A 121,896-nucleotide genomic window follows, 5' to 3' on the forward strand; every position below is an offset into this window, starting at 1 on the left:
TTTAACACTATCCTTAATTTCTCTTGTTAGCCACGGTTGAGTCACCTTCCCCTTTTTATTTTTACTCCAGACAGGGATGTACAATTGTTGAAGTTCATTCATGTGATCTTTAAATGTTTGCCATTGCCTATCCACTGTCAGCCCTTTAATTATCATTCGCCAGTCTATTCTAGCCAATTCACATCTCACACCATCGAAGTTACCTTTCCATAAGTTCAGGACCCTAGTCTCTGAATTAACTGTGTCACTCTCCATCTTAATAAAGAATTCTACCATATTATGGTCACCCTGAGCAGCCCCTGCGGGACAACACACAGTGGGCCCTGGGCAGTCCCCGCGGGACAGCACGCAGCGGGCCCTAAGCGGCCCCAGTGGGACAGCGCGCAGCGGGCCCTGAGCAGCCCCAACATTACCTTGCAGTTGCGGAAGGGACCCCGTGCCGGCTGTTTCTGTCCCGGGCCGAAGGGACCCTGTACCGGCCGCTTCTGTCCCGGGCCGAAGGGACTCCGGGCCGTCGTTGAACCGGCAGAAGGGATCGACGCGGCGACGTTCCACCCAATGTCTTATACTCCCAACCAGCTTTTAATTAATTTTTAAACTTTTAGTCAACCTTTAAACTTATTTAAACAATTTGGGAGAACTTTTAAAACTCACATTTTAGACTTAATCGAAATACTTTTAAATATCTATTATTAATCTACATTTTTGGCTTTTTAACAACTTTTAGAAACTTTTTAAATTGGGGAAACTTTTATAACCTATTATTGATTTACATCTTAGACTTTTTAATAACTCTTAGAAACTTTTTAAACAAATTGCGACTCTTTATCAACTTTTAACTTTTAAAATAACTTAGGAAGTCACCTTCCTAATGCCTGCCCCCCAACCAAGCCTCGGGCCATCTACCAACAATGGTGCGACTCGGCGCCGAGCTTGCGGCCAACACTTCACCGTAGGCAATTTGGCTTATAGAGCTGTGCCTGGTCTCCAGTTGTCTTGGACCTCCCATGCCACTGGACCAAGACCGCGTGGTTGCCGGTGTGCAGCGGCCATCCCACGTTAAAAGAACTCACGCACAGGCATTTCCACTTCGCTAATATGAAGTTCAGGACCTGGAACGTCAGGATCCTCATGGACAATCCCAACAGCAACAGGCTGGAATGCCAAACCGCGATAGTTGCCCGGGAACTCAGACGTTTTGACATTGACATCACTGCCCTAGGCAAGACCCGGCGGGCAGGGGACAGCCAGTTGAAGGAACATGGTGGAGGTTATACCTTCTTCTGGAAAGGGAAACCAGAGGCAGAACGCCGCCTTCATGGAGTCGGTTTTGCCATCAAGAATGAGCTGGTCAACCGCCTCAAAGACTCCCCCTGTGGGGTTAACGAACGTCTCATGACTCTTCGTATTACGCTATCCCGGAACCAATGCGCCACAGTGCGTACGCCCCTACACTCGATGCAATGGATGAGGCTAAAGAGTATTTTTATTCCAACCTCGAGACATCCTTGTCCAGCGTCCCCACAGGTGACAAATTGATCCTCCTGGGTGATTTTAATGCCAGGGTCGGCAAAAACACAGCCCTCTGGGGAGGCGTGATTGGCAGAGGGGGGGGTAGGGAAAGCCAACTCCAGCGGTACCCTACTCCTGACAAAATGTCTAGAACAGAAACTCCTCATCACCAATGCCTTGTATTTGTCCCTCCGCCAGAGGGACAAATACAAGGCATCGTGGCAACACCCTCGCTCCAAACACTGGCACCTGCTTTACTATGTCATCGTCTGAGCCAGGGATCGCAAGGATGTGCGCATCACCCGCGCCATGACAGGAGCTGACGACTGCTGGACAGACCATCGCCTAATCCGATCCATCATCAACATTAACATTGCCCCAAAGAAGAGGGGACAGCAGAAGCAGTTCTGCAAAAATGTTAATGCCGGGGCACTTAGAGACCCAGCTGAAAGAGCCCTATACAGCCAACGCCTCACAGCCAATCTGGCGTGCCTTAATGACCCTGAGATGCTGAATACCCACAGTGCTTGGTCTACGCTCCAGGTCTCTATAACCAGTGTCTGTGAAGAGACACTTGGTCACTCAATCAGAAAACATCAGGACTGGTTTGATGAGAATGATCAGGAGATCGAAGAACTAATAGATTGCAAGTGCAAAGCATTTCTGAGCCTCAAGCAACAACCCAATTCAGGAGCTGTAAAACAACATTACAGACGGCTCAAGGCACAGGTCCAACAAAATAAACAGGACTTAAAGAACAGGTGGTGGATGGAGAAAGCACAGGAGATACAACAACTGGTCGACAACCACGATATGGGAGGATTCTTCGCTGCAGTCAAGGCCACCTACGGTCCAAACTCCCAAGGCCCACCCAACTCCTGGCCAAGAACAGGGAAACACTCATCAAGGACACCGAGGCTGTCAGGGCCTGATGGAAGGAGCACTTTGAAGATCTCCTCAATCGAGACTTTGCCTTTGACTCGAGTGTTCTCAACTCCATCCCGCAGCATGCGACCTGCCACCAACTCAGTGGAACTCCAATGTTGCACGAGGTAGGCAAAGCCATAAAACAGCTGAAGAATAACAAGGCTACGGATGCAGATGGAATCCCTGCTGAGGCGCTAAAGTATGGTGGCGAGACGCTATTGGCACGGATACATGACCTCATTTCTCTTATCTGGAGGGAGGAGAGCATGCCGGGAGATCTCAGAGATGCAGTGATCGTGACCATTTTTTAAAAAGGGGCCAAGTCCGACTGCGGCAACTACAGGGGAATCTCCCTGCTATCAGCCACTGGGAAAGTTGTCGCTAGAGTTCTCCTCAATTGACTTCTCCCTGTGGCCGAGGAGCTCCTCCCGGAATCACAATGCGGATTTCGTCCCCTACAGTGCACAACAGACATGATCTTTGCAGCGTGACAGCTGCAGGAAAAATGCAGGGAGCAGCGCCAGCCCTTATACATGGCCTTTTTCGATCTTACAAAGGCCTTTGACACTGTTGACCGTGAGGGTCTATGGAGCGTCCTCCTCCGTTTTGGATGCCCCCAAACGTTTGTCAACATCCTTCGCCTGCTTCACGATGACAGTAATCCTTACCAACGGATCCATTACAGACCCAATTCACGTCCAGACCGGGGTCAAACAGGGCTGCATCATCGCTCCAATCCTCTTCTCAATCTTCCTTTCTGCCATGCTCCACCTCGGAGAGAGGCGTTTTCCCGTATTACCCCGATATTCTCCAGCTGGTACAGTGGAAATGGTCCCAAATCTGGGGTGGCTATAGGGATCATAAGAACTATCCCTATCCCAGTATTCTTACCCATTTGGCAATCGGGGATCGCTGGGTACACTCTGGTCAGTCCCTTCAGAGTACAGTTGTCCAGCGTCCCCTTCTGGCTGGCCAACTGAGCTACATGCAAGCTGTCTATCCAATCGGGTACCTCCCCCCTTTGGATCTGGTCGAGGTTGTGTCGTATCTGTCCCACCATCCATAGGCCGTAAGCGTGACAGAGTTGCCCCTGTCTAGATTTTCCGGTATCCTCTTTCTCTCTGTCAATGAGGCGATTAATGGTTTTTGCGTGTGCTTCCAGGACTGTGATGCCGTCCAATTGGATTTCGGCACCCTCATTCCCGAGTTCGGCCTGATCTTCCTGATTCCACTCTATCCGTTCTAATAGTCCCTTCATCACCCCTCTGAGCTGTTCCACCCTTTCATTTAGCCCTTGTATGTCCAGTGAGTTTACCACGGAGGTTCCGGTATTAAGGCCAGTAGCGACATCATTAACTATTCCTCTCTTAGTTCTATGAACTGGCTCCTGTCCTCTGAATCTACTGGCACCCATGGCATGGCAGCCTGCTGCATTACTACTTTACTCAACACTTTATACATATTTCTTGCCTGCTCTGTACAATATTCCGGCATTCGTATGCCTGAGACATTGATCAGGACAGGCACAATTTCATGTTTGACATTATCATATAATAGTTCACCCTCGTTGAACAGCACAATCCCATTTTCTGGTCCCTTAGTAGTTATGGGGCATGGCAATTCCTCAGGCTGTGTGGTGGTTCTTATGGGGCGCGGTGACGGAGGGGGTGAGAAGCATACATACAACGATATTGCGGCAGCCTCTACCTCCTCGTAGTATCCACACAGCCCCACCCCCTTTTTGTGGGTGACTAACGGTTGTGGTTGGGCAGAGGGCGCACAAATTATCCCAAATACATTTATCGAGCCCCCTGGCCTCCCTTCGCCCAATGCAACTGCTCCTTGTACCCGTGGAGCATTGCACGCATACTTTGTCCTTATTCAGGTTCAGCCATGCATTAAAATAAGTCCTGTCCTTGCTCCAGTCCTTGGCTGCTGGGATGCACATTCCATCCGTTAAATTAAACAAGACTCCATAGTTCATGTAGTTGTTTATTTCCTGAGTGCGCTGCAATCCGTTGGTATCATTCAGTGTTTGCGTGGGTCTTAAGGTTCCAATATTATGAGTTGAATCAGTCGTCGCGGTCCCATCTCGGTGAGTTTTATCTTCAATTTTAAACAGACAGCCTGGTCGTCACCAGGTGTTAGGTTCTGGTTTACTTGTGTCGCGGTCACTCTGTGGAATCGGAGGTAAGGGTTAGGTTAACCATATTCTTTATAATCGTACCATCACTATCACTTCATGTCCCTGTCTGGGCTGCCGTCGGTTTTGTATTTGAGCCTGCTGTGCTCGAGCCTGCACGATGATCCATCTAAATATTATCCAAACTCCAATCAACATCAATGCCACCACTATTCCTCCAAACATCACAGTCTGCTTTACTGTTAGGTTGGGTTTGTGGACTACACCTATCCCCTGTGGGGTACATTGGCTCGATTGCCATAGGTGATGGTGCTATGGCTGCACACTGCACTATCCGTCTGGTCCCGTTTTTAAAAATCTCTTCCAGCCTGTTTATCTTAACTTTTAATTCTTGACCAGCTAGTTCTGCTTTATTTTTATTCTGACTATCCCACCATTTCCTCTGTCTGTCAGGTGAGTCTTCTTTATTTTAGTAATAAATTCAAATTAGTAAGGTCCAGTGTAAAACAGCTGTCAATGGAAAGGGTTAACTCCTTTACAGGTTTGTAAGAAGGCCTGATGTCATTACGTGACTTCGCGTAATCATCCAAATCTTTGTGCCTTCAAAACTTGCTTAGAAATTAGGAATCCGTTCTTCTCATCGGGAAAGACAGCATTTTAGATTAAACTCCAAATTTTCTAAACTTCTAATTCAAGAACTTGCCAAAGATTTTTTTTTAAATGAGAGACTGAAATCCAATTTTCACACAAGCTGTATACATTCCAACATTTCGTTTTTTTTTTAACGGTTCCGTTCACTGGGCAAATCTTGTGTTTTATTTCTCTCTCTGCTGAGTTTGCATAGCTTAGATCTTTTCTCCTCGGTTATTTTCAAAACCCTCCTGCTTGTTTAGACTGTTTGGGATTTTTCTTGATAAACACCGTCTATTCTGGAAATCTTTTCAAACTGCAGTGAAACTTTCTCATAATTTAAAATAATTATCAATGTAGAGTGTCTTTTACCTCTTCCAATCTTTTTTTTCCTTTTCCCAATTAAACCAATATCTTTTACACAGCAAACATCAACTAGTATTCAGTAAGTTATGTCTTTTTCCATCGCAAACACATTTTTTTCAGCACTTATTTAGTACGTTACATCTTTTTTCAAACCTTTTAGTTTTATTTCTTTTTTTTTAAAGAGATCAGATTTAACTTTTTGTTTTAAATGTATCGCATTTTGTTGTGCCTTTTCTTCACCAGTGGTACTTGAAACTTTCACAACAAAATTAATTCTTCACTGTTCCTATCCTAATTTCTGCTTCCCTTTTATAGAATTTATATTCATTGTTGAATTACAAAATGTCAAATATGGTAATACTGTTTATTTTGCCTAACTTCTGGTTTAGAAGCTGATCAAATACTTTAATCTTTTGCTCTGTAACTTCAATTTTGTGATACAGTATATCATAAATTAATTTTTTTTTTAAGCTTTAGCTTCTGACACAGCATGTGTAAAAATCTCTTTACCGAGCTAGAAGCTTTCGCGTCAAGGTTTTACACAAAGGAAAAATGGGACCTTACTTCCCCAGCCTGCAGCCTCGACACACCCACACAGGCTTCTTTTTTTTTAAAGGCATTACAGTTTCCCTGTTTCCCTTCTCTGTTCTTTATCTTATTCCTAGACAGACATTCACAAAAGTCTCTTTTCATTCAACAAAGTTTATTGTTTAGCTGGCTCTATTCTTGGATCCATACTTCACTTAAGATAATCACTATCAGGTTTTTTTTTTCTTACATATTGATTTACTTCCTCTGTTAATTTTACATGGGCTCGCAGTATTAAGACCACAGCCTTTTCATTTTTATCTTTCTTTTCCTTCTCCCACCATTCCCGCTGATTTGCTGGCGGGTCCTGGGGGTCCCATCCTGACTTAATCATCTTCTCAATTAGTTTCTTTTGTTTTTCCGCCAGGTGGCGGGTAAGGGACCCTTCTGGTCCCCACTTGAGGTTACTTGCTTTATTGGCCATTCCTGGGTAGGACTAGAACCATTAGGAATCTACTCTCAGAGGTCCGCTTTCTACCTAGCATAACTTGTAGTAGACCGTCTCCTGGCTACTGTCAGGTCACAAGTTTTGCTGTTACACAAACTTATACAATTCTTAAAACACGTTTAAGCAATTCCCGCAGTGCCCCACACCTCCTTAACGACTACCTACCACTGTTTTGTCTGTCGGTCCGATCCTGTTCACAGGTTTAGTTTCCGTTGGTTGCTGTGCACTGCCTGGTCCCCGGGGTATATTTTCAAATCACACTACTGGGTCCGGGAGATGTCGCTCGGTATCACGATCCCATGGTCTAAGTGTGTTCCCTACGCCTACTTAGTTCCTGGCCGTCACGTGGGACAAAAATCCTCTTAATTCAGGCTCAGGCTAGGCGTTTGAGATACTAGACCATCTCCTTGTGTCAATCAACCGGCTTCCACCTCCCACACCCTTTATAATTAAACATTTTTTATACTCACCCGGGTTTTTCCAAGGGCGTCCAGCAACTCCGGGAAATCCTGTTCATAACGCCACTGTTAGCGCAAATGTTTTCCTGGAAGAATCACTCGACACTCTGGGTCGGTTCCAACGCCAAAACGGCTTTTATTACGCCGGCGGGGAGAGAGCCTCTGGTCCAGCTCCAGGCACTCCACTCCACCGAACAAAGAAATTCATTGATATTTATATGTTTTACAATAGTTCATTACAGTTACTCAGCCCACTTTGGCTGGACACAATCCAATCATAATGATTATAGATTACATATAGGTTTAAATGGGCCAATAGAAATAACCCTGGTACATCAGGGGGCTGCATGATCAGTTTGTGACAGTTGGGGGCAGATCCCTATCCGTGTGATGCTCTCCAGGCCCCCCCTTAACTTCGTTGCTCATGGATTCTGCCGGTGACTAGCTCCTTATCTCTATGGTTGCTAGGCACCCTATATGGGGGTCACTGACTTTGAGGGCATTCCGTACTAGGTACCGCAGTGTTCTATATACTATCTTGTCTCAAGCTGTTGATTCAAGACATTCCTGAGACCAGGCCCTGCAGGGTCAGTGCTCAGTCAGCAGCTTTAGCTAACTTGGCTAACCGAGCCCCCATCATGCTTTGCTAAGCCCCCTGGCAGCCATTTTATATTTGGCTAACAATTTAAACATACATACATATATATTTATATATCCAGCAGGTGCCTTTGCCTTCCTACAACAGGTTGTAATTTACCAAAATTCCCTGGATTCTGGGGAGGTCCCAGCAGATTGGAAAACTGCAAATGTAATGCCCCTATTCAAAAAAGCAGGCAAACAAAAGGCAGGAAACTACAGACCAGTTAGCCTAACATCTGTGGTTGGGAAAATGTTGGAGTCCATTATTAAAGAGGCAGTAACAAGACATTTGGAAAAGCAAAATTTGGTCAGGCAAAGTCAGCATGGATTTATGAAGGGGAAGTCATGTTTGACAAATTTGCTGGAATTCTTTAAGGATGTAATGAAGAGGGTGGTTAAGGGGGAACCAGTGGATGTGGTGTATTTGGGCTTCGAGAAGCAATTTGGCAAAGTGCCACACAAAACATTACTGCACAAGATTAAAGTTCATGGGGTTGGGGGTAATATATTTGCATGGATAGAAGATTGGCTGAAAAACAGAAAACAGAGTCGGGATAAATAGTTCATTCTCTGGTTGGCAATCAGTAATGAGTGGGGTGCCGCAGGGATCAGTGTTGGGACCCCAACTATTTACAATCTACATTAACGACTTGAAAGAGGGGACTGAGTGTAACTTAGCCAAGTTTGCTGACGATACAAAGATGGGAGGAAGAGCAATGTGTGAGGAAGACATAGACAGGCTAAGTGAGTATGCAAGAATTTGGCAGATGGAGTATAATGTTGGAAAGTGTGAGGTCATGCACTTTAGCAGAAAAAAATCAAAGAGCAAGTTATTATTTAAATGACGAAAGATTGCAAAGTGCTGCAGTACAGTGGGACCTGGGGATACTTGTGCATGAAACACAAAAGGATAGTATGAAGGTACAGCAAGTGATCAGGAAGGCCAATGGAATCTTGGCCTTTATTGCAAAGGGGATGGAGTATAAAAGCAGGAAAGTCTTGTTACAGTTGTACAGGGTATTGGTGAGGCCACACCTGGAATACTCCATGTAGTTTTGGTTTCCATATTTATGAAAGGATATACTTGCTGTGGAGGCAGTTCAGAGAAGGTTCACTAGGTTGATCCCAGGGATGAGGGGGTTGACTTATGAGGAAAGGTTGATTAGATTGGGCCTCTACTCATTGGAGTTCAGAAGATTGAGAGGTGATCTTATAGAAACATATAGGATTATGAGGGGGTTTGACAAGGTAGATGCAGAGAGGATGTTTCCACTGGTGGGGGAGACTAGAACTAGAGGGCATGATCTTAGAATAAGGGGCCACCCATTTAGAACGGAGATAAGGAGAAATTTCTTCTCAGAGGGTTGTGAATCTGTGGAATTCACTGCCTCAGAGAGCTGTGGAAGCTGGGACAGAGATAGACAGTTTCTTAAATGATAAGGGGATAAGGGGTTATGGGGAGCAGGCAGGGAAGTGGAGCCGAGTCCATGATCAGATCAGCCATGATCTTATTGAATGGCGGAGCAGGCTCGAGCTAGTAATACAGATTTGAAATCATGAAGCCCATAATGTAAAGAGGAAATGCACTCATCCAATTATTTATAAAGGTTTTAAAGTGAAGTAGCTGTACACTTACTGATGTCTCACAGCCTGATAATGGGAACCCTTACTTTGTATACCAGCTACTGGAATATATCACACACTGCCACGAGTTTTTCCAGTCTTTGAAAAGCAGTCTCTAACTCAACAGATTATTTATTTAAATAAAATGGAACAGTATATAGTAAAAGACCATGGGGTGGAAATTCGGTTGGAGGCTAATTATTGCGCTAATGGCGGCGGGGCGGTAAATTTTGCGCCAAGAAAGGATTTGTGTCTGCAGCCACAAAATTCATCAGCTGGGCAACAAGGGAGGTGTTCCACACCTCTCTTAGGGTGCTAGGCCAGCTGAGCAAGTGAAAATCCCGAGCTAAAGAACTGGCCTCGGAGCGCAAAAAACCCACCAAAAACATTCCCAATACCTTGTTCACCCCACATAAACATTAAAAAACAATCTCACCTACCTCAGGTATTCATTCTTACCCTCACCGAGGCCAGAACAACTCAGATTGCCCACTTTCCCAGGCGGCCCCACAAGGGCGCTACAAGGCGCTACAGGTGCCCCGGAAAACAAATTTAAGAATGGTTTTGCAACCAGGGGCGTTGCACACCGGCTCGCCTCTCCTGGGCGATACTGCTCCATGCCCCCGCAAAACTGGCACCAAATGTACCAGCAGGGGCGCTGGAAGCTGGCCACCCACCCAGAAATCAATTCTGCCGCCATTACCGCCCCTCCGGTGTGCGAACTGACCAAATTTCCATCCCATTGAATCACACTGGAGGGAGGCTCTGTTTGACACAGAAAATCTCAAGGCCCCAAGAAATGCAGCATTGGGGCAATAGAATAAGATGGCCAGGGCAGTCATTGCTAATACAATCACCCACTCATCAACTCAGTGCAGAAAGTAGTTTAATGACCTTACCAGATAATGTAAGATCATCATCATCTTAGGCAGTCCCTCAAAATCAAGGAAGACTTGCTTCTACTCTACAAATGAGTTCTTAGGTGACTGAACAGTTCAATTCTGGAATTACAGTCTCTGTTACAGGTGGGACAGACAATCGTTGAAGGAAAGGGTGGGTGGGGAGTCTGGTTTGCCGCATGCTCCTTCCGCTGCCTGCGCTTGCTTTCTACATGCTCTCGGTGATGAGACTCGAGGTGCTCAGCACCCTTCCGGATGCACTTCCTCCTCTTAGGGTGGTCTTTTGCCAGGGACTCCCAGATGTTGGTGGGGATGTTGCATTTTATCAAGGAGGCTTTGAGGATGACCTTGAAATGTTTCGTCTGCTCACCTGGGGCTCACTTGCCATGTTGAGTGTGAGGTGGAGCATTACAGCGAGGAAGATCGAGAAAAGGGTTGACCCGATGACGCATCCCTGCTTGACCCCAATCCATACGTGGATTGGGCCTGTGGTGGATATGTTGGTCAGGATCACGGCTTGCATGTCGTCGTGAAGCAGGCGGAGGATGGCGACAAACCTTTGGGGGCAGCCGAAACGAAGGAGGATGCTCCATAGTCCCTCGCGATTAACAGTGTCGAAGACCTTTGTAAGGTCAAAGAAGGCTATGTACAAGGGTTGATGTTGTTCCCTGCATTTCTCTTGCAGTTTTCGCGCTGTAAAGATCATGTCCGTTGTGCCCTATAGTGGATGGAATCTGCACTGTGACTCTGGGAGGAGCTCCTCAGCCACAGGGAGAAGACGGTTGAGGAGGATTCTAGCAAAGACCTTCCCAGTGGGTGATAACAGGGAGATTCCTCTGTAGTTGCCGCAGTCGGACTTGTCCCCTTTTTTAAGATACGAGATACGAGGAACCAGCTACACCTTCCAACAATGCACAGTAATGAGCACGCCTGCTACTTATAATGATCTCTTTGAACTGTGTTAAGGTGCTTGAATCGCGTACCATGAATTCCTAGGAGGCAGCACAGTGACCTTTACACTCCAGTCTTCACCTGGAAGTGTGCTTTCACTCAAAGTCTAATGTGCATTCAATCCACTAAAAGCCTCATATGGGAGGTAATTGCTTGCTGTCTCCACCCGTCATCACATTCCTTATATGTTGCATGCTGATACTTGAACTGTACTAACTATCATGGTAAACAAAGGAAATTCACAATCTTTAAATTCTTTTTCAAGACAGCCCATGACACCATGAACAGAGCTGTGATTGATGATGGATCCTCATCCCTTAAGAGAAGGAAGCTCTTCAAACCCTCGGGAAAGAGGACACAAAGGATGGACAAGACTGTGAAGTAGGAGGGGAGGTGCCAGCTAACATTCTGCTTCCATTGTATCTTCTAATACCTGTCAGCAAACTGTCCCATGACACTCCCACTGAAAGAGACAATTTTCTCCTCTGCATCCCATTCTAACTATTGTCCCTCTTTTCCTCCTCTAGATGTGACTGATGGTAATGATGATAATGAACCAGGCACCAAGCCTCCAGCCCAGCCAAAAGTTGGTAGCTCCAGCCACGTTGTGCCTTGTCTAAAGAGCTGGAGATCCAAATCTCATGAGTCTGCTATTGAAGACAAAAATGGATGCTTGTGAACTCCAAACATATGTACAAGTGCTGGGGTACCATATTGGACAGGGTGCTGCAGATGTTGGATTTAGTGTAGTAGTCCACTGGCTACATGCATGTATGATATTGGATGGCTTTACACCACTTAGTCCACCCTGCAGCATGTGGCACCTTCAGGGACTACAATGTGACAAAGAAAATCCGTTTTTTCTTGGGTTAGCTGTAGATCTTCCTTTAATTATGTCACGAGGGAGTTTTTTTTAGCTACCTCCAGAATCTTGCACCAAGCTTAACTCTCTCTGTGTTAAAAAAATAAAGTCCTGGGATCAAGCCCCACTCCAGGCCTTGAGCAGATAATCTAGGCTATTACATAGTTCCGTACTGAAGGAGTGCTGCATTGCCATTTTCAGATGCGATGTTAAATCAAGGCTCCATTTGCCTGCTCAGGTGGATGTAAAAAATCCCATGGCACTAGACAAGGTCCACAGGAGGGAAACACAATAAGACTCTTATATATTAGGGTGGGCTCAAGGAATTAGGACGTTTTATATTGGAGAGCGTAGACTTTGATATACCATGATTCAGATTTTTAAGCTGATGAAGGGGATGGATTCTATCACTGGATAGGTATTTGAGCTAGATAGGGCAGGGAGAATTATGAGGTGTGTAGGAGGGAGTGCTATGAGGCATGTATATGAAATACAAATACAGAACAAAGAGAATATGTGTCAGCAATTATTTCTTTTCGGAGAGTCATTGGCCACTGGAATAGACTAGTGAAACATGTGTCAAGTATGGATTCACTTCAGTCCTTCAATAGGGAGCTAGACATGTTTCTCAGTGACAAGGACATCTCAAAGTCTCGATGGTAGGTGAGGGATAGCTGTGATCATTGATATGAGCTCTCCTGGAGCTTGCTTGATTGCCTTCAGGGCTGGAGAGAAATTTCTCAGAGTTTTGCCCTAAATTGGCCGAATTTTTTTTCTTTGTTTTTATTTGATTCTCCCAGGAGACCGCATGATAGGAGTGGGTGGGTTGATACTGCGTGCAATTTGTTCCATATCTGTATCAGATGGGCTTGATAGATCAGTTATTTTATTTCTATCCTTTTTCATGTTCATCTGGTTTTAGTTTTCCAGGTGACCAGGCCAAAGTTTATTCCTCAAACAACATCACCAAAACAATTTGCTTGTCATTTAACTCATTTTCTGTTTGCGTGATCTTGTTTTTTCCAAATCAGCTGCTGCGTTTGCCTAAATAACTACAATAACTACACTTCAACATTAAATAATTAGCTATGAGGTGCTTTAGGACATCCTGTGGATGTGAAAGACACTATATAAATGCAATTTCTTACTCTAACTCAATATAAATCGTGCAAGTCTATCGGTTATTTGCAAAGTTTGAGGGAGGAGCCAAGGTCCTTTAGAACAAACATAAACTATGTGATTTGTTTAGTTATGTGTGTGTGACAGCTTGTTCATTTTATGGCCAACAGTTATGCAAATCCAGGAAGTCCCAATATCTATCGTTGGAGATATTTAATGAGCTGTAGCTGCTCGAACCTGAGAGTCAGTTAGGAGGTTCCAAAATATATAAACCAGATTAACAGAACTCTCTCTTATAGTAAGAGATATAAGGAGAAAAGATACCATCTATAAAAGTTACTTACACAAGAACAATTTAGCATTTAGATTGAACGTTTTCTTGTTTTTCTTTTGCAATCTTATACAGAAGGATTTCTCTTGTAAGTATACATATGTATTAAATTGTTATTTATTCACTTTTCACTGTTATTAAATACATTTGCTCAATAGTTTAAACTTAAAAAAAGAGGTCTGATGCTGTGAGGCTCTGCCGCTTATTGAAGATTGGATAGAGATCTTATTTCAGTAGCTAAAATAATTAGCAGAAATTATTATCCTGGGCGCATTACTCAAAGCTTATCTGGATATCAAAGTGAGTGAAGATGCTCTTGGAAGCAGTTGATGTTGGGACAACCTATGTAAGTGATCTAAAATGGGGAAGTGTAGCCTGACCTCACTGGCATCACTTTGTTCATCTGCCTTTTCTTCCAAACACCTCAAATGGGGGTATTCCCATTGAGAAACCAGTAGTGCCATTAAGTCTTGCTACAATTGTACAAGGCTTTGGTGAGACCAGACCTGGAGTACTATGTACAGTTTTGGTCTCCTTATCAGAGGAAGGATATACTTGCCTTAGAGGCACTGCAACAAAGGTTCACTAGATTGATTCCTGGGATGAGATGGTTGTCCTATGAGTAGAGATTGAGTAGATCGAGCCTATACTCTGGAGGTTAGAAGAATGAGAGGTGATCTCATTTAAACATATGAAGTTCTGAGGGGGATTGACAGGATAGATGCTGAATCGTGTTTCCCATGGTTGGAGAGTCTAGAACTCGGGGGCATATTCTCAGGATAAGAGCTTGGTCATTTAAGACTGACATAAAGAGGAATTTCTTCACTCAGAGGGTTGTGAATCTTTGAAATATTCTATCCCACAGAGCAATGGAAGCTGAATCATTGAGTATATTCAGTGCTGAGATAGATAGATTTTTGGAGACTAGGGGAATCAAGGGATATCGAAATCGGGCGGGAAAGTGGAGTTGAGGTAGAAGATCAGCCATGATCTTATTGAATGGCCTACTTCTGCACCTAATTCTTATGTATTTATGTTCTTATAATGATGCTGAAGGAAATGGAAATAAAAATTGGGAGAGATGTAAAATGGGCAGCCGACTCGTTATCAGCATCTTTACATTATCACACAATGTTAAGATATATCCCTTCCAGTGATCATCGGAAATGATGATGGAAAGGGGGACAGCGCTAAAGGGGGTGGACATCCACTGTTATGGATTTATGACCCATTTCTCTCTGCTGTATGGTCATTTAGCACCACCAAATTGGGCAGAGGAGAAGGAAAGTCTAAGCTGCTCCCAGTCTAACTTTGGCCAACAATTTGATAACATAAGGAATCAGTACAGGTATCTATTTATCAAATTATGGAAAAGTTTGAACTAGGGGCTGGTTGTGGTCAGTGGTAGATTCAGAGGCAAAATTGGTGGAAGACTCAAAACACATTAGTGCCATGGTGTGTAGAGGGCAGACTTTTCTTTTCCTTCCTCTGTGTGGGGAACTGATTGGACTCCATTTGGTTGCATTTTGAGATTGGTACCTTAAGATGTAGCAAACCTTGGGCATGAACCCACTTTCCAAGGTGCAGCTCATTGGTGTTTTCCCAATGTGTCAGCTGTCCACTCAAAACGGGCAGAAAAGGCAACTCGCCAGCTTCAGGCAGGTCAAAATTGCGTGGGGCCACCTTTTGGCACCAAAGTAGGTTGTGGGGGAAGCCCATGGCTGCGTGGAAGTGTAGTCAATGTTGTAATGTAGGAAATGCAGCAGTCAATTTTCACACAGCAAGGTCCCACAAACAGCAATGTGATAATGATCAGGTAATCTATTTTGGTGATGTTGGTTGAGGGATAAATATTGGCCAGGGCACCGGGGAGAACTCCCTTCCTCTCCTTCAAAACAGTCCATGGGATCTTTTACATTCACCTGAGAGGGCAGACAAGGTTTACCATCTCAACCGAAAGACAGCTTGTTCAAAAGTTCAATAGTCTCTTGCCGCCCTCCCCCCCTCCCACTATGTAAACTGGCATGTGCATAATGGCTACATGGTTGAATTACCTGAGAAATTGTACCTCACCAAGAGCCACGACCTTGCTGCCGAATTGAGCAATTTTCTCTTTTCTGAGTGGTGTGTTACACCACTTTTACGTCAATGGGAAAAAATTTGTGCTCACTTAGGGTCTGGAGAGTTATTTACATGAGAATTTCCTGGATCAGCTCATTTGCATAGCTATTGGCATAAATCCGGTGTAAGATGGGTGTAATATGCATAGAAATGAGAGTGCAGCCTGCAAAGAGACAGGTCTGGATAAGCAGCAGACTGGGGGCCAGTGGGTAAGTAAGGAGCAATGCTGGGCTCACTGGTTGACTGTCAGCTACTCCACTGCATGTCTCATGAATGTTTTTCTGCCACTTTTCAAGAATATTTACTAAAGGAGCAGCTGGCACAAGCAGCCAAATAAGGCCATGGGATAAGCCACACAGGCACAGCAGATGATGCCACAATTTCACAGGCTCTGACCTCTAAGTCCTCCCTGAAGAAGTTGAGACCAGGAAACTATAGCAGCAAACCTGGCAGAAATGTCACTTATGCCACCTGAAGGGAGGTGGCACTGGCATTGAATGCAAACTCGCTCATTATTGGGACTGCAGACTCTTGCTGCAAGAAATGTAATAACCTTACCAAGGCAGGTAAGGAAACACACTGGCCACTCTCTCTTTTCTTCCTTGGGCACCAGAACGCTCTTCATCCACTTGTACAACTGACCCTTCACAATGCACCCTGCTTTAGGATGGCTCTAACTCAGGATATTGCACCATGGATGCCCATCTCCCCAAACAGCAAATACTTATATGCTCCTCTGTGTCACATAAAAATAATCTGGGCCAGTGTCGCCCATTGCCCATGCACCCCAGGGCATGCCTTGCTGCTGGTCGAAGGGCCTCTGGGCCATCCGATACTGTGAGCTGCATCAGGATGCTCACTGGGAGTGGACAGCTCACTGGTTCTATTTAAAGGAGGTCCAGGCCTCAAAATAGCTCGGCCCTCTTCGCTCTCAGTACAGGCCGGCTGTTGGCCTCCCAAAAGCTAAAATCTACCCCTCGATGTTACTTATGGGTGCCTGAAGGTCAGATAATGTTTTTAAATATACTTCACCTCATCAAAAAGGAAAACTGATGTGTTGAAACTAATAAGTGGTTAATATCTGTTCAAATAAAACTGTGTCCACATTACAACAGTGACTACGCTCCAAAAAATACTTTATTGGCTGTAAAGTGATTTGAGACGTCCGGTAGTCGTGAAAGGCGCTATATAAATCCAAGTCTTTCTTTTATCTTTCTTAACCTGATTGGAGTTGTCCTTGTTTGCAGACTACTGTGATAGCTAAGCTTAAATTCATGTGCTTGAGCACAAAAGTGCATGACCAAAAATAGCTTGCTGCCTTTTAGTCAGAACATGTGGGTGACAAAGTATTTTTGCACTTTTAATGTTCCTGCTTGGGGCATGTGACTTTCATCTGCTACAAGATACTGTTTATATTCGACAGTCTCCATTGCTGTCTTGGGCTCTGCATATAAGATGCAAATGACCACAATCAGCATTGCTGGAACCAACTGGCTTTAGCCCGATGATAAATTCATAGGCTCACATTTCCATGGGTTTAGACTGTTTGGTTTGCTGCAGGCTCTACTGTTTATACTTAGAAATGCAGATGACATAAGGAGAATGACATTTCTGGAGTTGGCTACAATACTTTAATGTAAAAGCACCTTGGAACGAATGAATCAGCTGATCATAATGCAGTAATAAGAACATTGACATAGGGCATTATATCACTTCTAGCAAACTATGAGATGCATGTACACTTTTGTTACCATAGAAATTTACAGCACAAATGAGGCTATTCGGCCCATCGTGTCTGTGCTACCTCTTTACTTGAGGAATCCAAAGCTAACCCCACTGCCCTGCTCTCATCCTATCTTTCTCTATTTTAAATCTTTATCCAATTCTCCTTTAAAAAGTGAAATGGTCTCCACCTCACAACTCTCTGTGACAAAGAATTCCATTCACCAAATTTCTCCTCACCTCTTTCCTTCATCTCTTAATGACTATTCCAAATTGATGATCCCTTGTCATTGACTCCATCTCAAAGAAATAGACATTCCTTGTTCACTCTGTCAAAATCCTTAATGATTTAAAAAACCTTTATGAAATTTTCTCTTAGCCTCCTCTGTTCCAGTGGAAATTGTCCCAGTATCTCCAAACTATAGTTTGCCAGTTCTGACATCATCGTGGTGAGGCTCCGATGTACATACTCTATGGTTCTCATACCCTTTCTATAATTGGGGGCCTTTAACTGCACACAGCACTCTAACTGTGGCCTAACCAATGTTTTGTACAAATTTATAATTCTTTACTTTTGTATTCTGTGCCACTATTTATAAATGCTGTTGGCTTGTTTTAATGGCTTTATCTACCAGTACTCACACTTCTGGGAATTATGTATTTGAGCCCTTGGGTCTCCACACCCCTCAGCACCTTTCCATTGAATGTATGATCTTATTCCTTGTTTTCCTCCCAAAATGTATTACCTCACACTTCTCCACATTAAATCCTCAGGTTTTGATAAGCTTTAAAATGTAAAAGACTTGTGGAATTGAGACCTGTACATATGACTAAGATTAATGAAAACTTTACCCGAATGGTTGTCTGTTACTTATTAATTCCACCCTGTAGTTTGTTGACTTGCCAGCTTAACCTCTCTTTTGAATTCAAAACCATCCATTTGGATTTTTTAATATTCCAAATTAAGACTTGATGTGGAAGTTTACATTATCCAATAAGATAACCGGAATCCAGTTTAAACTGTAAGATACCAGTGACAACTGAAATAAATGCAACTTAGTCACTTTGAAGGGAACTACTTCAAAACTCTACTTCTGCTGCCCCTGAGAATTTGTACAAGAATTGTAAGTTGTTCCTTGTAAGACAACAGAGTTCTTGGGCTGTACAATGTGGAACTGTGAAGACAAAATATGTATGGGTAGCTTTAATTTTCTGTCAAAGTAACATAGAGGCTCCATTTTCTGAGGAATGGTTAAACTGTTCTTCAATTTAGTCGAGTGGTGTATGTGGGTTCAATAAATCCATTTGTGAAGGCAATTGCTTGTTCATTATATTCCTGTGTTGTTCTACCTACAAAGGCAAAAAAAAACATAATTTATACTGATACAAGCCTTATTTTTTCTTCTTGAACTGTTGGAGTTCGGCGAGGGCAGGAGCAGCAAGAAGCAGCAGGAGGGAGCGACGAATGGTGGGCAGGGGAAAGCGTGGGTAGGTGGGAGCTGTGAGCTGTCATTCATTTCCCCTTCCCCAGAGGTTTCACAAAAGGAATTATCCAAGACTTTGCCCCGATTTTAACCTAGTCTGGTGAGAACAGAGCAGCTTTGGGTCTTATGCCCGATTTACACCCTGCCTGATTTATGCTCAAATAATGGGTTAAGTTAAAGTTAAACATATAAAATTCTGACAGGACTGAACAGGTTAGACGCAAAAAGAATGTTCCCGATGTTGGGGAAGTCCAGAACCAGGGGACACAGTCTAAGGATAAGGGGTAAGCCATTTAGGACGGAGATGAGGAGAAACTTCTTCACTCAGAGAGTTGTTAACCTGTGGAATTCTCTACTGCAGAGATTTGTTGATGCCAGTTCGTTGGATATATTCAAGAGGAAGTTAGATATGGCCCTTACGGCTAAAGGGATCAAGGAGTATGGAGAGAAAGCAGGAAAGAGGTACTGAGGTGAATGATCAGCCATGATCTTATTGAATGGTGGTGCAGGCTCGAAGGGCCGAATGGCCTACTCCTGCACCTATTTTCTATGTTTCTATGTTTCTATGTAAGGGTTCTGGTGACTGGAAAACAAATTAGCGCTTGGAGGATCAACCTGGGAGTGAATGACATACAGTTGAAGGCACCAGAATAAATAGGGCCGAAAAGAATAAGTTTTATTGTGATAGATAAATATTAGAGATAGGCAAGATATAAATAGTGTCACGCAACAAGTGCAGTGACCGTAGGCTCGATCTTAAGTAAGTGACACTTATAGCAAATGTGACATATGCAAGAATCTCCTCTGATTTGGAGGAAGCACTGTTTATGTTATATGACAATATTAGGGCCACTGATTCATGGTGATTGAATAAGTCAAACTGTGTTTCTACTACAGAGCATCACAGGAGAGTCAGTGATATTTCTGGGCTTGAATTCTGCGATTATATGCATGCATTATTTGCAGTGAAACTGTAAATCAGTGGTCTTGATTATTATTAAATGTTCATTCAACAATACAGTCAGTTTTGTAGCTTGACTGTTTTTAAAGTTCAAGATTCAAAAAGATCGTAGAGCAGATATTCCTGGTTGCAGGTTGGTAAGTTGTAGAAACTGCATGTACCAGTAGTGACAATTTGGGGGAGAGGGCATGTATGGATTGGTAGTGTTGAAAGGTTGGTCCTCTTAAGAATTTCTTCAACAATGGTAAATCAGCAGTTAATTATGCTAAATAGTTTGCCCAAGTTTGCCCACTGCTGGGAAAAACCCTATAAGACTTTTATCAGATTTCCTCTTTAGCCTTCTTTGTTCTAATGAGAGTCCAGCTTTCTCTCATCTCTCCTCATAATTAAACATTTCTCGTCCCTGATATCATATTTTCTGCACCCTATCCATGGCCTTGAAATCTTTCCAAATGTAAGGCCTGCAAAGTGGAACATAACAGCCTAGAAATTTGATAGTGCTGCACTTAAGCATCTAACATGGCGGGCTGGCATGCTCATTACACACTGGATGTGTGCCGTAACATCATATTGGTGAAGGCAAGAAAAGTGTCCAGGGCCCTTGCCTGAAACAGGCGTTAGGCCCTTTACTTATACAAATAGAGGGCCCAACACCTGTTTGAGCATCGCCTGTGTGGGCCTCTTTGCAAAATTGGGCTGTCCCGAATGCAGCCAGTGCCAGGCTGGCTCTGTTCAGGAAAAAGTGGTCTACATGCAACCTAACCAGCCATCCTTAAACAGGCCGCTCAGGGCCACAACCAAAAAGGTTACGTTTTTAAAAAATATGTGGAATGCTGGAGTGCTCCTTCTGGCTCCATGTTAAAACTACGGACCGCTGTCGTCCACCATTCCAGATTGCCTCCCACCCTCTCTCGATTGCCAGAATCAGCGAACTGACGTCATCGTGTTCTGAGTTGGTTTTATTTGTGTCATACCAAAGAAACTGGAAGGATTTTGGTACATTCACCCAACAACTTAATCCATAAAAGGCCCAAAATAGTCATGTCACAAAGGATTGTCTGTTCTGTCCTATACGATTAGCTATTTGTGAATGCATGTCTCTAAAACTCCATACACTTATTACTTTGCAAATACCTTCACCTTGCCACCTTGCCAATGCTATCAATTCAATAAACTCCTCATTGAGATTGTAACAGCCTCGAGAATATTCCTCAATCGTTTCTCAGTGACAACCTCTCTAAATGGCAGGCAGTGACGAGTGGAGTGCCGCAGGGCTCATTGCTGGGACCCCAGCTCTTTACAATATACGTTAACGATTTAGATGAAGGAATTAAGTGTAATATCTCCAAGTTTGCAGATGACACTAAACTGGGTGGTGGTGTGAGCTGTGAGGAGGATGCTAAGAGGCTGCAGGGTGACTTGGACAGGTTAGGTGAGTGGGCAAATGCATGGCAGATGCAGTATAATGTGGATAAATGTGAGGTTATCCATTTTGGGGGCAAAAACACGAAGGCAGAATATTATTTGAATGGCGGCAGACTAGGAAATGGGGAGGTGCAACGAGACCTGGGTGTCATGGTTCATCAGTCACTGAAAGTGGGCACGCAGGTACAGCAGGCGGTAAAGAAGGCAAATGGTATGTTGGCCTTCATAGCTAGGGGATTTGAATATAGAAGCAGGGAGGTCTTACTGCAGTTGTACAGGGCCTTAGTGAGGCCTCACCTGGAATATTGTGTTCAGTTTTGGTCTCCTAGTCTGAGGAAGGATGTTCTTGCTATGAGGGAGTGCAGCGAAGGTTTACCAGACTGATTCCAGAGATGGCTGGGCTGTCATACGAGGAGAGACTGGATCAACTGGACCTTTATTCACTGGAGTTTAGAAGGATGAGAGGGGATCGCATAGAAACATATAAGATTCTGACGGGACTGGACAGGTTAGATGCGGGAAGAATGTTCCCGATGTTGGGGAAGTCCAGAACCAGGGGACATAGTCTTAGGATATGGGGTAGGCCATTTAGAACTGAGATGAGGAGAAACTTCTTCATTCAGAGAGTTGGTAACCTGTGGAATTCCCTGCCGCAGAGAGTTGTTGATGCCAGTTCACTGGATATATTCAAGAGGGAGTTAGATATGGCTCTTACTGTTAAGGGGATCAAGGGGTATGGAGAGAAAGCAGGAAAGGGGTACTGAAGGAATGATCAGCTATGATCTTATTGAATGGCGGTGCAGGCTCGAAGGGCCGAATGGCCTACTCCTGCACCTATTTTTCTATGTTTCTATGTTTCTAAATTGTCCCAGATCTGAATAAAATGCTTGTGTCTGCTATCTCTACCCTCCCCAGAAAACGGAAAACTACGCTGTTGGAGCTCTCCAAATGATGCCCCATTTCCTCAACAGAACTTGGACATTGAAAATTTTGCCCACAAAATGAGTTAGAAACATAATTTGATTCAACCATGATTTTCACCACGTTACCTGCTTTTGTGTAGATGATTGAATACCAGACAAAAAGCGACACTGGTATAAGACTGAGTAACATCATCCAGAACAAATTATCTAAGTAGAAAAGATATATTGGAACTTTTAACTTTTTTTGCATAAACAGTTTAATAACAGTTTGAGATGAATATAGATGGATAAACAGGAAATAACTACAATAGTTTCATAAAGCCTCAAAAGAAAAAAATAAAGCAGACATTTTAAATAATGCTTATATAACCGTGCAATGAAGGTTCACTGGATTGATCCCTGGGATGAGAGGGTTGGGCCTATAATCTCTGGGGTTTAGAAGAATGAGAGGTGATCTCATTGAAACATATAAGATTCTGAGGGGGGTTGACAGAGTAGATGCTGAAAGATTGTTTCCCCTGGTTGGAGAGTCTAGAACTAGAGGGCATATTCTCAGGAAAAGGGGTCGATCTTTTACGACTGAGATGAGGAGGAATTTCTTCACTCAGAGTTTTGAATCTTTGGAATTCTCTGCCCAAAGGGCTGTGGATGCTCAGTCTTTGAGTGTATTCAAGGCTGCGATAGATAGATTTTTGGTCTCCAGAGGAATTAAGGGATATGGGGATAGGGCAGAAAAGTGGAGTTGAGGTTGAAGATCAGCCATGACCATATTGAATGGTGGAGCAGGCTCGAGGGGCCGTATGGCCTACACCTGCTCCTAATTCTTATGTACTTAACTGTGCAGTAAAATCTGACTCACTGGATCGTAACTTTGGTGTTTTAAATTGTGTCCTATCATTGACGAAGATTTCCAGTCATTAATCCACTAGAACACTTACCATCCTATGTGAGAAGAACTCGCTCAACCAGTTGCAGAAGTACACTATCTGCTAATAGTGGTGCTGCGCTGACATAAAAATCTAGTACAGGCTGTCCGGCTCTCCCACATGAAGTGGAGCTGTCTGCTCTGACCTGTCCTACTTTTAAAAGAAAGACTTGCATTTATATAGGACCTTTCATGACCCCAAGGCACTTTACAGCCAATTGAGTACTTTTGAAGTGTAGTCAGTGTGGTAATGTTGGAAATGTGGCAGCCAAAGTGCACCCATCAAGGATCCACAAACAGCAATGTGATAGTGACCAGATAATCCATGTTGTTGAGGGATAAATATTGGCCAAGAACAATGTTCCCTTTATGTTGCGATCTGCAGGTCTCGCTCAGGCCACTCAACATCTTTATAATGGAAAAAACACACATGCACGGTAATTTGAATGGGCCCACAGCCCCCTAAAGGGGCCGCGCACCCAAAAAAGAATTTGCGGGAACATTGGCCAGGACTCTCCTACTCTTCTTCAAATAATGGCATAGAATCTTTAAAAAAATCTTTGAGAGGGCAGACAGGTCCTCAGTTTAACCGAAAGACGGCACCTCTGATAGCGCAGCACTCCCTCGGTACTGCACTAAAGTCGACCTGGATTTTGTGTTTAAATCTCTGTAGTGGGACTTGAACACATATTATGACTCAGAGGTGAGAGTGCTACCCGCTTAGCCACAGCTGACAAATTCCAAATGAAGAAGGAAGTCACCTCTTTGAAATCTGATGGTAGAAAAATTATAAATATTAAAGTAGCTTTTGCAGGTTAGATTTTTTTCTAATCTCTCACCTTTATTCCCATTACATAGCTTGGGCTGCACTGGATCACTAGTTGCATTACTGACCAGGTTCTCTGCTATACATCTGTATACATGTTGTTCCTCTTCATTACCACGGTCTATCATTAGTTCTGTCCCATTGTATGTACCATCAATGGCTCCAGTTAATGATTGTTTTCTCCAATGAAATGTGACATTTGTTCCTTTACAGACCGAGCAGCTCAGAGTGACATTTGGAGTTGGACAGTCACCGATAATTCTCACAGCAGGCTGGGAAACTTGTTCTGAAACAAACAGAATAATAATCGACATGAAATCTATTCGTTTTTAAAAAGATTTTTGTTTTAGATTTCCAGCATCTGCAGTTTTAGGCATTTTATTTATAAATGAATTCAATAGGCTGCATTGTGAATTAAAATAACAACTATATGTCTCAATAACTGCAGTTGGGTGATTAATGCCTCTTATTAGTTAGCCATCCATGGCTAACTAAAGAAATAAAGGACGGTATCCAATTAAAAACAAGGGTATACAATATGGCCAAAACTAGTGGGAGGACAGAAGATTGGGAAGCATTTAAAAGCCAACAAAGAATGACAAAAAAAATGATTAAGAAAGGGAAGATAGACTATGAAAGTAAACTAGCATGAAATATAAAAACAGATAAGAGTTTCGATAGGTATATAAAAAGAAAAAAAGAGAGGACGCGACCGGGGAATTAGTAATGGGGAACATGGAGATGGCAGAAACTCTGAACAAATATTTAGTATCAGTCTTTACGGTAGAGGACACTAACAATCATCATCATCATCATCATCATCATAGGCGGTCCATCGGAATCGAGGAAGACTTGCTTCCACTCTTAGAATGAGTCTTTAGGTGCCTGAACAGTCCAATACAAGAGCCACAGTCCCTGCCACAGGTGGGACAGACAGTCGTTGAGGGTAAGGGAGGGTGGGACAGGTTTGCTGCATGTTCTTTCCACTGCCTGCGCTTGTTTTCTGCATACACTCGGTGATGAGAATCGAGGAGCTCAGTGCCCTCCCGGATGCACTTCCTCCACTTAGGGCGATCTTTGGCCAGCCACTTCCAGGTGTCAGTGGGGATGTTGTACTTTATCAGGGAGGTTTTGAGGGTGTCCTTGTAACATTTCCTCTGTCCACCTTTGGCTCATTTGCCACAAAGGAGTTCAGAGTAGAGCGCCTGCTTTGGGAGTCTCGTGTCTGGCATGTGAACAATGTGCCCTGCCCAACAGAGCTGATCAAGTGTGGTCAGTGCTTCAATGCTGGGGATGTTGGCTTGGTCGACAACACTAATTTTGGTGTGTCTGTCCTCCCAGGGGATTTGTAGGATCTTGCGGAGGCATCATTGGTGGTATTTCTCCAGCGACTTGAGGTGTCTACTGTACATGGTTCATGTCTCTGAGCCATACAGGAGGGCGGGTATTACTACAGCCCTGTAGACCATGAGCTTGGTGGCACAACATGCAGGCCGTGAACCTTACCAACAGATCCATTACAGACCCAATCCACATCCGGACCAGGGTCAAACAGGGCTGCTTCATCGCCCCAACCCACTTCTCAATCTTCCTCGCTGCCATGCTCCACTTCACAGTCAACAAGCTCTCCGCTGGAGTGGAACTAAACTACAGAACCAGTGGGAAGCTGTTCAACCTTCGCCGTCTCCAGGCCAGATCCAAGACCACCCCAACCTCTTTTGTCAAGCTACAGTACGCGGACAATGCCTGTGTCTGCGTACATTCAGAGGCTGAACTCCAGGACATAGTCGGCGTATTTACTGAGGCGTACGAAATCATGGGCCTTACGCGAAACATCCGTAAGACACTAACAATATTCCAACAGTGGATAGTCAAGGGGCTATAGGGGGGGAGGAACTTAACACAATCACAGTTACTAAGGAGGTGGTACTCAGTAAGATAATGGGACTAAAGGCAGCTAAATCCCCTGGACCTGATGGCTTGCATCCTAGGGTCTTAAGAGAAGGGATTGTGGATGCATTGGTTGTAATTTACCAAAATTCCCTGGATTCTGGGGAGGTCCCAGCAGATTGGAATACTGCAAATGTAACGCCCCTATTTAAAAAAGGGGGCAGACAAAAAGCAGGGAACTGTAGACCAGTTAGCCTAACATCTGTGGTTGGGAAGATGTTGGAGTCCATTCTGAAAGAAACAGTAGCAGGACATTTGGAAAAGCAAAATTTGGTCAGGCAGAGTCAGCATGGATTTATGAAGGGGATGTCATGTTTGACAAATTTGCTGGGATTCTTTGAGGATGTACCAAACAGGGTGGATAAGGGGGAACCAGTGGATGTGGTGTATTTGGACTTCCAGAAGGCATTTGACAAGGTGCCACATAAAAGGTTACTGCAGAAGATAAAAGTTCACGGGGTTGGGGGTAATATAATAGCATGGATAGAGGAATGGCTAACTAACAGAAAACAGAGAGTTGGAATAAATAGTTCATTCTCTGGTTGGCAACCAGTAACTAGTGGGGTGCCGCAGGGATCAGTGCTGGGACCCCAACTATTTACAATCTATATTAATGACTTGGAAGAAGGGACCGAGTGTAACGTAGCCAAGTTTGCTGACGATACAAAGATGGGAGGAACAACAATGTGTGAGGAGGACACTAAAAATCTCCAAAAGGACATAGACAGGCTAATTGAGTGGGCAGAAATTTGGCAGATGGAGTATAATGCCTTGGTGAGGCATAACCTGGAATATTGTGTTCAGTTTTGGTCTCCTAATCTGAGGAAGGACATTCTTGCTATTGAGGGAGTGCAGAGAAGGTTCACCAGGCTAATTCCCAGGATGGCAGGACTGACATATGAGGAGAGACTGGATCGACTGGGTCTGTATTCACTGGAGTTTAGGAGGATTAGAGGGGATCTCATAGAAACATCTAAAATTCTATCGGGACTGGACAGGTTAGATGCAGGAAGAATGTTCCCGATGTTGGGGAAGTTGAGAACCAGGGGACACAGTCTAAGAATAAGGGGTAAGCCATTTAGGACTGAGATGAGGAGAAACTTCTTCATTCAGAGAGTTGTTAACCTGTGGAATTCTCTGCCGCAGAGAGTTGTTGATGCCAGTTCGTTGGGTATATTCAAGAGGGAGTTAGATATAGCCCTTACGGCTAAAGGGATCAAGGGGTATGGAGAGAAAGGAGGAAAGGGGTACTGAGGTGAATGATCAGCCATGATCGTATTGAATGGTGGTGCAGGCTTGAAGGGCCGAATGGCCTACTCCTGCAACTATTTTCTATGTTTCTATGTTTCTATGAAAGTGTGAGGTCATGCACTTTGGCAGAAAAAAAATCAAAGAGCAAGTTATTATTTAAATGGAGAAAGATTTCAAAGTGCCTCAGTACAGCGGAACCTGGGGGGTACTTGTGCATGAAACACAAAAGGTTAGTATGCAGGTACAGCAAATGATCAGGAAGGCCAATGGAATCTTGGCCTTTATTGCAAAGGGGATGGAATTTAAAAGCAGGTAAGTCTTGCTACAGTTGTACAGGGTATTGGTGAGGCCACACCTGGAATACTGCGTGCAGTTTTGGTTTCCATATTTACGAAAGGATATACTTGCTTTGGAGGCAGTTCAGAGAAGGTTCACTAGATTGATTCTGGAGATGAGGGGGTTGACTCTTGAGCAAATGTTGAGTAGATTGGGCCTCTACTCATTGGAATTCAGAAGAATGAGAGGTGATCTTTTCGAAACATATAAGATTATGAGGGGGCTTGACAAGGTGGATGCAGAGAGGATTCTTCCACTGACAGGGGAGACTAGAACTAGAGGGCATAATCTGAGAATAAGGGGCCGCCCATTTAAAACTGAGATGAGGAGAAATTTCTTCTCTCAGAGGGTTGTGAATCTGCGGAATTCACTGCCTCAGAGAGCTGTGGAAGCTGGGACATTGAATAAATTTAAGACAGAATTAGACAGTTTCTTAAACGATAAGGGAGTAAGGGGTTATGGGGAGTGGGTAGGGTAGTGGACCCGAGTCCATGATCGGATCAGCCATGATCGTATTAAATGGCGGAGCAGGCTCGAGGGTCCGTATGTCCTACTCCTGCTCCTATTTCTTATGTTTTTATGTTCTTATTAGATTAAACAATGGTTTTTATTCCAATGTTGATATTCATTTTCCTTCAGAAAACAGACCAGTCCGTCCTTGACAAAAGTAAAACTTTACAAAGTGCTTAGTGGCTGCACTACAGAAAGATAATGATGAAAACACAACAATAGGAAAAGCATTGGTGAAATGTGAAGACTGAGTAAGTGAATAGGTTAAGTAAGTGAACCATGTTTGCTCACCAATTGACTTTAACGAGTCCAATGAATTTCATGGTTTGGTTATTATCTCCAGTCTTCAAGGTGTTTGTAATTTGATGCAGGAATGCTAATGGAATTCTCAATGAATGGGTGTATGTATGATGTATCACTGATCAGTACTTACCAAACACGCACAGTTCAAAAATCATGACATCAGTGTTTTTCAGTTGTGTGTCGTAGTAGTTGATTTCTATTTCATAAACTCCACTGTCACTGATCTGAGCGTTATATAACACCACAGAACCACTCGTGTTCCATTGCACTCTGCCTTCATACAGTGTGTGCATACTCTGTGGTTCCACTGAATTGTTGATTTTCCATACAGCAATTTTAGTAAATGGGGTTTTGGAACTAAAAGTTACTTCATACCAACTTTCAACCTGTGGATTTACACGGAACAGGACCTGTTCTCCTACCATGGCTTCGGTGGTTGTATTGCGTGTGGCCAGTGTCACTGCTCCACAAATAGTAAACAGGTGGAATACTGGAAAAAGACAAGTGAGTAAGTATCTGGGGGTTATAATCTGTGATTAGTGGTTATAATCTGTGCTAAAATGTTCCATTATGATGTTGTTACCTGGTACAAAAGTCGTGACTTTTATAACGGCTGTCAAATGTCTGGACGCAACACTGCACTTAAACAGTTTGAACATGTTTCTCTTCATCCTCTTCATTTCATTTCACTAGTTCTTTACAAGCATTTCTCTCTCTCTCTCGCTCTGCAAACAAACAGTTCATGAATTTCTCAAAATCGCATTCCATTCTAGGTTAAGTTACGTCCATTTATAGAAGATCTGGCAAGTTTTTGTTTCTGATTCTGGCGATCATTTTAGTACAAAATCTTGAGGAGAATATATGCATTTATTGGGCTCAGCAACAAATCTTCATGTACCTAAATATAAAGTATTGCATATTGTAACAGGTACCAAATGCTTACACAATGAAAGGTGGGGAAAGGTCTATGTCATGTACTGAAAGTTTCCAGTCAGTCTGAAGCTGCTAACGACAAAACTATTCAACAAATAGGATATATCTTCAGTGTTGGGCATCCTGTCACAAATTTGCATTTAGAAAAGGACAGATGGGAAGACTGGAAAAGAAAATGAAGCATCTGAGGGAGACAGAAGAATTATAGAATGGAGGACAAGACTCCAACTCACTGGCCTGATTATTACTCAGTATCCCCCCCCCACTTGCTAGCCCAAGGTTTTAAGAGACTCTTCCCACTTGCTAGTTCAAGTTTCCCAATGTTCCCTCCCCATCCCCTTCACTCACTAATACAAATTTGCTAGGGATTCCCATACCCATTGGTCCCAGCAAATAGTTGAATCTGAGCCAATTAACTCCATCAAAACGGAACAAGGAAAGTACCAGATTGGGAGTGGGGTTGGAGATTATAGGGATTGTGTGGATGGGGGTGATGAATCCTCTTTTAATAGAAACAGGCTAATTTCTCCATCATCAACAATCAGCTATCAAAGTTGTCTTTCCAGAAATTGAATTTTTCAAAGCTACATCTTTTCTGACTTCTTTATGGTGATGTCAATTGTGGAGAAAACCAGTTATCTCCCACTTTCTTTAAGGGGAATTTCACTATACATGATGTGATGATTCATTTGCTACTGAAGGCTTTTATTTAGGGAAGAGAATCAAGGGATATGGAGTTAAGCCAGGTGTGCCCTTGTTGGAATAGATTGCACCTGGTCTGAGGAAGAAATGCCTTTGATGGTATAAATGCCCCTTCTCATTCCATGCTTGTCTTTATATCTGCTCAACTTTCCACAACAGAGAGAGGTAAGTTCCAGGAGTGCACATTCTGTGTTCTCACATCACTAACCCCGGCTTTTATTCTTGAGTTCGTGCCATTCAAAAACCTTATATCCGGGGTCTACAGCAGCGATCTGCAGTTTGAGCACAGAAACCACAAGATACTGCAATTAAGCCCCCATCTTGACAGATACTGGGAAGAAAATTGCTTTACAGACAGCTTGTTTAGTTCTCGCTTGTATGTCATAACAGAACAATTTACTAACAACTGTGTGATTCTTTATCTTTTTAAGATAAGGCAAATGTAAAATAAAAATCTGAAAACCTGTAACTTACCCATTAGTTACCATGTTTTCATCAAACCAACTAATGTGCTTCTATAGATATATAGATAACCACACAGACATATCCTGTAGGTCACAATAGACTTATTGATAGAGACAGTGAATGGTGGAATGACCTAAATAGTCCAAGCTTTAACTTTGGCAGTGGAGGGTGAAAGGCTTTTAAGCATTTTTTTTAATAACACTAGATTTCTATCAACAACAATTCATCATAAATACCACACTACTGAATATTTAAATGATTGACATCTCTCAGTAGTGATGCTCATTATTACACATTAACAAAAAGCAATCTGAACATAAGAACATAAGAATTAGGAACAGGAGTAGGCCATCTAGCCCCTCGAGCCTGCTCCGCCATTCAACAAGATCATGGCTGATCTGGCCGTGAACTCAGTTCCACTTATCCGCCCGCTCCCCATAACCCTTAATTTCCTTATTGGTTAAAAATCTATCTATCTGTGATTTGAATACATTCAATGAGCTAGCCTCAACTGCTTCCTTCGGCAGAGAATTCCACAGATTCATAACCCTCTGGGAGAAGAAATTCCTTCTCAACTCGGTTTTAAATTGGCTTCCCCCATATTTTGAGGCTGTGCCCCCTAGTTCTAGACTCCCCGACCAGTGGAAACAACCTCTCTGCCTCTATCTTGTCTATCCCTTTCATTATTTTAAATGTTTCTATAAGATCCCCCTCATCCTTCTGAACTCCAACGAGTAAAGACCCAGTCTACTCAATCTATCATCATAAGGTAACCCCCTCATCTCCGGAATCAGCCTAGTGAATCGTCTCTGTACCCCCTCCAAAGCTAGTATATCCTTCCTTAAGTAAGGTGACCAAAACTGCACGCAGTACTCCAGGTGCGGCCTCACCAATACCCTATATTGCCGGTAATAATTTAATTTAACAGATTAATTTGTGTGATAAATAAAGTAATTGCATTAAGTTATGCCAGAATGCATGATATCTAAATTATGTCTAGATAATAAATGGGAGCGGTAGCATAGTGATTATGTTGCTGGACTAGTAATCCAGAGGCTCAGAGACGTGAGTTCAACTCCCACCATGGCAGCTGGGGAATTTAAATTTAGTTAATAAAATAAAGCTGGAATAAAAATAAAAGGCTAGTATCAGTAATGGTAACCATTACAGATTTCAATAAAAACCCATCTGATTCACAAATGTCCTTGAGGGAAGGAAATCTTCCATCCCTACCTGGTCTGGCCTATATGTGACTTCAGACCCACAGCAATGTGGTTGACTCTTAACTTCCCTCTGAAATGGCCTAGCAAGCCACTCAGTTGTAACAAACTGCTACAGAACACAATAATAAAAATAAAACCGGATGGACCACCTTGCACCGACTTCAGAAACTACAACGGCACACCCAACCCAGTCGACCCTGCAAAGTCCTTCTCACTAACATCCGGGAACTTGTGTCAAAATTGGGAGAGCTGTCCCACAGACTAGTCAAGCAACAGCCTGACATAGTCATACTCACAAAATCATACCTTTCAGCCAATGGCCCAGACCCTTCCATCACCAATCCTGGGTATGTCCTGTCCCAACGGCAGGACAGACCCACCAGAGTTGGTGGCACAATGGTATCCAGTGGGGAGGGTGTGGCCCTGGGAGTCATCAAATTGACTCTGGACCCCATGAAGTCTCATGGCTTCAGGTCAAGCATGGGCAAGGAAACTTCCTGCTGATTACCACCTACCGCTCTCCATCAGCTGATGAATCAGTACTCCTCCATGTTGAACACCACTTGGAAGAAGCACTGAGGGTATCAAGCACACAGAATATACTCTCGATGGGGGACTTCAATGTCCATTACAAAGAGTGGCTCGGTAGCACCACTACTGACCGAGCTGGTCGAGAGCTGAAGGTTATAGCTGCCAAACTGGGCTTACAGCAGATGGTGAGAGAACAAACACACAGGAAAAAAACTTACTTGATGTCGTCCTCACCAATCTACCTGTCACAGATGCATCTGTCCATGATAGCATTGGTAGCAATGACCACCACACAGTCATTGTGGAGACGAAAACCCGTCTTCACACTGAGGACAGCCTCCATTGTGTTGTGTGGCACTACCATCAGGCTAAATGGGATAGATTCAGAGCAGCTCTAGCAGCTCAAAACTTGGCATCCATGAGGCGCTGTGGGCCATCAGCAGCAGCAGAATTGTATTCCACCACAATCTGTAATCCCATGGCCCAGCATATCCCTCACTCTACCATTGCCATTAAGTCAAGAGACCAATCTTGGTTCAAAGAGGAGTGCAGAATAGCATGCCAGGAGCAGCACCAGGCACACCTAAAAATGAGATGCCAACCTGGTGAAGCTGCAATCAAGAACTACATGCATGCTAAACGGTGAAACCAGCATGCTATAGACAGAGCGAAGCAACCCCACAATCAACAAATCAGATCAAAGTTCTGTAGTCCTGTCACATCCAATCATGAATAGTGGTGGACAATTAAACAACTAATGGGAGGAGAAGGTTCCAAAAATATCTCCATCCTCAATGGTGGCGGAGCCCAACACGTGAGTACAAAAGACAAGGCTGAAGCAGTTCCAACCATCTTCAACCAGAAGTACCGAGTGGATGATCCATATCAGCATCCTCCTGATGTCCCCACCATTGCAGAAGCAAGACTTCAATCAATTTGTTTCACTCCATGTGATATCAAGAAACGGCTGAGCACACTGGATACAGCAAAGGCTATGGGCCCCGACAACATCTCACGTCATGCAGAAGACTTGTGCTCCAGAACTAGCCACGTCTCTAGCCAAGCTGTTCCAGTACAGCTACAACATTGGCATCTACCTGACACTGTGGAAAACTGCCCAGGTATGTTCTGTCCACAAAAAGCAGGACAAATCCAATCCGGCCAATTACCGCCCCATCAGTCTACTCTCAATCATCAGCAAAGTGATGGAAAAAGGTGTCGTCGACAGTGTTATCAAGTGGCACTTACTCACCAGTGACCTGCTCACCAATGCTCAGCCTCATTGAGCGACTGCCAATAACAACATCTGGAAAAACAATTGGTACAGCCTTGCAGAGTCGTTAACTGGTGGCTACTTAAAGGGATGAGGAAGTGCTTCCCTCGGAGGTCACAGTCTGTGCAACGTTTACACAGAGGACGGTGCATGAGCCTCCGAGTTTGCAGCAGCAGACAGACATCACAGTACAGGTTGAAAACAAGTGATTTTGAAAACTTTAATGCGTGCAACACTATGCTGCACCTTTAAGCCGCGGCTATTCTCTGGAGTTCCGTGCATGCGCAATGGGTCTGCCACATTTACTGATCAAACGTTTGTTATGGCCTCCCCCGCTCTGGTGTGCAACAGCTGATTTAGTGCCCCTGTCAGCTAATTGCATGATTCTGACGAATTTCTGGACAGAGGGTGCAAACTTTTTCAAGGTGATAAAATTACCGCTCCACCTGGGTTACCGCCCTAAATGAGGCGCGACCGATTTCCACCCCTTAGTACCATAATCAATTTCCTCTCTAAACTCCCTCTGCCATACCTGCCAAAGGCCAGCTCTGAAGTATTAATGCTGTACTTTGGGTTTACAACAACAACCTGCACTTCTATAGGGAAAAATACCACCAACGATGTCGCCGCAAGATCCTGCAAATCCACTGAGAGGACAGACGCACCAACGTTAGTGTCCTCGATCAGGCCAACATCCCCAGCATCGAAGCACTGACCACACTTGACCAGCTCCATTGAGCGGGCCACATTGTTTACATGCCTGACACAAGACTCCCAAAGCAAGCGCTCTACTCGGAACTCCTACATGGCAAGCGAGCCCCAGGTGGGCAGAGGAAACGTTTCAAGGACACCCTTAAAGCCTCCTTGATAAAATGCAACATTCCCACTGACACCTGGGAGTCCCTGGCCAAAGACCGCCCTAAGTGGAGAAAGTGCATCCGGGAGGGTGCTGAGCACTTCGAATCTCGGCGCGGAGAGCATGCAGAAACCAAGCGCAGGCAGCGGAAGGAGCGTGCGGCAAACCAGTTCCACCCATCCTTTCCTCCAACAACTATCTGTCCCTCCTGTGACAGAGACTGTAATTCCCATATTGGACTGATCAGTCACCTAGGAACTCACTTTTGGAGTGGAAGCAAGTCTTCCTCGATTTCGAAGGACTGCCTATGATGATGATGCACTTGTATAGTACCTTTTAATGGGGCAAAGTGCCTCAAATTGTTTTCTTTTTATTCATCCCAAGATGGACTGGAACGCCCAGCAGGAATTTGGAAGGTGGGTTAAGAGAGATGACTTTTCAGTAGGACCTGTATGAACGTAGTACAGACAAGCATATCCTCTTTGTCAATCCCAATACCAGAATTGGGAACTATGCAAGTGAGGAACTGTAAGTGAGAAGCTATGCCCTACAACAGTGGCGCAGCCAAAAAGTCTTCCATTTAAGGAACGTCTTCAGGCAGGAGAAGCATTATGTCACGACAAACTAGAAATTGCCGAACATAATATAGCTAAAAGGTGTTTTGCAGTGTCGAAGGCCAAAAACAGGAATAAAAGAACAAAAACTCTCTACCATTAGAGAAGAGGAATTATACAAACAAAATTAGTTTCTGTTTAACTGTGGTAGGTAAATTTAGATAAATCTGAAAAATTTGTCAGAATTTGTTTTTAGTCCAATATTCTTCATCCAGAAGAGACATTAAAAGTTGGTTGATAGAATTATTTGGGACAAGGAAATAAAAAGCAAAAAGCTAGAGAACTGACCGGCATCATTACTTCTAAAGAAGGGCGAAGCATCAAATTTTACCTTTAAATCTTTGTTTTGTCTTTTAATTTTTTTGCCTTTTTTATTTCCATTTTCAAATAATTCTCTAACAAATGGTCTATAATCCATTCTTAGTATTTCTTTGGAATTAGCACATGTTTAAAGTTACTGTTTAATTAAAGATATTTGTGAACTCTTCTTCAGAAAAGGCATTGCTGGGGCAGTTCATTTGTTGCAGCAACTGATTTAAAATAAATCATCACATCGTAAATTAACATTTTCATGGCCTCTTCTTTTTTAATGGCAAATTCTAGTAATTGGGAAGCAAATTACACCAGTCAGTACGTGCATCCATTTGTGAGACTTTTTGCAGGTGTCAGGTCATACTGAATTATTTTGCCCCAATACAATTGTATATGAAGGGGAGGAAATTGTACTAGGCAATGGTTAGACCACAATTAGAGTAGTGTATACAGTTCTGGGTGCCCCATTATAGAAAGGACATTAAAGCCATTGAGATGTAATGCATAGGTTCAGAAGGATGATAGCAGGGATGGGGAACTCTAGTTATGATCAGAGACTTGAGATACTGGGACTATTTTCATTGGAGCAGAGAAAGCTGAGGAGATTTACGAGGTTTTTAAAAAAGAATTCTGAAGCGTTTTGATAGAATGAACATTTCCTCTGAAGAGATTAGCAATTTAAAATGTCCCCTGGTGCGAAAATAGAGGTTAAAGAAATGTATTTATGCAACAGGTTGTTCGGCATGGAATGTTTTACTACAGGGAGAAGTTGCGGTGAAGATGATTGCAAATTTTAAAGGAAAATTGAATAAATATTTGAAGCAGGGGGAGATACAGGGCTATGGGGCGAGAGCAGAGCAGTGAGATTAATTTTGGATTGCTCCAGAAAAGAGCAGGCACAGAAACAAATAGCCAAATGGCCTCCCTCTATGATTGCATGAAATACATGCTTTAAAACATAGTTTGTTTTATTTATTTTGTGTATGTTATTTTTGGGTGAAATGGAAGTTTATTTTTAAGTTTTAGAAATATGGGATGATTTTTAAGTTTAAAGCTTCCAAAATAAATAAAGGGATTATGTTCCTGTTACCTAAACTAGATAGAAATTTCTGAGCCGCAATTATACTCCTGCTTTTGTGTCTATGTGTCGCAATTGTGACTGTGTATCAGCTCAAACCTAGTCGCATAGCCCAGGAGTGGGCTAATGAGCTGAGTCCCAACTGCATGAAAACTAAGACATGAAAACAGTTTAGGAACTTTTTAAACCTTACTTTTTAATGTTGGCAGAGAGTTGGCATTCTGATAGATGCCTCTTTAATGTGAAAAGTTAATCTGGATGAAAAGAGGAGCTTGGTTGTCACTGCGAGAGAGTCAGCCAGCTGTGTGTCATACTTAACAGGACTGAAACCGATGCCTATGGGGCATTGGATATTCATACAATTAACTGACATTCAACAACCATCATTTCTGTAGGAGTAATAGTTTTATACTTTTTAGGATTATTCAGTACTAACAGTATATCCTATCCATTGTAAATAGGTTTTATACAAAGCCCCTGGGTGTTCTGATAGTTCATACTAGGGCAAGTAATTTGTTGCAACTCATTTTTTATTGTTCAGATCCACACACAGACCAGAATTTCACTGGACTATTTATGCAAAATTGCAGTCCACAAGCAATACATTTCACTCCAATTAGTGCCCGTAATTTGTGGGATATTGTACTATTCTAAACCAGAATTAAAAAGGCTTCTATCTAACTCAGTTATTTGGTATTCCTTCATATTCAGATGAAACTCCTGCACAAAGCCAATTCCACATCCCATCTGCTGCCTATGAGATGAGAATTTTAGAATTCTTGGCTGGATTGTTCATTTTTATTATGTTCCAGGAGACTATGTAAAACCTAACCTAATGGCGGTGACGTGCATATGGAATCAAAGTGCTTTGCAAATTAGAGTAAATGGCTAACACAGATCAAATTTTTTGTTTGGCTAGCAGAGTGTTCAATTTGTCACCATTTTTAACAGCTACCAAACCAAACTAGTGAGAAAGCTACAAAGATAGAGTTTGTTTGCGTGATGTGTAGTGTCGACATATACCCCATGAAGGTAAAGACAAGAGAACTTAGACGCAGGTTGTCAAGAGTCAAGACTTGGGGACTTCAAAATGTCTGCAGGTGTAATGGAAGTTGACCAGCTAAAATCGGTTAGCTTCCCAGCATAGTAAGCTTCCCATTGCTTGTTCAGCTGGGATCTCTCTATCCATTGGACACTGGCTTGCAATGCAATCTGGAGCTGAGTGGGGAGGATTCTCGTCTATCCATCTAGGATCCCTCAGTGCGCTAAATTGGTTGATCAGTAATCAACAGACTATATAGAGTAAGACAAATGTAATGCACAGCTGAGGTACTTTACAGCCCTTTACAGCACTTGTAAAAATAACAAGTATATCCTTAATAATGCAAAGTAGTGAATTTAAATGATTGCAGTTAATTTATCCTAACACTGTCAAGGTTGAGGCTGAAGTTTCAGTCTTTTTTTTAATCGGAGCAATAACAGAAATTTTTTTATTTTCATAACAATTGGCTAGAATATTTTGTGAAGACTAATGCTTTGATGCCCTAAATTAAAGATCTCGCACAATCCGATGCTTGAAAGCAGTTTATTATTACTCGGTAATAGAAAAATGTAATCAAAAACCCTTTGGTAATTTACTAATCTAGTTCCAGAACTTTGCTACATCCAAATTGAGTTTCAAACCAAATCGGAAAAGGGAAACAATGAACAGACTCCGTAATTTTTTTGGACAAATCTTAATTGTTAACCCCGACAATAGTTTGAGTTAACCCATTGACTCTAAAGGTCAGTTTTCCGTGTGACTGAACTATTAGCTACAGAGAGCCAAGATTAATATAGTCATGTGCTTACCTGATTTTGATTGTCAAGTAGTTAAATTCCCATCTCCACAATAAGTTACTGCCGTTTGTTGAGCACCATTGCTGCATTTGTGGATCTAACCCACTCCAGTGGCTGCAAATATCTAGTGTGAGAAACGGAAGCAGCAACATTTTTATCAGATAAAGCAACACGTTTAACTATTATTTAAATGTGTGGCTTTTATCGAGTTGGTTGATCCATTTCCTGCTATTATTATAAATGAGTGCTATGACTCCACTATTTCTAACAATGCTTTATGTGAATTCAGCACAGCTGTACAGCTTACGTTGTGCTGGTGGCCATTTCAAATTACATGATTTCGCAGTTGAGTTTAGTAGCTCCAATTGAGAATGTGTACTCCTACGATTATCAATCTTAGAAAGAAAAATTAAGCATCTTAATTTTTCCCTGCTCAAACCTATATATATTGCTATTAATGGAATTCAACCACTGGTGTCTTTTAAAAACATTTTTCCTTATTTAAATAAAAGTCTGCTACTAAAGTTTATTTTTTGCAATACAAGCATCAAGCTATCCTTATTTAACGAGGAAAGGAATGAAGCAGATACTCCAGCCTCTGCTGGTTGAGCTTTGACTGCATGTCCATGACCAGTGACCGATGTAATTTCGAGGGCTTTATGTTGTGTATGGAGAAAGAGTCAGACTGAACATTGTGAGCTCAAAGTAAAGTGTGACCTTAGTCTTTTATTGCAGATCTCCAGAGTGCTTCTCCAACCTGTGAAGCCTCCTTAAATACTTGTACTCCCAAGGGATTATGGGATCCCTTGGGACTCCAGGGGATGAGCCCTCTGGTGGCTGTACAGAGTAAATAAAAGTCCACATATATAACACTTTAAATATGTCACTTACTGGATTTATTTGGGTGATTTAAGAACGGGTTGGATGAAATAGGCTACTGTTTAGTCTCACGAGCTGACTCTGATTTAAGATGTGAGACTCACAAAATAAGGTCAAACTTTGCTGAGATATTTGAAAACAAGCAACAATTTTGCTCCCCAGAATCACAATACTGTTATTGTGAAATTGATTTGACAGCATAATCGTTGCATTTTTTTTAGTTCTATTCTTCTAGAAATGAACCCCACTGTTTTATTTGCATTTTTATTGTCTTGTGAACCTGCGTTGCTACTTTTAATGATCAATGAATCTGTACCCCGAGATCCCTTTGCTCCTCTACCCCATTTACACTCTTATTTTCCAAGGAGTATGTGACCTCCTTATTCCTCCTACTAAAATTCACCACCTCACATTTATCTATATTGAAATTAGTTTGCTATTTAGATACCATTCTGCAAGTTTATTAACATCGTCTTGTATTTCATTGTAATCTTGCTCAATATTAACTATACCCCCAAGTTATAAGAATATAAGGACAAAAAATAGGAGCAGGAGTAAGCCATTTTGCAATCACAACTTATGGAAGTGGCAGCCAATGGCTCAGTTGATAACACCCTCGCCTCTGAGTCAGAAGGTTGTTCAAGGCCTGATCCAGAGACTTCAGCACAAAACTCGAGGCTGATACTCCAGTGCAGTACTGAGTGCTACACTGTCAGAGGTGCCGTCTTTCAGATGAGATGTTAAACTGAGGCCCCATCTTCTATCTCAGGTAGACGTAAAAGATCCTAGGACACTATTTCAAAGAAGAGCAGGGGAGATAGCTGTTGTGTATGCAATAACTGTTAGACTGAGTACTGTTTAACTCGAAGAGGTATAACCTTGGCTCTGCTTTACTGAGGCCCAAAGTGAGTATAATACAAAATGGCTCGCCTTTTATACTTGGGCTGCACACACATGTGTGCAACCCAATGGCCTCCAACAGTGATCCCAAAAGATACATACATGACAATACCCCGCTCTGAGATATTAACAGAGTCTTTACAAATTGAGACGGTCCAATGTTTTACGCTCCCTGGTTGACCATCTCAGTTCAACTCCAGCCTTGGGTCTATTGTGACTGTTGGATGGGTGGCTGACATTGTGGGAGCGGTTATGGCCATGTCAGGGATTGAAAGTCCATTTTCATTGAACATGTCAGCGATTGAAAGTCCCGATTCACTGATGACCACTGAATCCTCTGATGACTGGGGGTAGGTTGGTTGATCGTTGACTGTCTCTTCTTCTGACTGTTCCGGTTTGTCTGTGTGCCACAGCTTTGTCTGATCCATATGTTTCCTGCATGTTTGCCCATTCTTGAGCTTGACAATAAATACTCTGTTGCCCTCCTTGGCCATGACAGTACCAGCGATCCACTTGGGACCTTGACCATAATTCAGAACATATACAGGATCATTTACAGAAATATCACGTGACACAGCTGCGCGATCGTGATACCTTTGCTGACTTTGTCTTCTATATTCAACATGATTATTCAAGTCAGGGTGAACAAGAGATAGCTTGGTCTTACAACCTCTCTTCGTCATTAGTTCAGCAGGTGAGACCCCGATAAGTGTGTGTGGTCTTGTCCTGTAACTAAGCAGTATGCATGACAGGCGGGTCTGCAGTGACCCTTGGGTTACTCGCTTCATACTCTGCTTTATGATTCGGATAGCACGTTCTGCTTGCCCATTGGATGCAGGTTTGAATGGTGCTGACCTTACATGTTTGATACCATTGAGCTTAGTGAACTCTTGAAACTCCTGAATGGTGAAGCATGATCCGTTGTCACTAACAACGATGTCAGGCAGACCATGTGTCGCGAACATGACACTGAGATTCTCAATGGTAGCTGTGGATGTGCTGGATGACATGATTATACACTCTATCCACTTTGAATATGCATACACCACAACTGAAAACATCTTCCCCAGGAAGGGTCCTGCAAAGTCAATGTGGATCCTGGACCATGGTTTAGATGGCCACGACCTCAGATTCAGCGGTGATTCCGCTGGTGCTTTGCTGAGCTGCATGCAAGTGTTGCACTGATGCACGCATGATTCCCGTTCAGAGTCAATTCCCGGCCACCATACAAGAGTCGCCGACTGCTGGACGGACTACCGCCTAATCCGATCCATCATCGACATCAATATAGCCCCAAAGCGGAGGGGGCAGCAGAAGCAGTGCCGCAACAAACTCAATACCGGAGCACTTAAGGACCCAGCTAAGAGGGCCCTATACAGCAAGCGCCTCACAGCTAACCTGGCGTATCTTGACAACCCCGAGACACAGAATGCCCACAGTATTTGGTCTGCCCTCCAAGCCTCCATAACCAGTGCCTGCAAAACACACTCGGTTATTCAACCAGGAAACACCAGGACTGGTTTGATGAGAATGATCAGGAGAGGCGGGAGTCGAGAGAGGCAGCGGCCTATAAAAGGCTCAGCAGTCCGGGGAGCGTCGAGAGAGGCGGGAGTCGAGAGAGGCAGCGGCCTATAAAAGGCTCAGCAGTCCGGGGAGCGTCGAGAGAGGCAGCGGCCTATAAAAGGCTCAGCAGTCCGGGGAGCGTCGAGAGAGGCGGGAGTCGAGAGAGGCAGCGGCCTATAAAAGGCTCAGCAGTCCGGGGAGCGTCGAGAGAGGCGGGAGTCGAGAGAGGCAGCGGCCTATAAAAGGCTCAGCAGTCCGGGGAGCGTCGAGAGAGGCGGGAGTCGAGAGAGGCAGCGGCCTATAAAAGGCTCAGCAGTCCGGGGAGCGTCGAGAGAGGCAGCGGCCTATAAAAGGCTCAGCAGTCCGGGGAGCGTCGAGAGAGGCGGGAGTCGAGAGAGGCAGCGGCCTATAAAAGGCTCAGCAGTCCGGGGAGCGTCGAGAGAGGCGGGAGTCGAGAGAGGCAGCGGCCTATAAAAGGCTCAGCAGTCCGGGGAGCGTCGAGAGAGGCGGGAGTCGAGAGAGGCGTACTTGTGCAGCTCCAGCTGAGAGAAGTCAAAAAAGAAGTAGAAAGAAATCAAAAGGTGACGTCACGGCCAACGTGGTAAGTGATTGGCTGCTGATTGGTGAGTAGTTTTTCTTTTTCTTTATTAGTCAGGAACTTTTAACATTGTTGTCGGCAATTTAAGTGTATCTAAGGGTTAAGTCATGGCAGGACAGCTCGGTCACGTGATATGCTCCTCCTGTACCATGTGGGAACACGGGGACAACACCAGTGTCCCTGACGACTACATGTGCGGGAAGTGTGTCCACCTCCGGCTCCTGACGGTCCGCGTTGCGGAGTTGGAGCTGAGGGTGGATTCACTCTGGAGCATCCACGATGCTGAGAATGACGTGAGTATCACGTGTAGCGAGTTGGTCTTACCGCAGGAGAAGGGTCCACAGCCAGCGAGGGAATGGAAGACCAGCAGGAAGAGTAGTGCAAGGAAGGTAGTGCAGGGGTCCCCTGTGGTCATCCCACTGCAAAACAGATACACTGCTTTGAGTGCTGTTGAGGGGGATGACTCATCAGGAGAGGGCAGCAGCAGCCAAGTTCATGGCACCGTGGCTGGCTCTGTTGCACAGGAGGGCAGGAAAAAGAGTGGGCGAGCGATAGTGATAGGGGATTCAATTGTAAGGGGAATAGATAGGCGTTTCTGCGGCCGCAACCGAGACTCCAGGATGGTATGTTGCCTCCCTGGTGCAAGGGTCAAGGATGTCTCGGAGCGGGTGCAGGACATTCTAAAAAGGGAGGGAGAACAGCCAGTTGTCGTGGTGCACGTTGGTACCAATGACATAGGTAAAAAAAGGGACGAGTTCCTACGAAATGAATTTAAGGAGCTAGGAGCTAAATTAAAAAGTAGGACCTCAAAAGTAGTAATCTCGGGATTGCTACCAGTGCCACGTGCTAGTCAGAGTAGGAATCGCAGGATAGCTCAGATGAATACGTGGCTTGAGCAATGGTGCAGCAGGGAGGGATTCAAATTCCTGGGGCATTGGAACCGGTTCTGGGGGAGGTGGGACCAGTACAACCCGGACGGTCTGCACCTGGGCAGAATTGGAACCAATGTCCTCGGGGGAGTGTTTGCTAGTGCTGTTGGGGAGGAGTTAAACTAATATGGCAGGGGGATGGGAACCAATGCAGGGAGATAGAGGGAAACAAAAAGGAGGCAAAAACAAAAGACAGAAAGGAGATGAGGAAAAGTGGAGGGCAGAGAAACCCAAGGCAAAGAACAAAAAGGGCCATTTTACAGCAAAATTCTAAAAGGACAGAGGGTGTTAAAAAAACAAGCCTAAAGGCTTTGTGTCTTAATGCAAGGAGTATCCGCAATAAGGTGGATGAATTAACTGTGCAAATAGATGTTAACAAATATGATATGATTGGGATTACGGAGACGTGGCTCCAGGATGATCAGGGCTGGGAACTCAACATCCAGGGGTATTCAACATTCAGGAAGGATAGAATAAAAGGAAAAGGAGTTGGGGTAGCATTGCTGGTTAAGGAGGAGATTAAGTCAATAGTTAGGAAGGACATTAGCTTGGATGATGTGGAATCTATATGGGTAGAGCTGCAGAACACCAAAGTACAAAAAACGTTAGTGGGAGTTGTGTACAGACCTCCAAACAGTAGTAATGATGTTGGGGAGGGCATCAAACATGAAATTAGGGGTGCGTGCAATAAAGGTGCAGCAGTTATAATGGGTGACTTTAATATGCACATAGATTGGGCTAACCAAACTGGAAGCAATACGGTGGAGGAGGATTTCCTGGAGTGCATAAGGGATGGTTTTTTAGACCAATATGTCGAGGAACCAACTAGGGGGGAGGCCATCTTAGACTGGGTGTTATGTAATGAGAGAGGATTAATTAGCAATCTCGTTGTGCGAGGCCCCTTGGGGAAGAGTGACCATAATATGGTGGAATTCTGCATTGGGATGGAGAATGAAACAGTTAATTCAGAGACCATGGTCCAGAACTTAAAGAAGGGTAACTTTGAAGGTATGAGGCGTGAATTGGCTGGGATGGATTGGCGAATGATACTTAAGGGGTTGACTGTGGATGGGCAATGGCAGACATTTAGAGACCGCATGGATGAACTACAACAATTGTACATTCCTGTCTGGCATAAAAATAAAAAAGGGAAGGTGGCTCAACCGTGGCTATCAAGGGAAATCAGGGATAGTATTAAAGCCAAGGAAGTGGCATACAAATTGGCCAGAAATAGCAGCGAACCTGGGGACTGGGAGAAATTTAGAACTCAGCAGAGGAGGACAAAGGGTTTGATTAGGGCAGGGAAAATGGAGTATGAGAAGAAGCTTGCAGGGAACATTAAGACGGATTGCAAAAGTTTCTATAGATATGTAAAGAGAAAAAGGTTAGTAAAGACAAACGTAGGTCCCCTGCAGTCAGAATCAGGGGAAGTCATAACGGGGAACAAAGAAATGGCGGACCAATTGAACAAGTACTTTGGTTCGGTATTCACGAAGGAGGACACGAACAACCTTCCGGTTATAAAAGGGGTCGGGGGGTCTAGTAAGGAGGAGGAACTGAGGGAAATCCTTATTAGCCGGGAAATTGTGTTGGGGAAATTGATGGGATTGAAGGCCGATAAATCCCCAGGGCCTGATGGACTGCATCCCAGAGTACTTAAGGAGGTGGCCTTGGAAATAGTGGATGCGTTGACAGTCATTTTCCAACATTCCATTGACTCTGGATCAGTTCCTATGGAGTGGAGGGTAGCCAATGTGACCCCACTTTTTAAAAAGGGAGGGAGAGAGAAAACAGGGAATTATAGACCGGTCAGCCTGACATCGGTAGTGGGTAAAATGATGGAATCAATTATTAAGGATGTCATAGCAGTGCATTTGGAAAGAGGTGACATGATAGGTCCAAGTCAGCATGGATTTGTGAAAGGGAAATCATGCTTGACAAATCTTCTGGAATTTTTTGAGGATGTTTTCAGTAGAGTGGATAAGGGAGAACCAGTTGATGTGGTATATTTGGACTTTCAGAAGGCGTTCGACAAGGTCCCACACAAGAGATTGATGTGCAAAGTTAGAGCACATGGGATTGGGGGTAGTGTACTGACATGGATTGAGAACTGGTTGTCAGACAGGAAGCAAAGAGTAGGAGTAAATGGGTACTTTTCAGAATGGCAGGCAGTGACTAGTGGGGTACCGCAAGGTTCTGTGCTGGGGCCCCAGCTGTTTACACTGTACATTAATGATTTAGATGAGGGGATTAAATGTAGTATCTCCAAATTTGCGGATGACACTAAGTTGGGTGGCAGTGTGAGCTGCGAGGAGGATGCTGTGAGGCTGCAGAGCGACTTGGATAGGTTAGGTGAGTGGGCAAATGCATGGCAGATGAAGTATAATGTGGATAAATGTGAGGTTATCCATTTTGGTGGTAAAAACAGAGAGACAGACTATTATCTGAATGGTGACATATTAGGAAAAGGGGAGGTGCAAAGAGACCTGGGTGTCATGGTACATCAGTCATTGAAGGTTGGCATGCAGGTGCAGCAGGCGGTTAAGAAAGCAAATGGCATATTGGCCTTCATAGCAAGGGGATTTGAGTACAGGGGCAGGGAGGTGTTGCTACAGTTGTACAGGGCATTGGTGAGGCCACACCTGGAGTATTGTGTACAGTTTTGGTCTCCTAACCTGAGGAAGGACATTCTTGCTATTGAGGGAGTGCAGCGAAGGTTCACCAGACTGATTCCCGGGATGGCGGGACTGACCTATCAAGAAAGACTGGATCAACTGGGCTTGTATTCACTGGAGTTCAGAAGAATGAGAGGGGACCTCATAGAAACGTTTAAAATTCTGACGGGGTTAGACAGGTTAGATGCAGGAAGAATGTTCCCAATGTTGGGGAAGTCCAGAACCAGAGGTCACAGTCTAAGGATAAGGGGTAAGCCATTTAGGACCGAGATGCGGAGGAACTTCTTCACCCAGAGAGTGGTGAACCTGTGGAATTCTCTACCACAGAAAGTTGTTGAGGCCAATTCACTAAATATATTCAAAAAGGAGTTAGATGAAGTCCTTACTACTAGGGGGATCAAGGGGTATGGCGAGAAAGCAGGAATGGGGTACTGAAGTTGAATGTTCAGCCATGAACTCATTGAATGGTGGTGCAGGCTAGAAGGGCCGAATGGCCTACTCCTGCACCTATTTTCTATGTTTCTATGTTTCTATGAGATCCAAAAGCTGAGCCTTAAACAACAACCCAACGCGGGAGCAGCAAAACAGCATTACAGGTGGCTTATGGCTGAGGTCCAACAAAAAATCGGGGACCTAAAGAACGGGTGGTGGATGAAGAAAGCACAGGAGATACAGCAGCTGGCCGACAACCATGATGTGCGAAGATTCTTCATCGCAGTCAAGGCCAACTACGGCCAAACACCCAAGGCCCCACCCCACTGCTGGCAAGAACAGGGAAACACTCATCAAGGACACCGAGGCAGTCAGGGCCCACTGGAAGGAACCCTTTGAAGATCTCCTCAATCGAGACTCTGCCTTTGACTCGAGTGTTCTCGACTCCATCCCGTAGCATGCTACCCGCCACCACCTCCGTGAGACCCCAACAGTGCATGAGGTAGAAAAAGCCATAAGACAGCTTAAAAACAACAAGGCTATTGGTGCGGATGGAATCCCTGCATGAGGCATTGAAGTATGGCGGAGAGGCACTGCTGGCGTGAATTCACGACCTCATCTCTCTCATCTGGAGGGAGGAGAGCATCCCGGGGGATCTCCGAGATGCAGAAATCATGACCATCTTTAAAAAGGGGACAAGTCTGACTGTGGCAACTACAGAAAAATCTCCCTGCTATCAGCTACTAGGAATGGCGTCGCTAGAGTTCTCCTCAACCGTCTTCTTCCCATGGCCAAGGAGCTCCTCCCAGAATCACAGTGCGGATTTCGTCCCCTACGGGACACAACGGACATGATTTTTGCAGCGCGACAGCTACAGAAAAAATGCAGGGAATAGCGCCAGCTCTTATACATGGCCTTCTTCGACCTTACAAAGGTCTTTGACACTGTCAACTGCGAGGATCTATGGAGTGTCCTCCTCCGTTTCGGATGCCCCAAAAGTTCATCACCATCCTCTGCCTGCTCCACGACGACATGCAGGCCATGATCCTTACCAATGGATCCATCACAGACCCAATCCACGTCCGGACTGGAGTCAAACAGGGCTGCGTCATCGCCCCAACCCTCTTCTCAATCTTTCTCACCGCCATGCTCCTCCTCATAGTCAACAAGCTCCCCACTGGAGTGGAACTAAATTGCAGAACCAGTGGAAACCTATTCAATCTGTGCCATCTCCAGACCAGATCCAAGACCACCCAACCTCTGTCATTGAGCTACAGTACTGCGTCTGCGCACATACAGAGGCTGCACTCCAGGACATAGTTGACGTATTTACTGAGGTGTATGAAAGCATGGGCCTTACGATAAACATCCGTAAGACAAAGGTCCTCCACCAGCCTGTTCTCACCGCACAGCACTGCCCCCCAGTTACCAAGATCCACGGCGCGGCCGTGAACACTGTGGACTATTTCCCATATCTCGGGCGCCTCCTATCAACAAGAGCAGGCATCGACGACGAGATACAACACCACCTCCAGTGCGCCAGTGCAGCCTTCGGTCACCTGAGGAAAAGAGTGTTTGAAGACCAGGCCCTCAAAACTGCCACCAAGCTCATGGTCTACAGGGCTGTAGTAATACCTGCCCTCCTGTATGGCTCAGAGACATGGACCATGTACAGTAGACACCTCAAGTTGCTGGAGAAATATCACCAACGATGTCTCCGCAAGATCCTACAAATCTCTTGGGAGGACAGGCACACCAACATCAGCGTCCTCATTCAGGCTAACATCCCCAGCATTGACGCTCTGACCACACTCGATCAGCTCCGCTGGGCAGGCCACATAGTCAGCATGCCAGACATGAGACTCCCAAAACAAGTGCTCTACTCGGAGCTCCTCCATGGCAAACGAGCCAAAGGTGGGCAGCAGAAATGCTACAAGGACACCCTCAAAGCCTCCCTGATAAAGTGCAATATCCCCACTGACACCTGGGGGTCCCAGGCCCAAGACCGCCCTAAGTGGATGAAGTGCATCCGAGAGGGCGCTGAGCACCTCGAGTCTCATCGCCGAGAGCATGCAGAAATCAAACGCAGACAGCGGAAAGAGCGTGCGACAAACCAGTCCCACCCACCCCTTCCCTCAACCACTATCTGTCCCACCCGTGACAGAGTCTGTGGCTCTCATATTGACCGTTCAGCCACCAAAGAACTCACTTCAGGAGTGGAAGCATGTCTTCCTCGATTCCGAGGGATTGCCTATGATGATGATGATGATGACATGCGACCTGGCGATGGCTTTCATCACTACGATGCCGGGATGTGTGCTGTGTAGCTCACGTACAAATTTCTCTCTCCCTTACTTGGGCATAACAACACGATTGCCCCACAATATACAATCTGACTGAATAGACAGTTCGTCCTTGTGACGAATGTAAGGTTTGGTCTCCTGGCACATTTGCTTGGGTATGGCAGACCAATCACCTTTGAGGATGCAACTCTTCAGCACCGATAAAATCGCGCCTTGGCTGGTCCAAGTTTTAACTTGTTGAGCCGTGACAGGGGTTCCTTCACTCTCAAAAGCATCCATAACTAACAATAGGTCCGTCGGTTGTGGCATTTCCACCTCCGGTGTGGGCAATGGCAGACAGCTCAAGCCATCGGCACAAGTCTATGGCGAATGACATAATCATAAGCGGGTAATGTCAACGCCCACCTCTGGATGTGGGATGAAGCATTGGTATTGATACCTTTGTTTTCAGAGACCAGTGAAATGAGTGGCTTGTGATCTCTCTCCAGTTCAAACCGAAGACTGAACAGGTACTGATGCATCTTTTTAATCCCATACACACAGGCTAGTGCTTCTTTCTCTACCATGCTGTAGGCTCTTTCCGCTTTAGACAAACATTTTGAAGCTTACGCGACTGGTTGAAGTTTACCCGACTCATTAGCTTCTTGGAGTACGCAACCAATTCCATATGAAGAAGCATCACAGGCCAATACTAAACATTTGCATGGGTCATAATGTACCAGCAGCTTGTTAGAGCAAAGCAGATTAATGGCTTTCTCAAAAGCTCTGTCTTGAGACGTACCCAACACCCAGTTGTCGCCTTTTCTTAGCAACATGTGCATGTGGTTCTAATAAGATGCTCAATTTAGGTAAGCAGTTACCGAAGTAGTTGAGTAGACCCAGGAACGAACGCAACTCCATCACATTCTGCGGCTTGGGTGCATTCTTGATGGTCTTGGTTTTCACCTCTGTGGGCTTGATGCCGTCAGCAGCAATTTTTCTCCTCAGGAATTCGACCTCTGGAGCCATGAAGACGCACTTCGAGCATTTCAGTCTGAGTCCCACTTTGTCCAGCCGCTGTAGAAACGCTTCCAGGTTGTTCAGATGTTCCTCGGAGTCACAACCTGTGATCAGGCTGTCGTCTTGGAACACGATGGTTCTGGGAACAGACTTCAGTAGACTTTCCATGTTCCTCTGAAATATTGCTGCAGCCGAGCGAATTCCAAAAGGGCACCTATTCTAGATAAACAGTCCTTTATGCGTGTTAATGCACGTAAGTCTCTTCGATGTCTCAACCAGCTCCTGTGTCATGTAGGCCGACGTCAAGTCCCCGGCTAGCATTGCAAACAAGTCATCAGCCTTCGGTAACGGATACTGATCCTGTTTTGAAACCTTGTTGATCGTAGCCTTGTAGTCTCCACAGATTCTGACTGTGCCATCACTTTTCAGCACAGGAACAATGGGGCTGGCCCATTCATTAAATTCAACCAGTGATATGATCCCTTCACGCTGGAGTCTGTCCAGTTCGATTTCGACTTTCTCCCTCATCATATACGGAACTGCCTGAGCTTTATGTTGGATGGGTCTTGCATCCGAGTCCGCGTGGATCTGCACCTTGGCTCCCGTGAAGTTGCCGATGCCTGGTTTGAACAGTACTTGGGCACATGTATCTTCCTCCGACAACAACGCCTTGATGTCGTTCCAGTCGCATCTGATTTTTCAAGCCAGTTCCTGCTGAACAACGTTGGGCCATTACCTGGGACAATCCATAGCGGTAACTCGTGAATCGCACCGTTATATGACACTTTCATTGTGGCACTGCCAATCACTGTTATGAATTCTTTGGTGTGCGTGTGCAACTTGGCATTGACTGGACTAAGCCTGGGCCTCACAGTCTTAGTATCCCACAGCTTGTCGAATGTCCTCTGGCTCATTATCGATTGGCTCGCCCCAGTGCCCAGTTCCATCAATACCGGCACCCCATTAAATTTCACGTTGATCATTATCGGTTTTCTCTTAGTTAGGAACGAGTACAGTCCATATACTTCCTCCTCTGGTATCTCGGATTGCGTATCCGGATCCACACTAGTCTGACCGTCATCCTCCAGTGGTGTGTCGCAGTACGCTTGCTCATCTGCGGACACTTGCGCTGGAGATGCCCCACTCTCAGACAGCCTTTGCAACTATATTGCTTAAATCGGCACTGCTGGTGCCAGTGATTTCCCCCACCATGCCTTCATGGAGAAATTGGATGCATGTGCATTCCCGCTGGTAGACTTTGGGCAGCCACAGGTTTCGAGTCCGCAGTCGAGTAGGCCCTGCCATGTGCCGCTCTGCCGAACGGCGAATCAATCATATTTACAGTACTTGCTGAGTTTTGATTTTTCACTGATATCTGCTTTAGACTTCTATCCATCGTCATGCATGACTGAGCGATCGTGATGGCCCTGTTCAAGTCCAATGTCTCCACCACCAGTAGTTTACGCAGGATCACCTCGTGGTTGATGCCGCTTACAAAGAAGTCCCGCAGCATGTCTGCCAACACAGCCCCGAACTTACACGGTCAAACCAGATGTCTTAGGTCGTCAACGAATTCCGCCGCATTCTGGCCTTCTGAGCGAACGTGTGTGTAAAATCTGTATCTCGAGATGATGATGCCTTCGTCTGGCTTAAGGTGGTCCTGTATCAGTGTACACAATTCTTCATGCGTCTTCTCTGTTGGACTCACAGGCAGGAGTAGATTCTTTATCAGGCCATAATTTTTTGGACCGCAAACTGTGAGGAACTCCGCCTGCGCCGATCTGCATCGCTGACCTCCTCCATTTTGTTGGCCACGAAGAACTGGCTCAAACAGCTCACAGAGTCTGCCCAATCATCTCTTTCCATAAATCACTCCAACAATCCAATTGTGCTCATTTTTTCATGCAAAGGTTCTTGTTGCCGCATCACCAAATGTTGTGTATGCCATAACAGTTAGACTGAGTACTGTATAACCTTGACTCTGCTTTATTTACATTTACAAAGTGAGATTAATACAAAATGGCTGGCCTTTTATACTTGGGCTGCACACACATGCATGCAGCCCGATGGTCTCCAACAGTGACACCATCTAGTGGCTAGTGATCCCAAAAGTACACACATGACAATATCCCTGGTGCCCTGGCTAATACTTATCTCTCAATCAACATCACTAAAAAAGATTATCTGGTCATTATTATTTTGCTGTTTGGGGAGCTTGCTGTATGCAAATTGGCTGGCATCTTTCCTACATTACATCAGTGACTACGCTTCAAACGTACTTCATTGGCTGCAAAGCATTTTGGGTGTCCTGAGCTTGTGAAAGGCGCTATATAAATGCAAAACTTTTTTTTTTACATCAAATCCATTTTCCCAATCTATCCCCATATCCCTCGATTCCCTTAGTTCCCAAAAATCTAGCGATTTCAGTCTTGTCATCGACTGAGCATTCACAGCTCTCTGGAGTACAGAATGCCAAAGATTCACAACCTTCTGAGTGAAGAAATTTCTCCTCATCTCAGTACTAAATGGTCGACCCCTTATCCTGAGGCTCTGACACCTAGTTCTAGACTCCCCAGCCAGGTGGATACAGACTCTCAGCATCTACCCTGTCAAGGCATCTAAGAATTTTATATGTTTCAATGACTTCTCATTCTTCTAAATTCCTTTCTACTCAATCTCTCCTCAGAGGATAGCCCTCTCATCCCAGGAATCAATCTAGTGAACCTTTGTTGCATGCACTCTAAGGCAAGTATATCCTTCTTGTGGTAAGGAGCCCAAAACTGTACACAGTACTCCAGGTGTGGTCTCACCAAAGCCATATATAATTGCTTCTTGGCTTCGGATCTTTGGTATTATTGGGACACAGCATTTGTTAAACTTGATAATTCTGTGGTCACTCTTCCCCCAAGAGAGCTTTGACTTACATTTTGTAGGTCACTTACAAATGCCAGGTGAATATGAGCCATTGAGTAGCTGAGCCATCCAGCACATGGGAGTCCCAGGTCCAATTCCCTGGTCCATGTCCAGTTCCCTAATCTCAGTGGGATAATGCTGGGTTGGTACAATTGGACTTCGTGTCATGGGTTAGCGAGAAGAACATCAGGCAGGGTTCCCACTTCTAATTACTAAGTCCGTGTGCATGGTCTTGGGTGAGAATAGAATCGGGCCGAGGCGTGATGGTGCCCGTGGTTGTATAAACTGTTAACCTTCACTATCGAGTCTTACACAAGAATCATGGCCAAAAAGGAAAATACTGCAGATGCCAAAACTCTGAAACAACAAACGGAAGACACTGGAGACACTCAGCAGGTCTGCCAGCATCTGTCAAGAGAAAACAAATCAGTTGATGTTTGAGGTATAAACGCTTCCTCAGAACTGAAAGATATTACAGATGAACAGTTAGGAAAAGGAAACGGGGGAGGAACGAATACAGCAACCACAAATACAGGATGTAAGTAATTTATATTAGATTCGGTCTTTGGTGCTCAGAAACTGGAGAGAGTTTGTTCCAAAGTATATAGGTTTTATTAAGAAGTCATAACATAAGTAGTAAAGATAAATACAAAGTGTACAATGATATCATATTATAAGACATTGAGATACAACCTGGAAAAGCTTAACATCGACAAGGTTCCCAGGTGCTAAAATTCAAATGATTTTGCTCCAAGAACATTTGAACATTTATGCTTTAAGTCCAGCCTTATATACATTAATCATCCATTATATTATGGGACCTTGAGCCTGTTTTAGGACTGCATGTCAATCAATTTCAATATCTCCCAAGCAACCATCTGTTAACTCCCATACGATCCACAACAAAGAAACTGCAGATAGCTTCCCATGTCATATCCAATAATAAATGGAGACATTGTGTCTCACTATGTGATATTGGATGATATTCATCAATGACAGTTCAAGAACTGCTGATGCTAACAATATTCAACATCTAACTTGTGCTCCAGAACTAGCCATGCCTCTAGCTAAGCTATACCAGTACAGCTGCAACACTGGCATCTACCTGACAAAGTGTAAAATTTCCCAGGTATGTCCTGTCCACAAATCCAATCTGGCCAACTACTGCCTGATCGGCCTACTCTTAATCATCAGCAAAGTGCTGGAAGGTGTCATCGACAGTGTTATCGTGGCATTTACTCCCCAATAACCAGCTTACCGATGCTCAGTTTGGGGGATTGAGCCAGGACCACTCAGCTCCAGACCTCATTACAGCCTTGGTCCAAACATGAACAAAAGAGCTGAATTCTAGAGGTAAGATGAGAGTGATTGCCCGTGACATCAAGGCAGCATTTAACCGAGGGTGGCATCAAGGAGCCCAAGTAAACTTAAAGTCAACAGGAAACTCTCCACTGGCTGGAGTCATACCTAGCACAAATGAACATGGTTGTGGTTATTGGAGGCCAATCATCTCAGCCTCAGGACACCACTGTAAGAGTTCCTAAGGCCAATGTCCTAGGCCCAACCAACTTCAGTTGCTTCATCAATGACCTTCTCTCCATCGTAAGGCCAAAAGTGGGGATGTTCGTTGATAGTTGCACAGTGTTCAGTTCCATTCACAATTAATCAGATAATGAAACAGTTTGTGCCCACATGGATAACATCCAGACTTGGGCAAATATGTGAGAAGTAAAATTTGCGCCATACAAATGCCAGGCAATTACCATCTCTAACAAGAGAGCGTCAAATCACCTCCCCATGACATTCAATGGCATTACCATTGGCGAATCACCCACAATCAACATCCTGGGGGTCACCATTGAACAGAAACTTATCTAGGCCAGCCATATAAATACTGTGGCAACAAGAGTGGGTCAGAGGCTGGGTATTCTGTGGCGAATGTCTCACCTCCTGACTCCTCAGAGCCTTTCCACCATCTACAAGGCACAAGTCAGGAGTGTAATGGAATACTCTCCACTTGCCTGGATGAGTGCAGCTCCAACAACACTCAAGAAATGCAACATCATCCAGGACAAAGCAGTCCACTTGATCGCCAATCCCATCCACCACCTTAAACATTCACTCGCTCCACCACCAGCGCACCGTGGCTGCAGTGTGTACCATCTACATGATGCACTGCAACAACATCCCAAGGCTTTTTCAGCAGCACCTCCCAAACCCACAACCTCTACCACCTAGTAGGACAAAAGCAGCAGGCGCATGGGAACACCAGCACCTCCATGTTCCTCTCCAAATCACACACTATCCTGATTGGAAATATAATGTAATTTCTTCATCATCACTGGGTCAAAATCCTGGAACCCCCCTACATAACAGCACAGTGGGACCACCTTCACCCCACGAACTACAGCGGTTCAAGAATGTGGCTTCCCAACACCTTCTCAAGGGCCATTAGGGATGGGCAATAGATGGGATGGGCAATAAATGCTGGTCTTGCCAGTGACGCCCACATGGCATGAATGAATAAATAAACAAATAGAAATGTCTATTCGACAGAAAGGCCTGCACAAGATAAAAGTTCACGGGGTTGGGGGTAATATATTAGCATGGATAGAGGATTGGCTAACGAACAGAAAACAGAGAGTCGGGATAAATGGTTCATTCTCTGGTTGTCAATCAGTAACTAGTGGGGTGCCGCAGGGATTAGTGCTTGGACCCCAACTATTTACAATCTATATTAACAACTTGGAGAAAAGGACCAAATGTAATGTAGCTGACGATACAAAGATGGGAGGAAAAGCAATGTGTGAGGAGGACTCAAAAAATCTGCAAAAGGACACAGACAGGCTAAGTGAGTGGGCAGAAATTTGGCAGCTGGAATTTTGGCCCCAAGTTTCGTCCCGCGGCGAAAACGGCGCACCTCCGAGCTGGGCGCCTGTTTTTCGCGCCGAAAGCTGCGCCTAAAAAAAAGTCCGATATTCTCGAGCTCCTTGGAGCTCGATGTCTGCTTGGCGCGGCGCGCTTTTCGCAGCAGGGGGCGGAGCCTAACACTCGCGCCGATTTTCAAAGTAGCAGGGGGCGGGTACAATTTAAATTAGCCTTCGTGGTGCCGGCAACCCTGCGCATGCGCGTTGGAGCGTGCGCGCACGCGCAGTCTCACACAAACATTGGCACTCGGCCATTTTTTAAAATACTCCAGAAAAAGTGAAGATTTGTTTCTTGGACCCCTGCAAAGGCTTGTAATTTAATTTTTTTTTGATATTTCTGTGTGTGAGGGAGTGCTTTTAGCAGCACTGCTGAATAAATCACCTGATGAAATCAGTGAGTTCAGCTTTTCACTGCTAAACTTGCAGAACCGGTGCTGCATTGGTGCATGCAAATTAAGGACTGTTGGTTTGGAGAAATAAGAGTGCCAATTCAACTTTACAATGGATCAACGTCCACCAAGAACAAAGAATTTCTTGCATGAGGAAGTGGAGATATTAGTCAACGTAATTGAGCAGAGATGGCAGGACCTAGATACCAGCAACAGAGGTTGCATAAAAGTGCCACCAAAAGAAATGAAGAAACGGTGGAACCAAGTTGCAGAAGATTACTGCGCAGTGGTGCATACCAGGAGATCTGGAAGTCAGTGTAAAAAGAAATGGCATGACCTTGGTCAAGTAATTAGTGTAAGTAATATTTCCCATTTTTAATTTAATCGTAATTGTAACCTGGCTATCTGTATGTCCCACCTTGCAGACTGACACATTCTGTAAAAAGTTATATTTTACTCTTTGCAGAAGAAATTGGCCCACAACAAAAGGGAGGCAACCCGGACAGGAGGAGGCATGCCCAATCTGCATCCACTGACACCCTTGGAACAAAGGGTAGCTGCTATGATGAGTCGTACATGGAGAAAAGCAATCGGTATAGCACAAGCTGGGCCCGCACGCGAGGAAGAGGGTAAGTCCTGAAAATGCATCATGGCCCTTTAAATCAACCTGCTGCCTGGCCTGCTATGTGTGAGAGTACTCATGCCACCCACCCGGCCCCCTCCCTTGCTGTTAAGCATTTGACTGTTCTGATGTATTTTGCAAAACATGATGATGATGATGATGATGACGATGCTGCTGCTGCCAACCCTGAGGATCCTGAGGGTACAGAACAAGGACCAGTACAACCAGCTGCGGACGATCCAGACTGGATGATGGCAGCGATGACTGAAATGTCTGCAGGGGAGAGCTTCCAATTTAATGTTTATGAGCCCCCATCAAGGGGCATCAGAGTTTCAACCACTAGCATAGGTCTTGGTTCCACCTTCCATGGTTTCGCTTCCAATGTTGCGGGTCCCAGTGGTGCTGCTGGTATAATGCAGCATTCTACAGTCACTGCACTACCATTCGAGCCTGTGCCTCCCTCTCGCATAGGTTCTGGTTCCACCTACTATGGTTTTGATTCCGACGCTTCGGGTCCCAGTGTTGCTGCTGATATCATCGAGCAGTTTACACCCATTCGTCCAACATCCCAGCCCACGGCTCGCACTCGAGTGCTGTCGTCTGGAACACCGAGCGTCCTACTGTTCCAGCCCGAGCCTCTCCCTTTAGTTCTGCCATCTGCAACACAGAGCATCCCACAGTCCCAGCCTGCGCCTCCCAGTGTAGTGGTGCCACAAGTCAGACCCAGGCAGAGGAGAAGGAGATTGGAGACACGCTCTCCTGAGATGCAGCGTGCAACAGATGCGACTCAGGTTGTGGCATTGGGTATGGAGACCAATGAGCTTACCCGATCACTCATCGGTGGCGTCAATGCAGTAGGTGAAGAGTTGACGGTCCTGACGGGAGAAATAGCAGTAATGACACAGGAACTTAGGGAGGGAATGTCCGAGGGAGTGCAATCGACGGCACAGGCCATCAGGGAGGGCATGCAAGTGTCGGCACAGGCCGTCAGGATGGGCCTGGTTGAGGTAGCTGCTGCAATAAGGGCACACAGCCCAGCCAATCAAATGACACCCCCATGAGGAAGTGAACATTCACTGAGATATGGATGAGACATGGTTGCAGCCTTTCTTTGCTGCTTTTGTTCTTGTTCTTGATGTAGCTGTAGTAGCGTTTTTCAAATTGAAATTGTTTTGTAAGTTTTGTAACTTTACAACTTATAAGGGATCTTATGGTTTTTAAGTGATCTTATAGTGTAAATGCTCTCACATTTTTTTGTATCTTATTTAATTTTACACCTAAAAAGTGATCCTGAAGTTTAAGTGTTCTTCAGAGTGTAGGATTTTTCACAATGAAACTGTTTTGTAAGTTTTGTAACTTTACAACATATAAGTGATCTCAGGGTTTTCAAGTGATCTTATAGTGTAAATGCTCTCACATTCTGTAAATTATTTAATTTTGCATCTAAAAAGTGATCTTGAAGTGTAAGTGATCTTAGAGTGTAAAATTTTTCACATAGAAAGTGTTTTGTAATTTTTGTAACCTTACAAGTTTATAAGTGATCTTAAAGTTTTTAAGTGATCTTCAAGAGTCATATTAAAAAGTATAGTTTGAAACAACAAATATTTTATTCGAGTGACGTTAACTTTTCAATAAAATATTTTTTCATTAAAACTATTTCATGTTCCATTAACACAACACAACGTAGGAACAACTGCAAAGAATAAACATGTCCATATGCAAAAGTGGTCGCAGAGCCCTCAGGCATCAGTAGTTGAAGCGTTCACGGATGAGCTGCTGGCGCAAGTCTCGAGCAATCGTTAAAGGGGCACGATGGACGGCCCTCCTCCGACCTCGTGCTTCGGCATCAGGCACTTGCATGCTTTCCTGATTGTTGTTATCATCCACATCCTGGTCTTCCGTAATACTATCATCATGCACTGGACCCTCACGTCGGTCTTCGGGTTCCACTACCAACTCCTGCTGCCTCATGATGGCTAAGTTATGAAGCATGCAGCACACAACAGTGAAGTGACCGACAATCTGAGGAGAGTATAGCAACTGTCCTCCGGAATGGTCCAGGCATCGGAATCGCTGTTTCAATATGCCAACGGTCCTCTCAATGATGCTGCGCGTCGCAATGTGCGCCATGTTGTATTGACGGTCAGCTTCTGTCCGTGTCACATGTATGGGCGTCATGAGCCAGGTAGTCAGGCTGTACCCTTTGTCTCCCAGTAGCCAGCTCTGCCTTTCTGGCTGCTGCTCAAACATGTCAGATAGAACGTTGTCGCGTAGGATGAACGCATCGTGGGTGCTGCCAGGGTATCTCGCATCGACTGACATGATGCGCTGCTTGTCGTCACACACGAGCTGCACATTGATAGAGTGGAAACCTTTCCTATTTCGGTACTGCTCAGATTCCTCCACAGGTGCTCGCAAGTCTCTGTGGGTACAATCAATGCAGCCCTGTACCTTTGGGAAGCCGGCAATCCTGAAGAAGCCCACAGCCCTCTCATGGATCGCTTGTGCGGTCATTGGGAAATTGATGAAGTCATTCCTTCACGCATAAAGTGCAGCCATGACCTGGTAAACGCAGGCATGTATTGCATGTTGAGAGATGGCACACACATCTCCAGTTGTAGCCTGAAACGATCCCGAGGCATAGAAAGAAAGTGCAGCTGTTACCTTCATTTCAACAGACAAGGCAGTTGTCCTTCTGCTTCTGAGCTGCAAATCTGCTCTCACCATATCACAGATCTCAGTGACAACTTCTATGTGAAAACGCAGCCTTTTCACACAATCATGTCCAGGTACGAGCGCCTGGTTCGATATTGTCGACGTGGGTAAGGTCTCCTGCCCATCAACCTACGGGCTACGACATTCCTGGTGCGGTGAGCTCTAATCAATTCTCTCCTGTGCAGTGAATTGATGGCAAACCATTGCATAATACGTGGTGTTGACAATGCAGCACCCATTCTGCAAATTTAAATATAAAACTGTCGATGTGGCTGCCTCTCCCTGTCCAAATGGCCTCAGTCCCCCTCACAGCTCGAAGGCTGCTGGTGTATCTTCGGCTGCCGTCGAGCCACTGATGCCGCCCCTAAAGCGTGGCCGAATGGCCTCAAGCACCATAAAGAGCTGCATGTGTCAGGTGTTGATTCTTCGGCTGCCGGCCAGCCACTGACGCCGCTGATATCTCATGGCCGAATGGCCTCGGGTCTGTCCGATGTTGCTTCTTCGCGGCCAGCCACGAAGAGAATGAAGGCCTGCCTCAAGCACTGCAGCTCAGCTCGAAGCTTGCTGCCGCTGCCGTCGAGACACTGACGCCATACCCCTGCCGCCCTGTCTCCAACATGAAAGGCCTGCCTGAAGTACAGCAGCTCAAAGGCTGATGCTATTTCACAGAGGTAGGAACATGGTTTATCTTTTCTTTGCTTATAAATTTTTATTCAGGTTGGATTTATTTGTATAATATTTGTATAAGTATAACTAAGGATTGATTGTAGAATTTAATGACTTCCCTTCCCCCCCCCCCCACCTCGTTCCCTACGCCTAATTTGTAACCTACGCCTGATTTTCTAAAGTGTAGACAAGGTTTCTTCGAGCGTACAAAAATCTTCACTTACTCCATTCTAAGTTAGTTTGGAGTAAGTTTTCACTCACGAAACTTTGAAATCAGGCGTAAGTGGCCGGACACGCCCCCTTTTGAAAAATAAATTCTGTTCCAAAGTGAAACTGTTCTAACTGACTAGAACTGGAGCAAACTAAATGTGGAGAATTCCGATTTCTAAGATACTCCGTTCTACACCAGTTGCTCCTAAAAATCAGGAGCAAATCACGTGGAAACTTGGGGCCATAATGTTGGAAAATGTGAGGTCATGCACTTTGGCAGAAAAAAAATCAAAGAACAAGTTATTATTTAAATGGAGAAAGATTGCAAAGTGCTGCAGTACAGCGAGACTTGGGGGTACTTGTGCATAAAACACAAAAGGTTAGTATGCAGGTAGAGCAAGTGATCAGGAAGGCCAATGGAATCTTGGCCTTTATTGCAAAGAGAATGGAGTATAAAAGCAGGGAAGTCTTGCTACAGTTGTACAGGGTATTGGTGAGGACAAACCTGGAATACTGCATGCAGTTTTGGTTTCCATATTTACGAAAGGATACACTTGCTTTGGAGGCAGTTCAGAGAAGGTTCACAAGGTTGATTCTGGAGATGAGGGGGCTTGACATGAGGAAAGGTTGAGTAGGTTGGGCCTCTACTCATTGGAATTCAGAAGAATGAGAGGCAATCTTATTGAAACTTTTAGATTATGAGGGGGCTTGATAGGGTGGATGCAGAGAGGATGTTTCCACTAATAGGGGAGACTAGAACTAGAGGGCATAATCTTAGAATAAGAGGCCGCTCATTTAAAACTGAGATGAGGAGAAATTTCTTCTCTGAGGGTTGTGGATCTGTGGAATTCACTGCCTCAGAGAGCTGTGGAAGCTGGAACATTGAATAAATTTAAGACAGAAATAAACAGTTTCTTAAATGATAAGGGGTTATGGGGAGTGGGCGGGGAAGTGGAGCTGAGTCCATGATCAGATCAGTCATGATCGTATTAAATGGCGGAGCAGGCTCGAGGGGCCGTATGGCCTACTCCTGCTCCTATTTCTTATGTTCTTATGTTCCTATGTAAAAGTGCTTTTCTTAAACAGAAAAAGACATAGAAAGACCTGTATTTTTTTATGGTGGGATCAGGAAATAGTTTAAAGGACAACATGATATGTGCAGAAGACAAAAGGAGGCATAATAAGAGAAGTCAAAGAAACAAAAAATATGTAGGAGACACTGTGAGTGCAAGAAGAGCTAAAAGGGATAGGTAAGTAGAAGGGAAGCATGAAAATCTAACAGTGGAGCAGGCTCCAACAATCTAGTTGTCTGGTGGAAAAAAAAGTAGGTCCAAATCGAAATATCTACCAAATAACAGCTTTAGGAAATTGTCTATGATTTTGAAACAACATCAGGATTTCCTCAAATGGCAGGTGGAAAAAAGGAAACTTGACTATTAATACTATTTTTAGAATGTGCATTGCTTGGTCTGGCAAGGTGGCAAGGTTCAAATTCCTTCCAAGGTATGGAAGATCCTATCATATTATTGCAGGATCTTAGTATATACATTAATGGCATTCCAGTGCCCACTACCCAATGGACTGCCTCATATGGCTTCTCAAACTGGTACAATGGTAAGTTTAGCTTCTGATCGTCCAGCATGAACTGTTGTGGGAAAAGTACATTTGATTATCTGAAGGAAGGCTGGTAGGTTCATTTACTGAGGCAGATTGACACTAACATTGCCCTTATACCCTCACTAGCAATGGGTTACTGACTTCACCCTGTCATCATCATCATAAGCAGTCCCTCGGAATCGAGAAAGACATGCTTCCACTCCTGAAGTGAGTTCTTTGGTGGCTGAACAGTCCAATACGAGAGCCACAGACTCTGTCACAGGTGGGACAGATAGTCGTCGAAGGAAGGGGTGGGTGGGACTGGTTTGCCGCATGCTCTTTCTGCTGTCTGTGCTTGATTTCTGCATGTCCTCTGCGTTGAGACGCGAGGTGCTCAGCGTCCTCTCGGATGCACTTCCTCCACTTAGGGCGGTCTTGGGCCAGGGATTCCCAGGTGTCAGTGGGGATGTCGCACTTTATCAGCGAGGCTTTGAGGGTGTCCTTGTAGTGTTTCCGCTGCCCACCTTTGGCTCATTTGCCGTGAAGGAGTTCTGAGTAGAGCACTTGCTTTGGGAGTCTCGTGTCTGGCATGTGGACTATGTGGCCTGCCCAGCGGAGCTGATCGAGTGTGGTCACTGCTTCAATGCTGGAGATGTTAGCCTGAATGAGGACGCTGATGTTGGTGCACCTGTCCGCCCAGGGGATTTGTAGGATCTTGCGGAGGCATCATTGGAGATATTTCTCCAGCAACTTGAGGTGTCTACTGTACATGGTCCATGTCTCTGAGCCATACAGGAGGGCAGGTATTACTACAGCCCTGTAGACCATGAGCTTGGTGGCAGTTTTGAGGGGCTGGTCTTCAAACATTCTTTTCCTCAGGCGGCCGAAGGTTGCACTGACGCACTGGATGCGGTGTTGGATCTCGTCATCGATGCCTGTTCTTGTTGATAGGAGGCTCCCGAGATATGGGAAGTGGTCCATGGTGTCCAGGGCCACGCCGTGGATCTTGATGACTGGGGGGCAGTGTTGTGCGGTGAGGACAGTCTGGTGGAGGACCTTTGTCTTTCGGATGTTTAGCGTAAGGTGAATGCTTTCGTATGCCTCAGTAAATATGTCGACTATGTCCTGGAGTGCAGCCTCTGTGCGCAGACGCAGGTGTCGTCCGCGTATTGTAGCTCGACGACAGAGGTTGGGGTGGTCTTGTATCTGGCCTGAAGACGGCGCAGGTTGAACAGGTTCCCACTGGTTCTGTAGTTTAGTTCCACTCCAGCAGGGAGCTTGTTGACTGTGAGGTGGAGCATGGCGGCGAGAAAGATTGAGAAGAGGTTTGGGGCGATGACGCAGCCCTGTTTGACCCCGGTCCAGACTTGGATTGGGACTGTGATGGATCCATTGGTAAGGATCACAGCCTACATGTCGTCGTGGAGCAGGTGGAGGATGGTGGAGCAGGCGGAGAACTTTTGGGGGCATCTGAAACGGAGGAAGACGCTCCATAGACCCTCACGGTTGACAGTGTCGAAGGCCTTTGTAAGGTTGAAGAAGGCCATGTTTAAGGGCTGGCGCTGTTCCCAGCATTTTTCCTGTAGCTGTCGTGCTGCAAAAATCATGTCCGTTGTGCCCCGTGGGGGATTAAATCCGCACTGTGACTCCGGGAGAAGCTCCTCGGCCATGGGAAGAAGACGGTTGAGGAGGACTCTCGCGATGAATTTGCCAGTGGCTGATAGCAGGGAGATTCCTCTGTAGTTGCCGCAGTCAGCCCTTTTTTAAAGATGGTCATGATTACTGCATCTCTGAGATGCCCCGGCATGCTCTCCTCCCTCCAGATGATAGAAATGAGGTCGTGTATTCGCGCCAGCAGTGCCTCTCTGCCATACTTCAATGCCTCATGCAGGGATTCCGTCCGCACCAGTAGCTTTGTTGTCTTTACGCATTTTTATGGCTTTTTCTACCTCATGCAGTGTTGGGGTCTCACTGAGGTGGTGGCGGATAGCATGCTGCGGGATGGAGTTGAGAACACCCGAGTCAAAGGCAGAGTCTCGATTGAGGAGATCTTCGAAGTGCTCCTTCCAGTGGACCCTGACTGCCTCGGTGTCCTTGATGAGTGTTTCCCCGTCTTGGCCAGCAGTGAGGTGGGGCCTTGGGTGTTTGGCCCGTAGGTGGCCTTGTTTGCGATGAAGAATCCTCACACATCATAGTTGTCGGCCAGCTGCTGTATCTCCTGTGCTTTTTCCATCCTCCACCTGGTCTTTCGGTCCCGGGTTTTTGTTGGACCTCAGCTTGAGCCGTCTGTAATTCTGCTTTGCTGCTCCCTGTTGTTGTTTAAGGCTCAGAAATGCCCTGCGCTTGTGATCCATTAGCTCTTGGATATCCTGATCATTGTCATCAAACCAGTCCTGGTATTTCCTGGTTGAGTAACCGAGTGTCTCTTTGCAGGCACTGGTTATGGAGGCCTGGAGGGCAGACCAAGTGCTGTGGGCATTCTGCATCTCGGGATCGTCAAGGCACGCCAGTTTAGCTGTGAGGCGCTTGCTGTATAGAGCTCTCTTAGCTGGGTCCTTACGTGCTCTGGCATTGACTTTTTTGTGGCACTGCTCTGCTGCCCCCTCCGCTTTGGGGTTATGTTGATGTCGATGATGGATCGGATTAGGCGGTGGTCTGTCCAGCAGTCGTCGGCTCCTGTCACACATCCTTGCGATCCCTGGCTCGGATGATGACATAGTCGAGCAGGTGCCAGTGCTTGGAGCGAGGTTGTTGCCACGATGCCTTGAATTTGTCCCTCTGGCGGAACAAGGTGTTGGTGATGACAAGTTCGTTCTCTAGACATTTTGTCATGAGTAGGATACCACTGGAGTTGGCTTTCCCTCCCCCCTCTCTGCCAATCACGTCCCCCCAGAGGTCTGTGCTCTTGCCAACCCTTGTGTTGCAGTCAGCGAGGAGGATCAGTTTACTTCACCCTGTAGGATATTTGTGAATCAGGGGACATTCACAATGTGGTATTTAGTCAAATATTAAATAATTGTGCCAAGTTTGCAGTCACTATTGTGAAATCTAAATATCTAAATCCTGATAGAAGTGTACTCGTGGCAAAGAATAAGTAATGCAGTCGTAGCAGAAGTTGAAGAGCACAATTTTAAATGAAGGGCACAGGGAGAATACCAAAGCATTTACATCATGCGCCCAACGACAAAAGGATCTGTTACAGTCACTAGCTGGAAACCTCCTTCACTGATGGGCAAACAGATGCAGAACACCAGCATTATTAAAACATACTGCTAATTAAAGTGGAAGTGCCAATGGGGAGAAAAGCTGGTGAGCAAAGTTGTACTGTAGGGTGAAGAAACATAACATAAGAACATAAGAAATAGGAGCAAGAGTAGGCCATATGGTCCCTCGAGCCTGCTCCGCCATTTAATAAGATCATGGCTGATCTGATCATGGACTCAGCTTCACTTCCCCGCCCGCTCCCCATAATCCCTTATCCCCTTATCGTTTAAGAAACTGTCTATTTCTATCTTAAATTTATTCAATGTCCCAGCTTCCACAGCTCCCTGAGGCAGGGAATTCCACAGATTAACAACCTCTGAGAGAAACTTACTGGACAGCCACCCCAAAACTAGACTTTCCATTTCAAAATCAGATGTCTGGCCACACTAGTCAAGCGTCCAAGCTTGTCTCCATGCAGTGTGATAGCTGCTTACTAGGATGCAAACAATAATGGCTTAGAATACCTCACCCTCCAATTTACTCAGCCTCTACTCAATATCTCATGACAGTGGCATGATTCAGATGAAGAAGTCACTATGTGGGAAATCATAGTTGCAAAGCCTGTGACCAACCTTTCCATGTGGCAGTGCATATAGTCTAATTATAACTGCATATTAGGTGCATGTCCTGCATTTCAGTGACAATGCTCGAAGAGTAAGGAGCCGAAATTCACCATCGCACCTACCGCTGTTGATGTATTTTCACCACCGCGGTGGATGAGCTGGCCTCTTGCGCGAAATTCAGCTCTTCGTCATTTATTTTAGAGCGGATCAAATGTCGGTCATAATGGGGGCGGAAGTGGGATGGAGAGCAGAAGATCGACCACAAGAGGGGCGGAAGTGGAGGTGGGATGGAGTTTCCACCGCTGTCAGTCATCAACGTAACGCTGTTGACGTCTCTCCCCTTCACTTAAAGGGGAGAGCCGCTGCGAGCTCTTTGATGGTTTTAGTTAGGTCCAGTCGGCCACCAGGGAGGGCTTCGGCTGGACCAGCGGCCTGGCACCCAAGAGGGGGTACCAGGCTGCCTATTGGCGGCCTGGCCGAACCCAGGGGCATAATTGTCAGGCCGATCTGGAAGTTGGCCGGCAAAAAAAAATGCGTCTACAGCAGTGCGCCCTCCCCTTGAATGGCCGCCGCACAGCGAAGTCTTGCGTACACTGAAAACACAGTGCACCGACAGAAAAAGCTTTCGGGGGCACTGTTCGGTGGCCCGGTGATTTTTGTCGGTGAATTTAGGTTGAGGTGCAGTAGATCGGCTGGACGCCCTTTCATGACGCCCTTAGGAGGGGTCGGTAGCAGTGGGGCGGGAGTGGGGATGGCTGGGAAAAGCACCTCGGAGAATTTCGTAAGCAGCGGCCATTTGACTCCGCCATGTGGCCACCGCTTTCCTGCGGTAAGAGCCATTTTCCAGAGGCTGAATTTACACCCCTAAGTTTGGAAAGTTTTTGACTCGATTTACTGCTACCACAGAGCCCTCTGGAGGTCAGTTCTGTAAGTACTAGTGCAGACAGTCTTATTGTGGTGTTATGCATATATTTATCATAACCTTGATTTGAAGTGAGCTGCCTTGCAGAACTTTAAGTCACTTTTTCTGGTGATATGTGTGGAGTGGTGATGTACTAACTTTTGGCCACAATGTAGTTTTTCCTCTCTGAGCATTTCTTTTATGTTCTTGTTGTGTCAAATGTTCATGGGAGAAATAGTCAGCATAAAAGTAAATAATATATCAAATTTCTTAGCTGACAGAGAACCACCATTTCTGGTCAATTGCAAGGATGGGCCATGTTTCAAAAGTGGTTGTAATCGTTCACTGGGGCTGGAATTTTTACCCCAGTGAACTACAACTGCCCTTTTACAGCCCAGATTTGGCCGGGTATGGGGGAGAGGGTCCACTCTTTCTCTCTGTCTCTCCGTCCAGTACTTGCTCTATGTGTCATGTTTGTAACTACAATGTAACACCACTGTATTACTGTATACACTCAACTTAGATGCACATCTTGACCACAGGGAGTGAACTTGTGGGAGACACTCCTTACCTGATCACACAGGTATATAAAGGGAGGTCCCACGCAGGGTCATCACTTCTGGAGTCCTGTAATAAAGAGTTAAGGTCACAGAGTGGCCTTGTCCCTGGAATGTGCCTCGTGTGGTTTCATGCTGTAGAGTAAGGACTTTACATTGGCGACGAGAAACGGGAATTCACGACCCACGAGAATGGCCACCGGTAGCACAGAGGAACGGTACTGTGTTGGGGAAGACTGGGACAATTTTGTCGAGAGGCTTCAGCAAAGCTTCGTAACTAAAGACTGGCTAGGGGATGCAGCGGCCGACAAGCGATGGGCTCATCTCCGGACCAGCTGCGGGCCAAAGACTTATACGCTCATGAAGGACTTACTGGCACCCGAAAAGCCATTGGACAAAACCGTTGAAGAGCTCAGCAAACTAATCGGGGAGCACCTCAAACCGGCGAGCAGCATACACATGGCTCGACACAGATTCTACACCCACCGACGTCATGAAGGACAGAGCATACTGAACTTTGTAGCGCACCCCCGGCGTTTGGCCAGCCTCTGTAAGTTCACAGACGCCTGCAGGGGGGTGATGCTAAGGGACTTCTTCATTGAGGTTATCGGTCATGCGGGAATTTTTTGCAAGTTAATTGAGACCAAGGACTTGACCTTGGAAGCGGCAGCGTTGTTAGCTCAACTCAAACTTTCATTGCGGGGGAGGAAGAGACAAAAATGATTTACGCGCGCAATTCTGCCTCTAACGCGGTGATGAATCAGGGAGTCAACATCATAAATGCTACTCAGAGCCCCGCAGGCAGTCAGGGGCAGTCCGACATTTACCAGGCAGCAATAGATCCCAGAGCAAGATCTCAACAGAGACAATGGCAGGCTGATCGAACGTTCATGCCATCACAGTGGATAATGCGGCTCGGGATAGGGCCATTGACACCAACTAATAGGGTACTTAAGAGCAGTCAAAGGGACAGTCAGCGCGGAATTCCTGGCCATAGTCCCTTTGTCCCCAACAATGGAAACTTTAACTCATGCTGGAGGTGTGGGGGGAAACACTCAGCCAGATCTTGCAGATTCCAACATTTTGACTGCAGAAATTGCAATCTCAGTGGCCGTTTAGCTCGAATGTGTAGAAAACCTGCAACCAGACTGATATATGAGACAGAGGGACCAGAAGAGGGTTCTGTGAGGCAGGATGACTTTTCGGGCAAATCGATGGACGCCGGGTCCATGCGACGAATATTCACAGTTCATACACCAAAATGCCACCAATGATGATGAGGGTTTTGTTGAATGGCATCCCAGTAGGCATGGAGCTGGACACTGGGGCCAGCCAGTCACTCATGGGCGTTCAGCAATTCGAGAAGCTATGGCCACTCAAAGCCAGTAGACCCAAATTAGAACGTATTGAGACACAATTACGGACTTACACCAAGGAAATCATTCCGATGCTAGGCAGTGGAATGATGGCTGTCACACACAATGGGCTAGTGAACCGGCTGCCACACTGGATTGTCCCGGGCAATGGTCCCGCTCTGTTTGGGATGAGCTGGTTAGCTGAGATGAACTGGAAATGGGCGGATGTTCACTCAATGTCCTCGGTGGAGCGAAGTTCGTGCTCACAAGTCCTTCGAGTCACTATTCCAACCGGGCATCGGGACCTTCAAAGGCACTAAAGTAAGGATACACATCACCCCGGATGCCAGGCCAGTACACCACAAAGCCAGAGCAGTGCCGTATGTGATGCAGGAAAAGATCGAGAGTGAATTGGACTGGCTGTTGAGAGAGGGCATCATCTCGCCTGTTGAATTCAGCGACTGGGCGAGCCCCATTGTTCCCGTTCTAAAAGCGGATGGCTCTGTCAGGATCTGTGGTGACTACAAGGCCACCATCAATCGGGTGTCCCTACAAGACCAATATCCGCTCCCATGAGTGGAGGATCTTTTCGCCACGCTGGCAGGCGGCAAGCTGTTCACCAAGTTGGACCTCACTTCAGCCTATATGACCCAGGAACTGGCCGACGAATCCAAACTACTGACCACCATCACCACGCACACGGGACTGTTTGCGTATAACAGGTGCCCGTTTGGCATTCGATCAGCAGCCGCGATTTTTCAACGTAACATGGAAAGCCTGCTTAAATCCATTCCTGGAATGATCGTATTCCAGAACGACATCCTCATCACGGGTTGAGATACCGAGGAACACCTCCACAACCTGGAGGAGGTGCTACACCGACTGGACCGAGTAGGCCTGCGACTCAAGAAGTCTAAATGTGTGTTTTTAGCTCCTGAGGTTGAGTTTCTGGGCAGGAGGGTTGCTGCAGATGGGATTCGGCCCACCGAATCCAAAACAGAGGGGATTCGATGAGCACCCAGGCCCTGCAACACATCGGAGCTACGTTCATTCCTGGGACTGTTGAACTATTTCGGGAACTTTCTGCCAAACTTGAGCACGTTGTTGGAGCCGCTACATGTGCTCCTGCGTAAGGGTTGCGATTGGTTTTGGGGGGACTGTCAGGAACGGGCTTTTGATCGGGCGCGAAACCTACTTTGTTCAAACAAGTTGTTGACCCTGTGTGACCCCTGTAAAAAATTGGTTCTGACATGTGATGCATCGTCCTATGGGGTTGGGTGCGTGTTGCAGCCGGGTAATGCTGAGGGTCAGCTGCAACCTTGTGGCTTATGCCTCCAGATCGCTCTCTCAAGCAGAATGGAGATATGGCATGGTCGAGAAGGAAGCGCTTGCATGTGTCTATGGTGTAAAAAAAATGCATCAGTACCTCTTCGGTAGGAAGTTTGAATTAGAGACGGACCACAAGCCACTCACATCCCTGTTGTCAGACAGCAAGGCTGTCAATGTCAACACATCAGCTCGCATACAGCGGTGGGCTCTCTCGCTAGCTGCTTATGACTATGCCATCCGGCACCGGCCCGGCACTGAAAACTACGCTGACGCACTCAGCAGGCTCCCACTGGCCACCACCAAGGGGGCAGCTGAGCAAAGCACTGACATGGTCATGGCTGTCGATGCCTTTGACAGTGCAGGCTCCCCCATCACAGTCCGTCAGATCAAAATCTGGACAAACAGAGATCCCCTCCTATCCTTGATTAAGAAATGTGTCCTGACTGGGGATTGGGCGCCCGCACACGGAGCATGCCCTGAGGAGGTCAGACCGTTCCACAGGCGGATGGATGAGCTCTCCATCCAAGCCGACTGCCTACTATGGAGCAGCCGAGTAGTCATGCCCCAGAAGGGCAGGGAGGCATTCATCAGGGAACTCAACAGCGAGCACCCAGGCATTGTGCTGATGAAGGCCATTGCCCGGTCACACGTTTGGTGGCCTGGAATTGATTCAGACCTGGAACACTGTGTTCGCAGGTGCACGACCTGTGCCCAGCTGTGTAATGCCCCCAGGGAGGCCCCGTTCAGCCCGTGATCCTGGCCCACCAAGCCATGGTCACGCATCCACGTTGACTACGCGGGCCTGTTCATGGGGAAGATGTTCCTCATTGTAGTAGATGCGTTATCGAAATCGATCGAGTGCATCATCCAGAATTCATGCACGTCATCCACCACTATGGAAAGCCTACGTGCGATCTTTGCAACCCATGGCTTGCCGGACATCCTGGTTAGTGACAATGGCCCGTGTTTCACGAGCTATGAATTCCGGAAGTTTATGTCGGGCAATGGCATCAACCACGTTAGGACTGCGTCGTTCAAGCTGGCCTCCAATGGTCAGGTGGAACGGGCAGTCCAAATCATTAAGCAAGGTATGCTCAGGATTCAAGGACCCTCCCTACAATGCTGCCTATCGCGCCTCCTGCTGGCCTATAGATCCCGCCCGCATTGGCTCACGGGGATTCTGCCCGCAGAGCTACTCATGAAACGGACACTCAAAACTCGGTTGTCCCTCATCCACCCAGTCCTGACCAACATAGTTGAGGGCAAGTGCACTCACAAAATGAGTACCATGACCGAAATTCAAAGGGGAGATGTATAGGAACAAATGATCCTGTATTCGTCCTCAATCACGCCATGGGGCCCAAATGGCTTGAGGGTACTGTAATTGGCAAAGAGGGGAATAGGATCATCGTGGCAAAACTCAACAATGGCCAGATATGCCGCAAGCATCTGGACCAAGTAAAAAAAAGGTTCAGCATGGACACGGAGGAACCTGAAGAAGACCATGAGATGGAGCTCACACTACCGCCAGCGAACGTGCAACAAGAGCAATCGGAAGAATGCACAGTACCTGAGGTCAGCCCGGACAGGCTAGAATCACCACAGGTGACAGACATTCACATCAGCGTCCAACAACCAGAACCCCAACTGCGGCGCTCCACGAGGAACGTAGACCACCTGAAAGACTGAACCTATGATCCCAGTAAGACTTTGGTGGGGGGGAAGGTGATGTCATGTTTGTAACTACAATGTAACACCACTGTATTACTGTATGCACTCAACTTAGATGCACACCTTGACCACAGGAGGTGAACTTGTGGGAGACACTCCTTACCTGATTACAAAGGCATAGAAAGGGAGGTTCCACGCAGGGTCATCGCTTCTGGAATAAAGAATTAAGGCCACAGAGTGGCCTTGTCCCTGGAATGTGCCTCGTGTGGTTTCATGCTGTAGAATAAGGACTTTACACTATGGGTGAGATTGGGAGCCATTTTCCTGATGTTCATTGGCCATGGCCTTGTGCCAAACAATTCAGTGACACCTCTAAGCCCCAGTGCACACCGGACATGGTGGCACGATGCAGGCTCCATTTGGTAATGCTTCACCAGTGCTGCCAACTCTCACGAATTAATTGTGAGACACACGAATTTAATGAAAATTCGCAAAGGATGGTGATAATGGGTAGGATTTTTGTAAAGCATTTTCAGCTGCATTAATATTGATTTTGTAAAGAGCAATGAGCTGTTAGAAAGAAAGAAAGTCTTCGATTTATATAGCGCCTTTCATGACCACATTTTTGAAGTGTAGTCACTGTTGTAATTCCGGAAACACGGCAACCAATTTGTGCACAAGCAAGCCCCACAAGCAACAGTGTGATGATGACCATTTATCTTTTCCGTTCGAGATTAAATAAAGCCACTGATGAGGTTTATAAACCAAAAAATACAAACTCATGATTTCTTACCAAATTGCATGATTTTTAAGAGTCATGATTTATGAGACGGTGGGGTTGGCATTGCTTGGTCGTCAGAGACTCGACTGAAGAATAGTTCCTGATGCAGTGCGACAACAATCACATGTCCAGCAAGAACACACTGTGGGAGGTACTGGGGAGAAACATTGTTCATAATCAGATTAATAAGTGAGAAAAAAGGGGGAAAGCTTGAGGAGGGAGGAGAGAAGAAAAAACAATTAAATAAAGTACTTGTATTTTAAGCAAATACTATAAATCCACCCTGGAGGTAGAGTAAAGAAATATTAAAGAAACCTACTGTTTTCATTGAACTAATATAGGATGCATTGAAGTTTGCATTCCACACAGAACTAGACGGTTTCAGCAAGGGTATCTATCGGGAATATATTGAGAACCTAGCCCTCCCAGTGACAAGAGTCTTTGTCCATCAAGAATAACATTGCCTGTAATTGACTACTTTACGTGTGATTAGAGAAACGGGTAATCCAAATGTTAAATGCTAATAGTGGAAGCTCTCCAATGTTTAAAGATAGTGTTGCCCAAGTTAATTCCAGGCTCTCTATCTATGCACTAGAAACATTCTGAGCATGTTTCCATCACACAGTGTCTGCACACTGATGCTGCCATGGATATGAGGAATTAAGGGCTGAAAGCAGATTGTGCTGCAGTGGGTGTATGGGCCAGAAATTTCAGCCAGAGGCTTCCCGCAGGCGGAAGGCGTCCCACAGGCAGATGCCTCCGATCAAATTTTTTTTAACGAAAGTACCTGGTGGTCCTGGAGGAACGAACGCTTCTGGTCTGGGCCTAGATGCGCAGCCCAGTGCAGAGGCCCACGCATCCCAGGAGCGTGCGGACATCCTGGGACCACGTGGGCCTGGACCACCAGTGAAAATGGAGTATTCTCATTGATAGTAATGGTGAGTTCCATTGATGCAAGCTCCTATAACTATCAATGAGAATATCCCCCAAAACACAGAAACACAAAACATACATTTTTTAAAAACCTCATATTTAAAATTCATTGAAATTGAATTAAATTAAATGTTTTAGAAAAAAAAATGTTTTTGAATTGAAAAAAAAATGTTTTAATAGGGTTAAAAGTAAACTTACTTTCCTGGACAGGGTTTTTAATATAAAAATTAGTAATACAATTTAATTTTTCTATCTTTTAAAACTCTTGCGCTGGTAAAAGCAGGCGCAAGGCATGCTTTTATCAGGCATAAGAGTTTTAAGGACATTCGCTGGGCAGGAGTTGTTCAAATAGCCCAAATCTCTGCCTGCAAATGCCCTTCTCCCGGAGATGCGGGAGAAATTTTGACAGATCACAAGTGACGGGTTTAGGCGCATGCGCTTCACGCGCCTAAACCCTGAACTTGAGGGATCTCTTCGAGCGTGTGCATACATTGTACGCACCTGGAGAGGCCATAATTTACGGCCCAATAACTATCTTGCTAAAAGAATCAGACTGAGGACATTTTTCTGTTTTACAGATCTGGCCCTACCTTACGCAGACTTATTGATCATTGTTCTTTAATGTGTGGGAGGAATTCAGTAAACATGAGAGTAGGGACCAATGTTCCCTCTTTTTTTTGTACTGATTGGGCTACAAACTCCTTTGAGCATGATTTTTTTGTTCGTGGGAAAATTGTACAACAACATTTACAACAACAGCAGCAATCACTTAAAAGCATATATCGCCATCCCACTATCTCAAATCATGAGACAATTAGATAAACTCTTAAAAATCATGAAATTAGTTGCTCTTTTTTGGTTTATGAACCTCATGAGTGACTTTATTTAATCTCTAGCAGGTTACAGCTCTTACAAAAACTATATTGCATGTGACTTGTGTTAGAATTGGCTCTGTCAGGTGTCTCATTTAAGTTACTCATAACATCTTAGGGTCAGTGTCCAATTAGGATAAGCTAACATTGGAGAATAGTCGGGACAATGGTGGAGTAGGAAGAAGCAGACAGGTCAGCACCATCCCATGTGAGGTGTTAATATCAGATTGGACAAAACGATGGAGGCACCGAAGCTAATACATAGCAACTATTAGCAAAGTCACATTAACTATCTGGGATTGTCCAGGTCATCTGTTCCTTTGTAAATTCAGACAGGAACAATCAGGTTATATTGATCAGCAGTTAACCCATCAAGATGACCATTATGTCAAGGTCTGGAGATTTGTGAGAATGAACCTCGCTTCAATATACATTCTAGGCAAAGTCTCACACACCCCATTCCACCTCTCCTCACACACCCCATTCTACCTCTCTTCACACACCCCATTCTACCTCTCCTCACTCACCCCACTCTACCTCTCCTCACTCACCCCATTCTACCTCTCACACTTCCTCCACTTAGGGCGGTCTTTGGCCAGGGACTCCCAGATGTCAGTGGGGATGTTGCACTTTATCAGGGAGGCTTTGAGGGTGTCCTTGTAATGTTTCCGCTACCCACCTTTGGCTCCTTTGCTGTGAAGGAGTTCTGAGTCGACCACTTGCTTTGGGAGTCTCGTGTCTGGCATGCAGACAATGTGGCCTGCCCAGTGGAGCTGATCGAGTGTGGTCAGTGCTTCAATGCTGGGGATGTTGGCCTGAACGAGACATTCTACCCTTACCCACACACCCCATTTTGCCTCTCCTCACATGCCCCATTCTACTTCTACTCTACAACTATCCTGCTCAATATTTACTACTTTAGCAAGTTTTGTATCATCTGCAAACTTCAAAATTGGACTCCCTATCCCCAACCACAGGAGCAGATATATCCGAAAAAACAAATGGACTGGATATTGTTGGTGGAAGGAAAACACTTGATGAACCACATGACTTGTTTTGTTAAATATTCTTATTATTATGTAGACACTAGCAGTAACTTTACTTCCATCATTTGTTGGGAGGTGGTAAGCAACTAAAGCTGGAGTTAACGTGCACTCAGTGCAAATATAAACCCATACGAGACTCATGCCTCACGCCTTTAGTACCCTTAATTATCTCTTGGGTTATTCCATCACTATTCATTGAAGTGCACCCAAAACCACACTTCATGGGAGCAAAAGAGTGATCTAAATTAAGATTACAAATGCTTCCCTCCCCCTCCCGCCTTGGTATTGTTCAGCTTTAATCAGACACTAATTGACATCAACATTTCCAGTTCAGGATCGTCTTCTTGGGTTACACATCCACAGCTTATATGCCTTTGTCTGCATTACACAGCACGAATTGAAAAATGAAACATATAAAAATAATTTGCCTGAAGAGGTTCACCATGACACTCGCTGTCTAGAGATCGGGAAAATTCTCAAACATTGAGGGACGATCCGTTTGTCAATAGTCCACCATTCGCAAAGCCGAAATACGTTGCCGTCTCCTTCTTGGCTTCACTTTAAAAAATGTTGGACATTTTTGAGGCTTTAAAACCCAAGCGTCGTTTTAAACAAAAACACCTGTAATAGGGAACGGTAGCATAGTGGTTATGTCACTGGACTAGTAATCTTTTAGAAACATAGACATAGAAACATAGAAAATAGGTGCAGGAGTAGGCCATTCGGCCCTTCGAGCCTGCACCACCATTCAATAAGATCATGGCTGATCATTCCCTCAGTACCCCTTTCCTGCTTTCTCTCCATACCCCTTGATCCCCTTAGCCGTAAGGGCCATATCTAACTCCCTCTTGAATATATCCACTGAACTGGCATCAACAACTCTCTGCGGCAGGGAATTCCACAGGTTAACAACTCTCTGAGTGAAGAAGTTGCTCCTCATTTCAGTCCTAAATGGCCTACCCCTTATCCTAAGACTGTGTCCCCTGGTTCTGGACTTCCCCAACATCGGGAACATTCTACCTGCATTTAACCTGTCCCGTCCCATCAGAATCTTGTAGGTTTCAATGAGATCTCCTCTCATCCTTCTAAACTCCAATGTATAAAGGCCCAGTTGATCCAGTCTCTCCTTATATGTCAGTCCAGCCATCCCGGGAATCAGTCTGGTGAACCTTCGCTGCACTCCCTCAATAGCAAGAACGTCATTCCTCAGTTTAGAAGACCAAAACTGAACACAATATTCCAGGTGAGGCCTCACCAAGGACCTGTACAACTGCAGCAAACCTCACTGCTCCTATACTCAAATCCCCGAGCTATGAAGGCCAACATACCATTTGCCTTCTTCACCGCCTGCTGTACCTGCAGGCCAACTTTCAATGACTGACGAACCATGAGACCCAGGTCTTGTTTCACCTCCCCTTTTCCTAATCTGCCGCCATTCAGATAATATTCTGTCTTCGTGTTTTTGCCCCCAAAGTGGATAACCTCACATTTATCCACATTATACTGCATCTGCCATGCATTTGCGCACTCACCTAACCTGTCCAAGTCACCCTGCAGCTTCTTAGCATCCTCCTCACAGTTCACACCGCCACCCAGTTTAGTGTCATCTGCAAACTTGGAGATATTACACTCAATTCCTTCATCTAAATCACTGATGTATATTGTAAAGAGGTGGGGTCCCAGCACTGAACCCTGCGGCACTCCACTAGTCACTGCCTGCCATTCTGAAAAGGACCCATTTATCCCGACTCTCTGCTTCCTGTCTGCCAACCAGTTCTATATCCACGTCAGTATATGACCCCCAATACCATGTGCTTTGATTTTGCACACCAATCTCTTGTGTGGGACCTTGTCAAAAGCCTTTTGAAAGTTCAAATACACCACATCCACTGGCTCTCCCTTGTCCACTCTATTAGTTACATCCTCAAATAATTCCAGAGGATTTGTCAAGCATGATTTCCCCTTCATAAATCCATGTTGACTTGGACCGATCCTGTCACTGCTTTCCAAATGCGCTGCATTTTCATCTTTAATAATTGATTCCAACATTTTCCCCACTACTGATGTCAGGCTAACCGATCTATAATTACCCGCTTTCTCTCTCCCACCCTTTTTAAAAAGTGGTGTTACAATAGCTACCCCCCAGTCCATAGGAACTGATCCAGAGTCGATAGACTGTTGGAAAATGATCACCTATGCATCCACTATGTCTAGGGCCACTTCCTTAAGTACTCTGGGATGCAGCCTATCAGGCCCCGGTGATTTATCGACCTTCAATCCCATCAATTTCCCTAACACAATTTCCCGTCTAATAAGGATATCCTTCAGTTCCTCCTTCTCACTAGACCCTCGGTCCCCAATACTTCTCTCCTTTAGGCAGTTCCTTGGAGTCAAGGATGACTTGCTTCCACATTAAAATGAGTTCTCAGATGACTGATGTCGCAGGATGGGCAGACGGTGGTTGAAAGGACGTTGATTGACGTGCCGGTTTGTTGAAGTGCTTGGGTAGTCAAACACGCCTTCCGCTGTTTGCGCTTGGTCTCCGCTTGCTCCCGGTGAAGAGACTCGAGGTGTTCAGTGCCTTCCTGGATTATTCTCTTCCAGGTGTTGGTGAGGATGTTGAACTTCTTCAAGGAGGCCTTGAGGATGTCCTTAAAGCGTTTCTTCTGCTCACCTGGGGCTCGTTTGACATGTCGGAGCTCCGAGTAGAGCACTTGTTTTGGGAGTCTCGTATCGGGCATGCGGACGATGTGGCCCGTCCCTCTGAGCTGATCGAGCATTGTCAATGTTTCGATGCTGAGGATGTTAACCAGAGCGAGAACACTGACATTAGTGCACCTATCCTGCCAATGGATTTGCAGGATCTTCCGGAGGCAGCGTTGGTGGTACTTCTCCAGTGTTTTGATGTGCCTGCTGTATAAAGTCCATGTCTCAGAAACATATATGAGAGCAGGTATCACTACTGCTCTGTAGACCATGAGCTTTGTGCCAGTTTTAAGGTTCTGGTTTTCAAACACTCTCTTCCTTAGACAATGTTTTGTATGTAATAACTCGATAAACTGAATACTGTAAACTAACACAGGTACAAAACTGGCTCTGCTTTATTAGGGCCCACACAGATTACATTACATGATGGCTTGCCTTTTACACCTGGACCGCACACACATGCGTACAGCCCAATGATCTCCAACAGTGGTGCCATCTGGTGGCTAGCAACCCCAAGCATACATACATGACAATATCCCTCTTTAAGATATTAGTAACAGTCTTTTTACAAATTGAGATGGTCTGGGGCTTTCCACTCCCGAGTTGATCATCTCAGTTCAACTCCAGCCTTGGGCGAACGTTCTGAGTCTGTTATGACTGGGGACTGGATAGCTGATCTGATGGGAGTGGCAATGACCATGTCAGGGATTGAAAGTCCAGATTCATTGATGACAGCGGAGTCCTCTGATGACTGAAGATATGTTGGTTGGTCACTGATTGTGTCTTCCTCAGACTGTTTCGGTTCATCCGTGTGCCGCAGCTTTATCTGATCAATATGTTTCCTGCATATTTGTCCATTCTTGAGCTTGACGATAAACCCTCCTTGGCCGTAACAGTACCGGCGATCCACTTGGGACCTTGACCATAATTTAATACATACACAGAATCGTTAATTGAAATGTCGCGTGACACAGCAGCACGATCATGATACCACTGCTGACTTTGACGTCTGTATTCAACATGATCGTTCAAGTCAGGGTGGACAAGAGAGAGCTTGGTCTTGAGACCTCTCTTCATCAATAGTTCAGCAGGGGAGACGCCGGTAAGCGTGTGGGGTCTTGTCCTGTAACTAAGCAATATGCATGACAAGCGAGTCTGCAGTGAACCTTGAGTTACACGTTTCATACTCTGCTTGATGGTTTGAACAGCATGCTCTGCTTGACCATTAGATGCGGGTTTGAATGGTGCTGACCTCACATGTTTGATACCATTGAGTTTCATGAACTCTTGAAACTCCAGATTAGTGAAGCAAAATCCATTGTCGCTTACAATGATATTGGGCAGACCATGAGTGGCAAACATGACACGAAGGCTCTCAGTGGTAGCTGTGGATGTACTGGATGACATGATTTTACACTCTATCCACTTGGAATATGCATCCACCACAACAAAAACATCTTTTCCAGGAAGGGACCTGCAAAGTCGATGTGGATCCTGGACCATGGTTTAGATGGCCACGACGAAAGACTCAGCGGCGATTCCACTGGTGCTTTACTTAGCTGCATGCAAGTGTTGTACTGATGCACACATGGTTCCAGATCAGCGTCAATTCCAGGCCACCATACATGAAACCTGGCAATGGCTTTCATCATAACAATACTGGGATGAGTGCTATGTAGATTATGTACAAATTTCATTCTGCCTTTCTTAGGCATAACAACATGATTACCCCACAGTAAACAATCTGACTGAAAGGATAGTTCGTCTTTGTGACGGTGGTAAGGTTGGGTCTCATCACCCATTTGCTTGGGTATAGCAGACCAATCACCACTAAAGACACAATGTTTCACAAGTGATAATATCGGGTCCTGGCTGGTCCAGGTCTTAACTTGTTGAGCCATGACAGGGGTTCCTTCACTTTCAAAAGCATCCATAACTAACAGTAGGTCTGCAGGTTGTGGCGACTCCACCTCTAGTGTGGGCAACGGCAGACGGCTCAGTGCATCGGCACAATTCTCGGTGCCAGGTCTATAGTGAATGATATAATCATAGGCGGACAATGTCAGCGCCCACCTCTGGATGCAGGATGATGCATTGGTATTGATACCTTTGTTTTCCGAAAACAATGAAATGAGTGGCTTATGATCTGTTTCCAGTTCAAACCGAAGACCAAACAGATACTTATGCATCTTTTTAAGCCCATACACACAGGCTAATGCTTCTTTATCTACCATGCTGTAGGCTCTTTCCACCTTTGACAAACTTTTAGAAGCATACGCAACAGGTTGTAGTTTACCCGGCTCATTAGCTTGTTGGAGCACACAACCAACTCCATATGACAAAACATCACAGGTCAACACTAGATGCTTATACGGATCATAATGTAAAGCAGCTTGTTAGAGCAAAACGCATTAGTAGCTTTCTCAAAAGCTCTATCTTGAGACGCACCCCAAACTAGCTGTCGCCTTTTCTTAGCAACATGTGCAGTGACTCTAATGAAGTGCTCAAGCTTGGTAGGAAATTACCGAAGTAGTTCAGTAGACCAAGGAATGAACGCAGCTCCGTCACATTCTGAGGCTTGGGTGCATTTTTGAAGGCCTTGATTTTCGTGTCCGTAGGCCTGATGCTGTCAGCAGCAATTTTCCTCCCCAGGAATTCGACTTCCGGTGCCATGAAGATGCACTTCGAACGTTTCAGTCTGAGTCCCACTTTGTCCAGACGATGTAGAACCTCTTCCAGGTTGTTCAGATGTTCAGTGGTGTCACGACCTGTGACCTGGATGTCATCTTGGAACATGACGGTTCTAGCGACGGACTTCAGTAGACTCTCCATGTTCCTTTGAAATATGGCTGCAGCCGAGCGAATTCCGAAAGGACACCTGTTGTAGATAAACAGTCCTTTATGAGTGTTGATTCACGTAAGTTTCTTCAATGTCTCTAGCAGCTCCTGTGTCATGTAGACCGACGTCAGATCCAGTTTAGTGAATGACTTCCTCCAGCTAGCGTACAAACAATTCATCAGCCTTCGGTAACAGGTATTGATCCTGTTTCAAAACTCGGTTGATCGTAACCATGATCTCCCCAAATCTTGACAGTGCCATCACTCTTCAACACAGGAACAATGGGGCTGGCCCATTCATTAAATTCGACCGGTGATATGACCCCTTCACGCTGAAGTCTGCCCAGTTCGATTTTGACCTTCTCCCTCATCATGTATGGAACCGCCCAAGCTTTATGATGGACGGGTCTTCCATCCGAGTCCACATGGATCTGCACCTTGGCTCCCGTGAATCTGGTTGCCTGGTTCATCTGGTTGCCTGGTTCAAACAGTGAGGGGAACTTGCTCAGCACTTGAGCACATGGAGCATCATCCTCCAACAACAATGCTTTGATATCGTTCCAATTCCATTTGATTTTTTTTCTAGCCAATTCCTGCCAAACAGCATTGGAACATTGCCTGGAACAATCCATAACGGTAAATCGTGAACCGAACCATCATATGACACCTTGACTACTGCACTGCCAATCACCGGTATGAGTTCTTTAGTGTACGTACGCAACTTGGCATTGACTGGACTCAGCTTAGGCCTCACAGCCTTAGTATCCCACAGCTTGTCCAATGTCCTCTGGCTCATTATTGATTGACTTGCACCCGTGTCCAATTCCATCGGTGCCAGCACACCGTTAAATTTCACATTAATCATTATCGGTTGGCTCTTTGTTAGGAACAAATACAGTCCATACACTTCCTCCTCTGGTATCTCGGATTGCATATCCAGATCCGTGCTATACTGGTTATCATCCTCCATGTGGTGTGTCGCAGCACGCTTGCCCAGTCTCGAACAGCCTTTACAAATGTACTGTTTAAACCAACACTGATGAGGCCGATGATTGCCTCCACAACGCCAACACAGTGAAATCAGATTCATTCCCGTTGGCAGACTTTGAGCAGCCACAGATTTCACATGCACATTTGAGTAGGCCCTGCCATATGCAGCTCTGCCAAACGACGATACAATCTTGTTTACAGTACTTGCCGAGTTCCGATATTTCGATGATATCTGCTTTAAGTTTTTGTCCGTCGACATGCATGCCTGGGCAATCGCGATGGCCTTGCTCAAATCCAATGTCTCCGCCGCCAGTAGCTTACGCAGGATCACCTCGTTTTTTTTTAAGTCGCTGAAGTGGTGTATTTAAAATAAACACGACACCAGGTCTGTGTTTGAAGATTCAAGCAGTCTTTATTCGCACCGGTGGGGAGATGACCTACTATGGGTCTAGCCAGGTCACTGTCCAATGATACATAGTTTCAAACAACATTTTATACACTTAAACATACATTCTCAACCACGTGCATGATCTTGATTAGTTTAAAGCCCGTGTGCACAGCGACTGATTGGTTAATTTCCTTCTGCGTCACATAATCACTCACCTCCGTTTTCTGCCTAGCTCGCGTAACATTAAGTTACCGCCTTCATAACCGAAGAAGTGCATAACTGATGTGGCCACAATCTATTGTCATTCGCCTGACCTTTGCTCAGGCCAGATGGTCTCCTGTTAACGGTTCACTTCTGCCCCATTGTTCTACTTTCCTGCCCTCCTAGGCCACTTGTGGTTCCATTTCTAAGTCATGCAGCTTACCTTGGGTAGTTATTGCAAAATCAACATGTTATTCTCAGCATTATCTCAACTGCCTTTTAAGCGATCTAAAAGCTGACCACTGCAAACGGTCTATTAGTTCTTTGAGTCCCGATACCCCTTCCTAACCCTTTAATTATAGCAGAGCTCGAAAGCCCCACTTCAGTCCCCCCCTTTTGATACTAGGCTACCCAGTCCAATACCTGTCCTATACCTCGGGAGCCTTTTATCAACAAAAGCAGACATTGATGAGGAGATTCAACACTGCCTCCAATGTGCCAGCGCAACCTTCGGCCGCCTGAGGAAAAGAGTGTTGGAAGACCAGGCCCTCAAGTCTACCACCAAGCTCATGATCTACAGGGCTGTAGTAATACCTGCCCTCCTGTATGGCTCAGAGACATGGACCATGTACAGTAGACACCTCAAGTCGCTGGAGAAATACCACCAACGATGCCTCCGCAAGAACCTGCAAATCCCCCGGGAGGACAGACGCACCAACGTCAGTGTCCTCGTCCAGGCCAACATCCCCAGCATTGCAGCACTGACCACTCTTGATCAGCTCCGCTGGGCAGGCCACATTGTCCGCATGCCAGACACGAGACTCCCAAAGCAAACACTCTACTCGGAATTCCTTCATGGCAAACAAGCCAAAGGTGGGCAGAGGAACTGTTACAAGGACACCCTCAAAGCCTCTCTGATAAAATGCAACATCTCTACCGACACCTGGGAGTCCCTGGCCAAAGACCGCCCTAAGTGGATGAAGTACATCCGGGAGGGCGCTGAGCACCTCGAGTCTCATTGCCAATTGCATGCAGCTGGCAGGCAGCTGAAAGAACGTGCAACAAACCTGTCCCACCCTCCCTTACCCTCTCGTATTGGACTGTTCAGCCACCTAAGGATTCATTCTAAGAGTGGAAGCAAGTCTTCCTCGATTCCGAAGGACTGCCTATGATGATGATGATGATGATGACCCAGCCTAAGAATACCAACCTAATTCTACTTCATCCTATGTCCCCTGCTCCGTTCTGTGGTGACCAGCCACGCGGTTTTGGGGACTCGGGACGTGACCTCCGTCTCAAAATATTTCAGGGTACTCGGCTAATAACTTTCGCTGTTCCATAATTAAAGCTTTTGCTTTTCTTCTCTGTTGCCTCTTTCTGCATGCCATGCGTAACCCAATTCTCCATCCAACAGCTAGCCCTAACTATATGACCACCAATATGTGAGAGGCTGTATGAATCCACAGATGGATATTAACATTAATTCCCCAATTCCATACATGTTCCCACCACTGAGTGTCTTTCGGGGTTTCCTCAATGTCCTTTGAATACTGTAAGTAATCTTCCGGAATCTCATGATAATGTCCTTTTACTTTCTTAGTGTCCTTTTTCAATTGCGTCAAATGTTCTTCAAGATGGGGAATGTCTTGCCAACTTGGTATCTCATACTGTTCCATTTCATTATCCCATCTCGGGTTTTGTTCTCTCTTTGTGGGAATAGGTATCGATGGCCTATTTTGACCACAGCTTTAGGCATAAAATTAGGTCGTGGGATCGCACATATGCTTGTACTCATTTCCCTTGGTAGATATGCAGTACATCCCATCATCCCGGGCTGCCACTTCAGTTCCTCCCTGACTAAGGGGGCTGATTTCCAACGTGCAATTAACCGTCTGAGTGAACCCGCATGCTATACGTTGCCCTGCTTCTATGGGGTGTGCACACAATATCACATCCAAATATTGCGTGCAGCCATCGATGTGCAGCCCTTGGAATGGATCACTTAGTTTCACCGCACAGGGGGGCATTTCGTGGAATAAAACCTGGGATTGACCTTGTATATTCTGTAATGTCCACAGAGGTCCGGCCTCCGTGCCCTCTATCTGTGGGATGGATAGAATCATACATATCAATTTCACTTCTCTGGTAATACAATTACTTGGGGACAAGAACACTTGTGTTGACTTGCGAACATCGCGGACGGTAATACCGTCCTTAGTCCATTTGGACAACTGCTCATTACTTATCTAATCGGGTATTTTTCCTGTTTAATCTGGTTTACGTTGTGTCGGATGTTCCCTAGTAACCACATGCCATATGAGTTCTTTATGTGTTTCTTGGCCAAAGGCATGTAGTCGCGCACTAATCTTATTGAAGGTCTGGGCATGGGGCTCTAGGATCTCCTCGACTTGCCGCATTTGTCTGGCGACATAGAAACATAGAAACATAGAGAATATATGCAGGAGTAGGCCATTCAGCCCTTCGAGCCTGCACCGCCATTCACTGAGTTCATGGCTGAACATGCAACTTCAGTACCCCATTCCTGCTTTCTAGCCATACCCCTTGATCCCCCTAGTAGTAAGGACTATATCTAACTCCTTTTTGAATATATTTAGTGAATTGGCCTCAACAGCTTTCTGTGGTAGAGAATTCCACAGGTTCACCACTCTCTGGTGAAGAAGTTTCTCCTCATCTCGGTCCTAAATGACTTACCCCTTAGACTCTGACCCCTGTTTCTGGACTTCCCCAACATTAATAAGAACATAAGAACATAAGCGACCCCGGCCCCTGTTTCTGACAACTGAGAAGTCAGACCGGTTCCCCTTCATAAAAAGGTTCTGAGGCGTTGGGCTACGTCTTGGACCTTTTGGCCTATACTGGTTATGTCAAATGTATTAACATTTGCCAGCCTCGCCGCATACCGTTGTTAAACAATAGATAACATGAAAACCACACATTGTCTCGTGATTCATTGTCAGACTATCTCGATCCTATGTACCGTAAGTATCACCTCAGCGTCTAGCAGTTATGACCCTCTGTTCCCCATTTCGCTTAATGCCCATTGTACTTGGTCCTCAATTGGCCCAATTGACTATCCAAATTCATTATATCTTCCATTTGGCAGTTACACTTTTAACTCATTTCTTGGTGATATTTATTTGCCTACGCAAAGAAATACTTAATGAAATCCGTGCCCCAAGTCTCACAGTTTGGACTGGGGTAAAACAAACATTCCCGTCACAATGGGACAAGCCAGGTTGGTATCGTACTGATATTCCCGGTGTATGGTGCTGACACAATATTCACCCTTCCCTTTTTATACAGATCGTACGGGAAAATGCTGTCTCACAATTACCTTCATGGTGCAGTTCCATGTTATCCCATCCCAATTAAATCCACTTGCAGAGGTTGCATATTCTACTACATTGTAGATGCAAATGAACATGTCCTGAGCTTGAGCACACCCAATTCGGCCTGGGGCTACACATATTTTTCCCATTCACCCAGGTTACATTTCCGATGTTCATTTTATCCTACTAAATTTTCTCTGGCATGTTTGGGTAATACCATACTATCTCTAATAGGGTGATGTCATTCTGTTCCTGTAAATGACACTCGTGCCACCGGGTACACCTGTAGCAACCTTCTGACTTGGCACAGAGTCTTAGTAAGTTGATAAGTGGACATTGCTCTAGGTCTTGATCAGTTACCCAGAAAGAGAGCTTTCCCTCTGCACTATGCTGCAGGTTTCCTTGAGCGTGTTCCACTAACCAAGATCCATACATTACTTCGAGCTGTTTCATTGAAGTTGATTTGTTCCCCTTCTATAATCTGGTTTACCCCTTTTTAGCAGTAAACCAGTTGCAACATATTAATTAGGCCTCACCGCCTTATGTTATGATTCTCCCCAATAGTCTCGGCGCCATTCTTGTCAAGGTATGATCAAGCCCATCACTCTCCCTGAATTCAGTGCAAGTTGTACTGACCCTCTGCCAAAATCCCTTGATCATTCTCCCATGCAGCCGCGCTGTTTTAGGCTTGCATCACTCAGGTAGTCTCACTTTGGTCAGATTTAATATTACATGTACCACTTCATGATGCACATCATGGAACAATATCATCTGAGTTAGGATTACCATTAGCCTATTTGTTGGCCTTGGCATGTGTTTATGACAAACATTTCGCTTTTCCCAAAAATCTGTTTATTCATTGGAGAAGGAGCCTTTGGATGAGTCTTTTTTGAAGTCAACTGCTTGTATAACCGTGCTCCCGTTCTTGCACCCATTGATATAATGGATGGTTAGAGTGGTATGATTAGCGGCAGTTGGCGAGAGGTGGGAGCAGCGTCGGAGCGGCCTTTCAAGGCCCAGCGGGAGCTCGAGGGTCAGCGGCAGTTGGCGAGAGGAGGGAGCAGCGTCGGAGCGGCCTATAAAGGCCCAGCGGGAGCTCGAGGGTCAGCGGCAGTTGGCGAGAGGCGGGAGCAGCCTTTCAAGGCCCAGCGGGAGCTCGAGGGTCAGCGGCAGTTGGCGAGAGGCGGGAGCAGCGTCGGAGCGGCCTTTCAAGGCCCAGCGGGAGCTCGAGGGTCAGCGGCAGTTGGCGAGAGGAGGGAGCAGCGTCGGAGCGGCCTATAAAGGCCCAGCGGGAGCTCGAGGGTCAGCGGCAGTTGGCGAGAGGTGGGAACAGCGTCGGAGCGGCCTATAAAGGCCCAGCGGGAGCTCGAGGGTCAGCGGCAGTTGGGGAGAGGTGGGAGCAATGTTGGAGCGGCCTATAAAGGCCCAGCAGGAGCTCGAGGGTCAGCGGCAGTTGGGGAGAGGTGGGAGCAGTGTTGGAGCGGCCTATAAAGGCCCAGCGGGAGCTCGAGGGTCAGCGGCAGTTGGGGAGAGGCTGGAGCAGTGTTGGAGCGGCCTATAAAGGCCCAGCGGGAGCTCGAGGGTCAGCGGCAGTTGGGGAGAGGCGGGAGCAGTGTTGGAGCGGCCTATAAAGGCCCAGCGGGAGCTCGAGGGTCAGCGGCAGTTGGGGAGAGGCGGGAGCAGTGTTGGAGCGGCCTATAAAGGCCCAGCGGGAGCTCGAGAGCCAGCGGCAGTTGGGGAGAGGCGGGAGCAGTGTTGGAGCGGCCTATAAAGGCGTACTTGTGCAGCTACAGCGGGAGAAAAAGCAAAATAGAAGTAGAAAGGAATCAAAAGGTGACGCCACAGCCAATGGGGTAAGTGATTGATTGGTGAGTAGGTTTTCTTTTTGTTTTTTATATCAGTAAGTGAACTGTAACATTGTTATTACCAATTTAAGGGTATCTAAGGGTTAAGGCATGGCAGGAGAGATCGGTCACGTGATATGCTCCTCCTGTGCCATGTGGGAACTCAGGGACACTTCCGGTGTCCCTGACGACTACGTGTGTGAGAAGTGTGTCCGCCTCGAGCTCCTGACGGTCCGCGTTACGGAATTGGAGCTGAGGGTGGATTCACTCTGGAGCATCCACGATGCTGAGAATGACGTGAGTATCACGTGTAGTGAGTTGGTCTTACCGCAGGAGAAGGGTCCACAGCCAGATAGGGAATGGAAGACCAGCAGGAAGAGCAGTGCAAGGAAGGTAGTGCAGGGGTCCCCTGTGGTCATCCCCCTGCAAAACAGATACACCGTTTTGAGTACTGTTGGGGGGGGATGACTCATCAGGGGAGGGCAGCAGCAGCCAAGTTCATGGCACCGTGGCTGGCTCTGCTGCACAGGAGGGCAAGAAAAAGAGTGGGAGCGCGATAGTGATAGGGGATTCAATTGTGATGGGAATAGATAGGTGTTTCTGCGGCCGCAACCGAGACTCCAGGATGGTATGTTGCCTCCCTGGTGCAAGGGTCAAGGATGCCTTGGAGCGGGTGCAGGACATTCTGAAATGGGAGGGAGAACAGCCAGTTGTCGTGGTGCACATTGGTACCAACGACATAGGTAAAAAAAAGGGATGAGGTCCCACGAAACTAATTTAAGGAGCTAGGAGCTAAATTAAAAAGTAGGACCTCAAAAGTAGTAATCTCGGGATTGCTACCAATGCCCAGTGCTAGTCAAAGTAGGAATTGCAGGATAGCGCAGATGAATACGTGGCTTGAGCAGTGGTGCAGCAGGGAGGGATTCAAATTCCTGGGGCATTGGAACCGGTTCTGGGGGAGGTGGGGCCAGTACAAACCGGACGGTCTGCACCTGGGCAGGACCGGAACCAATGTCCTAGGGGGAGTGTTTGCTAGTGCTGTTGGGGAGGAGTTAAACTAATATGGCAGGGGGATGGGAACCAATGCAGGGAGACAGAGGGAGACAAACGGGGGGCAGAGGCAGGAGACGGAGGGGAGATGGGGGGGTGGGGCCGGAGAGGCCCGGGGCAGGGAACAGGAAGGGCCACTGTGCGGCAGAATTCTAAAAGGACAAAGGGTGTTAAAAAAACAAGCCTGAAGGCTTTGTGTCTTAATGCAAGGAGTATCCGCAATAAGGTGGATGAATTAACTGTGCAAATAGATGTTAACAAATATGATGTGATTGGGATTACGGAGACGTGGCTCCAGGATGATCAGGGCTGGGAACTCAACATCCAGGGGTATTCAACATTCAGGAAGGATAGAATAAAAGGAAAAGGAGGTGGGGTAGCATTGCTGGTTAAAGAGGAGATTAATGCAATAGTTAGGAAAGACATTAGCTTGGATGATGTGGAATCTATATGGGTAGAGCTGCAGAACACCAAAGGGCAAAAAACGTTAGTGGGAGTTGTGTACAGACCTCCAAACAGTAGTAGTGGTGTTGGGGAGGGCATCAAACAGGAAATTAGGGGGTGCATGCAATAAAGGTGCAGCAGTTATAATGGGTGACTTTAATATGCACATAGATTGGGCTAGCCAAACTGGAAGCAATACGGTGGAGGAGGATTTCCTGGAGTGCATAAGGGATGGTTTTCTAGACCAATATGTCGAGGAACCAACTAGGGGGGAGGCCATCTTAGACTGGGTGTTGTGTAATGAGAGAGGACTAATTAGCAATCTCATTGTACGAGGCCCCTTGGGGAAGAGTGACCATAATATGGTGGAATTCTGCATTAGGATGGAGAATGATACAGTTAATTCAGAGACCATGGTCCAGAACTTAAAGAAGGGTAACTTTGAAGGTATGAGGCGTGAATTGGCTAGGATAGATTGGCGAATGATACTTAAGGGGTTGACTGTGGATGGGCAATGGCAGACATTTAGAGACCGCATGGATGAATTACAACAATTGTACATTCCTGTCTGGCGTAAAAATAAAAAAGGGAAGGTGGCCCAACCGTGGCTATCTAGGGAAATCGGGGATAGTATTAAAGCCAAGGAAGTGGCATACAAATTGGCCAGAAATAGCAGCGAACCTGGGGACTGGGAGAAATTTAGAACTCAGCAGAGGAGGACAAAGGGTTTGATTAGGGCAGGGAAAATGGAGTACGAGAAGAAGCTTGCAGGGAACATTAAGGCAGATTGCAAAAGTTTCTATAGGTATGTAAAGAGAAAAAGGTTAGTAAAGACAAACGTAGGTCCCCTGCAGTCAGAATCAGGGGAAGTCATAACGGAGAACAAAGAAATGGCAGACCAATTGAACAAGTACTTTGGTTCAGTATTCACTAAGGAGGACACAAACAACCTTCCGGATATAAAAGGGGTCAGAGGGTCTAGTAGGGAGGAGGAACTGAGGGAAATCTTTATTAGTCGGGAAATTGTGTTGGGGAAATTGATGGGATTGAAGGCCGATAAATTCCCAGGGCCTGATGGACTGCATCCCAGAGTACTTAAGGAGGTGGCCTTGGAAATAGCGGATGCATTGACAGTCATTTTCCAACATTCCATTGACTCTGGATCAGTTCCTATCGAGTGGAGGGTAGCCAATGTAACCCCACTTTTTAAAAAAGGAGGGAGAGAGAAAACAGGGAATTATAGACTGGTCAGCCTGACTTCAGTAGTGGGTAAAGTGATGGAATCAATTATTAAGGATGTCATAGCAGCACATTTGGAAAATGGTGACATGATAGGTCCAAGTCAGCATGGATTTGTGAAGGGGAAATCATGTTTGACAAATCTTCTGGAATTTTTTGAGGATGTTTCCAGTAAAGTGGACAAAGGAGAACCAGTTGATGTGGTATATTTGGACTTTCAGAACGCTTTCGACAAGGTCCCACACAAGAGATTAATGTGCAAAGTTAAAGCACATGGGATTGGGGGTAGTGTGCTGACGTGGATTGAGAACTGGTTGTCAGACAGGAAGCAAAGAGCAGGAGTAAATGGGTACTTTTCAGAATGGCAGGCAGTGACTAGTGGGGTACCGCAAGGTTCTGTGCTGGGGCCCCAGCTGTTTACATTGTACATTAATGATTTAGACGAGGGGATTAAATGTAGTATCTCCAAATTTGCGGATGACACTAAGTTGGGTGGCAGTGTGAGCTGCGAGGAGGATGCTATGAGGCTGCAGAGTGACTTGGATAGGTTAGGTGAGTGGGCAAATGCATGGCAGATGAAGTATAATGTGGATAAATGTGAGGTTATCCACTTTGGTGGTAAAAACAGAGAGACAGACGATTATCTGAATGGTGACAGATTAGGAAAAGGGAAGGTGCAACGAGACCTGGGTGTCATGGTACATCAGTCATTGAAGGTTGGCATGCAGGTACAGTAGGCGGTTAAGAAAGCAAATGGCGTGTTGGCCTTCATAACGAGGGGATTTGAGTACAGGGGCAGGGAGGTGTTGCTACAGTTGTACAGGGCCTTGGTGAGGCCACACCTGGAGTATTGTGTACAATTTTGGTCTCCTAACTTGAGGAAGGACATTCTTGCTATTGAGGGAGTGCAGCGAAGATTCACCAGACTGATTCCTGGGATGGTGGGACTGACCTATCAAGAAAGACTGGATCAACTGGGCTTGTATTCACTGGAGTTCAGAAGAATGAGAGGGGACCTCATAGAAACGTTTAAAATCCTGACGGGTTTAGACAGGTTAGATGCAGGAAGAATGTTCCCAATGTTGGGGAAGTCCAGAACCAGAGGTCACAGTCTAAGGATAAGGGGTAAGCCATTTAGGACTGAGATGAGGAGAGACTTCTTCACCCAGAGAGTGGTGAACCTGTGGAATTCTCTGCCACAGAAAGTGGTTGGGGCCAATTCACTAAATATATTCAAAAGGGATTTAGATGAAGTCCTTACTACTTGGGGGATCAAGGGGTATGGCGAGAAAGCAGGAAGGGGGTACTGAAGTTTCATGTTCAGCCATGAACTCATTGAATGGTGGTTCAGGCTAGAAGGGCTGAATGGCCTACTCCTGCACCTATTTTCTATGTTTCTATACCACTGGAAATGCACTCCTATCCTATACCCTCAGCCGTTCTTACTTCTCCCCTTTACAATATGTCTCTTACTACTTTGTGAGATTGGCAGACTTTGCGAGGCATGTCGGTGGACAGGAGGCGGTTCCAGATCTGGGACCTGAGGAGATTCTTCCAGCTCGCGTGTCCTGTCCACTTTCATTTGGATCATACTGTACCTGATTATGCGGGGGTATTCCATTAGGTACCCTTTCTTCCTCATCCCCTGGAGAGGACGAATCCAGCTCCCCATGTTCATAACTGTTTCCTCTTGTCCTGGTACCTGGTGCCCTGAAAAAATGTAATCAGGTAATATAAAACCATTTAATTCTCCTAGATAACCGGGTTGTATAATACCCTGGGACTAGCTTTATCAATATTATTTGGTCCCTTGTACTGGAGTTCAAAACTTCCACCCTGGCATAGTTTTGCTCCATTACCTGCTCCCCCACTTCCCACTACTGAGATTTACTCGGGGCCAGATGTAGTCGGTTACGGTGGTGTACCCTCCTGATCCCTTAGGCACAATCCACTAACCCCTTTAAACATCGCTTCTTCCCAATAGTCACCTACTTAAAACAAAAGAAACAGAGAACTTCTGGAGACTCTGCTTAAGCGCCCAAGGGATTAATTTATAATATGATCCTAAAATTCCTTCTACCCCAGGAGTAAATATTCTCTTCAAATTTAGAAAATTTCCAATATTCAAAAGGTATCACCCACTGAATTAAAACAGAGTTCACAGCTGCCTGTGAAAGAGTTAACTTCCTTTGTTTTGAAAGCCAACAAACACAGACACCATCAATCAATGTCAACTCAGTCCCACAGCTTACAGCCTTTTAAATTTAACTTTCCAAGTAAAAAAACTTTTACTTTTGTGAAGTCTCTGTGCTTTTACTCTTAAAATAAACATTCAGAAAAACAACTTCGCACACAATAGCATTTCATCCTATTCTCCCCAGTTACACATTGGTCAGGAATTTTTTTTTAAACCATACCAATTATTGATGTGACATGCCTTATGTCCAGAACTAAAGGCTCTCCACACAATTTACACCAACCAGAATGTTATCATGGCCATCATAAAAGTCTGATTTTTAATTGGTTAATTAACCTCAATAATTCCAATCTTAAACTTCCCAATGCCACTTGGAAAAGGGGAAGGAGCCATTGCCACACAAAGGAATATGCCTTCCCAAAAACTTTAAACACCAAAGAAAAATACCAGAACAGTTAGAAAACATGATCTTCCCTTTTCTCCTTTTTATTGAGTCACAATTATCCATTATTCCTTAAACCAGTTTCAATTTCTGATCCCCATACACTCTAAGTGCACCTCCAAGTACCTTTTAAATGTAGTAAGTGTTTCTGCCTCTACCAACCTTTCAGACAGTGCATTCCAGACCCCCAGCACCCTCTGGCTGACAAGATCTTCTCTAAACCTCCCCCTTTCTATATTGTCATCCTTTTCATGTGTCCTGATGGGCGCTGTCACCATCACACCTTCTCAGTCAATAGTCTAGTCCATCTATGCGCTCTTATGCGCGAATGACTAAAACAAGGGCTTTCTTCTCTTTTTGCTTCTTTTCCGACTCCCACCATTTTCTTTGTTCAGTGGGTGGGCATCTGGTTTCCAATTTTGTTTAATCATTATTTCAATTTGTTTTTGATTTTTGTCTGCTCGGTACCGTATCAGAGACGCCTCTGGTCCCCACTCGAGTTTCTCACTTCCCATGGCTATTGGTTGTCAGTGGTACGTCTCTTACTTACTCGTCCTGAGTGAGACCGTTACTTGCACCCTATTGATTGTCAGCGGTCGTCCCTTACTTACTCCTCATGAATGAGACTGATACTTGCAACCTATTGGTTGTCAGCGGTACGTCCCTTACTTACTCCTCACGAGTGAGACCATTACTTGCAACCTATACCAATTATCAATCGCAATGTTACACAGACACACTTCTATATAACTGATCGCAATTGTTTCAACTGGGATCTTCCGCTGACTACTTGAAGTTTCGGCCAGACCTGCAGATTCAGATCTCTCAGGCAGCTGACACCAGACGGATTTCTGCCCTTTTCCTAACTGTATGTGGCAATTAAAATATACTCACTCCTGTGACATGGTTTCCATCTGCAAGTGTCCTCTGCCTGCTAGACATCCTGCCGACTATGCTAATTGAAGTGGAGTATTTAAAATAAACACTCAACACCAAGTCTGGGTTCGAAGATTCAAGCAGTCTTTATTTGCACCGGTGGGGAGGTGACCCGCTATAGGTCTAGCCAGGTCACTGTCCAGTGAAACGTAGTTTCAAACAACCCTATATACACTTAAATGTACATGCTCAACCTTATGCATGATCCTTTGGCGCAATTTGATTAGTTTAAAGCCAACGTGCACAGCGTCTGGTTAATTTCCTTCCGCATCACATAATCACTCACCTCCGTTTTTTGCCTAGCTCACGTAACGTTAAGGTACCGCCTTCATAACTAAAGAAACACATGACTGATGTGGCCACAATCCATTGTCGTTAGCCTGACCTTTGCTCAAGCCAGGTGGTCTCCTGTTAACAGTTCACTTCTGCCCCATTGTTCCGCTTTCCTACCCTCCTAGGCCACTTGCGGTTCCATTTCTAAATCATGCAGCTTACCTTGGGTAGTTATTGCAAAATCAACATATTATTAGCATTATCTCAACTGCCTTTTAAGTGATCTAAAAGCTGACCATTGCAGACAGCCTGTTAGTTCTTTTGAGTCCCGAGACTCCAACTTAACGTTTTAATTATAGCAGAGCTCAAAAGCATAATTTCAGTCGCCCGTTGCTGGTTTCTAAAATATTCCCTATCCTCTGGCCTTCCACTAGTCTTCACAACATTGTATGCCTTTGTTTTCAATTTGATACCAACCTTTAGGTCCTTAGTTAGCCAGCTTTGTGCTAACTTTGTGCCAGCTTTGGCAAGATATGAGTCCAGCCAGTGGAGAGTATCCCTGCTTTCCATTGACTTCAATTTTACTAGGGCTCCTTGATGCCACACTCAGTCAAATACTGACTTGATGTCAAGGGCAGTCATTCTCAGTTCACCTCTGGAATTCAGGGAGCCAAAATTCAGCCACCCGATAAGGCCTCTGTGTATTTGAAGCGGCAGCCAAATGGCTGCTGAATTTTGGTGGCCTGGCTGACGCTGGCTAAATTCAGCTCGGGGCTTTTTGCTGCGGTGTGACGATCCGCCCTGCTCCTGCATTCGCATCTCAAAAACTTCATCAATGTGCGTACCTGAACGGAGTCACAACGGAAGGGAAATTCATCTGCCGGAGTCTCCCGGCCGCCGCTCAGTGCCCTCGACAGCCTTTTGTGTCGGGGCACTCCATGTTGGCGTGACGTTGATGACTGACAGTGGCACAGACCACGTCTTGTCCCCACTTCCGCCCCGCTAGTGACTACCTCTCCGCTCTGCCCCTGTCATGTATTTCACCATCTTGCAATGACTATAAGTATGTAACTGTAACTCATGCATACCTGTACCCTTGTAATGCACACCCTGACCACATGGAGTGAGCTCCTCACCTGGGTTTCCAGGTATAAAAGGGGAAGTCCCACCCAGGATCAGCACTCTTTAGTCCTGGGAATAAAGTTAAGCTCACAGAGTGACCGTGTCTGAAATATCCATGCCTCGTGTGAGTTTGTAACAAGGTGCAGAGACACTACATCTGGCGACGAGAAACGGGAATCATCGAACCACGAGGATGGCCACCGGCAGCACAGAGGAACGCTACTGTGTGGGTGAGGACTGGGACGACTTTGTGGAAAGACTCCAGCAGAGCTTTGTCACGAAGGACTGGCTGGAAGAGGCAGCGGCTGACAAGCGGACGGCGCATCTACTGACCAGCTGTGGTCCACAGACGTATGCACTAATGAAAGACCTGCTCGATCCCAAAAGCCAGCGGACAAGTCCTTCGAAGAGCTCAGCCAGCTGATCAGTGAGCATCTCAAGCCGGCAAGTAGCGTACATATGGCCCGGCACCAGTTCAACTCTCATCAGCGTCGGGAGGATCAAAACATCTCGGACTTTGTGGCGAAACTGCGGCGTTTGGCCAGTCTCTGTAAGTTCTCCGATGCCTGCAGGGGGGAGATATTAAGGGACTTTTTCATCGAGGGCATTAATCATGCCGGCATTTTCAGGAAGCTCATAAAGACTAAGGATTTGACTTTAGAAGGGGTGGCGTTGATAGCTCAGACCTTTATGGAAGGGGAAGAGGAGACCAAGTTAATCTACGCACACAGCCCTGGTTTTAAAGTTGCGTTGAACCAGGGAATCAGTGTTATAAAAATGACATAGAATCCCACAGGCAAGCAAGGGTAATTCGACACCGTCCAGGCAGGCAGGCAAGGGCAATTCGACACCACCCAGGTAGCAACAAGCTCCTGGCAACAGGAACAATGGAAAGGGGATCGGCAATTCACGCCATCACGAGGAACAATACATCCTGTGATGGGACTATTAACACCCCCCATCAGAAGGCTTAGAAACAGCCAAAAGGGCCATCAGAGAGGAATGCCTGGGAATAGTCCTTTTGTTAACAGAAATCTCAGCTCATGTTGGAGATGTGGGAGCAGACACACTGCAAAAATCTGCAGGTTCCAACTTTACACCTGTAAGATTTGTAATGTCAAGGGACACCTGGCCAGGATGTGCAAAAAGGCTGTGGCGAGGCTCATCTGCGAGACAGAGGAACCAGACGAGGGGTCTGAAATGCAGGATGAGGCCTGAGGAACAACCATGCTGAAGTTCAGAGAGTTCATGTGGCTGACATCCACAGCTCATACACCAAAACGCCACCCATGATGATGAAAGTCTTCCTGAATGGCATCCGGTGCACATGGAGAGCTGGATACCGGAGTTAGCCAGTCATTCATGAGCGCCCAACAATTTGAGAGATTATGGCCACACAGAGCTAGCAGGCCCAAATTGGAATGCATTGAGATGCAGATATGTACGTACACCAAAGAGATCATCCCAGTGCTAGGCAGTGCAAACTTGGTGGTAACGCATAATGGATTACAGAACCGGCTGCCACTCTGGATTTTTCTGGGAAATGGCCCCGCGCTCTTGGGGAGGAGTTGGCTAGATGAGATGAATTGGAAATGGGGGGATGTGCACGCCATTTCATCCGTGGAGCAAAGTTCATGCTCACAGGTATTGCAAAAATTCGAGTCACTCTTTCAACCCGGTGTCAGAACGTTCAAGGGCACTAAAGTAGTGATACACATCACTCCGGACACCAGACCAGTGCACCACAAAGCCAGAGCGCTTCCGTACGTGATGCGTGAAAAAATTGAAAGTCAACTGGACAGGCTGCTCAGAGAGGGCATAATTTCACTGTTGAATTCAGCGACTGGGCAAGTCCCATTGTTCCCGTCCTCAAAGCAGATGGCTCGGTTAGGATTTGTGGCGACTACAAAGCCACCATCAACTGAGTGTCGCTGCAAGACCAATACCCGCTCCCGAGAGCGGAGAACCTTTTTACCACGCTGGCAGGTGGTAAGCTGTTCATGAAGCTGGACTTTCACTTTGGCAGACGTTGTTGAGGGCAAGCGCCAGTCCCAAACCGAGCTCCATGATCGAGGCTCAAGGGGGAGGTGTATAGAAATAGATGACCCGGTATTTGTTCTTAACTATGCTTTGGGACCCAAGTGGCTTGAGGGCAGCGTAATTGGCAAAGAAGGAAACAGGATCATGGTGGTCAGACTAAACAATGGGCAGATATGCCGCAAACACTTGGACCAAGTAAAGACAAGGTTCAGTGCAGACACGGAGGAACCGGAAGAAGAGCATGATGAGATAGCACCCACACCACTGCCAGCGTACGAGCAACAAAGACAGCCCTCAGCATGCACAGTCCCTGTGGCCAGCCCAGATAGGTCGGAATCACCTCAAGTAACAGAGACGCATGCTGAGGCTCAGCCACCAGAGTCACAACTGTGGCGCTCCATGAGAGAGCGTCGACCACCCGATAGACTTAACCTCTGAAACTAAAAGACCTAAGGGGGGAGGTGATGTCATGTATTTCACCATCTTGCAATGACTAAGTATGTAACTGTAACTCATGCATACTGTACCTGTACCCTTGTAATGACCACAGGGAGTGAGCTCCTCACCTGGGCTTCCAGGTATAAAAGGGGAGGTCCCACCCAGGATCAGCACTCTTTAGTCCTGGGAATAAAGTGAAGGTCACAGAGTGACCGTGTCTGATATATCCATGCCTCGTGTAAGTTTGTAACAAGGTGCAGAGACACTACAGCCCCAATGATGAGGTCACTACCGCCCCACTTAAAAAAAAAAAAGCTTGAGTTGTTGAATTTCTCCGGATAGGGCTGCTGCATCCATTGCGTGGCCAAAAGATTTTGAAAACAGTAAGTCCGCGCCGTTTCGAGCGGAGGTGAATTTCGGTCCCTGCTCTCTTGTCCAAGGCTGTAATGAGGTCTGGAGCCAAGAGGTTCTGGCGGAACCCAAACTGAGCATCGGTGAGCAGGTTATTGGGGAGTAAGTGCTGCTTGATAACACTGTCGACAACACCTTCCATCACTTTGCTGATGATTGAGAGTAGACTGATGTGGCGATGCCACTGCAGGGAGCAGTGCGTGCTGTTGCAGGAGGGCGATGGCTGATTGCAGTGTGGGCAGGTACAGCAGGAGTGGCGAGGTCGGGATGAAGGAGCGGCAAGTGTTCATAGAGGGATGTGATTGGGGCCCAGAAGTGGCGAAGATTCGCGAACCAGCAGAGGCGAGGGTCCAGGAGCAGCACGGGCCAGCCCACACTGTGATGTGTGTGCGCACTAGGTCCGTGCAGCGGAGCCGGTCTCCAGTCGTCTTGGTTAATCTTTGCCACTGGACCAAGACTTAGCTCTGTCAAGCCCATGTGGTGGCTGGGGTGCAACGGCCACTACACGTTAAAAAAAATCCACGCACAGGCTTCTTCCACACTTCAGGATGTAGTTCGGGATCCGGAATATGATTGAAACACCTGTGAACTCATCCATTTTCGGCGTGGAAGCAAATCATCCTTGTTTCGATGATGATGATGATGATGGGGCGGTAATTGGCCGGGATGGATGTGTCCTGCTTTTTGTGGACAGGACATACCTGGGCAGTTTTCCACATTGTCTGGTAGATGCCAGTGTTGTAGCTGTACTGGAACAGCTTGGCTAGAGGCGTGGCTAGTTCTGGAGCACAAGTCTTCAGCACGATCGCCGGGATGCTGTTGGGGGCCCGTAGCCTTTGCTTATTCAGTGCGCTCAGCCGTTTCTTGATATCACGTAGAGTGAATCGAATTTTCAGAGTGTCTGTTAACAATACTGTGTCAGCCAATAAGTTAAGGCAGGTGTCACAGCAAATAGTCTATTTTACAGCAAACCAAGACTATTTACTCAACAACCAGTCCATTTAAACAATGCACTTCAGCAGTCTACAGAAAGGGAATATTCCATTCTAGCAATGTGTTGCACCATGAAGGGTAAATGTGCCTATTGGGAAAAGTTGGAAAATGGAAGGCATTTATTAAGAGGATGAAGGGCCTGCACATTCAGAGGGCTAACAAATGTTGCCATAAACATACCAGTAAGAATTTATAAATAAAACAATGCATTTGTATTTTTTTTTAAATAAGTGATGTGACACTTGTATCTTAATTATTTGAAAAAGACAATTGTTTTTGTAAAATCCAAATCCTAAGTAATATAAGTTTTGAAACTATTCATTCCATCTTTTCAGTTTGGTAAAATCCTTGATTGTCAAACTTCCTTTCCCATTTCTAACGCAGAAATGAAGAAGCCAGCTATTTATCTCATTGCTGCCAGGCTAACTCTGCACAGGTTTGATATTGAATCTGGGACAACATTGATGTGGTTTAGTCCGTATCGCACCAAGCTATTCATTTTCCAACAGCCATCGGAAAACAGATTGTTCTCATTTTTTAAAAGTCCCCTCGTGTGCACGGCCTGATCTCTGAAGTCAATCACTGGCCCACTTTGTGGTAGGCTGGTCCAATATTCCCATAGCTCCAGTGCATGAGGAAGAGAAGGAACAAAATGGGCCTGGCAGAATTATAGTTAGCCATCACTCGGGCACAATGATATCATGGCTAGTAGCACCACTCCTGATTATCACCACGCACCTATCCTGAACAGCAATCTTGGTTTTTGTTGCAAACTGATATCAAGTAATTTCAGCCAGAACTAAAGTTTAAAACGTAACTCTATGTAATTTATTTTTAAACTTCTTGTCAGAATTCAGTACTGTGACCTAAAACTCTGTTCAATTACGAATTCATACCTGTACTATTGCTGGAAGAGAAAACAACCCCGACATGAGCCTCCTCATGTTTTCTTTTAATCAGCCGATAACTATTCTCATCATTCCTTTAATTGAAAACCATTCTTACAATAAATACATTCAGTTTCTGTACAAACAGCACCGTACAATGATGTAACAGATGACTGGACAGTGTCTTTGCACTTTTCTGTGATTTCATGTTAATTTGAACTGTAGCACTTACCGCTATTACTGTGGAGTTTGCAGAGGTACACAATGATTGAAGCCAGAACTGCCATCAATGGCACCACAGGGAACAGGACCAGCAAACGGTTTATTTTACCTAAAATAGATTTATAGGATTTTACGCAACAACAGGAGGCCATTCAGCCCATCATGCTCGTGCCATTTCTCTGAGAACTGTCCACCATGTCCATTCCCCTGCCCTTTCCATGTTTATTTTTCCAACATTCATCCACTTCTCTTTTAAAAGCCATTCTGAATTCTGATTCCACCAGTTTCTGGTGAGGCATTCCATATCCTAAAAATCCACTGCATAAAATAAAATTCCCCGAACCTCCCCTTCACTCTTTTGGTGATAGGTTTATGCCCTCACTGCTGAGTGGAAATAATTATTCCTGATTTAACATCAAAATCCTTCATAATTTTAAACTTTTCTATAAAATTTCTAAAGAAAACAGCTCCAGATTATTTTGTGTCTCTTCGTAATTAAAAGCTCATATCCCTGGTATCATCTTAGTGAATCTCTACTGTACCCTCTCTATGCACTTCACATTTTTTCTAACGTAAGGAGCACAAATTGGACACACTATTCTAACTGCGGCCTAACCAATGATTTGTATAGGTTCCGCATTATCTCTTTCCTTTTGTACTCTATACACATATTTGTGAGATTGAGCATCCCATTTGCATTTTATTTTTTACAGCTTTATGAACTTGTTTTCCACTTTTAAAGGTAACTATGTTCCCTATTTTTTTTATTTCTGCAAATGTTGACATTTGTGCTCCCGATACCCAAGTCCTCAGACTCTCCAGTCTGAAAAACATTAACCACTACTCTCTATTTTGCATCCAAACCAACTTGGTATCCAAATTGCCACCTTTTAATACCATTTGCTTTTATTTTATTAACAAGCTTCCTGCATAGTACCTTAGCAAATGCCTTTTAAAAATCCATTCATTGCATTTCTTTTATCAATACACACTGTCACTTTCTAAAAGAATTAATTGAAGTTGTCAGGCACAACTTGCCTTTTACAAAACCACTGTATTACTCCCATTGTATTACTTGTGAGTAATCAAGACCAAGTGTTGTCTTCAGGTCAAACAGTGTTAGAGAAAGGGGGGAATAACTGTACCGAGGTAGAAATGGGGGTGGGGAGGGTGGAGAGGAGAGGGGTTAAGGGAAACCGTCTTAGTTGGGTGGGGTGGGGAGTAGCTGGTGGGCTGGCCTCGGTTAAGACCGAGGTGAGAGATCAGGATGAACTAGAGGGAAGAGAAGGCCATGGGTAGGTCCCTTCCTCTTGCACTCTTGCCTGAGTCAGAAAGGGTATGGGTTCTGTCCTGCTCCAGAGGCCCGAGCACAATAATCTAGGCTGACAAGTCAGTGAAGTACTGAGGGAGTGCTGCACTATCGGGGCTGCTGTCTTTCGCTGAGGTGTTAAACCGAGGCCCTGTCTGTACTCTCAGGTGGACGTAAAAGATTCCATGGCACTATTTTGAAGAGCAGGGGATTTATCCCCGGTGCCATAGCCAATATGTACCCTCAATCAACATCACTGAGAGAGATCATCTGGTCATTATTACATTGCTGTTTGTGGGAGCTTGCTGTGCGCAGATTGGCTGCTGCGTCGCCTACATTACAACAGCGACTACACTCCAAAAACTGTAAAGTGCTTTGGTACATTCGGTGGTCGTGAAAGGTGCTATATAAATGCAATTTTTTCTTTTTTTCCTTTTGCTCTGAATAATGGCAACTGGATTCTCCCTTTGTTTACTGAGGCACTAATTACCTTTGCTTTATTTTGAATGGTTTAAAATTCTGTCTCAAAATGCATTCATAGTTTTGAAATTGTGGTTACAGGACAGACTGGTAGCTCTAAGATCATCATCATCATCATAGGCAGTCCCTCGAATCGAGGATGACTTGCTTCCATGTCAAAAAGTTCATGGGTGTTTCAATGAATGACCTAAAATTCCTGGTCCTGAACTAAATCTTGAAGGGTGGAAGATGTCAATGCGTGGATTGTTTTAACGTGTGATGGCCGTTGCATACCAGCCACCAATCGGGCTTGACAGAGCTAGGTCTTGGTCTAGTGGCAAGGATTAACCAAGACGACTGCCAGCTCTGCTGCACGGACCTAGTGCACTAATCGCAGTGTGGGCTGGCCCGTGCTGCCCCTGGGCCCCTGGCCCTGAACTCACGCCTCTCCTGGGTCCCTCTAGCTCTAAAAATAAAGTACTTGACACCCAATGAAGAGAGATGAGTATAAATTTCAGCTCTGAATGGATATAGGTTTATTTCTGTTAAGTCACTTAACAGTCTAATGAGTAGAGGCATGGCAGGGCACCACGATCCCATAGAATGCGTATCTTGTGTCATGTGGAAACTCCAGGACACTTCCTGTGTTCTGGAGAACCACATGTGCAGGAAGTGTCATCAGCTGGAGGAGCTCAAGCTCCAGGTTTCAGAGCTTGAGCAGTAGCTGGAGTCACTGCGGTGCATCCGTGAGACTGAGAGCTATGTGGATAGCATGTTTCAGGATGTGCTCACTCCATAGTGTAAGAATGTGCAGGCAGAGAGAGAATGGGTGACTGTCAAACAGACAAGGAGGACCAAGCAGGTTGTGCAGGAGTCCCCTGAGTGCACCTCACTCTCCAAACACTGGTGAGGCACTGGTTCCTCTGGGAGTACAGCCAGAGCCAAGTCCATGGCATTATGGGTGGCTCAGCTGTATATGAGGGGAGGAGGAAGATCCGGAAAGCAATAGTAACAGGGGATGAGCTAGTTAGGGGAACAGACAGGCGTTTCTGCGGCCACAGATGTGATTCCAGGATGATATGTTGCCTCCCTGGTGCCAGGGTCAAGAATGTCACTGAGCGGCTGCAGAACCTTCTGAGGCGGGAGGGTCAACAGCAGAGGTCGTGGTCCATATCTGTATCAACGAAATAGATAGAAAGCGGTAGGGGGTCCTGCAGGGAGATTTTAGGGAGCTAGGAAAGAGATTAAAAAGCAGGACCTCAAAGGTAGTAATCTCTGGACGACTCCCGGTGCCACAAGCTAATGAATATAGAAATAAGAGGATAGAGCAGATGAATGTATGGCTGGAGAGATGGTGCAGGCGGGTTTAGATTTCTGGGACATTAGGACCGGTTCTGGGGGAGAAGGGACCTGTACAAGCTAGAAACAAGGTGCATGAAGGATTGGAGAGATAGATTGCATTAGAGTAAGAAATAGTACGGTATTACATGGGGTCAGACTAAGAAAGAATACAAGCAGTTCTGTTCGGTTTACAGTGAATGTGTGTGAATGCACAAAATGTGGTAAATAAGATTGGTGAGCTGCAGGCACAAATAGCCACATGGGAATATGATGTTGTGGCGATAACTGAGACCTGGCTCAAAAAAGAACAGGATATTGGGTACTAAATATTCTTGGATATAGGCGTTCAGGAAAGATCGGGTAGGAAGGAAAGGAGATTGGGTGGCAGTATTGATTCAGGAGAATATTACAGTGCTGGAGTGAGAGGATGTCCTAGAGGGGTCAAGGTCAGAATCTATTTGGTTAGAGGTGCCATTACACTACTAGGTGTATTCTATAGACCACCATCTAGTGGGAAGGATATGGAGGAGCAAATTTGCAGGGAAATTGCAGGGAGGTGCAAGAACTATAGAGTAGTGATAATGGGGGACTTCAACTATCCTAATATAGACTGGGATAGTAATAGTGTAAAGGACAGAGAGGGAGAAGAATTTCTGAAGTGTGTTCAGGAGAAATTTCCTGATCAGTACGTTTCTAGCCCAACGAGGAAGGAAGCATTGCTAGATCTGGTTCTAGGGAATGAGGTGGGTCAAGTAGAGCAAGTGTCAGTAGCGGAACAGTTAGGGAACACTGATCACAGTATCAGAAGGTTTAGAATAACTATGGAAAAGGACATGGAGCAATCTAGAGTAAAAATACTTAATTGGAAGAAAGACAATTTCAGTGAGTTGAGAATGGACCTGGCCCAGTTAAATTGGAATCAAAAATTGGCAGGCAAAACTGCAATCGAACAATGGGCTGCCTTTAAAGAGGAGATGGTTCTGGTACAGTCGAGATACATTCCCACGAGGGGGAAAGGTAGGGCAACCAAAGCCAGAGCTCCCTAGGTAATGAAAAAAATAGAGTAAGATGAAGCAGAAAAAGGAGTTCATATGACAGATGTCAGGTTGAGAATACAAGTGAGAGCCAGGCTGAATATAGAAAGTTCAGAGGGGAAGTGAAACAGGAAATAAGAGGGGCAAAGAGAGAGTAGGAGAACAGATTGGCAGCTAACATAAAAGGGAATCCAAAAGTCTTCTCTACACATATAAGTAGTAAACGGTTAGCAAGAGGAGTGTTGGGGCCGATCAGGGACCAAAATGGAGACCTACGCATGGAGGCAGAGGGCATGGCTGAGGTATTAACTGTGTATGTTGCAACTGTCTTTACCAAAGAAGAAGATGCTGTCAAAATCATAGTGAAAGAGGAGGTAGTTGAGATACTGGATGGGATAAAAATTGATATGAAGGAGGTACTAGAAAGGCTGCCTGTACTTAAAGTAGAAAAGTCACCAGGACCGAATGAGATACAGACCAGGATGCTGAGGGAAGTAAAGATGGAAATTGCGGAGATACTGGACATAATCTTCCAAACCTCCTTGGATACGGGGCTGGTGCCAGAGGACTGGAGAATTGCAAATGTTATAACCTTGTTCAAAAAAGGGGATAAACCCAGCAACAGGCCAGTCAATTTAACCTCGGTAGCGGGGAAGCTTTTAGAAATGATAATCAGGGATAAAATAATGTTATTTGGACAAGTGTGGATTAATTAAGGAAAGCCAGCATGGATATGCTAAAGGCAAATCATGTTTAACTAACTTGATTGAGGTTTTTGATGAGGTAACAGAGAGGGTTGATGAGGGCAATGCAGTTAGTGTGCTGTACATGGATTTCCAAAAAGCGTTTGATAAAGTGCCACATTTTCTGGCTCCCCAGCAAAGTTGAAGCCCATGGAATAAAATGGACTGTGGCAGCATGGATATAGAATTGGCTATGTGACAGGAAACAGAGAAGTGGTGAACAGTTATTTTTTTGGAGTGGAGGAAGGTCGATAGTGGTGTTCCCGAGGGTTCGGTACTAGGCCTACTGTTTTTCTTGATATATATTAACGCTTTAGACTTGGGTGTATAGGGCAAAAATTTCAAAATTTACAGATAGCACAAAACTTGGAAGTAAAGTGAACTGTGAGGAGGATAATGACTTCAAGAAGACGTAGGCAAGCTCCTGTGAAGGAAAAACAAGAAGCAAAACTATAAGTAGAGTTACCGTTGTAGTATAGATCACTTTTCGAATCTCTCACCTTTGGGATTTGTCCAGTTATGTAGGTCGGCAGTCACTCGGTTGCTGCTTGCATTACTGACTGGGTTTTCTGCTATGCACCTGTACACATGTTGCTTCTGTTCAGTAACACAGTCTATCACAAGCACTGTCCCATCATATGTCTCACTGATAACTCCAGACAAGGACACCCTTTCCCAGTGAATCGTGACATTTGTTCCTTTGTCGACAGAGCAGCTCAAAGTGATATTTGGTGCACTCACACAGTTACCAAGAATCTCTGTCACAGGTTGAGAAACTGGTTCTGAAATACACAGATGATAATTAACCAACATAGTTATTGTACTTTAGAATAATTTGTTCTATATGATGCCTTGTGACACATTTCTGAGAGATGTGATAAACCATGACACATCTGCAAGTCTCTCCTTGTTGTTTTGTGTTTTAGACTGATCCCACCTTCAATCCCATCAATTTCCCTAACACAATTTTCCGCCTAATAAGAATTTTCTTCAGTTCCTCCTACTCACTGGAGCCTCGGTCCCCTAGTATTTCCAGAAGGTTATTTGTGTCTTCCTTCGTGAAGACAGAACCAAAGGGAGTGCAGCGAAGGTTCACCAGACTGATTCCCGGGATGGCGGGACTGACATATCAAGAAAGACTGGATCAACTGGGCCTGTATTCACTGGAGTTCAGAAGAATGAGAGGGGATCTCATAGAAACATTTAAAATTCTGACGGGTTTAGACTGGGTAGATGCAGGAAGAATGTTCCCAATGTTGGGGAAGTCCAGAACCAGGGGACACAGTCTAAGGATAAGGGGTAAGCCATTTAGGACCGAGATGAGGAGAAACTTCTTCACCCAGAGAGTGGTGAACCTGTGGAATTCTCTACCACAGAAATTAGTTGAGGCCAATTCACTAAATATATTCAAAAGGGAGTTAGATGAAGTCCTTGCTACTCGGGGGATCAAGGGGTATGGCGAGAAAGCAGGAAGGGGGTACTGAAGTTGCATGTTCAGCCATGAACTCATTGAATGGCGGTGCAGGCTAGAAGGGCTGAATGGCCTACTCCTGCACCTATTTTCTATGTTTCTAATCTTACAGCCTGCAGTTCCAATAGAATAGAGGTCCTGATATTAACTGACGCAATGTTTTTGTAGTTCGCAAATGCACCCAGTCAATGTATTTTTCTGGAGACAATGGATTTCTTGGTGGCATACCACTAGGATTGTCACCTGCGGCAGGAGTTTCCTCGGGGCTTATCCCACTCCACCGCCGTATCTTTGACAGAAACTCCGTTTAGACGTGTAAACAGAAGGTTCCACCGAACTCCTGGTAGAGTTACAGCAGCCAATCGGGAGATTCCCAGAATGAATTCCCGGTGGTTATATTATTCCAGTGAGTGAGGAAGGACCCAAATGGTAAGACTGGAAAATATTAACTTGGGAAGGTTTTAGGAAAGAGATGGAAAATATTCATACAACAAAAATTGTAGCTAAATGTTTTCTCATCCAATGTGATTACATATACTGGACCCAGCTTTGGTATTGTCTGATGCATTCCCTCACACACAGTCCTGTCTCTTTATTTGTACAATTTTCCTCAATCAAAATTACTGATATTTATGATCATTAATATTGATAATCTTCTGACCCAAAGAATTCTTCTGCTGCAGAGAATGAAAGAAACAATGCAAAGTAGTTTTCTGATTTTCTTTAATTAGCCATGTTCTGATGGTATATTCTGTAAAATGCAAGTATTGGCAATGGTAGTTAATCAGGTCATGAGCAATGCAGATGGTATCCAATTAAAAATAAGGGCATACAAAGTGGCCAAAATTAGTGGGAGGACAGAAGACTAGGAAGCTTTTAAAAGCCAACAAAAAACGACTAAAAAAATGATTAAGAAAGGGAAGATAGACTATGAAAGTAAACTAGCACAAAATATAAAAACAGATAGCAAGAGTTTCTATTGATATATAAAAAGGAAAAGGGTGGCTAAAGTAAATGTTGGTCCCTTAGAGAATGAGACCGGGGAATTAATAATAGGGAGCATGGAGATGGCAGAAACTCTGAACAAATATTTTGTATCAGTCTTTACGGTAGAGAACACTAACAACATTCCAACAGTGGATAGTCAAGGGGCTATAGGTGAGGTAGGAACTTAACACAATTACAATCACTAAGGAGGTGGTACTCAGTAAGATAATGGGACTAAATGCAGATAAATCCCCTAGACCTGATGGCTTGCATTCTAGGGTGTTAAGAAACGTAGTGGCCGGGATTGTGAATGCATTGGTTGTAATTTACCAAAATTCCTTGGATTCTGGGGCGGTCCCAGCAGATTGGAAAACTGCAAATGTAATGCCCCTATTTAAAAAAGGAGGCAGACAAATAGCAGGAAACTATAGACCATTTAACCTAACATCTGTGGTTGGGAAAATGTTGGAGTCCATTATTAAAGAAGCATTAGCAGGACATTTGGAAAAGCAAAATTCAGTCAGGCAGAGTCAGCATGGATTTATGAAGGGGAAGTCATGTTTGACAAATTTGCTGGAATTCTTTGAGGATGTAACGATCAGACTGGATAAAGGGGAACCAGTGGATGTGGTGTATTTGGACTTCCAGAAGGCATTTGACAAGGTGCCACATAAAAGATTAATGCACAAGATAAAAGTTCATGGGGTTGGGGTAATATATTAGCATGGATAGAAGATTGGCTAACTAACAGAGAAAAAAGAGTCAGGATAAATGGTTCATTCTCTGGTTGACAACCAGTAACTAGTGGGGTGCCGCAGGGATCAGTACTGGGACCCCAACTATTTACAATCTATATTAACAATTTGAAGTAAGGGACTGAGTGTAACGTAACCAAGTTTGTTGACGATACAAAGATGGGAGGAAAAGCAATGTTTGAGGAGGGCAAAAAAAATTTGCAAAAAGACATAGACATGCTAAGTGAGTGGGCAAAAATTTGGCAGATGGAGTATAATGTTGGATCATGCACTTTGGCAGAAAAAAAATCAAAGAGCAAGTTATTATTTAAATGGAGAAAGATTGCAAAGTGCCGTAGTACAGCGGGACCTGGGGGTACTTGTGCATGAAACACAAAAGGATAGTATGCAGGTACAGCAAGTGATCAGGAAGGCCAATGTTATCTTGGCCTTTATTGCAAAGGGGATGGAGTATAAAAGCAGGGAAGTCTTGCTACAGCTATTATAAAGTATTGGTGAGGCCACACCTGGAATACTGCGTGCAGTTTTGGTTTCCAGATTTAAGAAAGGATATAGTTGCTTTAGATGCAGTTCAGAGAAGGTTCCGGAGATGAGGGGGTTGACTTATGAGGAAAGTTTGAGTAGGTTGAGCTTCTACTCATTGGAATTCAGAAGAATGAGAGGTGATCTTATCGAAACGTATAAGATTATGAGGGGGCTTGACAAGATGGATGCAGAGAGGATGTTTCCATTGATGGGGGAGACTAGAACTAGATGGCATGATTTTAGAATAAGGGGTTGCCCATTTAAAACAGAGAATTTCTTCTCTCAGACAGTTGTAAATCTGTGGAATTCACTGCCTCAGAGAGCTGTGGAAGCTGGGACATTGAATAAATTTAGGACAGAAATAGACAGTTTCTTAAACAATAAGGGGATAAGGGGTTATGGGGAGCAGGTGAGGAAGTGGATCTGAGTCCATGATCAGATCAGCCATGATCTTTTTGAATGGTGGAGTAGGCTCGAGGGGCCATATGACCTACTCCTGTTCCTATTTTTTATGTTCTTATGTTCTTATAAAGTTCAACAGTTGAGTTCAAGATGTTTCTGACTGTCAAGTCTTTAGTTTATGTACAAACTGTTACACATAACCCAGTCTGTCCAAAAACAATGACTGAAAATGGTGTAACATTTACCTATTCTATGTTTGGGTTGGGGATAGATGGAATGCTAAAGTAATCCTCCCCACGAGGAACTTGCTTTGCTCTCAGCCAATAAGTCTATAATGCCACCCTCAGTGCCACTTCTTGGACAAGGTGTGGTTTCAGCATGGTGACTTGGTAAACCCAAGGGTTATGTGACCGAGGGTTATATGGGTTGATTATTCATGATTACAGGTTTTATCTCAGTGGCAACTCATTATGCTTAGGGAAACTATCAACTAACCTTAATGGTGAGAAAGCTGTTGGTGAAAAAATACTCCCATTTTGTTTTCCCATGTCATAGGCCCTTAATTCAGGGTTGTTTGATGGCTGTGTCAACATTTGCTAGTTTTGCATGAGATCCAAAATTTACAAAACTGGTTTGTGCAGGATGCTACGGATCAGTGGATTCATAGGGGCATTGCTGATTAAACTTGTTCTTTTAAGCATATTGCAAATGATAAGTTGATGCAAAATGTATATTCTGCACCACTGATATTAAATCCAGGTTTTGATCCAGTTCTTTACTTCATACAGAAACTTTAAAAAATTGATCAAAGAGAGACTTTATTGTGGAAACTAACAGTCACGTAAACCTTTATCGAGTTTCTGTACTATGAACAGTTACTCTGGATCCTTTCCTTGAGCAGGCAATGAGCGCTCAGTTTCAGTCACAGTCAGGCTGAATTCAGTGACATTCATTGCTGTCTGTTCAAACCCACCAGCTGCTGTTTGAGGGCATTGGTTCCCTCCTGTCCCAAAGCGGGTGCCCAATGTCCACACATTCACCTGCTCTGCATTTCCATCCGATTTGAACACCATTTACACCCGCCTGGGACTTTCCACTCAACTCTTTTATTTACATTTGACTCTTATTTCAATTGGGACGGGACTTGGCATAGTTTACAGAATTCACAGTTTAATTCATTCACAGTTGAAGACTGAACACGTTCTTTGAAAAAATCAAATGCAACTGATTGTAAGACTGGCTGTTTCCTGCAGCGAGACCAGTTAAGCACCAAACTTAATAAGTATTGAAGAATTGTAAAGCGATCCCGAGCTTTTGGATAACTATCTGGTAACACCAGTTTGCGAAATATAAAACTCCATAGAGAAAGTAATGTTTTACACTAAAATGTTACCGTAATTGTTGTTTTTGGATATATCAAAGATGGATATAATACAAACTTTCCTGGCAACTTACAAGGATGTTTATAGATTCTAAACTAACCATAACAATAGCATTAAAAGCATTTAACCCACCTGTGTAGTAGGAATCTCACTCTGTAGTGAGTAATGGCAGTTATTGCACACATTAGGAGAAATTTTGAGGTTGGAAAATTAGGATTCACTGTTGCAAGAGTACATTGATAATTACAGATAAGTAAGGTTATTCATCCCCTCAATTAATTTCTCCAGCGATTTCCTAATGCTTCCCTCTCCAGTGTAGCATCCAATTGTTTCTTAAAAGATTTTTAGAACAAGAAAGAACTTGCATTTATGTAATGTCCATCAGCATGTGCCAAAGAGCTTCACAGTCAAGGAAGTACTTTTGAATTGTTGTTACTGTTGTAATATAGTGAAAAGTGGCAGCCAATTTGCACACAGCAAGGTTCCATAAACAACAATGTCCAATTAGATTGTCATTTCCTCAAGGATGTGAAGGAAGCTGGGCAGGCAGGATCTCCCCATTCTGAATCCATGCTGGCTGCTGCGAACTAGGTTATTGTTGTACAAACAACTTTCAAATTTACTTTTGGTCAATTCTAAAATTTTACATGGACTGAAAGGGATACTATTTGGTCTGTAGTTGCCTATGTCACAATTTTTGAATAATGACTCCACATTAACCTGTTTCAAATCTTCTGGTACTTCAGCAGTGTCTTCAAAATGAGTGTCAGTGCCTCAATAATTTCCTCTCTAGTCTGTCTCAGCACTCTGGGATAATTACCATCTTTCCCTAGAGATTTATTTTTTGAACCTATTTAGTGTTTCTTGGACTTCCATCTCATTTGTAATGAAGTTACTGATTTTACTTCAGATACCATTGTCTGGAGAGAGGAAGTGGCCATTAGAATAATTGCATTTTTATGCTCCTCCTTATTTGTGTCTTTTATGGTTTTCACATCTTCTCCGACTGTCTCTTGTTGTAATACTGAAAGAACCATTTACAGTTTTACTTAGGTTCAGCTGCGATGCTTCTTTCCCGATCTCTTTTTGTTCTTCTGATCACTCTTTTCGTGTATTTAGCAGGCTCGAGGGGCTAGATGGCCTACTCCTCTTCCTAATTCTTAAGTATTTCTGCATTTTCTTACATTCAACCCAGTGGGCTCCTCCTTTCTCCCTTTGTAGAGGGCTTGTTGCCTAGTTACCTCACTTTTAATCTGTAAGGGTCATGTTTTCTTAGTCTGAACTTATTGGTTTTGGGAATGAAGTTCTTGGTTTTAGGAACTGTTAGAGTAACTCCACAAGACTGTATATCTTAAGCTCAAACTGTTGTGACCTTGGTCTCTTTATTGTGACTCCAGAGTGAGGAAGCAGCATGGTAGACTGCCTTTTATACCTGCTTGCCCAGGATGTGCAGGTGACCCTTGGGTCTCCCACAGGTGTGCCCCCTGATGGCAAGTCTTACACATTGGTAATGTTTACATACATAACATAATTTCCCCCTAATTTCTTATGTACAAGTTATTTACAAGTTGAGGCGATCCGGGACTCTGCGTTCCCGGGTTGATCGCCTGAGTTGATGTCTTGGCATGAGTGAGTCGGTCAGATCATTGCTGCACTGCAGTGTGGCTGGTCTGATCGGACTGTCGGGCATGGTGGGTTCATCCTCGTGGTTGACCGCAAGGTCGATTGCTGGTTGGGTGTGCGTGGGTGGATCAACGATGGTAATGTCTTCTTCAAACTGTTCTTGGTTGTCAGTGAACCGCAGTTTGGTCTGATCCAAGGGCTTTCTGCACGTTTGTCCGTTCAAAATTTAACACTCTATTCCCCTCCTTGGCTAACACAGTGCCAGCAACCCATTTGGGACCATGACCATAATTAAGAATAAACACAGGGTCATTAACTTCAATGTCGCGTGATACAGCCGTGCGATCGTGGTACAAGTTATGCCGGTGATGTTGGGTTTCTACATGATCATTGCGATCCGGGTGGACTAAAGAGAGCCTGGTTTTTGAGTGCTCTCTTCATTAGCAATTCTACAGGGGGAACATCAGTGAGCGAGTGGTTCGCGTGCGGTAGCTGAGCAGAATCCGAGATAACCGGGTCTTCAGGGAACCGTCCGTCATACGTTTCAAGCTCTGCTTGATGGTTTGGACTGCCCGTTCTGCTTGACCATTGGATGTGGGCTTAAACGGCGCAGACCTGACATGCTTGATGCCATTGCGGGTCATGAACTTGTTGAATTCCAAACTGGTGAAGCATGGTCCATTGTCATTAACAAGGATGTTGGGCAAACCATACATGGAGAATATGGCCCGGAAGCTTTCAATGATGGCAGTGGACGTACATGACGACATTATTATACATTCAATCCATTTAGAGTACGCGTCCACTGCTACTTTGAACATCTTTCCTAGAAAAGGATCAGCAAAATCTATGTGGACCCTGGATCATGGTTTGGAGGGCCATGACCACAGACTCAGTGGGGCTTCCCTTGGTGCATTGCTCAACTGTGAGCAAGTGTTGCATTGGAGTACGCATGACTCCAATTCCGAGTCAATGCCGGGCCACCAGACATGCGACCTGGTGATAGTCTTCATCATGACTATACCTGGGTGGGTACTGTGTAGGTCACATATAAACATTCCCATGTCTTTTTTTGGTGAAATTACACGATTCTCCCATAGGAGGCAGTCTGAATGGATAGACATTTCGTCCTTACGTCGGTGGAACAGCTTAATTTCATCTTGCATTTCCCCTGGGACCGCTGACCAGCTCCCATTGAGGACACAGCTTTTTACTAGTGATAGCACAGGGTCCTGGCTAGTCCAGGTCCTGATCTGACGAGCCGTGATGGGTGACCCCTTGCTCTCAAAGGCATCCATTACAAGGAGCAAGTCTATGGCTTGCGCCATTTCCACCCTGGTGGTGGGCAATGGTAGCCTACCGAGGGCACCCGCACAGTTCTCCGTGCCTGGTCTGTGGCGGATTACATAATCATACACAGATAACATTTGTGCCCATCTTTGGATGCAGGACGAAGCATTGGTGTTAATACCTTTGCTTTCTGAGAACAACAAAATGAGCAGCTTGTGGTCGGTTTAGAGCTCGAACCGGAGCCCAAATGGTGCATTTTCTTAACCCCGTATATGCATGCTAATGCTTCTTTCTCAACCATACTGTAGGCTCTTTCAGCCTTAGATAAGCTTCTGGACACATATGCAACCGGTTGCAGTTTGCCTGACCCATTGTTTGCTGTAACACACAACCGACCCCGTACAAAGATGCATCACAAGCTAGTACTAAACGTTTACATGGGTCATACAATGCTTGTTAGAACATAGCAGGTTTCTGGCCTTGTTAAAGGCTGTATCTTGAGAGTTATCCCAAACCCAGTCATCACCCTTGCGTAGCAATAAATGCAAGGTTTCCAGCAAAGTGCTCAACCCCGGTAGAAAGCTACATTCTGTGGTCTGGGTGCATTCTTAATAGCCTCCGTCTTGGAGTCTGTGGGTCTGATGCCGTCCGCTGCAATCTTTCTCCTCAGAAATGTGACCTCTGGCGCCAGGAAAACACTTGGAGCATTTTAGCCTGAGTCCCACTCTGTCCAGTCGCTTGAGAACCTCTTCCAGGTTGTGCAAGTGTTCGGTGGTGTTGCAGCCAGTGATCAAGATGTCGTCTTGGAACACCACGGTGCATGGAACTGATTTCAGCAAACTCTCCATGTTCCTCTGGAAGATGGCCCCTGCCGAGCGAATCCCAAAGGGGCATCAGTAGTATATGAACAGTCCTCTGTGCGTGTTGATGCACGTTAATTTTTTTGAAGGTTCAGCCAGCTCCTGTGTCATGTAAGCAGAGGTTAGATCTAGCTTTGTGAACGACGTCCCCCCTGCTAGTGTTGCAAACAGATCATCCGCTTCGGGTAGTAGGTACTGGTCCTGTAACGAGACTCGGTTGATCGTTACCTTGTAGTCCCGCAGATTCTGACCGTTCCGTCGCTCTTCAACACCGGAACAATTGGACTGGCCCACTCATTGAACTCGACTGGCGATATGATCCCCTCTCATTGAAGTCTGTCCAGCTCGATCTCGACTTTCTCTCGCATCATATATGGAACCGCTTGGGCCTTGTGATGAGCAGGTCGTGCATCAGGGACTAGATGAATCTGCACTTTGGCGCCTGTGAAGTTGCTGATGCCTGGCTCGAATAATGACAGGAATTTGTTTAGCACTTGGGGGAGCATGAGGCATGCTTTGATGTTGTCCCAGTACCATCGGATCTTTCCTAGCCAGCTTCTGCCGAACAGCGTTGGGTCATCGCCTGGTACAATCCATAGTGGTAAATCATGCACAGTTCCATCGTACGATACCTTCACTGCCGCACTGGTATGAGCTCTTTGGTGTAAGTTCACAGCTTGGTGTGGATTGGGCCTAATTTTGGCCTTTGTGCCTGGTTGCCCCACAGTTTCTCAAAAGCCTTCTGGCTCATAATTGACCGACTCGCCCCTGTGTCCAATTCCATGGTAACTGAAATGCCGTTTAATTTGACTTGTAATATTATTGGAGGGCTTTTTGGTGGTGAAGGTGTGTACCTCATACACTTCCTCTTCAGCCTCGGGTTGAGTTGCCCAGGGTGTGCAGGTGACCCTTGGGTCTCCCACAGGTGCATCCCCTGGTGGCAAGTCTTACACTTTGGTAATGTTTACATACATAACAGGAATCATGCATCCTCAACATTATACCTTATAAAATTGCTCCACTTGTCTTCTGCTGAATTGTTAATAAACAGCCTCCACCAATTTATTGATTTTACTTGTTCCCTCATTTCATCAAATTTAGCCCTTTCAAAATTATACACCGGATCCTGGTTCTAGCTATTTCTGAATCCAAAAATCATACTAAACCTTTATCATCCCTTGATCACTGGCCCCCAGTGGTGCCACAACCTCTCATAAATACCAGATAAAGAGGAGCATTGCCTCTCATAACTGTCTTGAGACACTGTATCATGAAGCAACCTGACTCGAAACAACTTGGATTTTTCCAATTAATATTGGGTTGATTGAAGTCTCCAAATAAAATAACTTTCCTGTTAACACATATCTCTTCACAAATCAATATTGTCGTCCTTTTTACATTGACCAGGTAGTCTATAGCAGACCCCTAATGTTAACTTAGATTTATTTGGGGTTTAGAGATGGCCAACCAGAACAGTTCATTTTGTAGTTGGTCCCCCAGGATCAACTTGTTTTATTTGCCAGGTGTCAAAATGCAAGAATAAGTCCAGCAGGGCATATGGACAGGGTGGGGACAGTTTCCACCAAATATGAGTTCTGTACATGAATGCATGTAGCATAAGAAATAAAACAAAGTGAGTTTGAAGCACAGATGCAGCTTAAAGGGTATGATGTAGTAGCCATTATAGAGACCTAGCTACAAGCTGGGCATGATTGGGAGCTAAATATTACTGGCAATAGGATATTACAAAGGGCAGAGAAATTGGGAAAGGAAGGGGCGTAGCATTAGTGCTATAAAGACACAACTATAGCAGTTGAAATAAACGGCAGGATTTTTGGGTCGTTTGCGACCGGGTTTTTGCCGCATTTTGACCCACGAACAATGGGGCGGTGAGCTGTTTTTCGCCCAGTCGCGATCCTCGGGTCGTTTTTTGCAATGGCACTTAGAAGCACCATCGGGAAGAGCTGCGCCGGGCGAGTAATGGCTCGCATTACGACACCGCTGCGAGTTTCAAGACTCACCCGACCCATATGCCGCAAAACACGTCCCGCAATGACCGTCAGGGAAAATACAATGGTCCAGCCCTGCCAGTGGCGGTAAGTTAAATAAACTGACAAAAAGGTAAGTTAAAGTTTTTATTTTTTTATATTTTTGCAACAATTTATGAGGTAAGAGTGTTGGCAATGATTTTTGAATTTTTTATGTTGTTTCCCCCCCCAACCCAAGGCTCTCTTGGAGCACTCCCGGCCCTGCACTAAAGTTGGTGAGAATCCCCTTTTTGCACAACCAAAATAACTCAACGCCTCCCTTTGAGGGCACAGACCCCAAATGACAAAAGTTAAGCAATTCATCGCTAACGTTAAATGGGCAGTAAATTCCCCCCCCCCCCCCGAAAACGGAGAAGCCAAAAATCCAGCCCATAGCATTTCAGAAAGGCAGTGGAAACAATATGGGTAGAGTTGAAGAACAGCAAAGAATGCAAGACTCTTGTTGGAATTATCTACCAACATCCTGATAGTAGTGATGGCGGAAAATACGGAGATCAGAGAATTTGATCCCTAAGAATGGGTGGGGTGTTAAAATTAATTAATTCTCAATCGTGACTACAACCCAGCTCCAACAGTCCCACTTCCTGGTTTAACAAGCTCATTTTCACCGAAGTTAGGGAATTCATTACTGCGAGCGGTCGGATAGTTATTTGTGTATTTACTGCCCTTATAAAACGTTAATGACATTTTTGTAAATTGATTTTAACTCTGCTCCAAATTTAGCAGATGCAGCACAGGTTTCCCGGGCTCGGGAAACTGAGCAGGGAAATGGAGGTGAGTTTGAGCTGCACTTCAGATGGATATTTAAACTTGTCATTGCCCCATCTCAATAAAAACTCACTTCTTGCAGCTGGCGTTTCAGTACCCTCTGGCACATGCATAACAGAGAGTTTTTGTGTGGATACAGCTTTTTTCAACCTTGGAGGCTTTAAAGCTGACAAGATCAGAATGGAAGTTGCATGGATGTATATAACAGCACATCGGAAGAGGAAGACCGTCATCATTCACGGCAACAATGAGGTTCTGGGGTAGGATCAGCACATCCACAGGGGAAGGTTGCTCAAGAGGGGGTCGAGGGCGCAGGAGGCACTATCTATTTCACAGGGTTTGGAACAAGATTTAAGGATTGGTTTGTTAGGCCACAGAGCAAGCCATCTGAATGTTGAAGATGTGCTTCTGGTGCCTAGAAAGAACTTGATAGCTCTGAAGGCGCCCTTCAGTACTTGCCAGTGAAGGTCTCCAGAATAATAGTGGTGTGCCATGTCCAGCATGACATTACGCAGCAGGTGGAGGAAGATGAAGAGGCTCATCACTCATCTTCAGATGAGCAGAATATAGAGGACGAGAAGGAATAGGAGGATGATGAAAATGGGGAACCCATCACCAAACCAGCCACTTATCTGGAATGCCATAATATCACAAGGTTCATCTATGTAAAACAGAAATGAAATCCTGCAGTACGCTGCTACCACCAGGATTACGGGCCCCCTCTCTTTGCACAAAACCGTCATCACTCATCCACCTCTTGCACATCCACACAATGAGTCCGGTCATGTGGTGACATTCATCATAAAACGAGTGAAAGGACGAGTTGCAACTCAGAAGGCAATAATGGGCAAGCTGTGGAAGGAAACTAAACAACATAACATTCTGTTGAACACCCACATGCATACCTTTGGTGAATTACTCTTTCTTCAACTTATGCTTCCTACCACTTCTACGTGGTGCAACCCGTGTGGTTTCAACAGAGGTAGAGGCAGCTGCTGAGATGCTTTTGGCCTTCGCTAATCTGGTTTTGGAAACCCTGAGGGCTTTGTCAAAGACAGCACTATCTGTACCTGTGTGGGGGCAGACTCGGCCATTGGGAGACGAGGCAGCATGTCGGGTACTGGCTGAGAGGGTGGCAATGGGTGGGAAGTGGGAGTGCTTTGAGGGGCATTTCCACGTCCATGTCCTCTTTTGCCATCATCCATCTCCTGGACCAGTACCACATCACTCCTACCACTCTGCTGCAGACCAGCTTGGTCGCGATCAGTGATGCATTGTGAGGCCCTGGATACGGTATCTGTCATCCTGTTTAAGGCAGCAGGCAAGTTGCCATTCAAAGTGTACATGGCCATAGTCATGGCTTGCATGGACTCATTTGAGAGCTATGCTTGAATCTTCATGCAGGTGACCACTCTCTCCATGGCAGACAATCTCGCAATTCCCTGCTCCATCAATCCACTAGTGATTGAGTTGGACTCCTTCATCCTCTGCTATTGTGAAGCGTACACGGCACATCTGTCAGTATACGGCTATTTGCTGATGCACCTCCAGCATTCTCCTTCTCAATGATAGCCCCGGGGTTCAGCATCTATATTCAGCTGACCAGAGCTTGGAGAGGATTACACCCCCAACGTGGACTCTCAACAAGGTGTCCTTATCACCCAGTGTCTGCTCGTGCTTGCTTATGAGGTATGAATCACCAGGGAAAACCCAACTAATTGTCGAAGTCAACCCACCGAAGTGTGACTATCTGTGCTGGTGTTGGACTGTACATCTAGTGACAGTGCATTTTCAGAAAGGAATGAGTGAAGAATTGCCCTCATGGCTGTCCTGTGACACTTGCTGTTCACTTGACTGCCCTGGAAGACAAAAGAAAGGGATATGATCTAGTCATGGTAAAGTCATAATCATGACCACCACCATACTGAGAGGGTGGAAATCTCCAGAGTGTCCTCCTTTTCATCAGTTAGCTAGACTATTTGTGGTGGGCTACCTCTAGTCCACTCTCTTTCTCCCTTGCATTTTATACTCTCTTCTCTTCCAAGGGCCAATAAAACAGATCAGTTCGTGAGCGAAGTGTAGATATTCACCCGATGAATGCAGGGCATTTGGTGAAGGTGACTATGGGACAGATGTATCAAGTTGTGTAAGGATAGAGGTGAGTGTAACAGTGGATAATTGGGGAAATTATAAAATGCATAGAAAGGTGAAAGCTCGGTGCTGCTGAAATTTGAGTGGGTGTGATGAGTGGTGTGATGGAGAACACTTAGCAAGACGGGGAATGAGGGCAGGGAGCTTAAAGCACAGGATGTATTTGAATTAGCAAATGTACTCACTTTTCCTGATTTGGTCAAATTATTAAACTGCTTCCTACATTGCATTTAAGGCACAATGCTGCTGCGGCTCACCTCCTTAGCTACCTGCAACTAACTTCCCTTGGTGAGAGCTGCAGCTTTCTTCCTCCCATTGCTGGGGAAAAGTATATCTTTCCAGCTCCTGACTGCGCCCAGCAGTAATTCCAACGATGTATCATTGAATCTGGGTGCTGCCCTTGCTCTGTATCCACCATCCATCCTGACCAATTCCAATTTGTATTTGCGCATTGTCCCTTTAAATACAGCTGAGATCACACCATGTGGGAGTGCATCACACCCGCTGTGCAGCTTGGAGACGTGAAACCTCGTAGTCAAAATTAATTGGTTCAATTGAGCTGTGATTGCAGTTTCTGACATGCTGCGTTAACTTTTGGGTTTCGTCCATGCATTTCCACCCAACCCTGTGTTCATATTAATATCAGATTTCACAGACAGGGAGAAGTAGAACAGCTCAAGTAGAACATGCAATTAATTTCTAGAATGTATTTGCGATGGTTTCCTGGAACAACAGGCTGGATTTTCGGCTTTGATATTTTTGGAGCAGTAATGGTGGCAGGGTGGTAAAGTTTGTGCCCGCGAACAGTTTGTGCCTCAGTAAGTAAAATTGGGCAGCTGGGCCCTGAGTCAGGGGACGCAGCACTAAGGGAGGCATTGTACACCTCTCTTAGGGCGTTAGGATGGGAAACTCCTGAGCTAAAGAACCGGGCCGGGAGAGCTCCAAGACACCCCTGGGGGTGACAAAAAAACTTACAAAAAACAATCGCAAAACATTGCCCACGCCACCACAAGACAAATCGTAAAAAAAAATTAAAAGAAAAAACAAAACAATCACACGTACCTTAGGAGTCCATTACTTACCTCTCCACTGTCAATATTGTTGCACCACCTGATTTCCCAGGCATTCACTGCGGGGTGCACTTTGGGGCGTACGGGTCGGGAAGAGTTAAAACTCACACCGGTGTCACAACCAGGGGCATTGCACATCGGTGTAACTTTTTCGGGCGTTGCTGCTCAGCGCTGCCACTAAACCAGACCTGAGGATCGCTGCGGGGCTGACCGCCTGGCCAGAACACCTCACCACCGCCATTGCCGCCACTCCAGGGCGAAAAACGGAGCGGAGAGGAGCCGAAAATCCACTCCAACACATTTCAGAGCAGGCAAGGAAACAGGCCATACTAGATTTAATGATGAATTGCGAACTAGGATTAGTTATCAATCTGATGGGAAGGGAATATGTTGCAATATAGTGGCCGTAATATGATTGAATTTGACATTAGGTTTGAGGGGTAGAAATAAGTGTATCAAGTCAGGACTTTAAATTTAATTAAGGAAAACTTCGAAGGGATGAGAAATGAATTGACCACACTAAAAGGGGCTGAACTATTAATGGGCAAAACTGGAGGCAAATAAGTAATTGGCACAATATCGCAAACACGTTCATATCGCTAAAAGGCAAATATTCCATTTTTGTAGTTCAGCAACCAAGGTCAACAAATGAGGTAAGAGACAGTATTCAGCTGAAAGACAAGGCTTACAGAAATGCCAGGAAAAGTGAAAATCCAGTGGACTTGGAGAGCTATTAAAAGAAAATAATAAACAATGCAAAAAAAGATTATGAAAAGAACTTGCAGCACACATTTTTAAGAGTAAGGGATTGGTAAAGGAGAATGTGGGCCTATTAAACACAGATGCAAGTGAAACTATAATGGGGATGGTAAAAATGGCAGGCTTGTTAAATGAAAACAAAAGCAAAATACTGTGGATGCTGGAAATCTAAAATAAAAAAAGAAAATGCTAGAAATACTCAAAGGTCAGGCAGCATCTGAGGAGAAAGAAACAGAGTCAACGTTTCAGGTTAATGACCTTGCATCAGAATGAGTATTTTCTGATTTTACATTGGGCGTTTACAGATGACACTAAGTTAGGAGGATCAGTGAACTGCGTAAATGGGAGTAGGAAAATGCAAAAGGACATAGGAAGACTAAGTGAGTGTAAAAAAACTGGGAGATGGAGTTCATATGGGGAAGTGCGAGGTCATCCACTTTGGATCTGAGAAAGACAAATTGGAATTTTTTTCTTAATGGTGAGAGACCAGAAGCTCTGGAGGAATATTAAAAATTAGTATACAGGTGTATTTTATAGTCTCTTGAAAACTCTTAGTTCAACTTAACTCTATTTATTTGGGAGATCTCAGATAGCCATGTGGAGCTTAAGATGGCATTCCTTCCCTGATCCTCTCTCAGTGCAGCCTCTATACCTCCTAGCTAGAGGGTGCTATACATTATATCGATACCTCCTAGCTAGAGGGCGCTATACATTATATCGATATTTCCTAGCTAGAGGGCGCTATATATTATCTCATTACACCTTTCCTTTCATAAGAATCAAAAATGAATTAAAGTTAGCTTCAGTATAAATGGGTAGTTAACTTCTTATGAATACATGTATTAAACAACCTCAAGTTTAACAAACAACAACAACACTCTTGTCTTATTAATTGTTTATCCGAGTGTCCAGTGCCCATGATTTCTTATTTCTGTACATAGTGCTCCAGGTATTTTGGCGTTGTGCGGATTCTGTCGCTTCGCCTCAAACTGGTTGTTTCAGTGGTGTTCTGTGCACTGATCGCTTTAGTCTCTTTATCAGTGCTCTGAATCAAAATATCAGGCAACATATCCCTGTTTTCACGTGTTGTCGTTGAAGTGCTGTTTCACATGTTAGTTGGCTGTGTTGGCAGCAGATCGTCTGTGGGTGTCACTGAGATCTCTGAGTTTCAATGAATGTCTCAGCGCTCTTTTTCAGATGTTTCCTATTTCTGAGATACTCATGGCCATCTTCTGCAATAACCTGATATGAATGAATGCCG

The 121,896-nt window shown here is 45.2% G+C and overlaps 1 protein-coding gene across 2 annotated transcripts; it reads right to left on the reverse strand.

Annotated features, from left to right (window-relative positions):
* Positions 1-18,449: 18,449 nt before the first annotated feature.
* LOC139265287 (signaling lymphocytic activation molecule-like) lies at positions 18,450-119,927 on the reverse strand. 2 transcript variants are annotated; one of them, XM_070882241.1, is made up of 7 exons: positions 119,889-119,927; positions 91,296-91,407; positions 38,072-38,183; positions 28,817-28,958; positions 23,897-24,169; positions 22,259-22,339; positions 18,450-18,689 (listed from the first exon to the last, which is right to left on the reverse strand). In XM_070882241.1, exons 4-7 carry the CDS (start codon positions 28,911-28,913, stop codon positions 18,604-18,606), a joined length of 537 nt encoding a protein of 178 aa, XP_070738342.1. In that variant the 5' UTR covers positions 28,914-28,958; positions 38,072-38,183; positions 91,296-91,407; positions 119,889-119,927; the 3' UTR covers positions 18,450-18,603. The 2 variants fall into 2 exon arrangements, with proteins under 2 accessions (XP_070738342.1, XP_070738341.1); XM_070882240.1 differs by lacking the exon at positions 119,889-119,927 and adding an exon at positions 105,045-105,307.
* Between the last annotated feature and the right edge of the window lie 1,969 nt (positions 119,928-121,896).

The sequence above is a fragment of the Pristiophorus japonicus genome, chromosome 6 (assembly GCF_044704955.1).
Source record: "Pristiophorus japonicus isolate sPriJap1 chromosome 6, sPriJap1.hap1, whole genome shotgun sequence".
In the NCBI taxonomy this organism is placed as follows: Eukaryota; Metazoa; Chordata; class Chondrichthyes; family Pristiophoridae; genus Pristiophorus; species Pristiophorus japonicus.

Excerpts from the sequence above, each read along its gene's own strand:
- LOC139265287 (XM_070882241.1), bottom strand. The coding sequence starts at position 28,913 with ATGAAGAGGATGAAGAGAAACATGTTCAAACTGTTTAAGTGCAGTGTT. Across the intron at positions 22,340-23,896 it reads GCTATGTAATGGGAATAAAG|ATAATTTGTTCTGGATGATG; the intron begins GTGAGAGATTAG and ends TTTTCTACTTAG. Across the intron at positions 18,690-22,258 it reads AATCATCTACACAAAAGCAG|GTAGAACAACACAGGAATAT; the intron begins GTAACGTGGTGA and ends TTGCCTTTGTAG.